This window comes from Metopolophium dirhodum, chromosome 7 (genome assembly GCF_019925205.1).
Source record: "Metopolophium dirhodum isolate CAU chromosome 7, ASM1992520v1, whole genome shotgun sequence".
Taxonomy (NCBI): Eukaryota; Metazoa; Arthropoda; class Insecta; order Hemiptera; family Aphididae; genus Metopolophium; species Metopolophium dirhodum.
The window spans coordinates 452,855-589,040 of record NC_083566.1 but is presented as its reverse complement, the minus strand read 5'-3'; the positions used below and the strand labels follow the sequence as shown (position 1 = coordinate 589,040).

At 29.9% G+C, this 136,186-nt stretch overlaps 7 protein-coding genes across 10 annotated transcripts; 5 read left to right on the top strand and 2 right to left on the bottom strand.

Annotated features, from left to right (window-relative positions):
- Positions 1–2,515: 2,515 nt before the first annotated feature.
- Positions 2,516–9,880, top strand: LOC132949060 (cathepsin B-like cysteine proteinase 5). Its single transcript, XM_061019819.1, has 6 exons — positions 2,516–2,753; positions 5,317–5,541; positions 7,353–7,553; positions 8,032–8,173; positions 8,370–8,486; positions 9,482–9,880. Exons 1-6 carry the CDS (start codon positions 2,622–2,624, stop codon positions 9,700–9,702), a joined length of 1,038 nt encoding a protein of 345 aa, XP_060875802.1. The 5' UTR covers positions 2,516–2,621; the 3' UTR covers positions 9,703–9,880.
- Positions 9,881–11,986: 2,106 nt separating this feature from the next.
- LOC132949059 (uncharacterized) lies at positions 11,987–13,706 on the bottom strand. Its single transcript, XM_061019818.1, has 2 exons — positions 13,587–13,706; positions 11,987–13,450 (listed from the first exon to the last, which is right to left on the bottom strand). Exons 1-2 carry the CDS (start codon positions 13,684–13,686, stop codon positions 12,120–12,122), a joined length of 1,431 nt encoding a protein of 476 aa, XP_060875801.1. The 5' UTR covers positions 13,687–13,706; the 3' UTR covers positions 11,987–12,119.
- A 25,944-nt stretch (positions 13,707–39,650) lies between these two features.
- LOC132949320 (GATA zinc finger domain-containing protein 14-like) lies at positions 39,651–43,639 on the top strand. Its single transcript, XM_061020145.1, has 4 exons — positions 39,651–39,683; positions 40,875–41,035; positions 41,751–42,538; positions 42,612–43,639. Exons 2-4 carry the CDS (start codon positions 40,942–40,944, stop codon positions 43,527–43,529), a joined length of 1,800 nt encoding a protein of 599 aa, XP_060876128.1. The 5' UTR covers positions 39,651–39,683; positions 40,875–40,941; the 3' UTR covers positions 43,530–43,639.
- A 1,446-nt stretch (positions 43,640–45,085) lies between these two features.
- On the bottom strand, positions 45,086–106,583 carry LOC132949702 (protein NDRG1). Of its 4 annotated transcripts, none has more exons than XR_009665124.1 (11): positions 106,110–106,582; positions 92,441–92,663; positions 88,298–88,342; positions 87,331–87,530; positions 86,549–86,669; positions 69,860–70,001; positions 69,575–69,721; positions 68,187–68,477; positions 57,596–57,680; positions 50,574–50,840; positions 45,086–46,087 (listed from the first exon to the last, which is right to left on the bottom strand). XR_009665124.1 is itself a non-coding variant. In XM_061020712.1 (11 exons), exons 2-11 carry the CDS (start codon positions 92,638–92,640, stop codon positions 45,993–45,995), a joined length of 1,374 nt encoding a protein of 457 aa, XP_060876695.1. In that variant the 5' UTR covers positions 92,641–92,663; positions 106,110–106,583; the 3' UTR covers positions 45,086–45,992. The 4 variants fall into 4 exon arrangements, 3 of the variants coding, with proteins under 3 accessions (XP_060876695.1, XP_060876696.1, XP_060876697.1); XM_061020712.1 differs by having other exon boundaries at positions 50,793–50,840; positions 106,110–106,583; XM_061020713.1 differs by lacking the exon at positions 50,574–50,840.
- On the top strand, positions 58,541–64,898 carry LOC132949701 (glucose dehydrogenase [FAD, quinone]-like). The gene is made up of 5 exons (XM_061020711.1): positions 58,541–58,803; positions 60,443–60,481; positions 60,571–60,780; positions 61,776–62,009; positions 63,166–64,898. The coding sequence occupies exons 1-5, from the start codon at positions 58,680–58,682 to the stop codon at positions 64,530–64,532; spliced, it is 1,974 nt and encodes a 657-aa protein (XP_060876694.1). The 5' UTR covers positions 58,541–58,679; the 3' UTR covers positions 64,533–64,898.
- LOC132948980 (uncharacterized) lies at positions 73,691–79,249 on the top strand. The gene is made up of 4 exons (XM_061019712.1): positions 73,691–73,963; positions 74,073–74,386; positions 75,143–75,393; positions 76,002–79,249. Exons 1-4 carry the CDS (start codon positions 73,903–73,905, stop codon positions 76,591–76,593), a joined length of 1,218 nt encoding a protein of 405 aa, XP_060875695.1. The 5' UTR covers positions 73,691–73,902; the 3' UTR covers positions 76,594–79,249.
- On the top strand, positions 83,270–85,439 carry LOC132949631 (uncharacterized). Its single transcript, XM_061020611.1, has 4 exons — positions 83,270–83,374; positions 83,641–83,924; positions 84,017–84,457; positions 84,906–85,439. Exons 1-4 carry the CDS (start codon positions 83,278–83,280, stop codon positions 85,353–85,355), a joined length of 1,272 nt encoding a protein of 423 aa, XP_060876594.1. The 5' UTR covers positions 83,270–83,277; the 3' UTR covers positions 85,356–85,439.
- Positions 106,584–136,186: the final 29,603 nt, after the last annotated feature.

Genomic DNA, 136,186 nt, shown 5'->3' with positions numbered 1-136,186 from the left:
ATTGTCAGCATAAAAAGTAATATGTAAGTTTCTTAACCGATTATAGGTATCCAATGAGAGTGAAATTGTAAATTTTAAAAATTGGCAATTCAAACTTAAAATATTTAATTAAAATTAAATTAACTTGACTATCGCTATAACAAAACTATAGAATAGATTAAGTTAAAAATAGTAATAATTTATCGGAAATTTATTGTTAAATGATATGTAGACAAATATTCAATATCATTACATATTTATTAAGTAATAATTGATAAGCTAAATGTATATACATTTTTCATAATTCGCACAAAATTATAATACACAGAGTTTTAAATTCTAAGGAGAGTGACGAATGAATTGATCATATATGATATATAGGTAAAATTATAGTTTTATGTTCTATTTCAACTTTAGGAGCAGTAATAAAATTTCAATTTTCTACGTTAAGGTTGGTTTCTAGTACCAAATTAGATTTAGTTAATACTTGGACCACTTTAAAAAGCCTCAGTATTTTTCGAAATTATGTAAACAGTTTTTGAAAAATAATTATTTTATATCATTTATAAATGTATAATTTAATATATTTTTAAACTGTTTAGTAAGGAAATAATATTAAATTCAATGAATAAATAAATTAAATCTTGAAGGTACCTATACCAACTAAATACCGCCTAAAATTTCGTTATGCAGACTATATTATGCACGGCACTTGATGTATATAATTTATTAATAATAATATATTCAGTATTTAATATAGGTACACTTTAAATAATATCTAATGCAGCAGTTTAAAATTAAAATTGTATTGTTGCATATATTATATTGTTCAAAATAGATAATTATGTAGAAATTCGAAAAACATTTAAACATGTACCCATGCCCAAACAAATATAATGTGTTATCAATTAATTTTATGGTGCCGCATGTTATTATATCAATGTGATCATCAAATAAAATATATTTTAAAACTAATTTACAATAATCACATTATTATACTCGTACTGTTATGATAATACAAAGTTCACGTCTTCAACACGCTTACAATGTCTAATGAAATATTGATACATCGATTATCAGTATATTATTAATATTATATATACAGGATGGTTTTTCCTAATCATACCACCGCCCTTTTACTATTTATTTTTTCATTATTTTAAATTTTAGTTTTTGGAATTTTTAAAAATAATTAAAGACCATTATTTCAAGTACTTAAATTTTAAATAAATGATATATTATTATAGATCGTTATTTTCAGTTACTTAGATATTTTATACCATTTAAAGAGTGTCCTGTGGTAGTTTAAACTTATTGTTTTAACTTGAGAACTACCTTTTTCTACTATAAGTGTATTGATATAATCGGATGATTTTTTTTTTAAATATTGTATATTGATGCATCTAAATCAAAATTTAAACAAGTACGTATAGTTTCTACTTTCTGAGTTATTGAGCTTGATTTAATAACGATATTCGTCCTTATTGATGGTTATACTAAAAATATAAAATAAATGTAATATAAATTATTATACTCTGACAATTTATACAAAATATAACATTTTAGTAAACTGATATTAATTAATATAATTTAAATTCATTATAGAATATAGGCCCATATATTCTAAGTCAATTATCAAGGATTAATTTATTATCCTTAGTTCGTAAAGATAATAAACTCAGAAAATACTCGTTAAAATGTCGACTTAAATGCATCAACATTTTAAAAAAACTATCTGCTTCTTAACGATTATTTACAGTAAAAAAGGTGGATCGTATTTGAAAAATAGAAGTTTGTACCACCAAAAGATACAATTCTTAAACGGTAAAACAATTTTAAGTATTTTAAAATATGGTATTTTCGTAATTTTGTAGGTATACTTAAAAATTCCAAAAATAAGAATTTTAATATTATATTCATTATTGGAGGAAATACGTTACCCTAACAACCACAAATTTAATTTTGAATTTTTCGTTATTCTTAAGACATTCTCGAAAAATTGTGATAATAGATATTAGGTATATAACATTATAGCCATATAGGTTCTATATTATACTATTATTTAAGTGAATTTTCTTAATAATTTACAATCTATGTACACGAACTGTATCATATTTTTTACCAGCCTTTCAAAATAGTTTGAAAGAATTAGTTTAAGAATTTGTAGGACATCAATTTAATTTAAAATATGTGATCCACTTATAAATACGCAGCTTATAAGTTATAACTAATTTCATGCACATGCACGTGTCTAACATTTTCCAACTATCCTTTTTCGTAATTTCAATTTAATATCTTCTGACGAGTATCATCGTTCTGCTTCGGTTATCGTTAATAAAATTTGAATCTTAAGGACTAACTTATGTTTTGCTCTTGCTGTGTGACGAATAATATGGTGTTAAACGTGCAAAATATAGTCGTTTGGGTACCGGCTCTTATCGTCTCCTCAGCGACGGCTCTGACGAGTGTCCACGATAACGATTGATAGTGTAATATCATTCGATTGAATGAGGCAATTGAAATGTAAAAAAATAAAAACTTCGAATACCGTTCACCGTCGATACTCGAGTAGACGCTTTCAAATACGGTCTGCAGTCGTAGGACCACGTACAGAGACGTACCTCAAGTCAAATTCGGAGAAAATGTCAGCAAGTATTTTTACCGTCCTAGCCGCGGCAGTGGTGGCAGTCGCCGTCCGCGAATCTTCGGCGGTGACGAACGAAGCGACGTTTATCATCGACTCAGTGAACGCGGACCCAGGCAACACGTGGAGGGTAAGTATTTGTGAAATACCTCCACCTCCACAGCTGAGTTCCATAAATTCCATCACAATGCTAGTTCTAGTGTAATGATATCATACACAGAATATGTTATATATTATTAGCATGTGTGTGAACTGCACATTACGCATGAAATCGCAACTATTGCCTATATATTATGATGTGACATATTTCATTCAGGTATAATACCTGAGAATGATGTAAGAATAAGACGTGTTAAATGTGTTTTTTTTTTTAAATATTTACCTTATGAATCCAAGGAAATTTACAAAATGACAAGTCGATATTGGGAAATGTATAAAACAATATTATATCTAGGTGTTTTTATATTGTTATAGTAAGTTATAGGTAATATATTTGTATTAATTTAGTTATTTTTTACAACGATACATTTGAGTTTGTGTGACGTTTAGAAAATAAAAACAGGTTGGCTTTAATTTTTCCACCAATAACAATTACTATACACCAAAGTTGTAAAATACTTGAGTACTTTCAGTAAATTTATTCAAATACGTAGTTTGAATAATTTTGGTAAAAGTACTTCAACAAAGTATTTTAAATACTTTCTCAAAGTAGGTATTTGTATTTAAAATCTAATACTAATTATTTTCAAATACTTTAAAATAATTTTTAGTCAATGTAAAATTAACATGGAAATTGAGAATCTATACCTACAATAATATAATTTTTTATAGTGAACTATTCTCAACCAAAAATCAAATTCTTCGACAAAGAAAACGGTTGAGTATTTTAAATTTTCACCATATGATACCGTGTAAAATATATGATATTATAAAATAAACGTAAAACATGAAAATCGGTTCAGTTGATTTATTATGTAATAAAAAAATATTTTACGTGAAGTTTGCATCCTAAATTTGTTCGATCGGTGTCATTATTTTTCAACGAATTCGCAACCACGAGAATTTTTTCTGCAGTTTAAAAGATGTGTTGTATTTTTAATTTTTTTTATCGACGTTGCAAATTATTGTAAATCGATTGTAAAAAAAAATTATACCTTTTTGAAACCCATCGAACGAAGTCTTCAACTTGTTCGACGTATATATTACCTATGTAAACTTCTCAACAATGTAGTGATACGGAGATTACACACTTTAAAAGGATTTTATTTTATGAAAAAAAACTAAGAAATTATATATTTCGGCTATTGGTCAAGTTTTATACTTGGCCGCGGCTCACAGTTATTAATTTATTAAAACTCATAAGTTGTATCTGTGCGATGTATAACAATCGATAACTATGCTATTTGATCTCATTATTTTATATAATATACCTATAGTAGGTATCAAGGCTTGGCAAGTTAATGATTTTTTTTTAACTCAGTAAAGTTAAGTTAATATGCACCAATAACAAAAAATAGAAGTTAAAAGTTAATTTAACTATAGGTTAACTCGGTTAAATTAAAAGTTAAGACACACTTTTTGTTAATTTTTTATTAAGTTAAAAAAAAAGTTAATTTTTTTATACAACACTAGCGTACTTAATTTTTTTCCAACCCAAAACTAAATTATAGGATATAGTGTTAATACTTCATACAGTATTTTCATATGAGTTAGATTCGAATGCTACATATTTTTTGACATGAAAACAAAATAAACTGAAATAGTGAAATATTATAAAATTAAAAACAAAATAAATGAACTTAACTAATTAACTTCTTAAAATTAAAAATTAACTCGTTAATTTATTTCACATTAATTAAGAAAGAAATGTAGTAAGTTAACAGTTAAGTTAATGAAAAGCCAAAAGTAACTAGTTAATGCCCAGCCTTGGTAGGTATTATACTTATAATTAATTACGATATTATGTTACCCTTATTATTGCCACTAACACGTATATACTATTACAATGTATAAATTCCGAGAAAAGTAAAATCACGTTTTTTTTACAATATCTTATAGATTATTTCTTTGTACAATCTTTGAATGATCTCTGTTGTACCAACGCGGCTAAGTCATAATAAATATTGTTCACATAATATAACGCATTCTACTTGCTTACGGTAGTTGCGATGCTCAGAGTGGGTAGGTAATATTATAAAAATATAACAATAAATATTAAATTTGCAGCTATACGATAATAATTCCGATTTCAAGTGTCCATAATTTACATTCCCACCAAAATTATAAATTTTTGTGTAAAAAATTATTAAAATAATAAACTATCTAAATTTGACTAGATTTGTCTAGCCTAAATTGGTCATTCACAAAAAAATACAAAATGTTTTGAATATTAAATTTAAAGTTATTTAAAATATAGATATTTTTGAATCAGATGATATAATATAATATACTTGTATTATGTTATATCACAGTACTAAAACTAATACTCAATACTGTGTTAAACTGTTAAAACGACCACGCAATTTGTTCAGGTGGAGGATTTATGACGTACAAACGTCAAACTCTGAATATTTTAAAATTTTAATATCGTATGGACATAGGTAGAAATATTTTGTGCAGAAAAAGTGTGAGAAAAAGTTTAAAAATAATGATTTTTACTCTCGTTTGAACCGATTTATCCCGTCGTGTTTCAGGCCAGCGACACCAACGTCATCCCAGGAGACGGAAAAAACTTCAATCAGTTGATGGGTGTATTGCCCAGGAACTTCAACTCGCTTAGGTTCGCCCCGATAAAGAAAAGCGTCGAGGATGAATCCAACGAAGCTCTCCCCGAGAATTTTGACGCCAGAGAACGATGGCCTGAGTGCTCGTCCTTGTTGGGTTCGATCAAGGACCAGTCTAACTGTGGATCGTGTTGGGCGAGTATACAATATTATAATATATAACACTAGGTGTACACCTAAGGCCATAATCCATATTTTCCCGTCCGTTTTATCTACCTTTTGATTTTACCAAGTTATATTATTTGTATGGGTACCTACTTTTTTGGATACTATTTGTCTATGTATCTAATATATAATAATATACTCGTAGTATTTTAGAAATTCTAAAAATATATCAAATACCTTATTGGGATTTTAACAGTGATTAAACCATAAGCCCAGCATTTTAGTTGTTGATTTCTTCAATCAGTGAAAAAAAAAATAATATTAAATTTACAAACAAAATAAGATTTATATCTATTAACAATTAACATTTTTTTTAATAAGATATCAATAATTAGTTGGTAAAATAGTTAATTCTACTTTATATACTATAGTAATTACTAGTATACTTAAATATACAAGTTATAAACTGCAAGAAAATAAGCATAATTTGAGTAATAGCATTTTTTTCCATTAAATCTAGAATCTGCGCTGGCAACTGGTAGGTACCTACCTACATACATATTTTAACTGACATTTTATCACTTTACTATTATCATTTATCACGAAACAATTAAAACACGTATATTGGATGACGTATACTAATTGATTAATATTTTTAATACAATATATTATATCATACACATTATATTTTATATGATTCACGGCCACTATAACTTATTGTATATTAATCATTCATATTTCCTATGGCTCAATATAGTCGTTGTTTAAAACGGTTCGGTATTTAAAATAAAATATGTATTATAGTAATACGGTCCCCTCCCTGAAATCAAAAACATAAAAAAATAGTGGGAGTTGAATTTTTTTCTCGAACAGAAATTTGGTTTTATAAATATAAGTATTTCAAACTTAAAATTATAAACAAATAATGATTTTTTTCAAAAACTCAAAAAAAGCTTACGATTAAAAAAAGTCTTTTTATATTGTATCATGTTATATAGTATTTTTAAATACCTGATATAAATTTACTGTTGAGTTTGGCCACATGTAGTGGTATCTAATTTATACTACTACTATGGAAAATAGATAAGACTATAACTCTTCTATCTTATATAGTATTAGAAGTTGAGTGCGTACATAATATTATAATATCGACTCGAGTACTCTTATTTGCAAGCCATTTAATCACTAACCTCGAATCCCATACTTCGAATCATAATTTTAACGATACGATTAGTTATTATTTGAATTGTTTCAAGTGCTATAATTATAGCACCTACATGATGGACTGTGAAATAAATTAAAATTTTTAAACATGTGAGTTATAATAGTTGTTACCTATTATGAATAATCTAGACACTCTCATTTTAGATTCTAAACATTTTAGATATTTTGTTTTAATTTAAAAATATTATTCGAGAGTACTTATTTTAAAGTATATTATTATATTTTATACTCACAATGACATTTTCAAATGCAGTGTTTTCAGCAAAAAATAATTCATCCTACTGTATTACTACTTTAAAGTAAAATAAATTTCTTTACTCATCAGATATACTTAGTAATATAGACTGGAAGACGCCTTCGCTCAGAACAATTTTTCTTATAAAATGATTTTATATCATTGAATTCAAATTTAACACATCCAGCGACACTCACTCAAATATTTTGATGCTTATCTATGCTTATGTCCAACCAAAACGTTCAAGATAAACAATGTGAATTTAAACCTAAGAAGGTTGCCTTTTGAGTTTTGAATAGCAAAACACTGAAAACAAAACGGTTTTATTGATCTATAAAATAAATATTCTTATTAATCGTTCGAAATAATATAATATTTTCAGGCCGTGTCTGCGGCTTCCGTGTTCAGCGACCGCCTGTGCATAGCCACCGGTGGAGCGGTGGCCAAAAACCTGTCTGCCGAACAGTTGAATACTTGTTGCTATCGATGCGGTAACGGATGCGACGGAGGGTCGCCAGAGTCAGCGTGGTATTTTTTCATGAGGCACGGTATCGTCACAGGTGGAGATTACGGATCCGAAGACGTGAGACGATAAATAGTTATAATAAAACGTACACACACAGTGCTTGAATGAGGGACCACGGGGGATGAAGTCCCTCGTCTTTTTAAAAAAATATTTCAACCTACCCTAGTAATCTTCTACACTTAAATACCAATCAAAAGAACGTATTTTTGAATATTCGGGTGCGCAGATTATATTTTTTTTATACTTTTGCATCTCCTTCTAATTTTTTTCCAATTCAAGCACTGTAACACATAGGTACATTGGTATTTTATGGCATAGGCGTTAGGTGTAGATCAATGGGGAGGATCATGTGATACCTCAGGTATAACCAACCCTCCCCGCTATCCGTGTGATTACTAAATGAAATCATCATTGATAATTAATTTCAAGTAATCACCATATTGATTGCAATCGATTAACAAATACTTTCCATTTGTTATAATCTAACGCCGGTGCGAAATGTAACATTACCTACCTATTGTTTTTTCGTGCGAAGGGTTGTCAACCGTACAGCATTTATCCATGTGGTAAAGGAAGGAACACTTGCATAGACAATGAACCCGACACGCCAGATTGTTCGATAAAAACTTGCACCAACTCGAAATACCCGAAAAACTACAGAGCTGATTTGCATTATGGTAGGTACTGCAGTTTATTAGATGTACATTGCAATATTTATAACATTGGAGGTGTCGTCAGACCTGACATGAATAATTGTCCATATCAATTATAATATAGTCCATTGACTGTATTTTACATTATTACATTATTGTTATAAAGAAAAAATCTTACATAGTGGTTGTATATTAATTGATTTATAAAACGCGTTTTTAGTTGATACCGTATACTCGCTGTCGAGATCCGAAGAAGATATCATGAAAGATTTATACAAAAACGGTCCAGTCCAAGCGGCTTTTTATGTGTACACAGATTTCATGTACTACAAAAGTGGTAAGTTTTCAATTCTCATAAGTCAAATCCTCACGACTCGTAATACTCTGAATTTCACCGTGTATACGACAGTTAATTCGAGCGTAATAATAATAATAATATAATATACTCAATACACTACAAAATCGATGTATTGTCATAGAATCGTAATCTTTATATATTTTCATTTAAAACTATAAAGGTATATTTTATAGTGTTGACCGTCGATTATTAACTAATATATTTTCTTTGTTGTACATTGATATTTTTTTTGGGAAGGATACAGATATTTTATTTTTCTAACCAATTTTTCTAACTAGTTTTGGAAAATAGACGTTTTCGTTGCCATGGTAATTTATTAAAAAAAACAATTGTTACCTATACATATACACGTATAGGTATTATAGTACATTATTATATTAAATATTATATTATATTTAATTGATTGTAAATGGCCTAATATTGTTATTATTAAACAAATACTTAACTACAAAATCGAGCTAACCACATATAAAGTACAAACAAAATTATATATCACACGAAGATTGTAAAATAAAAAAATATTTTGGTTTCTGGTTAACCAGAATGTTTTATTCGGGTTTTGATTGATTCGGGTGTTTTGAAAATACAATCATTCGGGTTATAATATGGGTTTCGGATGTTTGATTTTTGAAGGGTTTTTAAGTATGTTACGGGTTCTGGTTAATTCGGATGCAAGGCCCTGCGGATACACGAATAAATAAATTAATATTGCAGATCGCTTAAACTTAAAATGCCAGTAATTATTTAATTAAATGTCTAGGCAGCGTTGCCTATCCGAATTAGACAATTCCAATATTATGATTTGTGATAACTTAAGAAATAACTGATTGCCCAAATTAACGGTACCTATATCGTAACGGTACCTATATCGTATGCTTGTATGTATAATAATACTTTTTCATTACAACACTGCAATTATATAAGTTTTGCTTTGGTTCATGTGTCTTGTTTGGTTTTTTTTCTGTATATCAAAGGAGTGTACAGTTACACCAGAGGTCAAATAGAAGGCGGTCACGCGATCAAGATCTTGGGCTGGGGCGTTGACGACGGTACCAAGTATTGGTTGTGCGCCAATTCGTGGAGCCGATCATGGGGCGAGAACGGACTGTTCAGAATACTTAGGGGCAACAACGAGTGCCACATCGAGGACCGCGTGGTAGCCGGAATGCCTCATGTGCCGAAAAATATTAATTAACAGATAAAATACACGTACAATTTATTATAATTGTCACTATATATTGTAACAAAAATAATATATTATAATAATATGTAGACGCGACAGAGTTAGCCTTTTCTATATTGACCTCGGTCGTCCAATTATATATTTTGTATTTACAATATTATTATTCACATAAATATTTATTTTATATTCATACTGATTTAATTTTTTTTAATCGTCTGCGTATTCAAATAATATGCGATACCGAATAAAATATATTATATTATTTGATGGTCCTAAACTATGGTCCATGTAATATATTATTATATAGACACAAATGTATATTTTCCGTTTATCCTAGTATATTCCAGGTACGAGAATATGGTATAGTACTATACATACTCCAGCTAAATCAGAGATCATAAATTAGGCGATAGCGATTAGCGGCCCTTGGACGATCATAAATATCTACCCCGCAGACAAGGCATTTATTTCTTAAATTATAATTTTTGATGTGGTTGAAGAGACTTGCATTAGTTTCATTGATTTTTGGATTTTTGGATAAACTATAGGTACAATAAGTACATTCAATTTTTATGGGTCCCGAAATCTTCCTGAAGTCCTAAAGTAGACCTCCAAAAATATAAATTGGTGATCCCTGTCATATATAGTATCTATAATACTATAGTACGCATAAAATAATTTATTACGATTATAGAAATTAATAATTATATTATTATTATGTATTATAAGCTATTAATTATATAATTCATATCATGCATTTTTGAACGATTAAATACAGTCTTGACACCAACAGTTCGGAGCCAGGAAAATGTAGGTTTTTAGTTTGTGCCCCGATTTCAGTTATTACAGCCATGATTTTTATTAATATATAATATATTATAATGTATTTATTTGTGCACACACTTTCAGGCAGAATCTTATTTACTAATTAATAAGTTTATAGTTAATATTATTTATTGACATATCATCACTTGTATGATTTTGTAAAAAAAACAACAGTGCATTTTCAACTGAAGCAAACCGGAAACGTTGGATGAATCGATTATAATAGATTTTAATTTTAAATGACTTGTATGAAAATGCACAGTAAATTTTTTCGACTAATTAACACCAATTTCGCACACATATTATTTGGGATCCCGGCCGGATCGTAAGAGTATTATAATAGAAGCCACGGATAACAGCAATTATATATTAAAGGCACTGTACATGCTAAGACTTATGAAATCAAAAAATACTTGACCGTTATTGACGATTCAACGAAGGTTTAGACAATAGATTGAACCAGTTATTTTAGTTATTATAACAATACAGCATTTATGATTAAAATTTAAACCAAAACTACCTGTTCGTTTATTTCGATTTTTTAATTGGTTCGCGTGAAAAAAAAAGTTACATATTACTAACTGTCGCAGATTAGGATTGTTCATCTCGGTTTCATTAATTATCTCTAGACAACACCATGTAATACGACAGCTATAGACTATTGCTAAGTAGTATCGTACAGCTAGCAATATAATATAAAATCAGTGGCGGTGAAACGGTGTGATGAGGGGGATAGACAACCGATAACCAAAAATTATATTTTTGACAGTCAAATAGTACATGTTAAAAAACCAGCAATGCCCCCCCCCCTGACAAAGTCATTTGACCGCCACTGTATAAAATACTGCACATATATAGGTACTGTGCTTATAAATATATACTTTGAGATGTATTATATTAATTATTGCTTTATGAATTAGGTATAATATTGTTTAATATAATAAGTTATTGTAAATTATTATTATTGTTAGTTAATAATTACACAGATTTTTTTAAGTATAAAAATTATGCTATAAAGTATAAGTTTGATTTTCTATTTTAGCCACTAAAATGTTACTATGTCCATATTCCTTCCTACGATATGTATAGCTTAAATTATAATATTATAGAGCTATAGTATACTGCCTATATGTATAGCTGAATAATCCGTTTACAACAATAGGTAATAATATTATGTGTATATTGTGTATGAACAATATTGACAATATTGAGCAATCAAATAAATGCAACAAATGTATTTAAAACAAACTATAATATAGTTGCATCATATCATTTCGTCAAAATGGTATGTTATTTTTGTACCTGATTATATAATAATATGTTCCCAGTTCTCAGTGTCCACTAAGATCGACAAAATATTTCGAATTGAAATAGCCGTATTTACCGATTGAACATAAAATTAATATTTATGTAATTGTTAAAATATATAGGTACACACAAATAAGTTCCTGTATTAAATATTAAATTTATTTTGTATGCAATCAAATTATAAAACTATTGTAAAATTAAAAACTAAAGAAAATAATATGTTAAAAGTTTATACTATTGCTTATTTTATATAATATATTTAAAAAACACTAATGTTTAAAAATAAATGAGTTGATTTAGTATTGGCGACTAGAGTTGATTAATTCTTGCACCAAAGAATCTTGAAGGTAAGATCCCAAAGAATGTTCCATGAAACGTTGGAGGTCGTTTTCGAAGTAGGGCACAAGGTCGGACTTGACGTTCTTCAAGTTGTAATGGAGACCTCGTACTTCTACGTTGGTGTAAGCCTTGCCGTACAACTGTTGTTGTTGATCGCGGCCGGACTTGTCGATGAAAACTTTGACGATGATATCATCGATAGTGAATTGTATTGGATCTGTGGTCGTCCTCATATTAGCCGACACGATGTTCAGAGGTGATGTCCATCCCATGTTTTTGATGGCGAAGTCATAACGCATTCTGTAGGAGTCTTGTGATTTCCGTTGGAAACTCACAGAGTTCAATAAATGTTCGGTGGCATGTACCAGTACTTCTGAGTTCATGAAACCGATGTTAGCCATCTCCATGGTGACTTGGTCCTCCTGCCATCTTAAGTCGAAAAGCTTGTTGGTGTTCTTTCTAGCAGTGTTCATTTGGGAAACGATTGGTTTACGGATTTCGTTTTTAATCTGGACGAGTGCACCTTTGTTGGCGGACTTCATCACTTCGTTGGACACGGTGTTGGCCAACACACCCAAATATTTTTGTTCCATAGCCGGGGTGAACACTTGCGTTTCGGAACCGTCGTGGGTGATTACGTTGACGTCGGCGTTTTGGAATTTGGCCGCCTTGATCACGGCGTGTTTGTTGTCATGGAATCCAGTCGACAAGTTGCTGAGCACGTTATTCAAGATGACTGTGTAGTGACCTGAATGAGCGTGGGGGATGTTGGACTTGAACGATCCGACGGTTTTGATCTCGTTGAACTGGTACTGGGCGAACATGGTGTCCCTTTCTGGGTTCAGGTACATGTATTCCAAGTCACCATTTTCAAGGTTCTTCATGGTCGAGTTCGTGAACGACACGAAATTGTGTTTTGCGAATTTGACGGAGTTAGAGTTGACGGGGAGAGCTGCATTCAAGGAATCGGCGGTTTCGGCGATATTGTAGTCGACGGCGATTTTCTGAATGGCGGCGATTTTCTCGACCATAATCTTGGCGAGTCCTTCAGGATAACTGGCGGCATTTAATTGGTGTTGGCTTTTGCGTTGCTGTTGTAGACCTAACTCTTGGCTGGAACCGAAGTAGGTATCGTCGTTTTGGTTGACCTGACGGTCAGCAAACATAGATTCGGAGCCATGGTTGCTTCGGACGTTGTTGAACTTGTTGTTGTTTTGATATTCGTTTAAGTTCGACTCAACAGACTCATCAGTGGAGTCCCCTTGTTGCAAACGGGTCCACTGGTTGTCTACAAAAAACGATTGTATAATATTAAATCATAGTAATTCGATTTCGAATCTGTGTGTGGACTGTGTGTATTTACTTAAAGTATTTGGAGAATAATATTCAAAAAACGTGTATAAATATAGGTAGTAGGTACTTACTGTTTTCACGCTGGTTTTGGTTGTCGTTGACGTTGCGGGCGGCGACTTCGAGGGCCACGCCGACTAAAAGAACGGATGCGATAATCAAAGCAGACTTCATGTTTGATGATGACTCTGATGATGGACTGACACAACTGGTACCTAATTGATATGACCGGCTGGTATTTATATGCCGCGGTCGTTCGAATATTAGACATCGTAATTTGGGGTAGTGGAAAACCAGACGATTATTATTGTTGCTATTGTTATTATTATTATTATAGTCTCGCACATTTGTTACGAGTTAACAACCTAAATAATATTGCAACTGGCAGCAATCAGATGTATAGTTGATTTTCAGTTTTTTTTAACCTATTTGATTACGTGAGCAATTATTAATGGTCATTTTTACATTTCGGATTAAATATTAAATTGATACATCATGTATTTTAAATAATAATTTACAAGAACAATAATTAAAGTTTTTATGAATTTAGATATATCTGTGTTTGCAAATGAATATTATGTATATATTTTAGTAAAATTTTTATAAATAATTTGTATACGTATAATAATAACTGATAAGTACTAATTTTACAAAATATACATTTTATTATACAATTGAAAGTGCTTGAAATCATTAAAAAAAAACCAATATTGCATAATATCAAAATCACAATTACAAATAGTACTATTGTATATTGTACTAAAAAAGTTCATAGTTTCCCGTATTAAAATTTAAAGATTAAATATTTTATAGCAATAATTGGATTTTATAATATACTTTTTTATTAAGACCTTACTAAATTATACAAAGCAAATTGGTCTAATCTAGAAGATATGATAAAATATAGCCATTATAATTTAGAATAAATGTTTATTATAATAATTGGATAGATGTATTTTCAATTTTTACTTGTATAAAACAGCTATTACTATATTTTATTTACGTTTTGTCGTATTGGCAATATTATAATATTACGAGAATCTATTTTGTACCTTAAACAATAACATGTAAACGTGTATGAATTTGAGTTATTTATAGACATTTGAAATTTGAAATTTGAATTTTTTTAGTTTTTTATTCTATTTATGCTAATAGTATTTTATTAAAAATTTATGAAAATTTACTAAAAAGTTCTTCATAAATTTATATAATAAAAAAATATTAAAAATACATACGAATGGTTTTTTTTTTTAAGGCATTTTATGTTAAAAATGTTTATGAAATTCATCATAATCCCGACTATTTGCTAATTATTTTGCAGTCAGATATTCATAAATGTATTTCTTGTATATCTAAGATATGAAATTTTAATACAAAGTTCCTCATAAGTAGTTATAATAGTAGTTGAGAAATAATAAAGATCCATACGCACGAATTTTGTTTATAAGTGCTAAAAATTAAAATGTTGACAAAATGTATTAAATTTAAAATTTACAAATTACTTAGTAGTTAATAAATAAAAACTCATACAATTTTAAGCTTGTATAGCTAAAGAATGAAAATTTAAAACAAGGACTCTCATAAATAGTTCATACTATTATCAAAAAAACCAAAAAAAAACACAGTTATCTTTTACAGACATTATAAGTTTAAATTTGGACGAAATTACATATTAAAACCATGAATAACGATTTTAGTTATTTTGTTGTAGCTTAAAAATATTATTCGTGGGTACCTATATTAAACTCTTAGAGTATATTATTATATTTTATATACACAATGACATTTTCAAAGGTAATTTTTTGGTAAAAATGAATTTAACTTACTGTTGTACTAATGCCTAATAGTAAAACAAATTACTTTTTTGTTACGCATGCACCGAAAGTTGAGTTTTTGATGACGGTTGAATCGTTGGAAAGCGTCCTTTTTCTGTCCAGCGGGCGATAAAGTGGAAATCCCCAAAAGTGGTGGGCGTGCATGCACAACCAGACATTGAAATCTTTACCACGGTCCTTACAAAATATAAACTTCTGGTTACATCTTATATTCATGTTATAACCTCCTTGCATGACACGTAAACATTTTTCTTTCATTGAATAATCTGGTCGTTGCATAGATCCCTGCATAGTGCATTTACCTTTGCCGTGATCAATAGTGATTACAATTGAATAGTAATTACACATTTTTGTATTCTTATTTTATTTTAATAAAATAATTATTATTTATTATTTATATTGAAATCTATTCCACGGTTCTTACAAAACACAAACTTTTGGCTACATCTTATATTCATATTATAACCATTTCTTTTTCGTAGAATAGTTTGGTTGTTGCATAGATCCCTGCATTACCTTTGCCGTGATGGATGAATGCAGAGGCGTGACAAAAAATAGTATGTGTGGCTCGTGCGGGAAGGAAATTTTAATCTTGGCCGAAATACGGCCCACGTCGCCCGAGACTGAAATAGCTCACTTCCCGCCCGTGTGCCACAAGGGGGGGGGGGGGGTATTTACTTTTTTTTTAAGTAGCTATAGCGCGTTTAATTTGGTTAATTTAAAAAAATCGTAATACGTATTACGTATTACGTATTACTGTATACAGTTCGGAACCATGGATTGGCTGATTCAACCAATTAATTAAATTAACAGTTCTACCCCACGCTAAAATTGTTAGTAATTTGCGAATAATTAATAGTTTGGTGCCCGACATTCAAAATTTGAAGAATGAATAGTAGGCGTAGGTACCATACTTTCCATAAATATTGAAAAACACATTATTATATGTAGAATCAATGGAAGTAGATCTCTAGAAAACGTTTAATACATATTATTGACTTCTTCTCAACTGTTAAAAACACTAAAAACGATACGAGTTATTAAAAATAAAATTTTTTTAAAAACCAATCGATTGATCAAAAGTCTTAAACGATCTAAACTTGTCTCCTCTTTTGAAATATATCTCCCAGTTTATTTTTATTGCACGTCTACGGCATGCAAATAAAATAATGAACAGTACACAGTGTCCGTTTACTAAACCTTACCCTTATAGACAAGGTGATGTATCTAAACATTATCCACCTTAAATATAATATATTATAATGTTAACATTATTCAGCTAATTTACACATTAGCTGATGTGCTTAGAAAAAAAAAATATTTTTTTGTATTTTACATAAACTAGGCATATAGTGGCTTAGCCAAAAATCTCCCTAGGTGAGGGGACCAATAAATAAATACCATATATGATATATGTATACTATATAAATAACTTGGGGGGTGACCGGATCTTCGATCACCCTTAATATGTCACTGGCACGATGGGTGTAACGATTTATCAATATTTATCAATTAATCTTCTCCTTTAAAAAAATCAAAAACTGTGGTCTATGTTACACATAGGTACATGCATCATTAATATTGTATTATGTTTTTAAATTTGAACTAATGATTTTACGCAAATTTAATAAATATACTTAGGCATGTACTTATATAATATTTTTTATTAAAATAAAAGAACATTAAATATACCTAATTGTTTTTAAACAACATTATATCATGTAAGTTAAGTTTAGTTTTAACTTGTATTAAGACGACGCTACCCATAGTATATTAGTATATTATTTTTGTTCACTAGATTCAATGGCGTGATGATGTTAGTTAATAGATTTTATACTATAGTATTAGAGTGAATTGTACTATCAAACTTTTAGATAAGAGCATTATCTAAGCGTCGGTTTTCATTCGATATTTTAATTTTCAAGGGAGGTATGAGCATTTTAAATATGTGATATTTCACATACTAATCAATCTTGCTTGAAGATTAAAATACCGAAAATCGCCGAAGTTTAATTACAGATAAAGTTCTTAACATACAATTTGATATTGTAGGTCAATTCACTCTAATATAAAAACTTACAGCATACTAATGAAACTAGTGAATGAAAATTGTCATTACGTGTCATACGTGTGTAAGACGGAGACAAACAGTGCATGGGTAGCGTCGTCTTAACACAAAGTTCTAAAGTTGGTCCACCCACCTTACTCAAAACAGTCCAAAATGGTATCAAAAGTTTAGATTTTTATCAAATAGAATTTTTTATTCAATTTAAATTGTTTGTCAATTATGGATTTTTTATTGACTGTTTCTTTAGCTCGTATCTTATCTTTGGTGGACTAGCAAATTCTGGGGATGGACCCACATGTACTAGCAAATTAAGACGAGACTTGATACCATTTTGGACTGTTTTGAGTTAGGTGGCTGGACCAACTTTAGAACTTTGAAAGCTCGAATCCGAGCTTTGGTGGACTAGCAAATTCCGGGGATGGACTCACAAGTACTAGCAAATTAAGACGAGACTTTTGATACTATTTTGGATTGTTTTGAGTAAGGTGGGTGGGCTACCTGAAGTTGGCCCACCCTTGAATAGGGGTGGAATGAATGACTAGCAAGTTCCGCGGGAATGGGCTCGTGTTTTAAATGGATTGTGTGAAGTCGGCGGGCCAACTTCATGGACGTGATAATAGTGCCTAATATATTATATTATAATTTATAATATTGAATATTGAACACAGAATTTGACTAAAGCTATTTTGTGTATTGACTAACAAGATTACCTATATTTAATATTTTATGAGCAAAAGCACTATAATAACCGTCTGTTAAATTACATTAGTATGGTTTTCGAACACAAAATGTAAAAATGTATATTATACTATAATATTAAATTAAATGTCTATAAGTATACATACACTACAATTATTTAGATAAATTAATATAGAAAACTGAAGTTGTCATTTAGATGAGTCGCAACGCTGAAAATCATACCATAGGGGTATCATTTAGGTACTTAAAAAAAGTCATTACATAGATTATTATTAAATTATTCATGTAAAAGTTGTTTATTAGATTATTATTATTAATCGTTGTTTTATCAAGTGTGTACTTCACTCGCTCAGCCCTAAATAATGTACAAATTACTCGGGTATTTTGCGAAATAAACGTTTTAAAAATAATATTTTTACTTTATCCAATATAGGTTAGTAGTGTTCACCTTACCCGGGTAATGTGTACATTATCGATCTTTTGTACTTCACCCGTACCAGATAGGTACACTTAAAAAAATGCGCTACATAAGACTTAAGTCATAAATACATATTATATATTACTTTACATAAAGCCTAAATTCACTCTAAACCCTAAAAAAGTCAAATGCAATGGTTTATAAAATTTCTTATAACACAATACACGCAACTACTAGAAAAAATATTTAATATACGTTTCAGTATTGTATCGGATGTCTTGGTATACAATACTATACGTCATAATATACATAATTTACGAAAATATTTTAATTATAATTATTAATTTATGGTTATATAATATATATACGATCATTATTACCTTGCATCATTATAATTTATGCTTATATATTTTATTTATTTTTTAGATAATTTTCTTTTCTTTAGTTTACTATTCACTTTACAGTTTAAACTGTCATGTAATAGGGAATTTATACTATTTCTTTTTGTACTCGTACCTATATTTGAAAATATTTCATATTAAGATGTACCAATTCGCTTTTAATATTAAACATATTTCATTTTTAATTTTGGAATTTTCGTTTAATATCATTATAATAATTTAATTTATGTGACACATAAATCATAAAATATTCCATACTATATTAGTAAATTATATATAGGTATTTACTTTTATCGAAAGTCGCATGTAAACTGTCTGTGAATTTCTAACACTCTATCGCGTTTAAATTATCCACGGAATCGATTAAGCATAGTGCCTATATTATAACTTATAACAAAATATAAATGTTTTCATGTAGATATTATATTTTAGTCATATACAATTCAATGCATAAAATCAACGAGCTTTAAATCCGTTTAGGATGCACAATTATATACCTACAATTTTTAAGGCGCAAAAAAGACCGATCTATCATTATTGTTATTTATTTTTCGTGTTATTTGTTCTTCTATTCAGTCTTGTAAGCCGGATATTATCACTGTCGAAAAAAAAAATGTCGCAAACAAATAAAAAGTTACCGACGCATTAAAAACTCTGTAAACATTTTTTTTCTCGCAGAGAAATCATTAAACGTGTGTAATCGTTTGGCTATTACAAAAACACACGACTAATTTTGACGAACCATTATTATATGAATGTAATGCAGTTTTTAATATTACAATATTTTTCACCAATTGAATATTATTATTATTATTTACTCTAATCGCCTACTTGATTAAGATATAATAATTTTCGACAAAAATACATTAGTTCAAGATCAGTAATATTTTTGAGTAATTTTATGTTAGTATGTAGTATTATACTAGTATTATAGTTAATAATTGTACTTTTAAAACGATACAGAGGTCAAAGACTGTTGAAATATACAATTAATATTAGTATTCAAACCATGTAAACACACGTGCGTGTACAATGTCGTTTTCTAATAGATACTTATGCAGCTACGATATAGCTGTGTAACACCTTTACTATCGCTTTCTATATTATATACGGATACGGGATGGCCTCGATTGTTCATATAAATAGGGCCTTTGATGTATGTAATAATCACTTGTGCAGACGCCGTCATACCGAGTGTACGCGGTGTGTGCGTATAGTCACAGTTTAATTGTCCAGTTGTACGTTATTATATATTATACTTATACATAATCATATTGTCGTGTTATTACTTATTATATTAATGCTAACATCATTAGTCCGTCAAGCTCCACTTTCAACAGGTTATGGGCCCAGAACAATAGCCCAGGACAATAGCCCAGGACAATAGCCCAGGACAATAGCCCAGGACAATAGCCCAGGACATTAGCCCAGTCAATAACCAAGACATACAGTCTAGTGGATTCGTGATCGAAGTATTTTTATATCTGTATTAACGCAGAAAACTACAACCAGTCGGAGATATCCTGGATTTCGGAAAACGGCGGAACAGTGTACATAGGTAAAGTTTTGTTATAAATTGTTATACAGGAAAGTATACGGGAAATCATCGGTCATGGAAGACACGGTGAAGATAACAAAATTATGTGCGGAAAACTGGTCGTTATGGAAGTTCCAGATGAAGGTCATTTTAAATGCCTTGGAAGTAGGTGAGATAGTTTCAGGTGAATGGACGAAACCAAGTCTACCTATAAAGAAGTCGGCAGGAGAAACCGACGAGGATGCCAACGCACGTTGGCAAAGGCAGACAAACGCTTGGCAAAAAGCGGACGGTAAATGTCAGAAAATAATAGTTACCTCAGTGGACGATGGTCCATTACAATATTTGATTAACTGTGAGACTGCATTGGAAATGTGGGAGAAACTGCTGAGTATTTACGAGCAGAAGTCTGAGGCAAGTATACATTTGCTTCAACAACAATTTTTCAGTTATTCAAAGGAGTCAACAGATGACTTGTCGACGCATATTTCTAAATTGGTCAATTTAGGAAGGAAACTGAGAGTAGCGGGTGAACCAGTTACGGATAACATGGTTATGACAAAAATACTAATGACATTACCAAAAGAATATAATCATTTTTACAGTGCTTGGGATTCAGTCCCAACGGGAAGTAAAAATATAAATAATTTAACTAGTCGATTGTTGATTGAAGAATCACGGGTTATCCAGATCAAAGGTGAAGTTGGTGAACAAGAGAAATCGAGTGCATTTCCAGCCAAATTTCAAAACAGATCCGATGGAAAAAACGGCAGTTATGGTAAAGGTAAAAAGCAATTTACTAATAAAAGTAATGTTAAATGTTATTACTGTGGTAAAATTGGTCATTATAAAAGAAACTGTAAGAATTTTCTAAGTAGTATGAAAGGTGGGAAAACCGGTACTACAGGTACAAATTTAAATGCATTTGTAAGCGAGTCAAGGATAAATGAAACTACAACAGATACGTGGGTTTTAGACTCAGGCGCGTCGGATCATATGAGCGCGAACCTAGAATGGTTTACAAGTTATGAACCATTGAAATATACACAACAGGTAACAATAGGTGACGGAACAAATCTGTACGCAACAGGAAAAGGTAATATTAATATATTATCATACGTGAACGGTAATTGGAATAAAAATTACTTGGCAAATGTATTGCACGTGCCGGGATTAAAATTTAATTTATTCTCGTGCGGGTCAGCGTTGGACAAAGGTTTAGAACTAACGTCAGACAATAAAACGTGTGTGTTCAAAAGAAATGGGATTCCTGTATGCATAGGCACAAGATGCGGTAGGTTGTTTGAATTACAGATCAAAGTCGAAACACCGTCGAAAGCTGAATGTTATGCGAACATTGCAGTAGAAAGACGATTAGAAGTATGGCATAAGCGTTTAGCTCACCAGAATATTCAATACGTGAGGAATTGTTTAGCAAAACATAATATTGATTATTCAACCAAGGACGATCAATTTGTATGCAGCGACTGCATAATCGGGAAACAACACCGTCAATCGTTCAGTAAAAGTGAGACCGAATATTTTAACGTCGGCGATTTAATACATGCAGATTTATGTGGACCGATGCAGAGGGACTCTATCGGTATGTCAAAATATTTTTTATTATTTAGAGATGACTACTCACGTTACAGAACGGTATATTTTATTAAAAATAAATATGAAGTAAAAAATATTATGGAAACATTTATAAAAAGTGTTAAAACAGAAACAGGATCTAAGGTCAAAATATTAAGGACTGATAATGGGTTAGAATTTGTAAACAAGGATATTACAGGTATTCTACAGAAATATGGCATACGACACCAAACTACGGTAGCATATACGCCGGAACAGAACGGGAAAGTCGAGCGTGATAACAGAACAATCGTAGAAGCTGCCAGGACAATGATATGTGCGAAAAATCTTGACGTATCATTATGGGCAGAAGCTGTGAACACAGCCGTTTATACACTTAATCTAACCGGGACGAGTTCACAGAATGGTAAGCCACCTTACGAGTTATATTATAAAGTCGTGCCAGATATTAAACATTTACGAGTTTTTGGTACTGCGGTATATACACACATACCAAAGCAAAAACGTCAGAAATGGGATCCAAAAAGTGAAAAAGGAATATTTGTTGGCTATTCGAACAGCACGAAAGGTTATCGTGTATGGTATTCGAAAACAAATAAAATATCCGTGTGCAGAGACATTATATTCGAAGACGAATGTAATAATTATGAAAATGTAATTGCTGACACAATAGAGTTAACAGACACTCAAATTAATTCAACGGGCGTGCGTGAAAAGGACGAAAACATAGTCGATGATAGAAATGTTATGGTTCTACGTGACAGGAATACACTTAAGAAGCCGGACAGGTATAATGTTCAGACTTTTATTGCTAACTGTGTCAGTCCATTGAATTATGATGAGGCAATTACTGGGTCAAACAAAAATGAATGGAATAATGCTATGAACGACGAAATTAATTCATTACACGAAAATCAGACTTGGACTCTAGTCGATTTGCCACAGGATAAAGTTGCATTACGAAATGCATGGGTGTTCAAAACAAAATATAAAACTGACGGTAGTATAGATAAATTTAAGGCCAGATTGGTCATTAAGGGTTGTTCACAGAAATATGGTATAGATTACCATGAAACATTTTCGCCAGTGGTCAGATACGAATCAATTAGGGCGATATTCGCAGTAGCAGCTGTGGAAAAATTAATACTACGACAATTCGACATCAAGACAGCATTTCTGTACGGAGAACTACAGGAAGAAATATACATGGTACAACCACCAGGATACGAAGATGGATCGAATAAAGTATGTAAGCTTCAGCGTAGTTTATATGGCTTAAAACAAAGTCCAAGATGTTGGAATATACGTTTTAAGAATTTTTTGAATGCATTTGGTTTACAATGTACCGAAGCGGATGCATGTGTATTCAAAGCTGATAACAGCCAAATTATTCTTGCAATATTTGTTGACGATGGTTTAATCGCGGCAGATAATGAAGATATTATAGAGAAACTTTTAACAAACTTGGAGAAAGAGTTTGAGGTTAAAAAGGGAAACTTAGAATATTTTCTAGGTATGCAGGTAAACTTAATGAAAAATGGTTCATTATTTGTGCATCAGACAAATTATGCATGTAGCATAATTAATAAATTTAATATGCTGGACGCCAAAGAACTTTCAATTCCGATAGACAAATCACATACTATTGAACAAAAGGAAGGATCGGAGATATTAAGTGAAGAAATACCTTATAGGCAGGCAGTAGGTAGCTTACTGTTTTTATCACAGGTAACGAGACCAGATATAGCATATGCAGTAAACTTTGCTAGTCGTTACTTAGCAAAACCAACTAAAGCTCATTGGAACTTGGTAAAACGGATTATACGATATGTCAAACGAACATTTAATTATGGCTTGTATTTTAATCATAATACACAACTGTCATTAGAAATATTTAGCGATGCAGATTACGCAGGTGACGTTCAGACACGACGTTCAACGTCAGGATTTCTATTCAGATACGGGTCAAGCATAATTTCATGGACATCGCAGAGACAACATTGTGTGTCATTGTCATCGACAGAGGCTGAATATATTTCGGCCAGTGAAGCTGTAAAAGGGATCATGTGGATTACGCGGTTGATAATAAGCTTATCAAAAACAGGTGATAAACAACCGACATTATTCATTGATAATCAGAGTGCTATTCGTTTAGTTAAAAATCCGGAGTTTCATAAGAGGACAAAACACATAGACGTACGATATCATTTCATACGGGAGAAATACGAAGAAGGACAATTTCAACTACAGTACATTGGAACAGAGGACCAGATTGCGGACATTCTAACCAAGCCTTTGGTTAAGGAACGATTCGAGAAGTTGCGGTCAGCTGTAGGAGTGACTACAATTAATGAAATTATTAATTGAGGGAGGGTGTTGAAATATACAATTAATATTAGTATTCAAACCATGTAAACACACGTGCGTGTACAATGTCGTTTTCTAATAGATACTTATGCAGCTACGATATAGCTGTGTAACACCTTTACTATCGCTTTCTATATTATATACGGATACGGGATGGCCTCGATTGTTCATATAAATAGGGCCTTTGATGTATGTAATAATCACTTGTGCAGACGCCGTCATACCGAGTGTACGCGGTGTGTGCGTATAGTCACAGTTTAATTGTCCAGTTGTACGTTATTATATATTATACTTATACATAATCATATTGTCGTGTTATTACTTATTATATTAATGCTAACATCATTAGTCCGTCAAGCTCCACTTTCAACAAAGACAATACTTTTTGACCACTCATCCCGATTCAATCACCTGCAATGATCGATAGGTACAATTAATTATAATTTCAAATCATAAGTCGTTGCATTCTGAGAAAGACCATACCATAGTTCGAGTGTTTAACAATAGCCAATATACCTGGTAATTTTTTAAAACTGCATAATATTATAATATATATAACTAGAAAACAAATTTGATTAAAGATTTTTAAAGTTAATGCATAAAATGAATTAAAAGAATATCATTGTAATAGTTTTAAAAAAATATCACTGTTAGTGCAAAAAATTCTCTGACGTTCAAAACTCATTAAAACTAACTGTCCCCCAGGGTGATTTTTTAAGCATGCTCACCCAATTTGTATGCTTAAACTATATATATAAATTCAAATTCTGATTTTTACAGTACACTTGAAGACCATATTTTCGAATGCTTGAGATTTTTTGTACCACTTAAGGATGTTCCTGTAATACAATACAAACTTGAGCATATTTAAAATCTATCCTGTATAACATTTTATACTATAAACTATAAAGTATAGAATTATTAAATTCTTGCGATGTGATTGGAATTAAATACGAAAAATTGTTAATCAAAATGCAAGTTTTCAGATTTCCAAAAAATAAAAGCCACAAAAATGTAATTCTTTCAAGGGTATAAAATTGTATTATAGTAAAATATGTGAAAAAAATCGAAACACAAATCTACAAAACATTCTAAGCAACACGCATGGGTAATATAAAAATATATTGTAAACGTAATCCTGTAAGCTTGAGTTATAACGGAAAACAGAAAAAATTTTGTTTTGAATGTGTTTTTTTTATGTATAATATTAAAGGTATAATAATATTCATTTTGTAGATTTTGAATTTTTTTTTTTTTTACATATTTCATGGATTTGCATAATGTTCTCCATTGCAATCTGCTGGGAATGCCAAAAAGTGCCGCCAAATGTAGTACGTCATACGTATCCTATTTCCAATCGATAGACCACGGGTTACATGAAACTTTTACAGCATTTTTTCTACAGGCACGGGTATAACAAATGATAATAAACAAACACACATCATTTTAAAACTATAGTAATAATATAGCTTTTTCATCCAGTTCGGAGTTTAAAACCAAGTGCACGAATCAAATTACAACAGGAGTTTAAAATTTTATTTATTCGTTTCAAATAATATTGGTACAAAAATCAATTTTATTTATATTATTATTATTTCCAATCACCGGTAGGTAATATAGAATATAGATGTGCAAAATTGTTATAGCTACAACGCCGTTCAATTAATTTAATAAGTAGCATTTAATATATTGTAATCATTTCAATTTGAGAGAAATTATTTAAATTTCATTAAATTCAAAGGATTTTAGTTTTGATTTTGTTATTGTTAGATTGTTCGTATATTATACCGGGTCTTTACCAGAGTTAGTGTATTTTTTCATTTTTGAAAAAATAACTGTTTTTGTTTCAATAAAACAAATTGTTTGAGTTTTAAACGGTAGTTATTTAAAATAACTTAATTTTAATTTAATATGCAATTTACCTATATGTCAATATACCGTGTACTAGTATATTATTATTTATTACTTATTTTAAATCTTAAAAGTATTTGAAATGTATTTTAAATATTTTCTGAATGGATGTTTTATGTGGTCATTATATTATGTATATATTAACTACAGAGTAAAGACATTTTAAATTTAGTGATTTCTTCAATAAAATTTTTAAAAAAATTATAACGAAGGATGGTAGTAGATATAATTATTTTACTTGAACTTTTTTTCTGAAGGATATCAATTATTATTTATTGTTAATAATAAACCAAAAACAACCACAATATTCACTTGGATTCTACACCGTTTTAAACATAATATGTTTTATTCGTTTTAAACAATGACTCAAGTTGTTTAGAACATTGTGTTTTAAACATAAGAACCCTAGTCCTTACACAGTAAAATAGTAAACAATAACAAAACTAAACAAAAACTCAGCTTTACCGTCACAGAAAGGTAATAGGTATCTAAACTGTTTTTAGAAACACAAACACTGTTTTGCTTAAATTTTGATATCTCTTTGTAAACACGGTTTTAGGTATGGACAATTTAGTTACTACCATCGCTCTTTTCCGTGATGCGTTTAATTCCACTATTCTATAATAAATTGATCATGGATTTTAATATTTCATATAATATAATAATAACATATAATATATTATATTTTATTTACAGTGTCCGATGACATAATATTTTGACTGAAGAATATATATGTATTTACCAGTCTTGGATAGTATTCCAAATACAGTATTCGGAATACTTTTAAAATACTTTTTCCAAAAGTATTCTGAATAACTGTTTAGAATATTTTTTAAAATTTTATTCCTATAAAAAAAATACTTATTATTTAAAATAATAACTGTTTTCGTTTTTTTGGACATTTTTATAATATTATACACGTTATAAAATTTTAAATCTAGGATCAACAATTTAAATTATATTATAGTATTTTACTCTAGGGCTATGATGTGCAAGATTTATATTGTATATTATGAATTATAACACTTAAACATTAGTTAAAATTAAATTATAATATTTATTACAAATTATTAATTCTTTTTTTAATTGCCCATAAGTATTCCAACTGTTTCTTTTATAGTGCATTTATTCGACTTCTTATTTTTGATATTTATATTTTTTCTAGAGATTATTTTCAGTTTTTTAGATTTGTTACAGTTTATACCATTTAAAGCGTGCCCTTTAGTGTTACTAATATATTTTATTATAATGAAAACTATAGTTACTCTTTTGATTGAAAAATTGACACATAATTTTTTTTTTCTTTTTAATGTTGATGCATCTAAATAGAAATTCTAAGTAGCTTTTGAGTTGCTAAATGATACATTATAATATTATGTTCTAAAAATGATAATCATCATTTATAATTTTATAATATAATATAACAAATAGATATAATATTTAGTGCAGTATTCATTATACTCGAATATTTTATGTAATATGTTAATATATTAATATTTATTGCAGTATTAAAATTATCATTAATTTTTTACCATCATATTTGTTGTTTGCATAATTTTACAAAATCCAAAAACCAGAGGTTAAAAAAATACATGATCAAAGAATATAGGGGTTGAGTATGCCCGGTGAATCATCCTGTAGAAAGCATAGAATAAAATCAGAACAGATAATGATGCAACTCCATATTATGAATCCCATAGTTAATTTAATCTAGACAATAGTTAATCCATATATTTTACCGTCCCGGCTATAATTAGACTCTAACCGTGAAATGATACTACATTAAAAACATATAATAATATAATATATAATGCGGCAAGGTCAAATTGTATTTTATCTCTCGATTTTCTTGCCTTCTATGTAGTTTAAGCAGTATTATATTTTAAGCATCAGTAACTGAACATGGTAGATTAAAATATTATAACATTAAACCTAAGACAGGTACGCTTTTGAATTTTCTCAGAAAACATTCTGTGTGCGCAATGTACGTTTTTTATTTTTAGTAAATTAAGGTAACTTGAAATATTATAATATACAATAAATAATATTACAATATTAAAGCTTAAAAATGTTGATCAAGTTTTTTACCTAAACCTACCTATTTCTATGCACGTGTAAATCTTACCGAAAACCGTACGATTTAACCAACATTTTAGGAATATTGCAAAAAATATTTGATTCTCGTCATCATAATATTTTACATTTGCTCATTAAGTTAAATATTCCATAAACAGACAAATATCTTTTAAGTAAAATAATAACATGTTTACAACAAAAACAATTCTGGTAACTTCGGCGCAATAACTTTTTGATTTGTAAGTACATTTTCTGGACATGACAATAATCAATCACTCAGACGTCATTACACCAACATGCTGTTGTCATTATGTTTATGCAGAACATTGGATCTCCAGAATATTATTATAGTTTTTTATATTATACGTTAATTCCACACAATCCAAAAGCCATTAAAATGAATGTCTTTATATTATACGCAATTTTCTGCTAATTGGTATACTATATTTAAATTTTACGGTTGTTGCAGGGTTGTCACGTCGATGGTTACAGGATACGTCGTGCATGTAAATAATAATTAAATCAATTGAATTTAATTGATTGAAAACAATGCACTTGAGGACATTATGAAAAAATTTATAACTCGAATGTCTATGTAATGAGTACCTAGTTGGTAATACCATAGGTAGTAATATATTATGAAATGCGTCGAAGGTAAAAAATGGTTGATCCCCAGTAAAAGTAATAAATAATAATATTCTGTTTTATATAAATTATATACCTATTGTAATAATTATAATTTTTTTTTTTTTTTATTTGGGTTAAGGCTTCGACTACTTAGGTCATTAGCCTGTGGTACTGTAGGGGGGGGGAGAGGTACTGTGGATTTGTTTACTCGTGATTTGTTTTGGCAGAATTTTTAATTTGGGCACCCGTAGTGCCATGCCCGGGTGGGGGATGGCGGCACTTGTTCTCCGGACACCGTGACTTGCTCGAAGAAAAATGCCACCCAAGACCAAGGTATCGAACTCAGGTCGGCCATTCCGTCCCCCAATTATATTTATATGACGTAATAGGTATAATACTGTATTATTCTTTACTAGCAAGAATGCAAAATTATACATTTTTAAAACTGTTTGTAAAATTGTAACGTTTTGTTCGTTTAAAAGGACGCGATACAATAAATTATGTATTTGAATTTTTTTTTTTTGGTATTCTATGAAAATGTTTAAAATTATTTTTAAAAAAAAACGTTGCCTTGGTATTTAAATAGAGAAATAAATATTATCAATAAAATAAAAAAAGTAAAAAAGTATAATATGACACATAAAATATATTGTACTAGGTATATATATTTTATTTTATCCTGTATACAGAATTTCCACCGGGAGGAATGCTTTGATTTCAACACATAGTACCCTATCTTTTATCAAATTGGATCAAGATGGTAGTTTAAAAAGGAAATTTTTCGATTTTCTCAATAGTTATTTAATGCCACGAGAAAAACTACCGACAAATCAAGAAAAATCGCTAAAAATGGGATTTTAGTTTTGAACGCTTTGTTTATAGTAATGAACTAATGAACATAAAATTATAATATTATAATATTAATTCAACTTACAGGCAATAACAAATAATAACAATATAAAAAATCCAGACTGACAAACCGTCTTCGCTCAGAATCGTTTTTCTTATACAATGATATTATATCATTGAATTCAAGTTTAATACAATCCATTATACATTGACCCACTTGTAACCTACTGTACAGCATAGCGACATCCACTTACCCGATTTTTATATTATAAATTTGAATAGTCCACTAGTATATTATTTTTTTATTTATTTTAAGTGTCTAATTTGTGTAAAGTGTTGATTATATTATTAATTATATCTACCTACTATTATTGTTTTCTATTATTATTTATTTTGAATTATATTTTAATTCATATTATGAATTATAACGTTGATTAAAATACTGTTCAGTATAATACCATAACAGTATTATGTGTATAGTTTATTGTTTTTTTTTTTAAATATAAAATTATCCACGTATAATATCCAGATATAGAAATATTTATTAGGTAGACTTGCTACGGACAGTTTTAGTATAATTTAATAAGTTATATGTATTGGTAGAAACAGTGGCGAATAATGACACCCCCCCCCCCCCCCCCCCCTTGGACTGTTTTATGTTATTTTTTATTATAATATTGGGCTAAAAAAAGGTAATTTATTTTTTAAAAAATTCCCTCCCCCCATCGGGTGACTTATGGATCTGCTACTGGGTATATATTGGTTTAGAACAATTTTGGGAAGGAGATTAATTGAAACTTTTTATTTAAAACTTTTATTTCTCCCATTTCAAGGTGCTAAGAATCCTTAATTTATATGGAAACCCAAGGCTGGTACTGCGGAGGGGGTGTCCACTTTCCAGTGATCCTTACTCTTCTGCCCCACCACACAAAATTATTTAAAAATTATTAAAAAAACCACACGATTGAACGTAAAAAATATGTATGAGTAATATTTTAATATTTTTTTGTACTCAATATTATGAAAATTATAATTAGATAAATTAATAATTTAGATTCGGAATACTTTTTAAAGTATTGTCTCCATGTGTAGGATATTAAACAATGAACATGCAGTAGAAATTCAAATCAAGTGTTATTTTCACTGAGATACAACCATCTTTACGATCAAAACCACGGAAAAATTGTTCAAAATTGCTTTAAAGGCAGCCAACGATACAGAGTTTAACTTAACTCCTGTAGTGTCAGAAATATTGTTTCAGCTAAAAATAGAACTCTTACAAACTATATATCCCGAAAAATGGTACAAATCATAATATACTTTTAAAGCTTAATTTATGGAATAACTAATTAGTATAGCAATACAAAAAAACAACATCATATTATGATGCAATAAAATTATTAAAATTATATTAATATTTTGTGTATTCATAATATATTAAATACAGATGACACGGTATTTGTCCTAGGCATCAGTATATAGACTCCTAATCGACACCTAAGCAAAAAACAATGACTTCGCACCAAGAAAAAAAATATGCTTATAAACTAATAACGTGTATTTCATCCGATCGATTAAAAAAAAAAGATGACATTATAATTTCATTAGCTGCGTATAATAGTTTAATGAACTCGATTTAAAAATATGTTTATATTTAATCTATTATGTATAAGTATATTTATAATACCTATATGTACATATAGTACCTATACTATACCTACGTAGAATATTAAAACTGAAAAACAACGACTTGAAATCGTAATTTTTGATGAATATGCAGATTATATTGTTCAATTGACGTTTAATGTCAGCTGTGGTAAAAGATATAAACGTCACATATAGAATAATATATGTAAATTATATCCACTACATTTTATAAACAACGACTAAAGGTCATTTCATAAACTTTATGTTTAAGCAACCCATTAATATTTCATGTTTTCTGTCGAGGGCTGAAACGTAAATATACGTTTAGAGGTAGAGACATTAAAAAAATAATTTATTTCAATAAAAACATACAATATTTGCTTAATTCAAGGACTATTTTTTTTTTTTTATAAGCCCACATTCTCCTTAAAATCTTTTCATAATATCATGTTATTGATTTAATATTTTTACTTTATAAATTACTGCGTGTTTTTCATAGCAGCTCGCCAATACAAAAATATAAAATTTCACCTACTATTAGTATTCATGGATTCGAGTCTTCTAACATTAATTAAGATTGTACAATGTACATTGACCACTGTGCAAAAATGGCGAAAACGTTAATAATAAGTAATTATTAATAGCTAACTTATTACACGTGCCAAACATATAATAATATATAATGCAATTTATATAACAATATCCGTATCAACCATTTTATAGTAAATATAAATTATTTATATTATACAGGATGTTTCACCAAGCATGCGCATTCATAATTTTCCTTTTAATAATGATTTTTTCCAAATTCTGATAATTGTAATTTGTTATAGATAGACTTCAGGAGTCTTAGACTTTAGGCTAACTTTAGACGAAGTCATAGATTTCGGGTCTTCGGAAGTGTCCTGTAGCTATACCGACTTTTTTCAGATACGAATCAGGAAATTCTTCTTTGTAAATTATTAACTTGATGTTTTTTTTGTAATGTTGATGTATCTAAATCAAAATTCAAACAATTAGTTATTTATTCTGAGTTATTAAATTGTATTTAATGTGGATGATATTCCTTAACAATGGGTTTACAGAAATATAAAATTTTAGTTAATTTAGTATTTATTATACTCAGATAGTTTTTACAAATTATAAAATGTTAATAAATCCACCAAAGCTCCATATCTTCTAAGCCTTTTATCATAGATCCGCTATTCTTAGTAAACAAAGTTAAATGACTCGAAAACTAGGAACTCGTTTGAACTTCAATTTAGATACGTCAACATTTTCAAAAAAAATCATCTGTTTAACAAGTTATGGAAAAAATACATTATATTTGCAAATGTTTCAAAATAATATTGTCCTAATATATGAACTTAAAAAAGTTAAAAATTAGAGTATGAATAAATAATGTATTAATGAAAACAATGGGTGTGAGCATATACTTGATGAATGACTCTATATAATGTATTATTACACCTACCATAAGTAGGAATAGGATTTCGATGCACTTTGCATTCATACTTTTTGTATAAGTCCAAAGATATACGATTCTCGTTTTAAACCTAAATTTTATGTAATTTTTTAATCAGAATAAGAATTTTTAATTTTGTATTTTTTTGAAAATTTTCAATTTTAAGGTCATTTTTAATTTCTAAAAGCATTTTAAGATTTTTATGAAATTTAAGTATTTAACTCTAAAATAAAGATTTTTAAATATTTTAGTTTAAGATTTTTGTTTAAAAAGCAACTTTGTAACGTACTAACAAGGATTTTACCTAATCGACATTTTTAATGGAACGGATAATTGTGACGTGAAAATCGAGATTAAGAGTAGCGATGGAAAATTAATTGAGAATAGTTATTTTATTCGGATTAAAAGTCAATGTACAAAATTAGAATTTGTGCAGTCCTGCAAAACTTTTTAGTAGCTTTAATCATAAATATATTTTGGTTTTAAGCTTGTTAAAAAAAAGAAATTAAGTACATTTTATAGATGCATTATTTTAAACTTTAGGGCATAAAAACATTTTTTAACATTGTTGGGTTTTTTTTCATTAAATTCCCAGCTCTAACCATAAGGCATACTACATTCATTAAATTTGTAACTTGTACGTTTTCGACAGCTACATTACTGCAAGGTTATCTAATACCTATATAATCTTATATTCGTATTATGTTATATTATAATTATAAACATCATAAAATATTGTCAAAGGTAGGTATGTAGTGAAATATTGTTAACAAAAAAAGTATTAAGGTGAACTTTTAATTTTTTAGCGATGTTCTTTTAAGATTTACGATGAAAATATACTTGGTTTAAGTTATTTATAATATACAATATAATTATATGACATACCATTTTAATATAAAGCAAGATACTCATGAGTCATAACTTATAACACATTCGTAATAATAATACATCTTAATACATTTTTTAAATATTTTATTTAGGTATCGTTTATTTCTTTGAAATTCAAAGCAAAAGCCATATTTAAGTTAAGATATCTTATACATTAAATATAAGAATAATTAAATTTAAATGAAAAATATTATCTATAGATATTATCATATTATAGATATATAATTAATTAGTAGATAATACAATTCACAAAGATTGAAAGATGGCCAGTCCAAACGGTTACACATCATAGTCTTAACTAGGTATAATAATAAAGCTTATAAATATGACCAAAACTACGTTTTGATGAATAATATTAATTTCTTTACAGACGATAGATAAAACGTCGAACAGTGTAAGTACGGGTGATTTTTAGTTCTGTGGTTTAATTCAATCGTTTCCCAACTACTATTAAAATAATAAATTGTAGTCCATAGCCCGCCAGCCCGGACCTTTAGGTCAGTAGGACAGACTAAGCAGTGTCTGTTGTAGACATAGGTTTTGACAAATCAGCGGCTTGAGCGATGATAAAAAAAATCAACGACTTGGCACAAAAAAAAAATGTGTATAAAACAACATAATATAGTTTATAAGTCTGGCAAAAAAAAATACGAAATTATTATTTCATTAGTTATATTACCTAAGTTTAATGTGAACTCGATTTCAAAATATATTTAGGTCCTTGGATACTCTTAGTACCTACTTACAGTGGTATTGTCTTAACTCTTAATTATAAATTATAATGTAATATGCAACTACATTTGATAAACCATATTATTATTATACATTAGCAGTTTGAGATGGAAATTATATGTTTATAGGATAGAGTGTAGTAAAAATGTTTTTGGGAGACATTTCTTTTTGTTTTGTGACAAACGTTTAATACATAATATATATATTGATTCAATAAAAATGACAAATTTGAGATAGGGTTAATTTGTTTAGAACAATTTAAAAAGGAAATTAATCCTTAAAATGTTTTTCTCTTTCGGCGTTTGATGTATGATTTCGTATAGTGGACAACACAAAATAGGAAACTGTAGTTTTCTGTTTATCACAGTATCAGCCAATGAATGAATATCGTACTGTTGAATGATTTAATCATTGATCACACGTGCTGCTGCAATTGACCTTTTGCCGCACAACAAATGCATAATAATCTACATATTTAAATTGAGCGTATTATAAATTATGTATAAATAAGAATATAAAGCGATTTGAATGAAAATCGAAAAAACGAGTATTTATTAATTATTAAATAACATTACTCGTTTAAAGGATAATATATACTATTTATACCCTCGTAGTCTCTTTATACTATAATATTATGGTCACAATAATATCATCCAAAGAATAATACAACTGAAATGATTATTTTACTCAACTAAGATTTATAAAATATACGTTTTTAATAGAGCCAAGTATGACTATTTCAAATGTGTTAGACCGTGGCCCGTGAGTATAGCAACATATCAACCGTGTCACTCGGGTCGTCCTAGTCAATCGTGTTCGTGGTTTGTCCTAATGATTTACAAATTTAGATGACATTATAATGAATTTTTAATTGATCGAAAAACTTATACGTTATTATATTGATTTTATTATAATGAATTATTTAATATATACATTTAATAACTTATAAAATGGATTTAGGTCAAAGTTCTCTACCGCTATATTATAGGTACATTAAAATAAAATGATAAACTTGTTTCATCGTGTCCGTCCTCTTACCAACCCATTCACTAATTAAATTATTATTGTAATCCTCTACGAACCTTCTGAATCCTGATAGCTGTCTAAATCATACAACTTACATGACTTATATATTTTATAAACTATACATTAATTTTATTAATAATTTATGAAAATTAATAATTCAACATTTGAAATATAAAGATAACAAATATTTTATTTTTTTATTATTCATGTTTGTAGATAGGTAAACCAAAAGAAGTTTAAAATGTATTAATATAAATGCGGCTATTTACCTTTAATTTTTTAGTACCTATAACAATAAATAAGAATTTAAAAATATTTATTGAAACGACTGAATTAGGACGAGCATAAACAAATAGTGATAAACTAACTCGGCACCATAATATAGGTTAGGTTTTAAGACTTTTAACTTAAGCAATTTGTATTCATTTTTATAATTTAAGGAACCTTTAATACAATACGAATTGAAAAATAACAATACAATTAATAATAATCGCTTAGTGTCAATCCAGATAATCACATTGATAAATAAAATAATACAATTAGTATTTATTATAATATAATCAAAAACAGTATAATGACCCAACAGTGCAGGTGACACTGAATTTAGCCTTAGAAAAGTAAAATAAGTTTTACCAAAACTTTATATAACATATATAATAATATAGGTTTGATACCTTTATTAGGCTAACTTAACCTAATCTACAAATAGCAATAACTATATAATTTAGTTCACATTATATAGGTTATAAAAACAAGAAGTTGTTTAGGTTATAACTTCACCATATTTTAATCGATTGGTTATGTTTAATAACATATTTACAATTATTAATATTGGAATTGGAACTTTATAATATATTAAAACCTACTTGTGAATAATATTGGTTTGATTTTAACGTTTGATATATGGATATCGAAATTATTGTTTTTATACCTAAACTTATAATTAATTTAAATTAATTTGTAAAATACATGCCATTTTTGTAGAATAATATACAATTAAATTATATACAACACTGATTGTCACCAATAATATTTTTTTTTTAATTGATAATTTATCATTGCTAATAATATGTAAAGCGCATAATACATATTTTATACAGTACGATTCACCAAGTACGTTCACCCCTTTTTTCTTCAACAATATTTTAGTTCTTAAAAAAAAAATTACAATTTGTAAAAATGGTCCAAGTATAATAATTAATACTAAATCCAACATGACATGTATTGGATATTTTTGTAAAACCATTTTAAATTATAAATAATTTAATAACTGAGAAACAACGCGTTCAAGTTTTGAATAAGTTACATCAAAATTGAAAAATTAAATTATCCACTAAATTACAGTCAAAAATAAAAAAAAGGTGTTTTTATTTAAAAAACAGAAGTTTACTTGGCCACTGAACACTCTTTGAGGCTTAAGTACTACAAACATCTCAAACATTTGAAAACACGGTTTTAAGTATATTTAAAAATTTTAAAAATTAAAATTTGAATAAATTCGTTATTAAAGGGAAAATGGGGGAGCGCAATGAGCATTTTTGATGAACCACACTATATAATGCGTTAAAAAAACCTTAATGCCACAATAATGCAATCTATTTTTTTTTTAGTTTGATGATTTTAATTTTGACTATACCTATAAAAATTACACTATATTATTCATACCATTGTAAATTGTTTATACAACAGTATCGCGGTTGGTCGAGACTATATTTTGTAAACAGTTTAACATTATGGTTTACGTTTACAGTTTTAACTGACTCATGAAATTTAAATGAATATTAGAGGACTAGGTACTTTGCCATTTACATGACATTTAAATAATATTTAAAATGACTAGTATAGGTCGTACTTCACTATACAGATACTATAGAAACATAATATTAACAGGTAATATTTATAATATTGTCAGATTTGTATTTATACACCGTTAGTCCGTTATAATACGTTATTTAAACATAATTAAAATCAGGCTGAATAGTAGAAACTATAGGTAGTGAGTACACAATAACGGTACTGAATAACTCGGCTTATACAATATATTATATACTCTCCTACTGACCTTACCATAAAAAACATTCGACATTGGGATAAAATATGCAAGTCAAAATATCTGATATGGATAAATATCCAGGGTATTTAAACAAACAGATGGTACTAAAAAAAAAAAAAATTGATAATAGCCTGTTTAAATAGTGAATATTAATAACTATTACATTATTTATTTTTAAGTCACATTAACAAAACATTTAATTTGTAAATGATTTGCAAGTGCCAATTATCATAATAAATTATAATAAATGCTAAACCAGATGAGTCTGTTTTTTTTTTCAAAACTTAAAATACAATTAACTAATTAATTCAAATGACGTAAAAACAGTTAAAATTATGTAAATAAAATATTTTTCAATAACGTTAATAGTTTTTGAAATATGGTCATTGTTCTTCGATAAAAGAATAAACTGTTTAAGTAAATACAAATATGATGCCTAAAATGTTTCATAAAATAATATTTACATAAAATAATTAAGAATGCAAGAAAAACTTGAAATTCTTTATTTGGGTGGCAAAAAGATTTAATAGTAATTTAATAGTAAATTATATTATACGTTGGGTTATTTCTTTTAGTGCTTATAATTTTTTTTAACACATTATCCCTGAAAAAAATTTGTTTATATGTTAATGTTTAGTATAGTTTTAGATTCTGAGCGTATATATTACAATGATGCGTGTGTTTTTTTAAAACATTTCATAACTACACAAAAAAAATATTCATTCTTTATAGAAACATTTGTTCTAATGCTTAAATAGTTGGCTCCACAGATCTTTTAGGCAGGTGGTTAATTTTCTGGTCGGATTTATATAACATTTAAATTCCTCCAATACTTTTTTTTTTACATGCAAAATTAGTGGTAAATCAATCGTATCGGTAGACTTTACATTCACAAAAGGTATAATATATGGAATTTACAAACATCTAAATGCATAGGTAGGTGCATCTTGTTTATCTTCGATTTTTCCCGAACGTGGTACGTGTTACACTTATGAAATATTCAAAATAATAAAACTTACTTATCTCTGCATGTTAAATTGTACAACTTTTATTATTATTATAGTGTGGACATTTAAATTAAAATGAATAGTTCAATTTTATTGTTTTAATATCGGCAATGTTTATAAAAATAAACAAAAGCATTTATAAAAAGGATATCGAGTTTAGGAAAACCCAAAAGTAATTTAATTAATTATAATTCATATAATTAATTATCAATGAAATTAACCTATGAAAAAAAGTAATTGATGAGGATAAAATATACGTTGATACACTCTGTCCACATTTGGGGTCGGACTTTAATTAAATATTATCATACACGTAATTTGTAAGTAATTAATAATTATAATATTCTATAAATTGGAACTATTATTATTAATGTGTTAAAATAATGATTTATTAGCGATGAACAATTTGTCTGGCTATCTAAATAAGTATACGCTCATATTCGTTCGGTATTGATAAACTTTTATTATTATTACTAACATTATTATAATTACCTTACGCTGTATACTCTGGTTAAATTATAATATTAAACATATTAAGATGAGTAAAATTGTTTTTGAGTTTTATACTGTCATTAAACAAAACTAATGACTTATGGCTATCAAATGTTAAATTTTTATATTTTATTTTTATCTTCAATAGAAGTGTTTCGATAGAGCAATTCCTAAATATGTAAATAAATATTTAGAACGATCAATTACACAGATATTTCACGGTCAAGGATGATTAAATTTAGATTGATATACATATATCGAATGTTTAACGAACAACATTTAAACAGATTTTAAATATCTAAATAACTATAATTATATACATTTAATTATAAATAATATTGTATGCTTAATGCTCATGCATAAATTCAAACCATAATATTATTATTATTTAATTTGGGTTTGTAAATTGTATGTTATTTAGGTATAATAAATTAAAAAGTAATACAGCTATCGATAATTTCTAGTACAGTTTCTAAGGTAAGCGATAAATGTATATTGATTTTATAATAATATATGTTTTTTATGTGTTTAAGTGTGTGTGAGTGTGTGTGTACAGTTTACACGTCTTAAAGTGGAAAAATGATTCCACCTTCAGCTACGAGGATGGTTTCAATATAAAAATAATAAATGGAATTTTAAAGTGTGAACATAACCATTTTATCATCAACCAGTTTTTGTTATTTGATTATAATTAAAAAAAAATATTTATCGAAATAATATGAAACATTCCACTATAATAGGCTACAGCTATAAATGATCATTTTCTATACTCAATGCAATTTTTAGATTATTTTGACAAATTTTTAGTAATTTAGAAGTATTTTAAATTATCAAATTTTTAGGCTCAGTCAAAAAGCTTGAAAATTGAATACAGTATTATACAACATATGTATCGTGTTTATGTTGTTTTTATAGCAATATAAAAATATAAAAATATATTAGCTCAATTTTTTAAAAATATTTGTTTGAATTATAAATTTTGTCAAAACATGAACATTAATTGCTTATTATTTTATTGTTATAACTGTACCTTCATTTTGATACCTGAAGTTTGAAAATTTAATAGTTACAAGGTTTATGATATGTAGTTCTTATTGAAACTCAAAAATATAAAAAATATAAAAATTACTATTTTGTTTATTTTTATAGACATTTTAAGTCTAAATTCAACGAAATTTGATATTTATAGACGGTCTGTCTCCACTCAGAAACGATTTTTTAAGCAATGATATATCATTGTATTACAATTTAACACACCCATTACAATGACCCACTTGACGGTACCCACTTGCCCAACTTTGTTATATAATTAAAAGTAGTATTCAGTATTAAAGTATATTCGCTTAATATTCTATGATGAGGACTATGTCTTATATTTCTCAAAACTTGGATACAGTCTATTTTGTGTTAATAATTTAAGTATCACGTAAAACTTACAACACCGTTACACTCATGCATAAAATTAATATTATATCTAAACCTATTTATTTTTTTTTTCATTTAAAAGTGCCAATCAGCTAAAGCGTAGATGGGAATAAATATAATGGTTATTTTGTGAACTGTGCATTTTTTTTCCCTAGATAACAATATGCATATTTTTATAAACATCTACCTAAAATTCTATGAATGCAAATACTATTGAACACTTATCAACACATTTTTTTAAAGGTAGGTTTTTTTAGTAGGTATATAACGGGGCTGCACTATTCAAAGATTATCATTCAACAGTTGTTTGATGCAAATTGAACAGCTACCAAACAATTATTTTACCATGAAACTGTTCGCCGTTGTCGTGATTGGATTTGTAGCCCTAGCTGGCTCACAAGCCCGTAAGTATTAGCATAGTTTAAATCAATTTATTTAATTTGTTAATTTTTATAAAAGTTGACTTGATATTAGTAATTATTTTAAAACTTAATTCATTGTTTTATAATATAATATTTTTCAAAATCTTGTATAGCTATAATAGCGAGTTATGACATATAAACCAACAATTAACTTATTAAATTCATCTAAGTAAACTTATTCTTTAAATTTATAGTTAGCCAATAGAGAGTTTAAAATAAAAGCATGTATATTATAATAAAAAAGTTGTTATTATTGTACATTAGTGTTCTGGTTAATGACAACGACAATAAGAAATTTCTAGAATTACATTTAATTTCCTTTTATGTATCGTCAATAGGCATTTTATTATATTTATTATTAAATTCATTATTAATAAACATAACTTGGATTGTACTGCAAATAGCTTGTTATTTGTTAAGTTAATATCAATGAAAATTAATTTAAAATTTAAGTTAATAAAAAATTGAATTAAAAGTCAAAATTAACTTAGATTAAGCTTCTTAACTCGTTTATACTCAACACTGAATTATTTTTATCAGTGTAAAAGTTTACATTATTGTTTATTCTTTGTAACCTGTGTTCAATGTGCATAACTATTTTTTCATATAAAACAATTTTAAGAGATTAAAATATTCATGACCCTATAGATTTGCACAAACATATTTTTATAAATTGTATCTTTTTGTTCGGTTCTAGATTCTACTCATCATCATCATGATACACAAACTGAAGTTGGACAAAATACTCAAGAATATACAAATGATCGTTACGACCAGTACAATAGCAACAATGGTGCAAATCAATACCAACAACGCAACGAAGAATTGGACCAACAGCGCAACAACAACCAAGAAAGCTCTAACGAGAGGTTATTGAACAATCAAAACCAACAACACAACATGAACCAGGAAAACTCTAATGAGAGGTTTTTGAACAATCAAAACCAACAAAACAACAAAGACTTGAATGAGTTCAGCGAGTCTAACTGGAATATCCAAACTCCTAGCCGTTTGATGAAGAACAGTCAAAACCAAGCAATTAAAACCAACAACCACGAGGTATTCCAAAGCGAGAACCAGTGGAGTAAATCACAAACTTCCAGAAACTTCAACCAACAAAGCCAAGAGGAAGTTAACCAACAAACGTTCAGCAACAAAAACCGTGCAAGTCAAAACTATGGATCTTCAGACTCTTCCGAATCAAACTCCCAAGAAGATTATGTCAAGGACCACCATAATAATGATTTGTCCAACGAAATTGGACTTCAGGTTGCACAGAAAATGGTTAGATTCTTTACCATCATGGATAAATATACTGCAAGTAACGGAACCATCCAAACCAACCAAGCTCACGAATCATTCGCCTTAAGACAACACGCTATGCCAATGGATCATCAACAGTACCTTAATATCAACGAGAGCAATGTATACGGTCTCAACCACGGTGTCATCAAGTCCATGTATTTAAACACAGAGAGGAATTGCGTAAGTATAAACTAGTTTTTGAATTGTATTTTAACTATATCAATAGGTAATAATATTTTATACATTTGGTTAGGTCGATTTGGAATACTTCTTTCAAAGTTTGTGGGTGAAGGCTAAATTCAACGCCAACGAAGGACTTAAAAAATCTTTCAATTTAAATATGTTCAACACCGACATGAACGTGTCTACCGAATTAGAAAACCCCAACCGCAACTACGCCCATTCCCGCAATGGAAATGCCCAACTTGTGTTCAAAAACATCGAAGACTCTTCTGATAACCAATTGATCAAGGAAATAATTGAAAACAATTACGTTAAACTATTAAACTCAGAAATTGAAAGTGAAATGATCCGCAACTCTTACAACGGTTTGGTCGGATGTTTAAGATCTGAACTCCAATCTACCATTGAAACGCCATTTAACAAAAAACTCAATTTAGACATCGTAAACAAGAAAACTCAACTCTCCGTCTCTTTTGTAAGATCCCACTCATGGAACGACGATCAATCCAGCTATCAATTCAAAAAACAGAAGACAGTCCAGTACGTCGCTTTCCGTCAAAACCAATCTGGAAACGGTTACAAATTGAAAGTCAAGGTTTTGTTGGCTAAACAGCCCACTTGGGAATCCGATATTGTTGCCCAAAAATTAAACCAAAAGATCAACATAAATAACGTAAAATTCACTGCTCAAAACATTGTTGCTAGTGCCGTCATGAAACGCGTACCACTGGATAACGGTGCTTACAAATTCAACGTCGAGGAAGCCAACATTAAATTGGAAGGTCTCAGATACGATATTGGAAAATTCGATCTACCAAAAAACACTAACGAAAAATTAGCAAGGGAGATTGGACAAAATCTACAGAAAATCATGGAGAACGGCATGAGCGCTGCTCTGCGACAACAGTTGTACCAACAACAACAAATCTGCAAACAACGCCCAATGGACTGCAACAGTTGCAGCCGAAACCAATTCAACCAACAATAAACAGCGAAATTGATTAATCATAGTTTATAAAATAATATATGATTTCACATGTCGTCTATAAATAAAAAATAGCAATAGAAAATATTATATACTAATTATAATAAAATGTAGAAACCTTCTTCTGTTTTAAAACAATATTGTTTCATTTTTTAATCTAAATATTTGTTTTTACTTCAAATTTTATTATAAACGTGTTTTATGAAATTAATTAGATATCATATTTTATATGTGATAAACCTCGTCAGGCTTTAAACATGCATGAACTTTACTGTGATAAACTTAATAATTGGTAAAATATATATGGCATATATTAGGCTTATGTGTTCATAGCCCACAGATCTCATTCATTTATTTTAATATTTTCTGTATTCTTTAGGTAGGTACTGTAGTAAAAATATACAATGATCGAAAATAGTGATAAAAAGTACTTAATAGGTAATCGCCTAATAAAAATGTTCTATTTATTAAATAAAAAAATATATAGATATTTAATAGAAGGTACTAAGGTAGTTATGATAAAACCATATAAGTATAATAATATGCATGTTATTTTGTTGTATGGTATAAAAATAAAACAATCAAAAACTTTAAATGTACCTAAATGTCCTAAACACATACGAGATGATTTTTAAACATAACGACTAGGTAGGTATATTATATTTTCCTAATTCATCTTTTACGATTTGGTCAAAATTAAATTTTTAATATTTGAACTTAACACTACATTTCTATACAAAAATAAATCGTTTTTGTTTTTTGTTCATTAGGCTGTTTTTAGATTTTTTTTATAGTTGGCTAAATTATGTAATATCTTCTAAGTATTTGATATTTAAAAAAATGTAAAAAGACAGGAAATCCCATCTTAAAAAAAATCCAATTATTTTATAAAAATGGCGAATATAAGTACCTATATAAATTCTTCAAACAGTTCAAACAATATAGTCTTATTTTTTAAAAAATAAATACTAAATACTTTTACTAATTTGTTTTAAATAAATTGTTTTTACACTTACCTTAAGCGCGTAAACACATTGGTGCTGTATCTATAAATATTATATTATATTTCGTTTATAATAATTTTTTTGTTGGCCACGTTTATATTTTGTCCAAATCATTGATTTATCGTTTCAATGTTTTCGTTTTTGTAATTTTCAAAACCTTATTTTCACTTTTGACCTCATTAAAGTTTCTTACTTTTTGACTGCATTTTTATCACATTTTAATGATTGTAATTTATGTATTTAGGTATTTCTATAACAATACCTGCTGCTGTCAATATCTACTACCTACGTGTTCTGCCGCGTAACATTTTAAAGTTCAAGAGTAGGTACTATGCAATATCGTTTGAACGACACATATTAAATTATTAATATAATACATACAGTAATATTTCTACTTTACAGCACATATCATTATGTTATAGTATAGGTATGAGGTACTTCGATAGTAATAATAATAATAATATATACACGTTACATAGGTACATGTGGATGAACCGCGGTACATACGCCAACGCTTGATTTCAGGTATAAATAAGTAATAACGAACAAACAGCGGGCGTATAATCAATGTAAATAATTATTTAAAGACATATGCAACAATTAAAATTACAAATATGTATAGTTATAAATTTCATTGTTATATTGTTACTTATCACAATCCATCTTTATATCATACAGAACGGTATATAAAATCCGCGATGTGTACAATATATCTGATTAAATAACAGCAACACTTAACAAACTATTATTAACATCAATAATCAACAACGTAAAATATAAATAAAAAAAAAACAATAAAAAAGCGCAGGTGTTTGTGCAGTCTATTAAACTAACTCGTTAATCTCGTCATTTTTTTTTCTTATTATTCATTAACGATTATTATTATAATAATATATTAATTTAATTTAATTTTTAGGCGTACCTAAACATAACAATATGTACGGAGTTTTTTTCTCCGTTTAGCAAAAACTACATCTGAAGCTTTTTTTGATGATATGAGTCTCAATATCCCTAACGTCATTACATATATAACTGTTTATTATTATAATATTATATTTAGGTATACACTATATACATATATTATATATATAGATATAAAATCGTCTAAAAAAACAAACTAGCCTGACCATTTATATTATATAATATTATACCTATTATAAACTATACAATAATACTATTATGTATTTGTCCTTTTTCGACTATATAGGTACTAAACGGTTAAACGGTTCTGGTTTATTTTTGACATTTTTTTTTTTCAAAGGCTCACTTGCGATGCTCGCCCACGTCGCGAAACCAGACGAGTGCACATTTTATGTCATTTTATGTATATATAATACATATATATATGCGTATACCTATAATATTATTATTGTAGAACTGTTGCTATAGCACCAACCTTCCGCCTCGCCGCCAAACGACCTGCGCACTCTAATGACATAATCGCCTTACACGTATCATGTCATCATGCCGTCAGCGGGTTTTCGGTGATTCTGAAAGGCCACGGCGAGCTGCGAACGCTGTCTTTGGACGTGGACTGTCTTATGGATTTCGATATCACTGCAAAAAAATGCCACGGCCGTCATTATAGACTACGCGCGATCGGTCGGTTGGTCGGTCGTCGGCGGGTTGGCCAGGTCTCGCGGGCCCGACCACCCCGCCGATGAGATAATATTATAACGATAGCGCAACGACGAAACTAAAACCATAATATTTAAAAAAAAAAAAATACATTTTATGAAATTTACGCCAGCTGCAAACGCTGACGATGACGACAACGCATATTATAATATAATTTATAACAAATTGAAATTATTCGTCGTATACGATAGTAATAATAAAATAATAATCTATTATTGTTTTTTTTAATATAAAATGTTATTATTTGATGCATGCGGTTATATTATAATAATACATAATTGTATCGACGCGCAATATTATTGTCGGTGGCGTATATTTACGCGGGTGGTCGATCATATATCGTCCCGCCCCAATCGAGTGTACAGTATACATGGCGATTATTTTCGCAACTCGTCGTCGTGTTTCATATAACATAAGACTCAGAGCAGTCTGTATAGTAATCTGGACTAATACGCCTCGTGACCACCCTCTCACTCCCGTTCCGAAACCCTATATATACGCCACTGACACATTATAGGTACGTATTATACAGATACGTTGACACAAAAACTACGTGTTCGAATGGAAGAAAAATAGACTTGTGACATAAATCTATTCGACCAGCATGCACAACATAACAAAATAATATAACGAAATAATAATAATAGTATGTCTACATAAACTAATTAAATTAAAATTATACTAAAGCACACTTCTACTAGGTACCTTTTATGATAAAAATGTTATTCAATGAACACCTTGGGGTGGGCAAAGGCCAATAAAGGGTGTGTTGTACTTCCTATATAGTCGGTTTAGTATAATAGTCCATAATTTTTTTTATCGCTCGAAATTATCTGACATTCAATTTGATCATTTTCATTTTATTTGGGATCGCCAAAATTGTATAATTCCTAAGTAATTTTAGAAGTGTTTTTTTTTTTACAATAAAATATATTCAATTTAAAAATTCCAAATAAATTATATTGTTTTTAGTAAGTGAATAATTTTAAAAAATATGTGTTTTTGAAGACCTAGGTATAAATTTTATTTCAACAAGCTTTATTAAACAAATACAATTAATTAAAATTTTTATTTCAATATTTATAGTACAAATTATATTCTAAGTATATACAATAGCTGACTTTGGTAAATAATGAATCATCTACATACATATTTTATATTATAAATCTAATTGTAGTACTGCTATATTGCTATAATAGATACAAAAAATGAGTATGTACAGTGTACACTATGATATTATTATATTATTATATACACATAATTAAATTAAGAAAACTTTTAATATATTTTAAATTGTAAAAATATTTATCTTCTAAAAGTTACTATATATCATTATATTTAATAAAAAATACTGAAACTAAAGAAAAAGTTTAAAGTTCAACTTTCAACATTTAAATAAAAAATATACTCTCTACCTATGTCCCATAATATACCTGTATATAATATACTAATATACATAAAAAAATATAAGCATATTTCATCAAACATTATCCATGCAAAATTCATACCTAAACTATTATGATAAATAGTTATTAACCGGGATGCAAATTTACCGTAAGTAATTAATTTTTTTGTATACAATTTACCCATGGTTTCGTAGTATATGCTTGAATAAATTTGTTTTCGTTAATTTTGAAATATCTTCGGAAAATTTTTAATCGAATTCATTGTTTATTACAAACTCGTATCATTTTAGGTGAACCTATACGGCTATACTGAATGTTTTGTCGGGATCATTATTTCTTATCCAAATTACCATTAACACCTAAGTTTATAATAACATTCTATAAATGTCTTAAATACAATTGACTTTTTACAACAATATTTTATAGCTAAATAGCTTATATTATATTTATGAGTATAATAAAATTAATAAAACAATGTGAATGTATAAAATGTGTTTCACTAATTATTATTTGTTTAAAAATCGGTTCAAAGTAAAAGAAACATTTATTTGATTGGTATATAGGTATAATTAATTGCTAGATTAATATGTTTGGAATATAACAAGTCACTATTAATAAATTAAGCCAAGATATTCAAGCAATATTTTTAAAATTTAATTTTTGTATGTGTAATATACATTATATGCACTAACGTTCAATGGATAGTTTAATAATTGGAATGAAGTCCACTCAATTATATAACAATATTATGTTCTCAATTGAAGACAACAAATTGTATATTTATGAATTGTTAAATTCGTTTAACGGTAGCCTAACGATGATAATATTAATATAATTATTTTAATACGATTATTATAACTTGTGTTGTTAGTTTCAGAGTACTATACCTGATAGATAATTTATTAATAATAATATGACGCGATTATCGGTGCATATTGTAATCAAGGAAGTTTCCATCAAGCAATTTACGGCAAAATAAATTACTGTGATAGTATATATTATAATATACCTAATAACTAATAAATGCATAGATATTTTTAAAACACATAGTTAGTTTAAACTAAAAATATGTTTAATATTATATCAAAGTATTTATCAAATATATATTGGTATCTACGATTACAAATAATGCCGAATTTCAAAAAAATTATAATAAATAATTGCAATACAAAATTACACGATTAGAATATATGTATAATAATATAATATATATTAATATGTAGGTAGAGATTTTTTTTCATATATTATAATTTATAACAAAACATACAGTTATTATATTTCAATGAATTTATTTGTTTTTAAAATTATTTTAGAACATCTTATTTAAAACTAAAAAAACAATAGACGCGTATTTATGTTTCGGTTTTGGCGTGTTTTATATTATAAATTTAATTTTAGATGTAATTTCAGTCTTAAAATGATCAAATATTAAATAGATCCAATTAGTAAACGTCTGAACGTCTTTAGCCATTTACCAACTAAGGCTAGTACCTAGTACCTGCCTAACTACCTAATATCGTTATAGTTTGCGGAACAGACTTAAATGAAATCATCATATTGCTATATTGGACGATTATAAATTATAATATTATACCAATTTGATTGTAGAGACCGTGCTATTTTTATACGATTAAAATAGTTAATTTCAGTTTTGATTACTCAGGTGTGTGAATGATTTCGGAATCCATGCAAATGATAACTTTAAACATATTCTATAACAGCACTTGAAGAGAAATTTTTTTAAATAGATAAACCCTATATATAACATACAAGTTTTTGCAATTTGATTTACATTGGTTATCATAAATATTGTTAGTCATTGAGGCACTGCATAGGGGCTAAATGATAGTGAATTTTGAGCAATCGACACAAACAAATCCCCATGATAATAAAAAAAAAAATTTTTATATTAACGGCTTACACCACCCCCCCCCCCCCTAAAAATCCTTGTTTATTTAGTTACGTCAAAGTCTGAACAAATTATTTAAAATTATTGATGGTTTTAAACTTGTACACGCATACATAAATTAAATATACATAAGCGCATGTGGTGATATTTTATACTTATAAAAGTAATAGGATTAGTTATATAATAACGTGTGTTCGAAAACAAACAGCGTTGCATTTATATAGGCGTGTGAATAGAATAGAATATGGGTAAGGCTGAACGTTAAAATTAACTTTTAATTTTTCCAATAATAATTTCGTGATAATACCTAGGTATAAGTTAATTTGGAATAAAAAAATAAAAAAATATTTTGGTCGAGTAACTTTTTAATATCTGTTATTATAGAGGAAACTTTTTTTTTAAATCGACAGTATCGGTTAAAAGTCTATATTTTTATAATTTATTTTTCATCGTTTCAATATTGTATTTGAACTTCGCCAAACAAAAAATATCAATATTACATTTAGTTCTATAAAATCATTATATTATATCACAAAATATATCGAATATAGAATACAAAAGTTATATACTCAAAAGTTTACTTGCAAGTTTGCAACAATGACCATAAGAAATTAAGACATTTAAACACATGTAAATAATAGACATAATATAATTATAAATATAACTATAATTTTTATTTGAAATGCAAAACAATAATTATGTCACTTCTGAATAAAGAACTTAAACACGTCGAAAAAAATCATCCATCTCATCATAAACTCATTAACGCCCAGCCTCATAATTATAATATTCTGATACACGTTTTGAAAAAGTGAGAAAGTAAGTGAATTTTAAAGATAGAAAGAGAGTGAGTAAGACATAGAGAGAGAGAGAGAGAGAGAGAGAGAGAGAGAGACAAAGAGGGATAGATAGAGAGAGAGAGACATAAAAAGACAGCGAGAGAGTACATATTATTATATATATTATTATAAGATAGTATTTAAGGCGAAGATTATAAGCAAGACATCATTATAAAATATAATATAACAATATTATGGAAACGTTGAAAAACCGTTTTCTTCCGACAAGCATTTTATATTATGACACTTACGTGTTACAAATTTCGTTTTTCGAAGCTGATATACTTTTAGTCGATCAATTTGCCCGGTAGGTAGGAGGGTGTATTCGGTTTGTGTGTGTGTGTGTGCGCGTGTGTGTGTGTGTGTGTGAGAGAGAGTGTAACGTGTGTGTGAAAGTGTAACGTGTGTGTGTGCGTGCGCTAACTATTCGTGCATCCGTGCGCTAAATGCATTAGCTAGTACATTTTTACCTTCAGCCGATCTGGATACGGTCAACGGTGGCCGGCCGAGTCTCACAGCTGTGGCGACCATCCGTTGACGCCACCACCCACCGCACACAACATGTACGGGACAAAAAAAAAAAAAAAAACATGAAAATAAATATGTATACATTACGTAGATACAGACAGTGGCGCCGAACTCATATTATATAGGCCTTAAAGTTGCGGTGGGTGGGTGGGTGGTTGGTGGAATAAAAATTTCAGATTTCGCTTCACAAAACATTTCCGAGTTTGGCGCCACTGCGTAGGTACAGTTAATTTTTCTATATTATATAATATAATATGCATATTAATATAATAAACTATATTATATACTCTACACACTGAAATATATAAATATTATATTATACACACACACGGAGATTATTTTTATGGCCGACACTGCATTATGCATATAATATTGATCACTTCGAAAAGTGTTGAATTTTTTGACATTTTCTTTTGGTAAATATAGAATGCGTATATGCGGTTCGAACGTCTCATATATGTATTATGACCCCTCGAGCGTGTCGGCGAAACCACTGGAGTCGAGTCAAATATACATATTACATATTTAATAAGGTAGTATATATAATATGAATATTATATTTTATGAATTATATGTAGTGTATACTCGAAATACATTTTAAATTTCATAATTTCGTGGATAAAAATGTTCTTGAAATATGATGTGGAAGTAACATCAGAAAATTTAAAATTGTACTAATTTTTTTTTTGTTACCTCACATAAGAGTTTGTGATTTTGCATTTTAGAAAATTATTCTGCTTCAAATTATGAAATAAAAAATATAGGTAATCGTTTAAAAATAAAATTCTATATTGTCGCTGAGGTTCCACCAACAAACACGAGGGTTGAAATAATAAGGGCTGAATATTATGAAGCACCATTATGTAAATATTAGTATTAATATCATGTCCAATTGTTATAATGTATATAAGTCTGTTGTCAATAAACTAGAGCACAAAAACATAGATAATAGACATAATATTTAATAACATTTGCATAAAAAAAAAAAAAATATTGAAAACAGCATTATTAATATAATAGGTATTATAATAATATAATCGTGCAATAAATGATGACTGACTGTACAAGTCACACACACAACACGTATATCGTACAACAACAGTTCAATATTAATATTAGACGTACATTTTTAATTAATAGTAATAACAATCTTCCAGCCATAGGACACGTGTGCGTTGGTTTATTGCGTATTCGGCAGGTATAGGTATAGGTTATATCATTATAAGGTAGCCGTCGTTTAACTGTGGTATAGAAAACGTGGTTTCGCGGTCACGATTATATATTATACATCTCGACACAACATTATAGTATAATATTATTATATCGTGTAAATGTGACATCGCACGCGCGTGTGTGTATTAAATTATTTATAATTTATTATAATATTATAATATAATAACACAATATTATTACAATCGCAACCATCCGATATTTTCGCACCAAAAAAGGCTAATTTTTTTGTTTCGTTTTAGGTACCATTACGACGACAATCTAATATGATTATATTATTATAATACGTTTAAACGATTTTTCTTGTTCGCGTGCGCGTAAAACTAATAGGCGGGTTGGTAGATAACATAATATGTGGTATAGTGTGTATAATAAATTATAATACAATACGAGCATTATAATATACACGTGTCGTGTATTTGTATATAATATATCCATATATTATGTATAGGTACCTATACCACGGGAAAATTGCATCGTAAAATACGTGCAAAACGCAAGGCTGGGAAAGTTAATGTTTTTTTAACTCAGTTAAGTTAATATGCACCAATAACAAAAAAGTTAAAAGTTAAAAGTTAATTTTACAATTACAAAAACAACAACTTAGTTAAATTAAAAGTTAATACACACTTTTTGTTAACTTTTTATTGAGTTAAAAAAAAGTTAATTGTTTATACAACGCTGACGTACTTAATTTTTTTCGGACCCAAAACTAAATTATAGATTATAGTGTTTATACTTCATACAGTATTTCCATATAAGTTAGATTCGAATGATATCACAGTAAATATTTTTTGATATGAAAACGAAGTAGACTAAAATAGTGAAATATAATAAAATTAAAAACAAAATAAATTAACTTAACTTACTTCTTAAAATGAAAAATTAATTCGTTAATTTAACGTTAATTAAAAAAGAAATTTAGTAAGTTAACAGTCAAGTTAATGAAAGCCAAAAGTAACTAGTTAAGTTAAAAAGTTAAAATTTAATTAACTTTTTATTTTTTAACTCGTTAGTACTCGGCCTTGGCAAAACGTAGGTATATAGGCACGTTTGACACGATTGACGTCGACCGGCTGCAACAGCAAACTAAATAAATTGATATTTACTATATTATATTACTAGGGCTTGGAAGTTGATACATTTTGCATTTTTTCGTGTTTATTACTTTGTAAGTCATTTTTCGACATTTTTAGTCATTTTTACTGATTTCACACCAGTTCACTAGTTATCGTTTTTTGTCGACCATTATGCCGATAACTTATAAATTGGAAATTACCACGGACTAAGATTAGTACCTATCCGATTTTATCTCGCCGATTACATTCGTCGTTGTCTTGTTGTAATGAATATTATTATACATACATGATACATTTTATTTTTTTTTCTTAATATTCCATAAGTGTCTGATTTTATCTCACCGATTACAGTCGTCGCGTCGCTTTCGTGTTATGGTGAATAATATTGTACTTAAATTGTATTATTTTTTCGTCATATTTTGAGTAATTTGTAAGCTTTAATAAATGTATATAGAATGTTATAGTAAGATAGAGTAAAATGTTTTTAAAAATGTATTTTTATTAATTTAAAACAAATATTTGTAATTTTTTTAGGTCATTTTTTAAGGATATTTTTAGGTCATGTTTTAATGTTTTTAAGGTCATCAACTTCCAAGCCCTATATATTATTTTAGTATACACACATAATTATTACACAGCCAACTATACTTTAGACCTGCACGGGACGGACAGCATTTTAGGTACGATCCAACACAAAATGCAACCTCATGGGCCACGAACGGGTGAAAAGGTCGAGTTGTTATCGCCGCTGTCGATCATTGAAATTAAAAACACGAAACGACGTTAAAAAACCGCATTTCAAATTATACCAACCCACACGTGTATAGTTCTGAAGAAATTACCTACATACTATTATGGTTATCTATCAATAAAATAATAAATTATTAGTGCAAGCAGTTATTGAACTATTGATTTCTGTGAAAAAAAAATACGCGTTTCTACGTCCGCCCAGATCAGAAAATATAATATAAAATATTACAATATTATAACATATTGACGTGGTGTATTTTTCCGAGAATATAAATTATTATAAAATATTACCTATGTCGGAGGTATTGCGTTTAATTGCGATAGTTTTAAAAACTGATATAATACATTTTTTGCCGTTTAATGGAAACGCGTAATATTATGCGATTGTAAATTCGCGTCTTAATTAATTAGGACGAACGCGTTCAGTCGGTTGTTCTCTATATCAGTGCCTATTTGTCTTACACGATATTAATTTTGTCGAGTTAAATATCAGAAAAGAGTGTGTGTACAATCGGAGTCGTGACGAGCTTTCGCATGACGCACATTATAATAATATGACGCATAGGTACCTATATAACCTATATTCCTACTTAATATTATATAATATTTTGTGTAGACTAAAATATACAAAAATTGTAAAATAAAGAACAGAATAGTACGAAATTCAACATAAAATGGTATTCATACTCTAAACCTCGTACACACAAATTTCTAAATGCAACACGTAATCCGCCTCCAACGGATAACATTCTAAAATTAGCCATTCGCGTTGGCAGCTGATCAATTATCTATTGATGCTAATTATACAAAGAAAATATTATGATACAAAACAAAAAATAAAATAACGAAAAACATCAAAAAGCTTTATCTATACAAGTAAAAATTGCACAAAAAAAATTTAATTTTGGGTTGTAGAAATAGATACTATAATTTTTTCTCCGGACGGGTCAGTGGCACACAAATCGACTATGTATCAATACAGTAACGATTAACAATCTCCACTTGCTCTTGGTTCTGTTCTATCGTAATAATATTATAAAGATGATTCATGTTATTAGACCATCGATAAAAATGTATTAATAAAATAAAAATGTAATAAGACTCTTTTTATACATTACATATAAACAGGTAAAATATCAAAATACACAATTCGGACGCATTTCACGAGAGTCAAAAAAAATTCTAAAATGTACAACAATGGTTTGAATTTGATCTTTGTTATTTTTGATTTATAATGACATTATATAAATGCTTAAGCTAAACAAATAAATAATCATATTTTCTCGGGTCTTGACACGTTTCAAGTGGATATTTGTTGTCTATTCATCTTAGATAATATTATGTTACAAATTTAAACAAGCGTTTAGTTTGACTATAGTCTGAGAGCTGTGGTATATCTTCCATCTTCTGGTTTTAAACAAAATCCAGTTATTTAATTGTGTCGATATCATCTAATAATTTGTATACAATCACATAAACCGACACCGATCAATGCAATACAACAACACATCGTATTTTGATATCGTTCACTTTAGTTGTAGTTGTACCTACACGTCTTATATTATGTCAAAATCATAACATTTGAATAGTTATTATAATAAAAAACGTACGTTATATATAACCGTCTTATATGGAGGAAGTTACGTGTATTACGGTCAATACGCACCAGTCGCACAACAATATATCAACACAATAAAGTTATATAATTTCACTGTATTTCGATTTATTCACTTAATGTACATTTATATGTATTATTTTTTATTTTTTAAAAATATCATTACTTAATCTTCTGTATACATATATAAAATATGTGATTGAACCATATTTATATATTATAATGTCCACTGTTTTATTACAATTTAAAATACAATATTATAATATTGTGAATCTATCCCTTATTTAATACCAAGATGCATATAGTATTATAGCTTTTGACTTTTGATGATAACAAAGATTCAAATTTATCTTTACGTACATACATTATAAATAGTTTTTGCGTGACACCTTGTCAGATAAGAGAGGGAATAATTATTTTTAATTTGTTTGTAATAAAATCGTTCGTAAAATAATATTTTTAAAACACAAAAACAAACATACAATGTAGCATATTCGTCAAATAGATATTTCTATATAATATTATAACATACATGATAATAATATATATATAATAACTAATAAATAAACAAAATGAAATGCGTGAAATACTGTGTAGCCTGCAATGATCACTACTTGGGTATAATATTGTGTATAATTTATAATGAACATTATACGCCATACATAATATTAGTACCTGAACAGTATATATTATTATAAAGGTGACAAATCACGAGCGATTCAGGTCAAATAGGATTTCTAATAGAATTGTTTAGTAACGTTGAGTGCACACCGTATCTAATTTAGTGTGATACTGCACCCGCGGCGTAAATAAATTGTACCTACGTACTACGATAACGACTAAATTTATTTTTCACATCATTATATAATAGCATACACGTTTTCAAACAATTTTGCCGATCGTCTGAAATAATATTTTGTACGTTTATACGATTGTTGCGATTGATAACTCCGCCGAATCACTCGTAACGTTATTGCATTTATACACAGTATAGGTATATTATTATATTAAATAACAATATAGTGCACAAAAATTATTAAACGCAACAAATATAAAAATATTATATTATTAATACAATAAATTATACGTGTCGTAAATGTTTGCAATGTACCAATATAATGTTATGACTTATGATAATATTGTGTTAATATCATGACGTGACAACGGTATAATTATTCATATTATACGTCGTTCTATGAACATATAATATAATATACACAGCGGCGTACACGCGGGATGACTTATCTCAATATATATATATAGCGGATTTATAATTTGAATTTGGTTTTTCGTCATAATATACGGAATGCATAACGTGTTTTGTAATGACGGTCGTTCGTTCGTCGAATTTGGTCGTTCGATCAAAAAAATTCAAATCGCGAGTACGCCGCTGTTTTGCGGACCACACCACAGCAAATAGGTGCAAATAGGTGTCTCGTCACTGTATATACTGTATATTGTAAATTGTATATTTCTGTTGTGATTCGCATCGCACACGAACGAATGAAACGTTTTACTCGACGACCTATATTTGATATTATTAAATTGTGTATATAGTAGAACGGAAACATAAAAAACGCACAGTGTACAAAAACAAGAAAATAATCTAACAAGATTTTTATTAATTTCAATACAAATCCGCGAACGCACTAACTTTTTCGTTTGTTGACAAAATTGAATGAGGGGGAGCCCAAAAAAAAAACTTATATACGCCTATAGAGACACCATTAATAAATTGCCATCATGTATATATATATTATATGTATATATATATTGTTAATGTATGTATTAATAGTGAAAAAAAAAAACAAAAAAAAAAAAAAACAATAACGACACATTGTGACTAAATAATGATTAATACGTACAAATGTGTGAATTTAATATTATATGACTACAAATTTGTTATATGGGTAGTTCTCCGATGATGTTATGATTATACGTAGGTGTATTGTTTTTGTTATTATTAATTGAAAAATTTTTTTTTTGTGTTTTTCCGTATAAACGTCGAAGCATTAGACAAAAAGGAAAACTTCCGCTTATTTTACTGTGCACGAAGACTGGTTTGGCTTACCGTAACCGAGTCCTTGCAAGAAAAGCCGCAGCGCTTCACACATTTTTTGTGGTACCTCTTCCAGCACCATGCTACAGTCGGATACCTATATGAGAAAAAAAACAACGATGACATCAATATAATATTAAAATACTAAAATTGTAGCAATAAGTAAGACCAGCGGTATGATAATATAGTCATCGTTTCGAGACGTCTATATATAGCGATCACACTTTGGAAATACGAAATAAAATTTCAAAACGGTCGCAGGTCTTTGAATATAGACGCCTCGTACTTTTTAATAAAATCGTGGGACTTCAGACGAATACGGTTTTTGAAGTATATCGTATTATTATAGCTAAACGTCGTAGATCTCTAATTTCGATATTTAATAACGGCCGTAGCCCATTTAGCCACCGTTTTACAAAAAAGTAAATTCCCAAACGGCACCAGTTTTTTACAACACAAATTCCTTCCCACTTCATAAAGACTTTGTATTGTCTTAAAAGAGGCTTGATAACAAAATTGTTGGTGTTTTTTTAAATTTTAAATAATATGTAAATTTTAAAAATGATATAAAAATCGTATAATTGATATTGTAAATGTGTTAGTGTTTTTTTTTCGTTTAATTTTAGCGTTAAAAATATAAAAATCATACTTAGGTAAATTTGGTTGAAATGTTTTTTGGCAGGAGCCGTTTGGGAATAAGTTAACTGCAGTGAATGGGAGTCATTTGGGATGCGCTGTTAATGACGATAGGCCACAAAATAATTATCCGTAGTTATATGCGGTATATGCGGTATATGCGGTATATGCGGTATATGCAACGATTGCGCTGGCCCGCACGCGTTATTTTATTCGATCATATCCGAAATTAAACAGTAAAAAATGTCATTAGTCGTAGATATTGCACGTATTAGAGATTGGACATTTACGCTGTAAGAACGCCTAAATTACACGTCACACATACAATTATATGTTTCAAACGAGAATGTTTTTGTCGCTTTTGTTTTACTATGAAGTATTAATTCTACATGTTTTTGTGTCAGTTCAACCATAATCATATACCTAGGTTAGTATCTTTTTTCTATTAATTCATTATTATATGATTTCTATCAAATTTAACTATACATTTTTTACCTTTTTAAACATGCATGTGATGTTTTACTTTCAAATGTTTGCGCAAGTTTTAAACGTACTAGTTACTTCAAAGCTCATAAAAAATAAAGGTAAATACATTTGAATTTCATAATTTATTGTCTTAATCATTACAACACTCTGTACAGTCCGAGACGTAAAAAATGTAATCTTATAAATATATTAATAGGTAATAGGTATATAGTATATATCATTATAGTTATATATCATATAGTTTTCTAGACTTGCATGTATGACTATAAATAATAATATTAATATAATAGTTTCATTACAGAATCTGATTCAGTGTATACAGTTATCTTAATCCTCTAAACAACTATAAGAGTTTTAAGTGTGTTCAAATTTGTCTTTGTACACATACCTACCATATATATATTATTATGTATTTATTTGTTAATATAACGAAGCGCTACAGATAATATTACATTTCAATCAACAATTAACACCATCCCAATAACCATAGCTGGATTTTTAACTTGAATATTATTTAAGATACATTTTTGTCGATGTACTAATACAGGTTTCATAGTAGGTATATACAAACAGATAAAAAAGTAGATTATTATACAGTCACGAGACTTTTTTTGGGGGACGGTCGTTGTGTGATAAGGCCGAGCGACTACCTTGACTCAATAACCGTGTATTAAGAATATTTATTTATATCAATGTGTTTGTTCGACCACTATTGTAAGCATATTTAATTGATGTACTTATCTGATTCGATCCATTCAAAAGTCAATCCATTAGCTTGAGGATTATGTAGTTTATAGTTTCATATGCTTTTAGGTACTGTTCGAGTGCCCACAATTATGTTTGAACTATGGAAGTATAATATTCAATCGTTTAAGTAGTAAAGTGTAACAACAACGTACATTAAAACTGCGAATTTTTGATTTTGATATAATATTGTAATATAGTTACTTATTATAAACTAATCAAAATTAGTTTAAAACCATGTAACATCGTTGTAATCGTTTTGGTATAAAAAAAACCAACCGTTTCAATAACAATACGTCAATACTTAACTACGTAGTCGTTACATGTAAATTATGTAATATAATGCGATTTTTCGGCGTTTTTATGTGTTACACGAATAGAATTAAATTGTAATAGAGCCGTCGAATTACTACCTCAGAAGCAGACGATAAACGTTGAGGCTATATAAGCATGTGCACCAGCCTTCCATTTGAACAAATATAAATACGTCGCGTAAAACAATTACACGATTTAGTTTATATTATTATAGTGGCCCTCAGTAAATTTTTATCTTTCCGATTTGCATGCACCCGACTTAGAATAATGGGTTCTCGGTGAAATTGTACACGACCACGTGTATCTGGAATCCATTCTCTATGCGTATTAACATACGTTTCGTCACACCTCTGTGATTTTGTGATTCCTTAAAAGCGGCTAATGGCGATTAATCGTCGAAAATGGCAGATATAATGTTCAACTCTTCGCGTATGCGGGTGTTAAGAAGTCTTAATCGTTTTTAAACTCTCGGTCAGCGCACGACTCCTTCTATTATACGTCGTATACTGTATTTTTCACTAGGTGCACGCCGGCTTTACGTCAGTACAGCCACATGCATTTTGTCAAAACGCTATTCCAAATCAGTATCAATATTTGTTTTTTTACACTACATAATATTTGATCGTAAAAATTTAAAAATTATGAAAGTGTTATTTTATTTCCATGTGTTGTGTCAAGCGGTAAACGTGTTGACGTCCACGAGTCCGAACAATAAAGGTAACCACTGTGTTATTATGTATATTGCTGTTTACAATGTTCACAGAAATGCATTTTGATCGTACTTATTATATTATAATAATCATCAGGAAATTGCGTACAAAACGCCGAACACGTAGAAACGTCATTCTTCAAGGAATTATGTAAATCAAATCCCGATTTGGAAGAGTTTATGATAGCCGCCGACATTTTGATAAGGTCCGATTGTGCTTTGATCGATTCGTGTAGAAGAGTGGTCGAGCAACCTCACGATGATGTCGACGAAGTAGACTTCATAGTGGTTGGCGGTGGAGTCGCCGGTAAGTAGATCGATTAAAAAAGTTCAGTATACAAGTAAATATTTAAATATGAATGTGATATTTTTTAAGCGAAACAATAGCAGCTGTATTTTAGTAAATACCCCCACAATCTGTTTCGTTTTTTAATTCATAGTTTCTTTTGACCAAACTGTTGTTATATTATTTCATGACAATAAACATTTAATCCTTTTCTTTTATTCATTAAGACTTAAAACAGTAAAATCTACTTAGGATTTTCAAATCACAATTTAAAGTTTTAATTTTTAATTCTCATTGAGATATTGTTTTTAAACATTTTGTCATTTTTTAAGTAATGAATCTGACTTCTGATGTATAATTAAATATAATTATAATAGCTGGAGGAATTGAGAAGGGTAAATGTTTTATACATTTTAAGACAATCCTTCTGATCCTATCTAAACTTTAAATTATAATACAATTATTATATCATAAGTATCTGCTGTATTAGGTTAATGTACTTAAATATGTTGAGTAAAATACTATCTTTGGTAATTTAATATTAATGTTAAAGGTCACCATTTTAAAATGTATACAGTTTTAATAAATAAATAAAGGACACAGTACGAATAGAATAATAAATTATGAAAAACCCAGAATAGCACGTTTGTTAAAATAAAAACCAATTTTATGACCAAGCCTGAAAAACTCCTTTGGGTGTAAACGCATTACTTACTTATGACATTATTAGCTTTGCACGTCCCAAGTTATTAGCATATTATTTACAAGTAAAATATTTACCGGAGACTTTCATTTTCTTCGATAAATTTGTGTGGAATGTGGTTTAAGAGAATACCCCATTAGAACTTTCACTTTACTATACACTATGTTAACTCCAAATGATTCAGAATAATAATGGTTTTAAGTTTTAACTCTATTATATGTTCGATTATATGTTTATATGGGTCACTGCTGAAAAAACTTGAAAAATAACCACAAGCCCGCACTATGACGCATAATTTATTATAAATTTTCAGGTCCCGTTGTGGCTGGTAGACTGTCGGAAAACCCCAACTGGACGGTGACCCTTTTCGAATCCGGTCCAGAGCAACCGGCGGCCATCGACATACCCGCTTTGCTGAGTTCGGCAATCGCCACGAAGTACGATTGGCAGTATATTACGACGCCGCAAAAACACGCTTGTTTGGCATACGGGGGAGTGTGCGGTTGGCCCCGAGGAAGATTGTTGGGAGGAACAGCTTCACTGTCGGGTAAATATACTTCAAATTCCACGATGACGGTGTCCGTATGATCATTTGAAAAAGAAAATTTAGCCAAGAGTTGAGTGTCAGAGTGTGTGATCTACGCATTAGTAATGGCTGGCTAATGTACAATGTTGACGTACATGATTAAACGAACTACAATTATGGATGAGTATGATGTCGGTAATTTAGTAGAAGTTTCCAAAAAAAGTTATCACATTTTAATATAATTATACACACATACCATAATATACAGTAGTGTATTCCATTCTATTGGATATGTTTTCAAAAGTAGAAACTGTTTGACCAACGATTTGTGTTGAAATTTTACATGTTTAGGTTAATTATTCTTATTATAATATTACGTTTCTAAAATTTGACATCACTATAATACTCACAATCATCGGTGACTTGCAGTTTAAATGTGCAACATAATAATAATATAGTCAACATATTTTCGATAAATATTATAAATTCAAACAAACTGTCTCGTGTTCGTGTGAGTAATGTGTATACTTGTACCTAAGTAAGCATTTCGAATTGTGTTCAAATGTTTGATCGCTAAACGACGAAGAATATAATAAATTATTTTAATAACTATTGAATATTTATACTTAATGTAAATCGTAGTTTCTTTTTTCTATTACGACGGCACTGCTTAAATACATAATATTATATTAGAGTTTCTGCTATCGACAAATGACCCGAGTGCAACAAAAATATATCTCCAATTGATACAGTTTTTCAGGAGGCACTTGAAAATGCTTTAAAAATTAACAAAAAATATATTTATATGTAACTTCAATTTGTATAAGTATACAATAATATTGTTAAAATTAAATTTGTATGATCTCAAAATCAAAATAATAATACTTGGCGTTGTTTTGTACTAAAATAAAAACTAGACACCTCCATTTACAACATGATATAAATGGAGATGTCTGGTCGTTGCAACAAACGACTTAGTTTTTTTACTTAATAATGTGCAATGAAAAACTAATGTTTACCAAAATATAGAGATTTTATGTTGTTGCTCTCAGGTCTTCAATTGCAGGCGGGGTAAGTCGAAATCAAAAAGTATAGGACACGCTAATTTTAACAGAAAACTTGTAAAAACAAATCACCAAATACCGATCTAATCGTATAACATTCAACCCTGTTTAAGGTTCGATGTACTCGAGAGGGCACCGAGACGTTTACGACGGGTGGTTGAAGGACGGTAACGTCGGGTGGGGATACGACGACGTGTTGCCGTTTTTCAAAATGTCTGAGAACAACAGGGACTACAACACGGAAATCCACGGGACTCGAGGGCCGATTCCCGTGCAAAAGCCCACGGAAATTTTACCGATAGCTCGAACGTTGATGGAGGCTGCCCGGGAATTGGGGTACTCGGAGATGGACATGAGCGAACCGGACGCGATGGGTTTCTCGATCGCGCAGCTCATGATCAACAGTGCAAAGGTCCGGGTGACGACACCCACGGCGTATCTACGGCCACACCTGCGGAACCGTGGACACCTGCGCGTCAAGATCAACCACCACGTGACCCGGCTGCTGGTGGCCGCGGACCGGCGGTCGGTGCACGGCGTCGAGTACGTGGACAGCGCGAACCGTACCAAGCGGCTGATGGCCAGGAAGGAGGTGATCCTGTGCGCGGGCGTTATCGGGTCTGCGCACTTACTCATGCTGTCCGGCATCGGGCCGGCAGAGGATCTGCGGCCACTGGGCGTGCCGGTGGTGCAGGACTTGCGGGTGGGCCACAATCTGCAGCACCACGTTGCTAGCAGGCTGGGCTTTCAGCTGAACGTGACGCACGACCGGATGCTGACGTACGAGGCGATCGGCCAGTACATGAAGCAGAGGTCCGGTCCGCTGTCCACGACCGGCGGCCTTCAGGTGTCCGCGTTCCTGCGGTCCGACAGGGCAGGGCCCACGGACCCGGCTGACGTGCAGTTGTTCTTCGACGGCTTCTCACCGAACTGCGCTTACGCCCAACCGGTGTACGGCGCGTGCAAGGTGACCTCGGACCTGGTGCGCATGAATGTGCGGCCGGTGAACGTGCGGCCACGGAGCCGGGGCACCATCCGGCTGGCTAGCGCCGACCCTTTCGTCCGGCCCCGGATCGATCCCAATTACTTGGCCACAGAGGAGGACGCCGACGTGCTGGTGTGGGGCCTGCGGCTGGCCAACGACCTGGTGCACACCAAGGCCCTGCAGCAGCTGGGCGCCACTGTCGACCGGTCACCCGTCGACCACTGCAACAAGCACACGTTCGCCACCGACCCGTACTGGCGGTGCCTGGTCCGGTACCACACGCGCGGCGAGAACCACCATGCTGGCACGTGCAAGATGGGCCCGGCCTCCGATCCGACCGCCGTCGTCGACCCCGAGTTGCGTGTCCACCGCGTCCGTGGCTTGCGCGTGGCCGACGCGTCCGTGTTCCCGACACAGCCCAACTGCAACCCCATCGCACCCGTCGTCATGGTCGCCGAGAAGGCAGCGAAGTTCATCAAGAACACGTGGCGCTGACGCTAGACCGCCCCAAACACAACCGGCGTAGGTACCGGTACGATTCGTTGTGAAGTCGACGGTATCGCGGGGACGTCCGTACGACGATATTGGTATATATTGTAAATTTGTGCATCAAAATATAATTTCAATTCATTTTCCAATCTCTTGTATATCTACTGCAAAGGCTATTATTTACGTACCTATCGTTTAATTCAGTATTCCATTTTCGTTATATAAAATTATAATTATTTATTGATGTCAAATTATACATTATAATATTGCAACTATATAAAATATTGTATTATATCACTAAAAGTACCTACCTATACATGTTTCGCTTTCGTGCGAATTTAAATTGTTATTATTAAAAGAAAATAGTAAATACCCTTTGTAACCTTTGTATTATATTATGCAAGTTTATTACACTATTTAAAATAATATTTTACTTAATAATTATTATACTTTGGACGATAATTTTAATAGCACAGTTTTCATTATGCAAACCATCTCAGCGGTTTCTCGAATAATCATCGAAATATATTTTTCATAATAGTTGCTACTAACATATTTTGTAAACTTACGCTTAATATATATATATATATATAGTTATCATATATTGTTTACCTCATTCGATTCGTTGTACATAGAAACTTATAAAAATATATTTATACGTCATTCAATTCCACAGAGTTAATAGCTTTTATTTTTTGATCTGATGAATGCTCTGTGGACAACGGTGTCGGAATCAGAAAAAAATAACAATAAATAGTTTCAAGTTTTTTCGTAGCATGATAGTTTGCGCCTTATTTACTTCGCACAAATGACGAACCGCCACCATTTCAGTGCCCTAAATTACTATCGCAAACAACAACGCAGAGTTTATTTTAAGATCTTATTTCCATCTCAAACGAAATATTCCTGCAGCTATAACTGAGAAGGAAATTTGATAGTTTAAAGTATGGTTGTAATGCCAAAGGGAGGAAACACGAAATTCTCGTTACTTTAAGAACTCGAGTTACAACACCGATATACCAGCATGCGCGCCTATGATTTATTTATTTCCGATGGCGATTGAACAACGGCAAAACAAAAACGGTAGGTCGTACCTATCCCGAGCGGAAAATACCAAAATAGGAAGGTGTGGATTTCATATTGATATGGGTGTTACGTGAGTATTATTGGACGACGAACGTATTATTTTGATAAATAATATACGGCCTTGAATGGGTATCATATAATAACCACCGACATCTAGTCGATCTCGAGTTTAGAGATCGCGTAATGAACAAGTCATCTGCTATATTGTGCTATAAACGAGGATTTACTTTTTTCCTGAGAATAAAATATTATTGTATCGTTTTAAACTATAGCTGAGGATGTCAATTGTCAATTATTGTCGTCAACGGTAATATTTGTTTTGTGTTCGATATTATATACAACTAAACTGATCACATAAGAAAAATATACTGTGACACAATAATACTATTATTATTAGAAAATGTACTTGATAAAAATAAATTTAAGCGAAATTCTTATACTATACAAACACAGTAATATTAGATTCTCAAGTGCATCTCAAAACGTACTTTATTGAATGTACCGAATTACAAACAAATATTACCTAGATATAGATAACTTAATTTGTTTTTTCTTGTTTGAGATTTTAGTTGTTAGAAACTTAGAACCTTTGATATATTGTGTGACTCAGTTAATTTATCATTTACCTATTGTTTTTTTTTATCATTTATGATTTTTCAAATAATTCCTTATTGTTGCCCGTCCCGTTTAAAAACATTTTAACAGTCAAATTATACTAAATTACACATTAGAACACCAGTTTTAGATCAATTTTTTTAATTAGGCTTATTAAAGTGAATTAAAAATATAGGTATTACGTATAATGAATAACTTCAAAAACACCGAAAGTAGAGGTGCCTATACAAAAATATTTGAACTAAATCGATAACTATTGATATCCAGATGCACACAATGTCTAATAATAACATTGTACATAATATAACACAGTATATTAATTTAGAAAGTTTGTAACCATAGTTCATGATGTAGAGCAAATGTTTAAATACGATTTTATTAATGCAATATAATTTGAATAATTGCATCTATTTTACTTCAATTTAATTTTTTTCTTAAAAGGGTTAGTGACTTTTCAATTAATTACAACAATATAATATGGAATTATAAAATAAATATTAAAAAGTACCATGCCATCGTATCAAAACTATATCAGCAAATTCTCTTACATTAACTCAACTTCATAAAATAAAATGCATGTACCATTGCGTGGTTTTATTAAGATTAATGTGGAATTAACAATGTGAATTCAATAAAAAGAAAAAAATGAACACTGTTTTTTTTTTTAGGACGACCTATTTTCTTTAATATGTATAATAATATTTCAAGTACGTACAATACGCCGTTTCATTTTAAAGGATATTGATTTGGTGAACTTTATGAAAATATTTTCATTATTTTAAGAGCGTCTAAGGTGATGTAAGTAGGACTAGTTCCCAAAGTCCGTGTCTGTGTCAGGCCAGCGGTCTGGTTCTTATTTTAACATAATTTGTAACACGGCACACTGTATAGGCAATATAAGTACATTGCTGCGACATTGCTGTATTTTTCGACAGCATAGAGTACGCTCAATAACAGTTCGTACCCATAAAAAGTACAGACGGTATGATATTACAAATAATATAGATTGGGTGTTCAACTTAGGGTCAGGCTTTCAACTCGCTTCGCTCCTACCTTAGTCCTATATACATAATTTAACATCGTATGTGAGTGTTTCAACGCTTATAAAGCTATTTTCAGCGTCAACTTTGACAATTTTTACCAATACACTAAGATGGCCGACGTATAGGTACTTTGTATTAGCTTTTTAAAATCAAACTTACATGATAAAAAAATAACTTTTAATGAAGATTTTCATCGAAATTCGATTATTGTACACGTTATTATTATAACTCTTTTCGGTTTTCTGTAACGGATGGAAAATTCCAAAAAAATGTCTCTGTAACCTAACCTATTAGGCTTTATATTTCAAATGTCCAATATTCGTGTATAGATAAACGAGCGAAACGATACATTTCAAGTATACGACTTATGTACCAGAAAACGGTAGCGCGCATGAATCTAATAACGAAATACCGATTTTGCGAAACTCGCAACGATACCAACGTTATGATCGTTGACGACGATTTCGTTAACGGACAACCGATCGTACCAACGTAACCGTTTATCGTTTGAATCAGTGGTTCTCAAACTGTGGTACGCATCTTCTGGTGTTATGCAGAGAGCTATGAAATTGTGATGCAGAAAATTAATACATTTACATTTTTACTAATATTCGTAACAGATCCGAATTATATATATTTATATTTTGTGAAAATAATAAAATATACTGTTGATTGTAAATCATTAATTTTATAGATTATCATTGTTATAAATGTATTGATTATTTTCAATAGTACTAATTTTAGTCATTAATCATTAGTGGCACGCATAATGACTGATCCGTAATACACATCGTGGGTGATGCGTGGTAAAAAAAATATTTGAGAACCTCTGATTCAAAGGTATTATCATATTATATGTATATATAACCCGTGCCCTATCTATGTGACGGGAGAGGGGGAGGGGAAGGGTGCTCACCTTCATCCACGACGACTTGGTCGGATCCAGTCTCGAGTTGAGCGTCACCGTGTCCTCCTGGTGCGGCGACAGAGCTCCGCACACGTTGATGATTGGCATCTGCAACGTGGTGGCCATGCTGAGCCTGCGGCCGGCTGGGCATGACTCGGACGTGGGCGTACTCCTGCTGATGCCCAGGTCTGTCCGTCTCACGTACGAGTCGATGAATGCGGCCAGGTTGCCCGGGTGGACGCTGTGCTCGAAGTACTCTCGGTACACTCTGGCCAGATCGTGGTTCCTCTCCTCGGTTCCCTATGAAAATGGACGAGCAAAAATAAAATATTGTATATGAATATAAATACAAAATAAATATATCATGTAACAGACAACATAACTGAAACTTGCATTCGTCGATATTTGTTATATCCTACCATTATTAATAATAATATACACATTAAAATTTATTTTTTTTAAATTAATCATAACAAAAGTTATTACATAGTAAGCTGAATTTGTCAGTTCTTTCTGTAAGTTTGCACCTATACGGCTATACCTACATGGTGTTTAATAATATAATGGTAACACCGAACGTCGTGTATACCTATTGTTCATGTTTTATATTATTTTATGACAAAAAAAGTTTAGCGCGTCGTATAATACAACTAAGACGGTCGATACGATTATATGCTGTTGGATACTGCAGTGACTAATTATTCGAACCCTAATACTTAAGCAAATTATGTGGTATCGACTAGCAGAAAATGTTTTTTAGAATGTCTGACATTTAAAATATTATATTATTCGCAGCTATAATGTATTCTTGATTGCATCTTTTTGCGGATCAACGTCCCATATATTGTGCACTATACATTATATTATAATGATACTTTATAATGTATTTCCATACAACATAGTACCTGTATGATATTACGACAAAACAAAATTTAATGATTTAAATCTAGAAATTAGGAGTTAACAAACAAATATCTTTTGGAAAGGTTTGGAGTCGTGCCAATAAGTATAATATTAATCGACATTTTTGAAATCACTATATGCGCATATTTATATAATTTTGATATTATTAGAAACTTTGCAGTAATTCGCTGCAGTGGTGTCGATTGGTGCGAGAGAGAGAGACAAAGGATTGTACATTTGTGCGTGTATTGTGTCGGATCCGAGCTTGTCCACGCCCTACGCAATAATATATAAAATACGATTATTAATGAGACGCGTTGGCTCGTCGACAACTGTTGTATATGGCTGCAGCAGTGGTTTAAGATTCGTATAAATGGTGGTACACATATATTTGTTATAAGCCACGATTACAAACAAATTATAAGAGAAATAAGACCCAAACCGATAAATCCGAAGCTGTAACTACAATAGGGCACTCGCATTACTCTACTAACTTTTCCAAAATGATGCCACATCAAATAGTCCATCACCCCTTGTGTCATGCCTTTGGATTTCAAGTATCTGCTGTTCAATTTTTGATAACCGTACTCGATCCAACCGGCCGGCGTTGACACCACGTTGATCAGACACAGCGCTTCGACCTGCAATACGTGACCAATAAAATGTTTGATAAAATGAGCACCATTTGAGACAATATACACATTAATGCATTATCGTAATTATATGATATGATAATATATAACATATCAAAATGGCGACAGCGCCGAGGTATATATTACCTTTGTTGGTTGTCTGTAAGCGAACCGTGCCAAAATGTTCCCACCAGCTCCCACTCCAAGTCCGACGATCGATTGCAAACCAAAATATCTTAAAACGTGATCTAACTGGTTCGCTAACTCGTCTGTACTAGGAAAAACGTAACTGCAAAAAATTAAAAAGAACTATCAAATAATTTCTGCGCCAACTTAAGATGTACATTTTTTACTAATTGTTTATTAATTTTCTATACGAGTTAATAGTTTAATACCTAGTTAAAAACAAATTATTTAATAATTTTGTTAACAATTAAAATAAAATAATTTATACCGAATAAAATATTGTTTATATGTTTATAAATTATATACTCAACTCAACTTGCAAGAGAAAATGAGATTATAATAATTATTCAATACAGGAATGTTTAAAACTAACGATAGACATACTTACGTGATAAACATACAAATATAACGTGGAACATTTATTTTTCTGAAATTTAAATCGAATGCTATAATTTTTAAGATCAATTTATTTTTTGCATTTCCATTGCATGCTTTTCTATTATTTTTCTTTATCATAGTTTTAGCATCGACAATTTAAGTGTCAATATAAGTGTTAATACCTACGTATTTTGTTATATTTGACACGAATTCTACACAATCATTTTGTTATTGTATCGGGTAGAACATTTACAATCATACATCAAAATAGTGTAACTATAAAAAATACGATGAATATAGTTTTATTAGACATTGTAATGTGTGAAAAAAACATTAATGATGTCTGATTGAGTATTATTGTTACTTGAATTTACAATATAGTGTTAAACGTTCGAGTTATAAAATCGAACGGTATAAACGTATTTTAAATTGGAGAATTAATCATTAGATATATTTAAGTAGATAACCTATAACCTCCTATACAGGCTACAACCTGCAGTTATTAATTTACTATGTGTATCGTTTAAAAACTACTAAAGGTTGAAATGTCTGATAATAATAATATATTGGTATATAAACTAATTATAAACTCATAAAATAAATAATAGTAATAAATTAGTCAATTAACCATTAATATTAGAAAACAATTTGTTTTCATACAACATATAGCACGTTGAATAATAATTTTATAAAATAAATTAATCATTAGCAAATGGATACTCGGATTCCCTGGTGGATGAAAAAAATTAATTAATATTAAATTAATAATTATGCAAAAACGAATCGTTTCGTGGTTATATTATTATAATATAAAACAATGGATTATTTCATAAAAGCATTGACATCAGTGGTGTAGTGGGGCGTATACGCGGGTATACGGCGTATACGACGTAACGACTTCTCCAGTTTTTGGTTGATGCGTAAACTTATAACATAATTTGTGATACACAGGTATACGGCCCATACGGGTATACTATATAGCTAAAGTCTATAATCTATAATATAAATAGTATTACCAATAATACCAAACATATTTCCTTGTTATCACGTTCATTTTGGAACGGTTATTATTTTTACATTAAACACATCTATTTTTAACTTCATTGCATATAGATCTAAATTTATTATATACATATATATATATATTATATAATACATCTAAAATTATAAGATTATCGATAACGATCGTCGACGCCGAGATGCACGATCACATGCATTACTGAAAATAATGTTGACAGTAAAATATATTATTTCGTGTACACTGTGTCACACAATTACATAAATATAACAATTGATCTACAAAAATTGATGTTTTAATTTATTTTTAATTACTCAAAGTTGTGATACCTAATTTATATCCTAACTGAGTATACTTTTCAGACTATAAATATTAATAAATATTTAGGTTTTTTAACTTAAAAAGAAGTGGTGAGAGGGGGTTAAGAAATTAACATAGGTAATCATAAAAAATTTAAATGTACAATAATATAATTATATTTTAGGAGTATGATTGTAAACTATAGAGGCTCAATTGTGGTAAGGTAGTGATAAAGTGTATGTGATTATAAATATAAAACTAATAATAACGTAGTATATATGGGGGGCAAAGCCCCCCCACGTTTACTTATAAAGCACATTAAAGCGTATACTCAGTAAAAAAATTACGACTACATCACTGATTGACATTATGTAAAAAAAAAGAAAAAGGGTGGGTAAGTGGATGTCGCTTTGCTGTACAGTAGGTTATAAGTAGGTCGCTGTAATGGATGGTGTTAAATTTGAATTCAGTGATATGATATCATTGTATAAGAAAAACGATTCTGAGCGAAAACGCTCAGTCAGCCTATGATATTACCAAGTATATTTTATGATATTATATTATTTTTGTGAATAAAGTAATTTATATATAACCTATTTACGTAGAACCTTGTTTTAAATTTTCAATCCTTAGCAACAAAAGTTGAAGATTTTATAAATTTTTAACTACAAAATAATTATTAAATTTTAAATTTGATACATTTTGTCAAAATTTGAACTTTAAATGCTTATAATTAAAAACTGTGACTAAGGATTCTTAATTTTTTTCATCTGCCTTTGAAACAATAACCTGGGAGCCTTCTATTAAATTTTCAAGCTTTTTTACGCAACAAATAAAATGTTATTGATATTTATAGGAAAAATAACAAAAAAAATTGAAAACTGACAATGTCCATAAACAGCTTGAAAAAAGTCAAAATATTTTTAAAATTTTATGGTGTATAGCAAATGAAAATATAAACATTCAGTACAATTTTCGTGTATCTACAGTTATTCGTTTTTGAAAAACAATAAAATAGCAAAACCGCTACATGAAAAATCGAGTAAATATCCAATATTGTGAAAAATATGAACTTCAAACGCTCGTAAAAATTTAATTTGACTTTCTTATAGACATTTTTTTTTTTGATTAAGGTAGATAATCTTATCAGAAACCTTGTATTACATTTTAAAATCTTAGATTTAAAAAGAAAAATTTTTATGAATTTCTAACTGAAAATAATTTGCAAATTTTCGTGATTTTTACGTATTTTGTCAAGATTTAAAATTAAAATATTTATAAAAAAAAATTGTGACTACGGATTTTTAATATTTTTCAAATGTCATTGTAACAATATATTAAAAGCCTTGTATTAATTTTTCAAGATTTTTTATCCAACAAATAACATTTTATTGACATTCATAGAAAAAAAAACTAAAAAAATTGGAAAATGAAAATGTCCGTAAACAATTCAAAACAAATCAAAATATTTTGAAAATTGTGTATGGAAAATGTTAATATAAACAACCAGTAAAAATTTCATGTATCTACGGGGTAATTTGTTTTAGAGTTATGCCAAAAACCAAAATCGTTTTGCGTAAAAATGTCTAGGTTTCCTTAGTTTTTATTTTGTTTTCGCTGTGCTTTTGAAAATTATTGGGAATTTTTGGAAATTTTAAATTTTGATCTCCTGAATGCACCAACTACATTCACATTCCCACTGAACAAGATACTGTTGAAGAAAATCGAATCAGTTTTACAGCCCGAAACGGTGATGACAGACACAAAAATAAAAAATAAAAAAACACACATCATTGTAAGATCAATACATTTATCGCTCCGCTCAAAATTTATTTTGGATATAGTCTGAACTCTGAAGTCCAACATTTTTAAATCTAATTTATAGTTCAATTGAAATTGAATAAAATAATAACTATAAGAATTCTGTGAAATAAAACATTACATTTTTTGGTTGTTATCTAAAAATCTTATTTGGAATCAACATCATGTCAGCATTTAATTAATATTTTTAACGCTCACGTTATACGCATCTATAATATCCCATCACGATCTATACCACGAATAATATATATTTAAACTTGTATACTAAAGCCTTGCAAATCTATTTACTATATATTAATAATATAATTTATAATAATTATGAAAAAAAAAATGTGCATGATTGTGTAAAATTAATTTACATGTCCGGCATTTAATCTATAGTGCTCGTCGGACAAGATTAGTAACTTAAGCGATAAAAAAATTGATATATAAAAGACGGTGTTGGAGTGGAAATCAACATTACAGTTGTTCGCACAATAGTGAGAAAATGAAGTTTGTGATCGTTTTAACCGCTGTTCTGGCTTTGGCCACAGCCGCCATACTGCCGTGTACGTACATCACCATTATTATTTTTATTATTGTTGTTGTTGTTTTAGTTAATATTTCTTTATTGTATTCATTTTTTTTTCTAACAATAAACATTACATATTTTTTCAGCTCAAAAATTGGACAGCCAAAACGAATTGTTCGAATCGAATGAAAACAACAATAACAACAACCACAACAACGAATACACCCAAGAAAGGGAAGAACGCGATTCCATCGCAAACTCCTTCGACGCCATTGTGAACGTCATAAGACAATACAAAAATGACGTGGCCAAACCTGATAACTCTAGATTAAATGAAATGTCCATCCCAGACACCGTAAACATCGGTTACAACGCCGACACGGTCTTGACCGACGTCCAAGTCAAGGGATTGAACAATTTGAAAAGCCAAAACATCACCATGAAGTGGGGAACAGATCTGGTAAGCGTTTATAACAAGAATAATATTATGTACATTATTATACCTACTCAATTTATTGATTGCAGTGTCAATTGATATTATTTTACTGGTAAAAAATAGTTTTTTTACACCTCAGGTCCACAAACCACGGCAATTTAACAAAAATAACTTTAAATCTATTTATCTGTCATACTAATTTATAAAGTCAAATTTGATGTTTTTGAAAAATTAAATATTATTTAATAATAACATTTTATTTCGGTATTGAGTAGTACCTAACTATTAACGTTTATTATAAATAATAAACTAATAACTTATATTTTTCAAAAAATCTAATATATTATGATAGGATATTTTTAAATTGACATTTCTTGGTTTCGTATTCAAAAGCCTAATAGAAAAAATAGTAGAATTTTAAAAATGTTGATGCATAGATAAATATTGAATATTAAATAGTATTTAAATACTTATTTTGACTTTGGTATGAAAAATGATATAGTTGTTCGTTAGTATCTAAAATAAATTTAAGCAAACTATTACAATAAAAAAAATTCCAAAATATATAATATTTAAATAACTTAGACTTAGAAAAATAGTGTATCGAGTTAAAATTTTATATATGAATGCAAGGGCAGTATATATGGGCTGACTTTAATATTAACTATCTAACGACATGCTTTTAAACATCAATCGGTTAACAAATTGAGTCGAGCTCCGTAATTTGCCCGTGTTAATTCTACGGGGAAATCATATTATTTGGTAATTTCGTTTTCACAGATCCAAGTCATCAACAACTGGGAAGAACTCGCGGTTAACGGAGTGTTCCATCACACAAACACCGTAGCCAGACATAGTGGAATATTCCATTTAGACATTATCGAACCTAAGTACAAGGGTGAAACTATGCTCACAAAGAACTCGAACGTCTACCCGTTGATGTCGACCGTCGGTTCCGTCAAGTTCGAAAAGTTCATCGCCAACCACACCACGTTGCCGGAAGTGTTCCAAAACGATAAACCTCAATTTGAGTGAGTGGTCAAAATAAATTGCAATTCACTGAGATATAGGCGAATTTTAGAGGGGAAGACTTCATTTTTTTAAATATAAATTTACATTAAAATAGGGATCGATTTGCATGCCAAGAACCCCCTTTCAAATCAATGTTTTGAATATCATGCAATAAACAATAGGAAATATATCAAACATATTATAAAAAGTCACTAACATCCAACCTAATACTTAATACCAAAAATCAAAAATGTGTTTACATTTATGATTTGAATTGAATAGGTAGGAAGTGTCTTTAATAAAATTGAATGTAATTTAATTTACGAGATGAGACGGGTGAGCACAAAGAATACAGCTATTTTGTCAAAAATAAAATATTATCTAAAATCTATATTCTATTTCTATATAATATTGTCCAATATTATAATACTTAATTATAATTCGTACCATCATGCTATAAAATAATAAAAATACAAATCAAAAGTAAAAATGTGAAATTTGTTGAGGGGAATAAACACCCATGAGGCACGATCTCCGGGCCTATGCTTGCATATAGTGCTATAATATTGACTGTTAACAGTCGAAAGAAAGTTTTAAACCTAATTAATTTCTATTTTTTTCCGTTTAGTTACTTTGTCAAACACACCATACCCCAATACATAGCCACCGCTAAGGTCAACGACATGTACAACGACGTCGCTCTGGAAATCAGACGGGCCGTCAAGCCTTACATGATGTACAGGAGCAACAAAATCGCAAGCGAAACCGCGTTACCGATCGCCGGTAATCTGGCCGACGGCTTCCGTTTCGAATTGAAAAACATCGATTTCGACAACTCCAAGAACAACTTGGCCAAGATTGCGTTCGTGCAGGTGATCAAGACAAACGAGAGCTGCGTCGCCAAACTCGAACTCCGCCTATTGGGTATGGTCGGAGGATTCGACATCGTCGTGACGTCACCCAATGGCCAGAGTGACAACCGTAGGGCCACGTACACGACCGAAGCCGTCAAGGTGGTTTCCAACTTGGACTTTGTCGAGAACAGTGTCCGAACCGCAGTCCACGTCACAGAACCTCAGATCCAGTTCACGTCGACCGGCTCCGATTCCTCTGTCAACTGGTCCGACGTCCAGAAACAGTTAGTCCCCCATTTCGACGCGTACTTGACGCTCACCCTCGAGAATGCCATCAACCGTAACGTTCAACAGTCCATGATGTAATCAGTTACGAACGGGCCGATAACGAGTCAACTTATACATTTTATGCAATAGAAAATAAACCAACAACATTTCATAACTGTTAATGTGTTAAAAATAAAAATGTATATTGTAATACGATAATAAAACAATGTTTTCCATTCATATATTATTATTATTATTATTATTATCATGAAACCAGACGAGTCTAAATCGTACATTATTATGAACAGAGTTACGTTCGTTTGAATGACACAGCTGGTAAAAAATTTTTGCCTACGACGGAGTCAAAATAAATAAACTAAAAGTTCAGTATTAGTTATTTTTAAAATGTAATTTTAAACATTAAATAAAAGGTGGACAAGTGGATGTTGCTCTGCTGTATGGTAGGTTACAAGTGGGTCACAGTATAATGGATGGTATTAAATTTGAATTCAATGATATAGGTAATATATTATCATATTAATAACATTTTATTGATATTTATAGAAAAAAAACTAAAAAAATGTCCGATAACAGCTATTTAAAACAAATAAAAATGTTATCAAGTATAAGAATTGATAAAATAAATCATACATATGATATAAATCTTAATTGTCTACGGTTATTCGTTTTGGAATTACAACAAAATAAGAAAGTCGCTACATGAGAAATCGAGTGAATATCCAGTGTTGTAACAATTTGAACTTCAAACGCTCATAAAAATTTAATTTGACTTTCTAATAGACATTTTTTTTTTTTTTTTTGATATATCTATAACTTCTGATAAGGAATCTTGTATTACATTTTAAAATCTTAGATTTAAAAAGAAAAATATTTAGGATTTCTAACTCAAAATAATATTTTAATTTTCATGATTTTTACGCAAATTTTTATTATTGCGTATAGAAAATGCTAGTATAAACAACCACTGAAAATTTCATGTATTTTAACGATCATTTGTTTTAGATTTACATCAAAAACCGATTTCGTGTAAAAATTCCCGGTTTTCCTTAATTTTTTTTTTACTGAGCTTAAGCTCGACAATAATGGCTATTAGCTGTTTTTTTTTATTTGATTTAAGGAGGAGGAACGGTTAGAACGGTTGGTTGAAACACGTTTGTATGTGTGGCCAGTATTTGTAGTTAAAAATCCCGTTTGGTCACCCATCCAAGAGCTAGCAACAACGGCTGATACGTACACTCAAAGCATTTTGAGTGTACGGACCGCGCCACACCAATAGCCACCTAAATAAATTGTATGCTCTAAAAACGTATACCTATATTGTGTAATGTAAAATGTTATATTAAAATACATTCAAATTTTTTAGTCAAAAAAGAGTGTAATTTTTATTTAAAAATGTGTATACATTGACTATATTAATCTTAAATCGAATCTATGAATAAAATAAAATCACGATCCAAGTCCTTAGAAATTATTAATACCAACAATTTATCAGATTACTCAAATATCCGAGTTATAGGTGTATGAGATTTAAACGGTAACTACTGCACAATTTTATTGAAGAGTAACTCGAGAAGGAGTGAATAGGGAGTAGGGACACAGCGGAGAGAATTTTGACATTATTTCGCTCACCTCAGCAAACGACCTTCAGTAAATACTCTTGTATTGTTTCTATGATCGAAAAATCAATGATAAATCGTGATAGTATAATATTATACAATATTGTGAAAGACGATTTAAAGCAATACTTGGTTTCGTGAAAACCGTCGTTTTTTCGTTAGACACCTATATAGTTTGTTTAAACTTTGCCACTTTTCTCAGTTTGAACGATTAAAAAAAAATAACTCTTTGTGTTCAATTTCGATTCAAAGGCCACATAAACAATAATTTTACTAGCAAAAAAAAAAAATCTACTTTTATTATTATTATTGTAAAACCAAAAAGCTGCAAGAGTCTAAAATATAATTTATTAAATCTTGAACGATAAATTAATTTATGTTATGATTTGTGCTTAAATAAGTATATTTATTTAAAGTTCACATTCTTAAATAACAAATTATTGTTGAATTTTAGTTATATTTCGTAAAGGTAAAATTGATTGCGTTTAATAATTATTATTGTTGCCAACCAACCGTTTCAACCCAACCAACCGTGACCCCTACATAGCTAATGGCTCTAGACCAATAAAAAAAAAATTATTATTATTATTATTATCATACTTATATTATTATATTATTTTCGTACTACATATTTTGACTAATACAGATTGAAGCCCATTTTATTTTTACATTTTCACGCAACAATATTCGAATCCGAAATGTTAGTTTCATACTTCCATACATCATCGAAAGCTACTTTTTTTTTATTGCTGTTTGATGCTTTAAATCGTTAACAAAAGACTCATTGTGATGGACTGAAGTGGATGCGTTGACTACGTGCCTCGCTCCCTTTTTTTTCCCCCGTTAAAATAGATTGATATATTGTGATATATTTCAACGGCTTACACATAGCTTGCAGTTTTATCTACAAAAATGTCATTGTTTCCCCACTCTTATTTTTTCCTCGTATATAATGCTACATGGAGAATTGTATTAACTATTTAATCGAAAAAAAAAAACATTAATCGTATACATTCCACGAATTATTTTTAACAACGAGTGTTAAGTTAAAAAGCTATTCACTATGCGTAGATACTATTTATTACGATGCAATACTCAGATATACGTACCTAACGGTGATCGTTAAATCGTAGTACTATTGAAACTTTATATTTTAGAATTAATAAATTAATACTATAAATGATGATTAATTAGAAAACAAAATTTAAAACTCCTTTACAGTTGATTCAGGTCACTAATCGAATTTCTCAAATGTTGTAGAGATTACCACTGATATTATAATACAAGGTGTTATCATCATTGTCCTAGCACGAAAATAAATTAACCAAATAGTATATAATAAAAGAAAAATTTCGAATTATTCTCCACATAATATTATATAGTAAACACTAGAAGGTAGAGGTTGGATAAATTTTCACATGTCAGATGTAAAGTTAAAATGGTTTTTCGATTTCTTTGATAAAGCCTGATGTACATTTTATCATAACGTTTAAAATTGATACTTTTAAAATAAATTGAATCTATATTATTTAATATTTTTCAGTTGCATGCCAAAAATAATAAAATACGTTAAAAAGGATATACGGGGCATTTTTTGAATGAAAATTAATTTAAATTAACACGGCATGTCACGCATAGTGCTATAAGTACCTAATTGTTTATTAATTTTAAGGTCAGCAAAATGTATTATTTATTATTTAAACCAACACGCGTCAGTACATTTAATTTTAAAACTTATTTATGAAATAGTAAACATATTTACCATACAACAATTATTAATTAACTACTCAATAATATTGGTACAATGATATATATTTTAAATGTTTTGTAATTTAAAATAAAAGCAATTAAATATAGATATAAAAACTCTTGTACCATGTCAGTTCTCATATTGTAACGATATAACATTTTATAAAAGTTAAGATTACACATTAGCTATCCTAAGTGTGTACTAAATAAGTTAAATAACAAAGTATTGATCAAAGTTAATTATTTTCTTAAAATTAATTTGAAAAATAAGTTAGTTCAATATTTCGACGAGTGATGAGGAACATAACTTTATTTTAATATGATCCTTCAAAATATACAATTCTTAAAGCGTGTACACAAATCACAATTAAAATTAATGATGAAATTTATTCCATGTTGTTAATTGCATTGATTAATTCCCTAACCACCCTCACTTGTACTCTGATCATATTTTAAGTCGGAAAATATAATACATATTGTATGGTGCATTATATATTATATTTTGTATATAAACTAGTTTGTATTAATTAAAAAACCAATTCAGTAAAAACTAATGTAAGGAAAACACCCTAAAAAGAAATGCTAATAGCTACTCACAAAGGAACAATTATTGTTCCACAATAAACCATAAAAGTATAAAACAAATACGTTTATTTTTGTATTAAATTTGGTTGAATTGCGTTAATTTCATCTTGTAATTTATTTTAAGACTATAATATATATATAATATGTGTATATTGTATTTTATACATTGTTATTTATATTAAAGGCTAATGTGTTACTTAAAAAGTAAATATAGGGTGCGCCAATACGAATTGTATCGGTTTCCTGTTTAATGCTATACAACTAGAATAAACGGTTAATTGAGCTGTATAACTTATCATTTATTTTTGTTACTAATTACTAATTTTGAATCATAGAATAAATAAATGGTAGTCAAGAAAATAAATCAACTGGAAATCGATTTAAAATCAATTTAAAGTTTTAAAAAAAATGTATTTAATACCGGTTTATTCGGAGAGGAAATTGTCTGATAATATAATAATATTATAAAATATTTCTTTTACAATAAATCTTATCCTTGTAATTTTATAAATAAACATAATATTTGAAAAATCGTATTTATAACTACCATATTAAATCGTTTAAATATATTTATTCGTTTTTTATAAGTTGGTTGTTTTGTAAAGTTTATTTTTCATCGGTTAATAATATTTCATTTTATTCCGATAATGAATACGTTTCAAGTTTAAAGTCAATTAAAATTTATCTAGAAAATCTAGAAAATTCTACAATTATAATACCTACGTATTTCGTATCTAAGTTCCTATATAATTACCTACACCGGCACGTGTTTTACATAAAAAAATATATGTTCAAAATAAGTTACAACTTTGACCTAATGGCTTCTATTAATAATATACCACACGGGCGTGTGGTATTTAATGATTAATATGTTTATATCGATGCAAAATAATTTCGTTTATTGTTAATGATACGTATATTCAATATTATTATATTTTATTTTCATTATAACAAATGCAACTATTATAATACAGGGTGTAACAGATAGATCTGACTTTTGGAATAACTTTTGTTCTAATCAATATTTAAGTTTTTTTTTTATATATAATTTATAGTCACTTGTATATTATCTACACATAATATATTATACAAAAAATTATTTTTATTTTTTAACACTGAAAATAAAAAGTTTAAAATTTGATTTCAATTTTTTTGGATATATTCAAAATAGCCAATTTGTGAATCTGATTATAAGAACAATTTTGATAGTAAAACATTTATCTAGGTCAAGTAGTTTATTTTTTTGATTTTTTTAAAATATCAATATTTTTTGATTAAATGAATTTGAAACGTAAAAACTTTTTTCCAAATATTTTTTTCGGGAATTTGCTAACTTGAGTATATTTCTTAAATTATTTACTAATCATATAACTTAAACAATTTTCGTCATATACGTAGCGTCATTTTTTTTTTCGTCATTGTATACTTTCGTTAGGAATTGTCATATACCTAATACCTACTTACAAGTAAATTATACAAGTGTACGGTATAGGTTAAAAATCAACAAACGAGAATAATAAAATTGTAATTAGATGATACAAAAATAAACCTATAATAATTACAATAGTTAATATATAAAACCGTCAAAGTTTAGTGGTTAGTTTTTATTGAAAAGCGTAAATACATTATATAGATGTAATTACACACATTGAAGGAGTAATTATTACTATATAAGTACATTAAAAGAGTAATATCCTAATTGAGATTACTACATCATTAACATTTAGCAGTGTATGGAACGTTAAAGCAATGAGCTACATTAAGATGTAATAGGAAAAATTCGTACGACTATAAAAATTACAGAAACAATTAAATTATATATTACATTTATTTATTAATTTATTTTTTTATTCTGAAATGTTACTGCATGACAAAAATGTCATAACATTTAATGTGAATGCTTCATACTGGTAATTCATAATTGATAAAAGGTTGTATTAAGTTAAAATTATTGTTATAGATACCTATTTTATGCGACAAATCGTACAATGTATGCAATTAATAAAGTATATTTAAATTTAAATTGTAATTTTAAAAATTAATGCAAATTTTAATTTTACTTTTTATTACAATTTTAAAGTGACAGCTAAAACCTGTCGATTGAGGATTGTATCTAATTGATATTTTAAAGAAATGTATTATGAAATGTTCTAATTTCTGTCCCTAATCTTAAATAATCCAAGCTAAGGACAAATTGTGAAAAATCGTTACGTTTACGACATCCCCGTTTTTATAACGAAATTGGTTTTTGTTATTCGTAAAATACTTATTGTAAGCTTGAACTTGTCATAGATTATTAGATTATTTTTCGAACGTTTCATAATTTTCAAACTAATTATGTACATTCTAAATTTTTCAATTCAATGTGGGTACCCCTCAGCTGCTTTATTGATTAAAATTATAAATCTGTATAATCTATACGATATACCATTTCAAGTTATTTTTACATATTATTGTCAGTTCTAGTGAATTAAATCAGCACTATTATATTCTTATACAATATACAAGGATAATCTATAATGAGGTGCAATCGAAAACTTATCTTATGTTTTTTTCTGAAATGCTCTTTTGTGATTATAATATACGTTTGTATTAATTAAAACTTACGAAAAGTAGTGATTAAGAGTAAGTTGTATGTATTTCGTGGTGTAAACAATGTTTAAAGGTCATAAAATACACAATTTCTATATCGATGCATACATCGACAAAAATCCAATACCGCTCCAAATCACTTAATCGACATTTTAAAATACGGTTAAATACGTCGGGATGGAGACTTCACAGGCAGTTCAGTGGTGATTCCGGCAGCAACATGAAGTTCTTTGGTTCCGTGTTCGTGTTCGCTGTTTCAGTAGCAGCAATCAACGCTATTTGCTTGCACTGCCGTAACCAGACTGGCAATTACCAAGGTATTTTATACAGTTTTATTAAACTTTTATAATCAACTAAACGAATACGTTATTTATCGGTTTTAGTTTTAAATTTAAATATACTTTTGACATTAGAAATTAATTTGAAAACAAAACTGTATAACATTGTTTTCTGATTCCGTTTTATTTAAGAAAATCATATACTATTATTATACAATATACTTTTTATGCTATTATTTTCTAAATGCAATATCGTATGCAGCCTACTCTTAATTATACGGTTTCGTAACATGTTTAATTTACAGAAATCAAATACGAAGGTCTAAAAACTTTGGAAGATTCTCATCAAAACGTCGAGTTGTCCAAGGATGTTGGCCAACAAATTAGAATTATTCTGAAAGCGAGTCAAAAGTATCAATTATACGTCGAACAAGCCAAAAGCAACCTCAAATTCTCAGACCCGATGAGCTTGATCGATGCTACTGAGTTCTTGAACAACGGCGAAATCGAATACAGAAACGCCAAAATTCAAGGTTTGGGAAAAGCAATTTTGAATGAAGTCAACGTGGAGAAGATGGGCGAGAACATGGTAAAATATATAAATTACTTAAATATATATATTAACAGAATATGTACATATTAGTAAAGAGTTGGCTAAACAATGTGATGTGTATTTTATAGATTTTGGTCACCGCTGTCTTGAAGCAAGCCGATATCGTCGGAGATTACAACGCTGCCAGTTCTAAAAAGACCGAGTCCGGACAGTTCAACATCACCCTGAGAGATATCATATTCAAAACGAAGTTCCTTCTGAACGAATTCATGGAAACTCGGCCAGAAATCGACTCCAAGTCGTTGATGTTCGGTCACCACGAGTCAACATTCACCAACATGGAAGTGTTAAACGAGTTGAGCGGAAACACCCAATTCAAAAAGCCGTATGTCTACTACTACAACTATCTCAACAAGGTGATCAAAGGCCGTCTCGCCGAAGAAATGGCTGTCAGTTTCGCACCCCTAATTGCAATGCGTCTCGCACAAGAGCTGAAACCGACTGTCTTGTTCCCGACCAAATCCATGGCTGTCCCAAAAACCAACGCTTACATTGCTCCCGGAATACAAGTAAGATGACACTAATCACTAATATATAAGAGTAATGAATAAAACATATCCATAATTGACACTAACTGCAGCAGATTAGTGTTTAAAAAAATTGCAACTCGTTGGCAGATTTTGTGATTCTACACATTCAAAAATTAATTTGCTCATAACAGCCATTGTACGTAATTTATATCAAAATAATTATTAAAGTCTATAAAATATTATTACTTGAAATATTATCATATATCTTGCACTTTATTTTAAAATGATATTTTTTATTTAAGAATCTAATAATTTTACAGAACATAATATGAGAGTAGGTACTACTACACATTTAACACTCGAGGCTCCTGGGTCCTTATTGCCACCACCCCTACCATTTGCACTTCAGTTCCCTTGCACTCCTTTTGTTCATTATAAGTAATAATCGCTATCTCTGGAGGAAAATCTAATAATATAATCGTTACAGGCCAAGATTTACAACACCATGTTTAACGACTTGAGCGGATCTAACAAAGTCCAAAAGATGGTCAACTACACCGTCAACAATGATCAAACTGAAATGCTCTTCTGCTTCACATCGTTCGACCTGAGAGGCAACAACGAATGGGCTTTGGTATACAACACCGGAAACGTGTACAATGGCAAAGCTTCGTTCGCCATAGAAAACATGCAAACCATGATCGTAGTCACCAAACCTAACGGACTAGGAGAGGTTACGAAGAAGTTCTCAAAGACCACCGTCAATGGGCTCACAGTGTTGTTGAATAACGATAACAACTGCGAAACTATCAGGGATTTGGCTCATCAGCGAATTCCGAAAGTCTTGGAAAACAGCTTGCAGACATTCATCGACGAGCAGACCGAGATGGTATTGAACAACCAATTCGCCCTTATTGGTTTGAAATATAAAAACTGACTTAAGGTTATCTTAAATTCATAATAATATATTATATTGTAATGCACAAAACATTAATTAATGAGAATCGAACAATAAAAATCAAACTTTAAAAATACAACAAAATTTAAACTATTTTTAAATAATATATTATGTGTGTACCTACCTACCTACAATATAATTTGGTCAAAATGTGCTTTAAAGCGTATTATTACGTTATATTAAGTACAGCATTTGTTATGATATATATTTACATTAATTTTAAACTATTTAATTTTGAATAGATGATAATAATAATAAGTCGTAATAGCAGTACTTATTTCCCATAAAATGACCATATGATTTGTTAATTAATAATAGATTTCACAACATATAGATTATAAATGTACTCGAATGATTTAAAAATCATATAAAAGGCACATATACATTCGAAGAGTGATTAAACCACTCGAATATTTAAATATTAATGGTATTAATAATATATACCATTGGCGTTCGGTACTCATCCACAAAGCAAACAAGATTTAACCCACCAAAGTTAGATTGAGTGGGAGCGAGGAGGGCATTTTTAATTAATATTAAATCTAAATGAATATAATTTAATTTTCATTATGTTATTAAAAGCAATTTGCGTTATTCGTCGTCGGTTAATATTTTCTAGTGAATACTATTAAATATATTCTATAACGTTTAAAATTATTACGTACAATTCCATTTTACAGATTATTTTAAACGTACATTATGTAGATGACGTAAAAAAAAATCAATTAAATATAATTAAACTTAACTAAATATAATGATATGAAATAATTTCAATAGCCATAAAAACATTCACCTGCATATTAATAATTTGTTGTAAAAATTAAAAATCCTACTCGTTAAATTAATTTATTATTAAACCGTATAATAAACATTTTCTTACGTTAGCCCATTACCATCGTATACGCCCTTAAGGGTTGATCACTATAGGTTGTGTACTGAAACGGCACCATATTACTACAGCCAAAGCACATATTACATTATATGAGTATAATATTAATATACTATTATATCGCGACATGCCTATTATGGTAACTATTATCGTATAATTAATGTGTTTTATTGTTGTTCAGAAATAAAAAAACATGTCAAATATTGCATTTCAAACTCGTAAGAACCTCCTCATATCCATTCTCGCATGCATTTTATAACATTTTGTCTGCTATATAACTTACTCGTCCGATAACGGTGCTGCTCCTTCTTCTTGTCCGGGTGCGTTCACGTGGTATACGCAGAAATTTGACATGAGGGTGCGCATTTCACTGTAATTGAAGAATGTCTGAAAGCTTGTGACGTCTGCAAAACGATTAGGCGTTAGAAAACGTCCAAACGACAAAATTGGTACTTTACAGTTAGAAAAATTAAGCATGATGTCAAAATTAACCCTTCCCCTGTCTTCCCCTGTCCTTCCCTGTCCTTCCCTCCATCTGCTAAACGACGATAAAAAGCTTTTGCTCATCGGACGAAAAACATAACGTCACAAGTCATAACTTATAACCACGACAATATGTGAGGAGGTGGTTTCGAATTTCGTTGTACGGCGGCTACAGGCGAGGGCGTAATATTATTAGTAGCAGGCAATAGAATTTCAGTGACAATATAAAAGTTTTTGATGGATAAAATAAAAATGAAGGCTGTGTTACTTTTCAAAGACTTGACAAAACTACACATAATTGTATGCATTTAAAAGGTATGTATTATAACTACCTACTAGATATTATTATTATGTTATTTTCTATAAAGTATAAAGTCAATACCTATAGTTACTATATTACACGTATAGATGATTGAAATCGTATAAATTTCTGTTGATTATAAATTTGCATATCAGAAACAATACTAAAATGAAAAGTTTTTTGTTTTCAACATGTCAGGGAATCAAAAAAAAACCACCAACATAATTATTAGGCAATACCTAACCGAAAAATGTCTGACTCAAAACCCCTGGCTCACTTACAGTTCAGTCCTAAGTCATGGTAAGTGAGTATGGGTGGCCTGGACCGATCGCCCTGCACGGCCACGCACACCGGCCCGTTGTCGGTGTCCACGTACACCTCTTCCACACCGGTGTTGCCCCTGGTAAACGTCCGGACGGCAGGTAACGACGGACGGACGCCGGTAAGTTCCACTTCCTCCAAAGTCTCCGACCGCATGCCACTACATCGCGCACAGAAAACACACAATGATTATAATGTGATAATATGTTTTAATATATGCAGTATAGCATAGGTAGATTTCAAAGTTACACCCGATTCATAAAACGGTAAACTATTTTAAAAATTGTTTAATTTTTTATTTGTTCTCATAATTTTTATCCATAGATAATAGATATATTATATATATAGTTAATAATGATATATAATATTATATCAATTTAAAAAAAAGTAAACTGTAACGGTAAATTTGTAGAAAATAGGTACATGATATTATAAAAATTATGGTAGGTAACAAAAATTATATGATATAAAAAAGGTGTAATTATAAGTTTATAATATATTATTCGTTACTATCGCAGGATCGCCCAAAGTGTACACGAACTGTTCAAGGTTCACCTGCTCGTGAGTCATGAAATAGGAAAAAAAATTGTCCATTTTGTGAACTGTGTAATTTCATCAACGGGATGTAACATGTTATATTCAATGCAGCCGCAGTGGCGCCGAGTTTGGGCCAAGTGGGCGTACGAGTGACCTCTATGAGTTGTTATGGACACGGTACGCACACGATATGCGTTAAAACGGTGTTAACATGCTGATTCCGTGTTAATTATAAATGTTATTATTTTGGTTATAGGAGGATCTAACCTTCGAACAGATATTATCAATCGAAAGGCCCGAACTCGGTAATCGGCGTCACCAAGGGACATATCAAAAGACGACCATGAATTACAGTTAAGTATATATAAAAATAAATCGAACAACACTCACCTGAGCAGCGACGCTTCTTCGGATATGGCAGATGTGGGCATTTTTCTGTAAAACGAAAACCATAAGAAACGTAAAATACACATTCATTAACATACAATGAATTATTATATTATTATATGATGTACTCCGCACTGTCGTGACAAATATATTATTTTATGTCATGAGTGTGTGTTTGTGTGCCTATGTCATTTAAGGCTATAGCTCATATTTTGTAAATTATTATATAAACATGTATAAACTTGGAATCTGTCATTAAGAGGATAATTAAGGGACCTCGCTACTGCCGTCAATTTTAGCTCAAAAGACCTTAAGTTTTGGCAAAATTTAAGTTAGCTTACTTTGTCCGATTTTGATTCTGAAAAATATTTTAACTCGTCAGAAAATCGTATACCGTACGTAACACTTTGTAAAAATAAAATCTTATGGTATAGTTCACTACAGTGGTGGTCAAACGGAGGAAAGGGATGATGAGGGGGATGATCTTTTTTTCAATATTTAATGATGACCATAATTTATATTTTATTAAATTATATTTTATTTACAACTAACACATAGATCCCGGATGACTAATACGAGATTAGATATTGCCTAAATGTTGCCCCTTAAATAATAGCATTAGGAAGGCCCCTTAAGGGGATCGGTGGTGAACAGTTACTAAGGAGTTTGAAATAGGCAATTTTCAAATTGCATGCATGTGGGTCTTGTAAATGTGTGCGTAGTAACTGACCATTAGTGTGTGTGACTGTATGTAAAAGAAATATCGGAGCACTCCCGCACGCGCTTGTAAAAGTCACCGCCTTGGCGTTGTGCGCATGAACGGTAAACAATTTATGCTCATTTGTAAGTAGGTATTTTTTGTCGAAATATTCAAACTAAATATATAGTTGTGGGGGGCTGAAATTGGTAAAAGTGGACTGACCGATCTCCAGTAAACATAATAACGAATTCATATCAGTCTTAAAAAGTATTGACGCATTACTAGGTCAGTCAATATGATGGGCAAAATATTGGTATGTTTTGGATAAAAAAACTTCTCTGAAACCTTAGAAAAATCAATAAATATATTATTAAGGGACCTCACTACCACGTCTTTTTTTTGTCAAAAACTACTGTTTCTAATTCCAACGATACGTGTAGACAATTATCACGATTTTAATTCTGAAAATATATTCAGATTGTCCGTAATATATACAAGGAAACGATCGAGCCACAGTTTTAATTTTTGTAATTTAAATTGAATAAAAATTGTGAAAAATTAAAAAAAAATCAGAATTTCCAACTTAAATATTTAATTAACTAAATGCAATATTAAAAATATGCTTTGATCGATCCCTCGTACATGCTGTAGAAAAAAAGAATATTTTGTCAGAATACAAATCGAGGTAATCGTTGCGACGTATTGTTGGAATTAGAATCGTATGTTTGTGTGAAAAATAAACATTTTTTCATGATCACAATATAACTTACTGAAAATGTACGTGCGAGTGCCCTCCGTACCGCTACAATTGACCCGCATGGACATCACACACACTAATAATCATTTACGACTAACACATAGATCTCGGGTGGCGACGACGATATTAAAAATTGCCTAATGATTCTACTTAAATCAATACCATAGCGAGGCCCCTTAAATAGTTATAAAATAGCTGGCGAAACATTTATATTTGATAAAGATATCAATTTATTACAATATTGTATAGTATCTTGTACCTATCTAATTGTTTAATATAAATGATAAAATTTAGCACAAGATAAATAAATAGAATACCCCTCCCTCACCAATAATAGGATTTCGAATACGCCACGAGTATGCGGTAGTATCGGGAACATTATACATATAATATTTATCATACAAATTAAATGTTTAACTTATTTTCCGCTATATATTTTTTTTTTAAAAACGTTGTGTATAGAACTATAGAAGGTATACAAAGTTGTTAGGGTAGTTTTTTCGTTTCTTCATCGCCCTTTCCGCTAGTTACAGTCGATCAAGTCGATTATCCATCATAATATACTATATTTTATAATAATCGCAATGTATACCTTTATAATAGCATGTGTATAGAGCCTTAGTGTTTTCCAGTTGTTTGTACGTACTGTTGACACTGGCAACGAGAAATCAAGGTAGCTGTTCCTGTTTTTATGTCGGTACAATGGTGGGGTGATACGAGTTAATATAAGGTTATCTTAGCATTTTCCATACAGTCCCCGAGAATGATCACATGGTAGAGAATCCGCAATTATCACTGCGCTAACCGGAAATCATTCTCTAAGTTTGTTCGGAATCGGAAATAACTGAATACGATGGCCACATCTCGATAATAAAATATTTTATGATGTATATATAGATTTAAGTACTCAAATGCGATATAAAGTGTATGCGTGTCAGTATATCATGGTTATAGTAACATAATATTATATATTACGCATACATCATGTATTTGATGTATACTTCATACAATTAGGACGGTGGTTTTTAATTGATCGTACTCACCCTCTATTTATACTAAAATTATGAACCTATTCAAGTCTTGGTTTTGAAATTCTTTAGTATGTTTGGGTTAGTTTCAGTGTAAGCATATTCAAGTAATTCTATTTTTACGTAGTTAAAGACATTTATCCTGTGACGATAACAATATTCAATGATCAGTAATATTTAATTGAGTTCTTATTTCCAAATTCTGTTTTATCGATTCAACCATAATATAATACACCGAGTGACACAATTAACGTAAGACACTCATTATTTATATTGAATAAAAAAAATTGATAATCTTAGTGTTCGTTACTAACATCTTGTTCTATAACCACAGAAATTAATTTTATCGATATTATATAATATTATATGAATATAAAAAAAATATGTCGATGATTTTATCACGTAGTTCAATAATTTGAACAACATATATATAATCAAAGATATTAAACTTGAGTGCATATTTTATAGCTTCTATAATTATAGTTTTGAAAATCGGGATTTGATCTGACCTACAAAATGTTCTCTTCTTTTAAATAAAAAAACTTAACGAAACTATTCTACAGGGCGTGAGAGTTTTTCACGTAAGACATGACTTTGTATTAAAAAATGCACTGACTCCGACGCTCTTAAAACAAAAAGTACAGTATTTTAAATAAAACACAATATTCACTTGGATTCTACGCTGTTTTAAACAATTAACAAAGCGTTTGAATTTTATACCGTTTCAAATAAAATGTTTAAGCCACTGTGTTTTAAACATAACAACCCTTGAATACAGTCATATAATATTATGCTTCGTAAACTTATATAATATAGCAGTTAAAATGTAAACAGAAAGATCAATATTATTGAAAAAATACAGTGCCCCTCCCCTGGATTATGGACGCCCTTGAACGAGTGTCTTACGTTAAATGGATCATCCCGTATACAAATTAGGATAGTCCTAAAATGCCGTAAAACCACTAGGTATTTAAAAACACATAGGTATTATATAGTATGCGTGTCGCATATACCTCCTTATATATGATATGAGCATAATATTCGAATAAACACAATAATAATATATTATGTTATTCGAAGCATACCTAAAAATGTGGGGAGAAAAAAATCAATAAAAAGTGTCAGTGCTGTATATAGTGCGTATAATAAATGGGTAACGGTGTATGTTATATACGGGGTTAAAGATTAAACATATATAACATATAGCTACATATTATAGATACTGTGATGCAATAGCGCCCATTAGGGGGTGCAAGGAGGTGATATGTCTGCACCCCCTAGACAAATGTGAAATGATTGTAATTTTTTTTTTGATTGTAAATAATAAACTATTTTTACTGATGATATACATGACATATTAGTTATTACATATTATAGGTGAATCAACACATCGTTTTTATCTATGTTGTGTATTTATTTTCTGTTATTTGATCAAATCAATTTGGTTGGTTCTCAGTTATTATTTACATGATATCGTCACCCACCCCCCCCCCCCCCCCCCATAGGTTCTGACAAGGAGGCGCCCTTGCAGCTGTGGTGTAGTATTCTCTTCGACCTCGGCGCTTGCACACGATGATGATGATAATAATATAGAGCCACATACATAGGACGTGTACCCATATCATACGCATATGTTTATATACGCGGCGCGTGTAATATACCTGAGCGGCGTGTTGATGTTTCCGGTGCCGATTACGGGCACGCCGGACATAAGCGGCTCGGACAGCCTGCGCCGGGGGCTGGAGCTTAGCGTGCCGAAAGCCTTTTTAAAAACCGTACCGACCGAGTTCTTCCGCTCCGGCTGCAGGTCGTCCGTGGTCGCTTTGTACACGCGGTCGGCGGCCAGCGAGCGGTAGGACATGTTGCGGCATGCGGGGCCAAAAGCTGCAAACAAAATGTATGTACGTGCGAGTACGTGCAAAAGCCGTCAACGTATAATAATAATAATAATAATAATAATATGTAAAATATCAAATATGTAATAATAATAACACAATAACAATGGTATAATAATAATAATAATAATAATAATAATACGATGATGATGATAATAAAAATAATGCATCGCCTGTATAGGTATACATAATATTATATACACTCTGCATAATATATTATATAGTATTGTAATTTGTATGGGTATGTGTATAGTACATATTATAGGGTGTAACAAATATAACTGACTTTTGGAATAACTTTTATTCTAATCAATATTTAAATTTTTTTTTTATATATCATTTATAGGCACTTGCGCCACTAGCACACGCGTAATAAAAAAAAATTATTTTTATTTTTTAATACTGATAATAAAAAAATTTAAATTTGATTTAAATTTTTTTGAATAAATTCAAAATAGCCATTTTGTGAATCTGATTATAAGAACGATTTGGATGGTAAAAATATTTATCTAAGTCAAGTAGTTTATTTTTTAGAATTTTTTTAAATATCAATAGTTTTTGATCAAATTAATTTGAAACAACAAAACTTTTTTCAAAATATTTTTTTCGGGAATTTGCTGACATGAGTATATTTCTTAAATTATTTACTAATCATATAATTTTAACAATTTTTGCCATATACCTTTAAGTAGCGTCATTTTTTTTTCAGTTCTTTCTTTTACACCATGTATATATATATTATAAAAAGAAGATGTTTATTGTTTAGTATTATAGATATTAGCTGTATTATAGATTATATTATATTGTTAGAGTAAAAATCAGACGCGATTGACGAAATAATTGAGGTCTTGTCGATTTTGTGGGTTTTACACTTTTTTAAGCGATGACTTTTTGGTTTTACATTCTGTAAAAAATCCAAATATTTGACCGATATTGTTTATATCAATTAATTTGACAACTATTATACTAATCAACATACTACTAATATATACACATTTCGAGTTAATCTGGAATAGCGAGAAGAACGGAGTCTGTCAATTATTATAAAACAGCGAGTTATCAGGTTATCAGGGTTATCTACATGGGCAAAAGACTAAAATCCAAAAATTATATTTTTGTAAAAAAATGTGGTTTGTATAAGTTCTTCGAATGACGTGGATTTTTTTCGAAACGCAAGTTTGTACCAGTTGGTTGGAGTTACGAAAAATCATATCATAAATATTATATTTATGTATACCTATATTATATTTATATAATTATATACATACATATTAAATACAAAATATATTAATGCAGCGGTATGATAATATATTAATATACTTTAGTGATGAAAAAAAATCGTGAAAAAACCATGACGTGTACAATACGGTGTAAAACAATAATAATAATGTGTACGGCACGCTAAGTACCTATTTATTACTAATATGGACGCGTTAACCGCCGGAGGGATATAATAAAAATAATAATAATAATAATGTCACGTGCTATCCGGAACATCACACGCGGACGGGTGGCAGCGTCGCACACGATATAATATAATGCTCTATGCTGATTATATTATATTTTAATCCTATTAATGACATATTAAGTTTTTTGTATTATTTACACGGTGAAGACCCTGCGCACATACATATAGCGTCAAATTGAGTTTATTATTTTTAACTCCGTACACGACTCGAGCTGCATTTTTTGCGCGTGTGTGCATTTATCCGATAAATCGTACGCGCTTCGACGAGACATGACAATGACGTTCTAACACCAATAAATACAATATATATACTACTACTGTAGTTGTACACGACGACGGCGCAACAACGATGAGTGACGACTGACGACGACGATAATAATAATAATAACATCTCTGTACTCGTTTGTATACGTCACACAGGACGGTAGGTATAAACCGGATATGACGAATCTAATATATTATTATTATATATAATAAGTATGCGCACGTTTATCGGAGGGCACGTGTGTAGTCGTAGTCGGCCGGAGCGCGACACGGGACGGGACCGGAAACGCTTCCGTTCCACACCCACACTGCACGATAATGCGTAATAGTGTACGCGTATTTTTCCAGAGACGAGTAAATTCTGGGGGGGGTGGGGGGGGGTGGCGTTGATCACCGCGAGACGACGACAGTTTCGTGATTACGGTATAAATAATGTCGTATTATCACGATATCACGCATATAATAATATCACGTAGTTTATAACGTTTACGGTTCGTGAATTTTTTTTTCGACATTCCGTTTATCTTTGACAATTTTTATGCACACGTCGTGACACTTGCACTTATTATTATTGCGCAACCCTTTTTTCCTACCATAAAACCTATTTTTATCATGTTGATTATTTTTTGTGAGTATTTTATATATTTTTTTGAAATTATCCATATACTTCAAACCGTTTGACACGGCGCGCTGAAACAGAATATTTTTCTAAAATTATATTTTTGCACATCATTTGTAATTATATTATGTATAATAAAAGATTTATATTATTTATAATAATACGATTTAGATCAAAATAGAACTGTTCACTGTTGAGCAGAGGTCACAGATTTTTGCTAACAACTTATTGGCTAAATTAGTAAGATTCAAAATAACAAACGCAACTCCATTTTTGAAAAATAATATTCTGCTTCTCAGTTTGAAATCATTAATCAATAATAATGTGATTTTCTCCGTTTCAAATGCGAAAACATTTATATTTTTCTTGCAAAAATGTAACCTTATGATAAGGCTAAGCTTGGGTAAATATTAAAAAAATGTTGAAATAATGTGTTAGAGCACTATATTTCGACAAAGAAGACCATCATAATGTCACATATTTTGGACTTCGAAAATATTGCACTTGTAAATATTATTATCGAAATAACTCGAACCGACGATAGCTATATATATTATATATTTAATAATAACGATTATAAACACTCGATCGTTATATACACAGTTCGGACTTCGACGATGAAGTGTCATTCATAACGCGTCCTGCAGTTTGAAATGATGTGATTATATAATCCAAAATCCCCCGATGAAAACCCTACGACCGAGAAATCCGTCCAATATATGTTTTTAAACCCTCCTCACATCGTAGTACATGACGTATAATAATATTATCTGCAGCACAGCCCGGCTCCGTTAGTTAATATTATATAATGTGTGTTATTATAATAATCGTATTTATATTGTTTCGTCACGATAGTGAGCACGTCATTATATTCGCATATTATTTAGTATTATGATAACGTACAGTGCCATTTAGAATATACAGCGATATACTGGTCGACTCATTTGAGGTTTTCATATGCACGGTAGTTGGGAATAATAATAAAAATAAAGAAAACACCATAGATAATAAAGATATGGATAGGCCACGGCTATGTTAAATATATTTGAGGCTCCTTTATCCATAGCCGTGATTGATAGTCGATACTCGATATAGCCTATATCATATAGGTATACTTTATTTGGCCTCAATTCTTCCCCTTGAAGACCGCTGATAAGACCATTATGTCCTATCCATATCTTTATCATCTATGGAAAACACCGAAATAAATTGGCGTTCTATTATTCAAGCATGGACAAATTTCCAACGGTAGAGTTAAAACAGGTATAAATAAATACTTTAAAAACCCAAGTTGGGCCGGAAAAAAGTTAGTCACTCAGTCAAGGACGCACGTCCCGTCAAACACGTAAAAATAAAAAATTCACAAAGAGTACCATTATATATATAATATAAACATTTGTTTGAATTATCTATATATAATATGAAAGTCACATAAACATCGACATTCTATATTATGTAAAAACGTAAAAAAATTTGGGTTAATCATATAAATAAATATTTTTTTTTTATTAATTCGTATGTAATGTTATTATGTTTGTTATTGTACACCATTATATTACGGTCATAACAACCTTAAAATATATATTTACTGTATCGTGTGTTTACTTGGAAAATATCCAATTGTTTTTTTGTTTTTCACACGCATATCGTTCGAAATGTTTTACTTGACTCCTTTCTACATCAATAATTGCTCCCAGTTTTAGAGAATTGTTATCAACAACAAACTTCATTTGAACGAAACCTTTAAAGTTAAAATGTAAAACACGCATAGTAATCATTTGTTTAATTATATGCATCGATTAACAATATTGGACATTTTTGTAATTGTTTTTCCGTATACGAATAATTATTGTATGAACGAGATTAGTTTCTAATTAATTTATCGAATTTTCGAATAGCTGTCGTATGACAAACATTACTATACGCGTGAATAAATATTTGGCAAAATATCATATTACAATGGACGATGTGTTTACGTTTGCAGTATATTCAATTACTCCAAAAAAGTCCCTAAAAATAAATATTTAGATTACTATAGTTTGGAGTGTGTAATGTACAGTAGAATGGTGTTTTCGCAAACAACAATAATATATCTATGGATAAAAACCGGATAAAAATTAAAAATTAAAAAAAGTTTGATAAAATTACACTTAATAATATCTAAAGATTTAATTTATATTGTAAACTAAATTACCAACTAAATTTTTTAAATAATATATTTTTTACTGTGAAGAATTAATAGTTATGACTTATAAATTATAATATTATATTATAGTAACTATTTAAAATGTATTGTATGGAGTTAATAGTATAAATTAATACATTATATTATATTATATAGGTCCAGTACATTATTTCTTTTCAATTCTTATATAAATATATCCAACAACAAACGATAAATTGTATACAATACTATAATACTATTATACAATTCACAACGGTTGGAACTTCTATGTCTCGAATTTAAATACAAAAAGTTGACTATTTGTATCAAATAAATAATTATTTAAGGTTTTAATTTTTTTCAAACAATTTTTCTGTGAATCGTTACGTTTATACAAGTTTAAACTCCCACCCCCACCATATCATTACACAATAGTTTCAACTAGTCCAATTTTCTGATCAGAAGTCCAACGAGAAATTAAGTTTGATTTAATAACTTTTGTTTGTAGGTAAACAATAAACATAATCGATGTCTGATATACATAGAGATACATACGATCAAAATATATTTAAATATTTAATCAATATAAAAAAGGTTTATTCAAAATATGGTTTTATATTTTATAATGTTGTCATTTGACAATACTACACTATAGGTATATCAGTTAAATCAAATTGTATAATGACATAAAATATTCAATAGTTGTTCTCTGATATTTAAACAAAGACACGACCACTATATGTACGCATGCAGGACCATCAACATATATATGCAGCGGGTTTTATACCCTGTAATTAATTTTGTTTTGTTACAGAAATTCAACAGCATATAGTCATATACACTGTCATGTAATAATTTGATAACAAACCTAAACACAAATTGCATGTGTCGTTAAACGGAACAAGCCTATTGTCGGTGAATGTTTATTCAAAATTGGCACATTTATAAACAACCCTCCCGTTTACAGAAATAACCGCGTGATTATATTATATTTTAATATCATAAGACATACTCTTTCTAAGCCTAAACTGTGTCAAACGAGATGCAATACGGTGCTAGTGAAAAACTCAATACTATTTACCATTATACCCTTATGGCCTAATACACAAAATATACTGAATTGTCGAAACATACATTTTAAAAACAAATTTAGCCATGCGAAATACGAAAACTGTCAATTCTAATCCACTGCAGCCTAATTGACAAAATTTCATTACGATTTACCGTCTACACGTTCGATGCTTTGTTTAGCTTTGTCCTATATCTGTAGTGATATTATAATATATTTACGAAAAAAAACCGACAATCACACGTCAAAACGGAAAACCAAAAACGTCGATTATTATTTCCAGCCAGCGCCGAAAACACTCAGCGATGATAATGGATTCACGGAAGTCATTGAAATTTCCATTAGCGCGGGTTTTAAAGCCAGGTGACTCAAAAAAACACCCTCCTGCCCGTATAACACTCCGAAATTATATATTTATATTATAATAATATGACGATATACTTAACGCGACAAGAATAATATAATATTATGGCCTACGATGCGTCGTTGTGTGTGTGTTTGTGTACCTATACGCGCAGACCATAATCGATTATTGCATGTACCTACCTATGTAGGTAGCTATAATATTATATAATAACATAATATATATTTCATTATTACGAATGAGGGTAAATGAGAACATGGCCTTGCCTCCATCGATCCTCACACGTCGCTTATAATTTTCCTGTTTATAATATTATTATTATTAATGAGGTTTCCGTCAAAATATTTGTAGTGACTGCGCCGTCATATTATGTCCTACATAATAGATTTTTTTTTATACGTTCCATCATTATCGTTATCATAGCCCGTAAAACTTTATTCGATAATATCCCCAAAACACTATACAAAGGTACGCTGTACCATGTCGAGTTTACTGCAGTGTACATTTATAGACTCAAAACATTTATTTTACTAAACGATTTCTCAAACCTTTTATTACACAGTATTACGAGGACGCCACAAAAGCATATGTTACAAAAGTACAAAATAGCAAATGTTCGTTCAAAATAAATAATTTAACACTGTTGCTTTTAAAATTAGAGTGAATTACTTAAGGGGCCTCACTACCACGTATTATTTTTTTGTCAAAAACTACTGTTTCGAATTCCAACGATACGTGTAGACAATTATCACGATTTTCATTCTGAAAATATTCAAATTGTCCGTAATATATACAAGGAAACGATCGAGCCACATTTTTAATTTTTGTAATTTAAATTGAATAAAAATTGTGAAATATTAAAAAAAAATCAGAATTCCCAACTTAAATATTTAATTAACTAAAACTAAATGCAATATTAAAAATGTGCCTCGATCGATCCCCCTCGTACATGTAGAAAAAAAAAATTTTTTGTCAGAATGCAAATCGAGGTAATCGTTGTGACATATTGTTGGAATTAGAATCGTATGTTTGAGAGAAAAATAAACATTTTTTCATGATCACAATATAACTTACTGAAATGTGCGTGCGAGAGCCCTCCGTACCGCTACAATTGACCCGCATGAACACCATAAACACTAATAATCATTTACGACAAACACATAGATCTCGGGTGGCGACGACGAGATTATAAATTGCCTAATGATTCTCCTTAAATCAATGCCATAGCGAGGCCCCTTAAGAGACGTCGCACCCACATGTAGTTAGGTTAGGTTAGGTTAAATTTTCGTTCGCTTGTTTCAATAGGGTGCTGTCATTTTTGACTTTAGAGTGAATTGACCTATTATCAAACTTTTAGGTAACAACATTATCTGTGCCCTCTCGTTGATTTTGTACGATATTTTAGTTTTTAAGTGAGTTATTAGTATGTAAAATATTAATGCTTGAAAATGCTCATAACTCACTTAAAAATTAAAATATCGTGAAAAATATTGTTATACCTACCTATAGTTTGATAATAGGTCAATTCACTCTAAAATCAAAAATGACGGCACCCTATCGAAACTAGCGAACGAAAATTTGCTATGTCGTACGTGTGTAAGACGGGTATAACACATGCGGGTGCAACGTCCTCTTAACCAATAATTTTAAAATTTACAAACATTTTATGGTTTAAATGATTTGGAATTAAAATACCTATTAATTAAATCCTCCTAATCGCCCTAAGGCCCTGTAATCAATTCACTCTAGTTTAAAAATAACATAGTATAATATTATAATATAATTTCATAGTAATAAATGGATAAATAAAAATATACACCTATGGTTATTTACTGTGAACGTAAAATTGTCCGTATAAAATATGTAAAGACGAAAACAACGTACAATAATAATATTATGCGGGTGTGGCGTCCTCTACGCGGATGTACAAAATCCTAAATCGACCAATAACAAGCTACGTATAACAACAGATTAATAGCATGCAGTAGGTATAATAATATAATAGTACATCCATGTATAACATAATATATAGGTATTAATACATAAAACGACGTATACTATAATAATATAATATTATGTTATATCATTATTATCGTGTGTGTAGATATAATATGACGATCGATACAAATTTCGACCGTTGTTCTAAATGCCCGGACGAGGTGTTTATAATCGACTTGATGGGTTTTAGAAACATTCAGTGGCGTAAGTTCGCTGTACGTATTATTATTATTATACGGAAACCACGTTGTACTCGAGTCAACGTCAACAGCTGAGCGTATTAACTTTAATTAGCTATTATTAGATTAGTTGTAAACGTCATATATTTGTAAATATTATATACCCCCTGCTACACATAATATCGTAATATATCATTCGAGTAAGTTCATAACGAATACACCGTATAGGTAAATATGAATAGGTTACACAAACGATAGAATTGAAGATTTTTTTCAGAATATTATTATAATATAGTCGTATTGGCCGCCTAGTAGTTTCACTGTTTCAATTAAAGGCGAGTACGTGATACTATAATATTAAGTCTATATTATAGACAGAATGTCGAATAGTCGGATATTACTATATCGTATACATGGATGAACTATTAGTTGAACGTTTGTGTGTATTGTGAAATTGAAATTTAATTAGAAATTACAGAAAAACAAACTTTTAGGTCAAACGATTTACAAAACACTATTGTTTCTATTAAGTAGAAGAAATTAAAAATCTTCAAACAAATTATTTATTTTGCGTGGAAAATATTTGAATGAAGTTGAGAACGACAGTGATATTAGTGTAATATAACACTATTATGGATAGTTGTGTGTGAACACCGTCAAAACTATGTGCAAAACTGTAAAAATCATATTATATTATATGTGTGTTGTCCATATGCAGGAAAAAAAAACATAATATTATGTTTAGTAAACTTTGTTATACTCGGTTTTCGGTCAAAATTGTATTAAAACGGACATAATAACGACCGATTTAATATGAATAACATCACGATGACACGTAATAATAAGTAAAAACAACACGTGCAAATTTCAGAGTATGTTATATTGCTATAATAGTAAATTTAATAATAATAATATTATTCGTGTAATATATTTTATTAATTAAATTATACAACCTACGTCGAAACCGTGAAATCCTTTAATCGTATGAAAATAAATAAATAGCGTCAACGTTTTATACTATATTATAATATATATTATACTCGTTCTTTTCATCGGCCCGTCCGTTATTATTATCATTATTATTGTTTCACGCACACATACTACGCGTAATAAAGAGACTGCAATTTGTGAAATCTAAAAAAAAGCAATAATACCGTACGGAAGGAATGAAAACCACAACAATATATCATAGTATATCTATATATGTATAAAATTAATACACTTCTCGTTATACCTATAGGTATATACCTACAATATAACTTACGAGTTCACCTTATATATACATATTATACAAGGTGTAACAGAAAGAACTGACCAGAAAAAAAAAATTTATGCTACTTAAACGTATGACAAAAATTGATAAAATTATATGATTAGTAAATAGTTTAAAAAATATACCCATGTGTTACCAAATTTAAAAAAATAATATTTTTTAAAAGTTATTGCGTTCCAAATTAATTTAATCAAAAAAATATTGATATTTAAAAAAATTCTAAAAAATAAACTACTTGACTCCGATAAATGATTTTACCGTCCAAATCGTTCTTATAGTCAGATTCACAAATCGGCTATTTTGAATTTATTCAAAAAAATTCAAATCAAATTTAAAATTGTTTATCTTTAGTATTAAAAAATAAAAATAATTAATTTTTATTACACGTGTAGCGCAAGTGGGTAAAAATTATATTATATAAACAAAAAAATTTAAAGATATTGATTAGAACAAAAATTATTCCAAAAGCCAGTTCTTTCTGTTACACCCTGTATATGCAGCTACTATACGGTGAAATACCAGACAGAACTACTGCAGCAGTATGTTCAATATATAATATATATATATATATTATATATATAATATCGATTTTTATAGATACGAGAGTAGTGTGTGTGTGTGTCTGTGTGTAATTTGTAAACTGTATAAATGTTTAAATTTGCTAACGTAACCTATATATATGTATACATGACAAACATTCAAAGTGCGCTAATCCCCAGATTTAGTGTGGAAAATAATGAAAATAAAAATACAGCGCCGGGTATCGATTTGCAGAATATAGAAACGGGCGTTTTATCAATATAATCGAATCGTATATATATTATATGCGAAACGACGTATCGTCAATCGTTCGTCGCCGATTATTGTTTGACCTTCGAAGTTTATCCTCCACGGTTCGATGTTAAAAGTTTACACTGCTGCATGGCACATATTATACATAGGTATATAATATATATACATAAACATAACATATATGTATAATATATATATATATATATATACATATTATATATATACATACAATATACTCAATCCAAACCCCCGCCGCCGCCGTTCGGTTGTTTACGGGCGACGACGTATAGGTTACACTAACTACCGCAAAGCTTTGGGTCGTAAAAAAAAAAATTAATAGTTTTTCAAATTTTGCGGTGGCCGATTAGGGTGACAAGACTCGAAATATTTCTCGATCAATCTGCACGGCGTATATACAATTATTGAATTTCCAAAATGCTTTAATCCCACGGCGGATCGTTTATAATTGAGACACTATATAATACTCTACGTCTCTACAGCATTTATGGTGAACTCGAAAGGTGGGAAAAATGGTCGACGAGTCGATTCGGTCGCGTGCATGGGAATTATTACTATTATTATTATAATTAAAGTTTATGTTCTATATATAGAAAGGGTACATTATACCGTACATTATGTATGGGGTACATGCGCTTTCTATCGACCCATAGGAGAAAAAAATGAACAACATGCTACTTATATTTGTATGTATCTATATTTACAATACATAGGTATCGGACAACGTACAACCTAACCTATATAACCTTACCACGACCTACCCGACTGGCGGCTGATATAATATATCTATCGGGTGGATTTGTCGGTCACACAAAATTTAGCCGATGCCGGATAGACAACACTATATATTCAGTGGCGTAGATATGATTTCTAAAAAGGGGGCTGATCGAAAAAAGAAAACGACATATAGCTAAATGGGAGGGGAAAATTAGAAAATCCCCCACCCTCTCAAAACTTTTTACTAAGGTAATAAAAAGCCAATGGGGGGGGGGGGGGATCTGACCACACGTCGCCCCATGTCTACGCCACTGACTATATTGTTATATATATATATAGATATGGTACCCGAGACATATTTACTATAGAGTATATACGAACAAGGGATGATTAATATATTATCGTAATAATATAAATATTTTGTATTATTTCGTGTTGATCCCGCATCGGACTGCGGGGCGAGCGTGGTGGAGAGCTCGCGTGTAACAATTTCACCCTTCGGTTATTCGTCGCGACAATCGTCTGAAAATAACGACGTGTCGTATAATTATTATTATTATTTATTACTGTCGACTTTTAAGAAAACATGCGGTGCACGCTGTATGTGTACACACACATACATATTTTGAATATTGCGCCCGCATCGAGGGGGTGTGCTCTAGTAAAGATATGTCAATTTACATAGGTATTCGACGCGCTGACGATTCGTGTACATACGAAATGTCTACAAGGATTTTGTTTTCTCTCTCTCTCTCTGTACTTCGGGGGGGGGGGGGGGGGGGGGGCTATATAGGTATACTCGAGGACCCGCGGGGTGAACGAAAACACGCAGCGGTACAAAAAGTAATATTAAACAGAGTCACGTAAACACGCAAGCGCGTTCGCTCACTTGCGTGTGCGTGTGTGTGTGTGTGAACATACTGAATGTCGCGTAAATACGTGAGGAATAGACGGAATTTGTGCTACCGGCCAGCAAGGGTGTAAAACGATACAAATATATTATAATATCGTAGCGATACTGCCCCCGGTTGCACCTGGCGGTAATATTATGACGTTGACCACGGTGGCTCGGCCGCCGGTTCTCCGCTGCTGCTGCAGGTGCACCTTAACAACGCACGTATTAGCCATACCAGCAGACGGGTTACCGTTGGACGACAACCGAAACGAAACTCGTAAAATAATATCGCTAAACGGGTAATAATACAACGAGTAGGTGTACCCACATCGTATATATAAGAAAAACAAACACAATATGCTGCGACGGCGTAAATACTACGTATAAGGTGCATGCCACTACACAAAGGACTTAAGGACCTAAGGAACATAAGACAACTGAATAGTAACAATAATAATAATAGGAGTACGCATAAATAATAATAATAAACGCGTGTTGGTAGGTAAAATTGTATAAAATTATGGATGTACATATAGTCTCTATTGCTGTGGTCAACTACTATAATAATATATAATATAATGATATGCGTTTAATAAACACACGATTACATCAATATAACAACGCAATGTCCATGCAAAACATAATATATTATTACCTCTAAGTCTACGTGTAACGATGTATAATAATATTATATGTATATTGTATACGCCGGGAATAAAATAATAATTTTACGACGTACATGACATTATAATAATATAGGAAACGCGTTATGGATACTGAAATAATATATCGTAATAATATATTATATCGATCAAGTAACGAATCGAGTAAGTATCGTATACTTAACGAAAATCAGTCGTCGTCGTGGACGTGCGGTAAAGGTACACGACGACGATCGATGAATATCGTATGATATTATAATATTCATCACCCCCTCCACCACCTCCCCCTGCAAAGATCGTTCTAGACGCGATATATCATCATCGTCGTCGTCCTCGTCCTCCTCGTCGTCATGTCCTCGCGCCACACACACTGTCATTACTGCACGCAACGAGACCACCACGCGTGGGAGGTTTAAAATATTATTATGTTTATTAACGTTCGCCGTGTGGATGGTCCGCTCGTTCGGTGCCCAAATGGCCCGACACAAAAGTTGACCGGAACATAATATTATCATAATAATACGTAATAACACGGTAAACAGGCGGCGTACCGACTTGGGGATCGCGCGAAAATGAAATCATGTGGCGGCGATACTACCGGTTTCGTCGTCAATGATCCGTCAGCCGAGGACGTATCTACTACATCAATCCCTCCGAAAATGTCGCAAGACCTCCGACGCGGCGATTGCCGGCAGGGGCTAACTGTATAGTGTATAATATTATTATCGTCGTCGCGCTCGCCCCCTTAAGTTCGACCAGAGTTCCCGCGCACCACCCAAATCCCTCGCGAGAGCCGGCTCGCGTTATCGCGAAAACGATAAAGAGGCGCCTACAGCATCAGCATCAGCGGCAGCGGTGCAGCAGCGATTTCGACGCAAAACGATAATACTAAAATACCTAATAATATAATATTGCATGTTCTAACATGACCGGAGACATCAACTACGGCTTACCTGTGTGGTTTTTACTATATCGGTTTTATTATTAAATTATTATCGTTGTTGTTGTTGATGTTGTTTTTTTTTTTTCAAAAAACCACAGACCGGTGTATAATATTTGAAAGACAGACGGCCGTTGCTCGAGTACGAGAGTGTGCGTGCGCGACTATGGGCGAGATACGTGGAAAAAAAATGTAAAAAAATTTGTAAAAAAAAATCAGGAAAAAGCGCGATCGAATTCAGACGACGGCGGTGACGGCGAACGAGATCGGACGCATCGCGCGCGTCGAACACGAATAGAACAAAGTGTGTCTGTCGGTCGGTCGGTCGTTATCACACACAGCGCGCACGCATACACAGTATACACACACTAACACTCAAGCGAACAAGCGGGCGCGCGCGCAAACGATTTTACTACCGGCACGCAAGCGGGGCAAGACGACGACGGATACGGAGCGCTGGAAACGATTTACACCGCGCGCGCATAAACAGACGACCAACTAAGCGAGCGGGTGTGCGGGGGCGCGTGCGCGCAACACGCACACACTGTATACTCAGCGGCGGCGGCAGTCTGTATAAATAACGTAAAAATAAGGAGAAAAAAAAAAGGACCAAACCAGAAAACTGTTCGTTTTCGTGAGCCGTGTGCGCGTGCGCGCATGACCGTGTGTGCGTCTGCGTTTGTGTGTGTGCGTCTGCGTTCGTGTGTTGTGCATGTAAGTGTGTTTATTTTTGTTGGGTCAGGCCGTCGCATCGATCCAACAGCTGCTGGAATAAGGCCCGACCGGGCGCGAACGAATTTCGTCGATAGGGGGCTGGCCGCTGACGGCGGCGGCGGCGGCCGCGGATGAGTCTGCGGCCGCGACGACATCTAGGCACCGAGCGCGGAGGTTTGCGCGGTACGAACGGCGGCACGCCCAAAGATGTCACTAGCGGTTTCGCGATGGAGCTACAGTGCGAACCGACGATAATAATAATTTAATATTAATTTATCAGCGCATTATATTATATTGTCATTACGCATTGTAATATAAGCCAATATTGCATACTTTCTAATTTCTAGTTACTTCATAGTACCTTTACTTGTCTGTGTTATCGATACGGGACTACAGATAACTGTGAAGGGTCCAGTGGCGCAACTAGAGTTCAAATATTGGGGTGCTACAATATTATGAATTGCTCACATAGTTGTGGGGGCTCTGCCCCCCACACCCCCCAATAATCCATATTTAGATTATACTATAATTCACAATTTGTTGTTACACAACAATTATTGTTAATTATGCATATATTTGTCCACTCAAAAATTCAAAAATATTATACAAAAAAATTTAAATATCTTAAAAAAATTACAAAATATATTAGGTATGTTAATAAAAAATACAATTTAAATTTTCAGTATACTTCTGCTTATAAATGTGTACGTACAAACTATTGTTTAATTAAACTTATTAACAGTTAATAGGATATGGGAAATGTAATATATTGGAACGAGGGGGTATACCAATATGAACTATGAAGTTACAAAATGTGATTTTATATTTTCAAATTAGAAATTTCTGCGATTGTCACGTAGCATAGATTCATATTTCTAGACAGGCAGCACATTCGCCTTGCCTCGTCGATGATCAGATAACGATTTTAAACCATAATTCTGAAAATGCCTTATACTCGTATGTTCTCATATTTTTAAACGGCTCAATGACACTTACAATAATAATTTCGGTCTTCCCGAATGTAGCCGTTTTGGATTGTAATTTGTAGTACTGTACTGTGTATGTCTCCTAACAAATCTCTTAAAACAATTACTAAAATTATAAATTTACATTTTGTAGTTTAAGATTATAATACAATAATAATATATATCTAATCAAAATGCAAGATAAGAAAAACAAATTCTTAAAAATAAAATTACATTATTAAAAGTTAAAACTATAGCTATTTGAAATTACAACAACATGAAACACGAGGGTGCTTAAAGTTATGTTGCGCTCCCGTAATTGCGCCACTGAAAGGGACGACGGGGTAAAAAACGACACATTATGTACCACCCCACGTCTTTGCTTCTTACTCGGTGGTTGACTTCATTGTATCATAACTCATTGGTGATAACCTGATGACTAATAATTATCGAGTTATAACTAAATAGGCTGTAGGAAAATATGTATTAAGTATAAAGCCTGTCTGGCTGTCTACACTGGTAAATTACAATTACATCTCCTACCTTTTTGACAACTAAACGTATGATCATTTTTGTTACTTACACGGCACTGTTTTTTATTGTGATAAATTATCATAATATTATGATATACCACAGAAGAAAAAGATAATGGTTACATTTGTGGATGGTAAAATCATTATGAAATACGAATGATATAATATAAAATACAATCAGAACAAAATATCTTATTATAAAAAAAACCATAATATTATTATTTCTGATTTAGAACACTGCGTGGTTATAATATATTTTCTATTAGCCATACACAATATGATTTTATTCCCTAATGTAGACGATTTACGTCTATTCTGGTTAGCCGACAAAATAAATATGGTGTCAATACTCAATAGTGTCTTGACAATTAATATTTTACTCAATCGAACTCCTTATCCATGAGATGTGTATCGTATATATTATGAATTATGATATTGAGGATATTATCCAACTGATAATTGATATAAATTACCAATGTATATTTTGTTTTTGTTTTTAAACATTGCGAAAAATGTAACTAATTACATTTTATAATACCTTTCACATGCGAATGGGAAAACGTGAAACTTCTGGACGGTCGATATGGTATAAACTAGTTAGAGGTTTTGAATGCTATATAACATATTAAAGTTTGATTAAATCGTATTTGAATAATACATTTGTTTAAATGACTTAGGAATTGGAAAATAGTGTTCGTCGTTATAAAGTTGCAGCCGCACGGCACACGCATGGAGTACTTTATTATTGTTTATTAAATACATTTTCAAATTAACATTCAGATCTTGGTTTCTGCATATTAATAATCTGATTTAGTATATTAATTGAGATATGTAATAACTACAAGTGTAGATTATATAATATTATAAGTCTATGCTACTCGCTAGATGTATTTATCGTATGTGATCAACTAAACATCAGTAAATAATTAGACCACAATTATATCAATAATAAACATTTTTTTTTCTATATAATTATGAACAACACATGAAGAATTTTTTTTATTTAATGAAAGAAAAGCGGGGAAGTAAGTGTCGCTTTGCTGTACAGTAGGTACAAGATCACAGTAATATGGGTGGTGTTTAAATTGAATTCAATATGATATAAAATCATTGTATAAGACAAGGTTAATTTTTTATTTCCAAAAAAATTGCATTTGGAAATGTCATTGTTTGTATAAATTACAAAACGTTAAAACATAGTAATATACCTACTCTAAAAGTTGCATATACCAACAAATAATATTTTTAAACTACAATAAAATTAAAAAATGTATTACTAATTTCGTCCAATTTAAACTTAAAATATCTGTAAAAAAACAACTATGTTTATATATTTTTTTGATTATTTGGTCACAGTATGAACTATATATAAGAATTGTTATTTTACATTTTTAATCCTTAGCTATAAAAATGAAAAAGGTTTTAAAATGTTTTAACTACAAAATAATTTGAACATTTTCGGTATTTTGATAAATGTTGTCAAAGTTGAAAATTATAACTTTAAATAACTAAAAAAAAAACCATACCAATCTTTAATATTTCTCAAGTGCTATTATAACTACTTATGAGGAACCTTGTATAGTTGTATTAAATTTTCAAGCATATTGACACAACGAATACAAAAATAAAATATTTTAAATTTTAAATGTCTATAAATAACTAAAAACAAGTCGAAATATTTTGAAAATGTTATCATGTAAAGAAAACGATGAAGTAAACATTTGATCAAAATGTCAAGTACCTACTGTTGTTAATTTTTCAATAACGAAAAAATAGGAAAATTGTTGTATTAGAATTTGTTAATTTGAATATACAATGTCTAGCTTCAAATGCTCGTAAAAAATTAATTTGAGTTAACTGAAAACTATATTCTATATCTTAATTATATTTGAATCGAATGTTCTGATGTTATTTTTTTTTTTATAAAATGTAAAAATTTAGCGTGCGATATTTATAGAAGTTATATCAATAAATATTGAATAAAACATTTAATTATGACGAAATATTTATTTTTCTATCCCGAACAGTAAAACACATATCCGCTATGACAATCGACATACTCAGTGCAAGCTTTCGAAGAATATTATTGAATTTCTCCTTTTTCGACCCCCGCGTTAAAGTACCACAGTTGGATATTTTTTTGAGGGACTCATTAATTCATTAATAATTAATTTACAAAATTATGGTAACACGGCGTCTTGGATAGGCTATTTAGCTACATCACGTCACTATAATAATAGTTCATCATCGTTACCCAAATACCCGATACACAACTAATCTATATGATATTAGTATATTACTCGTAATAATGACCTCAATAGCAATTTTATTTTTAACTTCTTCTAATTCAGAATACTAACGGAATTATGCAAATCGCTTTGCAACAACTCAAATGTACAATTCGTTCAAAAATGTTTATTAATTTGTATTTTGTATTGAATATTGGTACCTATTGCTATATTTACCAAAAACAAACAATTTACTAATATGTAGGTAAAAACCTATCAATTCTATTTCATATAAGGATTATAAAAAGTATCTAATGTTTTTTAATATTACCTAGGTAAGTACATAATTGTGTTATTGCGTTGCAAACAAAAGTGGTACAGAATTGTAAATGTTTATAAATCTCTAAGTATTATTTCATTTTTATTTTTCTAAATATTTGTCAGCGTTTTTCATGATGAACCACTTACAAGTCCTTATTTAGTCCTATCAAATAATGTCTTTCAATAAAATAGGTATAGATTATGTCAGCTATCACGTCATACTACAATTATTATTGTAGGCTTGAATTTATCTCAACCATGCTCATCGTGTGATTAAATTATTGAATAATTGTTTTAAGAAATTAAATATTTGATAAAAAATGGTAATATATAGATAGTAAGATCTAGAGACCTAATTTTTGTCATAAAAACGAATATTGCATTTGTCCGATACTAGGTATTCATATTTAAATTGTATTTTTAATCTTTAGGTTAGGTTAATAATTTTATATTATGTGCATTCAAATGTGCACCGATAGATAGTATTATATACATGACAATTATTTACATATGAACGCTAGGAATTTACACAATATTTGAAAAAAAATTATAATTTCAACAATACAAAGAAGTGTTATTTATTTTGTTCACTTGCTATTTCGAACAGCAATTATCATTAAGTTTACGTCTTATATATATTCATATTTATTATGCATTTACAACCACTCAATGTCTTTAAGGTTTTAATTCAAAGACATTTAATTCATTTCCATTCTCAAGTTTTATTATGCAATACCTATTTCTGTGAGATTTTATTGGATGTCGCTCTAAAAAGTAAGAACACCAATAGGTTTAATAAGTCTATTGTGTACAATATGAGCTATGCAGTTTACAGTCATTTAAAACTAATATCTTTTTAACTTATCGTTTGTTTGAAATGGTTCTTTTTTATTTTGTTAGATAAACAGCACTTAAGATTTTAAAATTAATAACAAACAAACTTCATTATTATCAACGACGTATTAGACGTTTCTGTAACAATAATTGGAACTATGAAAATCTAATAACACTAAAGTATTTTTAGTAAAATGAAAGACCCGTGAATAAAAACCAAATATAACAAATATAAACCGTGTTAGAAAGTTTACAATATAGATTAACTCTACGGCGAGTTTAACACCAAAATAGTACTATATTATACTATAGTCGTACCTATATGATAATGTATTGCCATAAGCTCATAAAAAACTACGAGTGGTGAAATATTATTTACTCTAAAATAATTAAAACAAGATATTAAATTATTTTATTTTTTAAATATTATTCGATTATTTCGATTTATAATAATTTAAGACACCTGATAATATATTTCCTTGGAAACATCAACATAAACAAAATTATTTTGTTTCAAACAAGCCAGACAGATTTTACATCATTATAGCAGTTTATACTACTGTTCTGAGCTAGCTACGCAGCATAATATTATTGTGTTTTTAGCTACAAGAAGGTAATATTATAGATAACATAAATCTGTTTAATATGACGTATCACAGCGCAAGATTCGTTATACCCAAACCGGAAACGTGTGATTGGACTCTTAGTGTCGACGACAAGACGATAGCCGCAGCAGCGATGCACGCTGTCAAGTCCAGCTGTTGCGATGAAGCTTGTATCTTCGTGTCAGATCTGTATCCGTCACGGTGACCCCATCGTCGTTTGTGGGTCATCTGACGGCGATCCTGTGTGCCTTGTCCGGCGTCGATGACGACTAATCGACTGACGCTCGCATACTGGTCGCGAACGCAGACTTCGATTCGACGACGGCCCGCATACGGGTTGGTGGCTGTTGGACGACTGGCAGCGTGCCGCGAATGTCATGACAGGTGTCTACGAGATGTACCCGTTGGTCGGCGAAACGACTGTCCACGTCGGCGGCCGACCGACCGCGGTCGCGAAGTTTGTCTGTCTGCTGAACGAGTCGCTGTGCGACACGACGGACGGCCGACGACGTTGACAGCCGTCTCGCCGACCAACGGGTACACCTCGTAGCCACCTGTCACGACATTCGCGGCACGCTGCAAGTCGTCCAACAGCCGCCAACCTGTATGCGGGCCGTCATCGAATCGAAGTCGGCGTTCGCGACCAGTGTGCGAGCGTCAGTCGATTCGTCGTCATCGACGCCGGACAAGGCACACATGATCGCGGTCGACCGCCGACGGAACGAATCGGCATTGCGACTTTCGGCTCTGCCACGACATGGCCTTTTCAAGACCCGTTCGACGTCATGTTCGGCGTGTAGTCCCCCAGGATTATCACTGCACAGTTATCACGACCAAGAAATCTTAACCGATCGGCCGATCGTGGAACGCACTTCGCGGTCACTGCTGTCACTGGTCACTTAACCATCAACTCGGCGTGTGTCGGCTCCGAAGTAGACCCCAGGCCAGAGCCACTTTGGCATATATGGGGACGACGGCAACCGCGAAAAGTCGCCAAAACGTTGCTAACATTGTGTGTGACAACTGTCCACATCATTATTGACTATATTGTACTATTCTCTTGTTTATTTTTGTTAAAATTTGTAAAAAACTTTTCAATACAGTACCTATAATAATTGATTTTGTCGAATATCCAAACGTAGTATTTTTTTCATCGTGTTTTACCGTTACTCTGTACAACTGTGATAATATTATGCATGAATAAATACGGATAGTTACAAAAATTGCTTCTTTGAAATAAATTTAATGGGCATTTGTTATATGTGAAATATAATGTTCAGTGTTTTCACCGATAAAGTTGTGTAAGTTTTATATCATCCATCATCAATATAATATATATTATAAAATACCTCAAAAATCGTTTTAAATGCCCATTCGCGACGACTTGTTGTGTGCAGAGTGTTATTTTTTGAATGGAGATATCGACACAGTGTGTGGCCAAATATAGTAGAAATTGTTTATAATAAATTAATAACGTTCAAGGGACCAAGGAAAATAGGTCATAATAACCGATTGTCATAACTACCGATAACATTTTATATATAAAACTTAACTTACGTACTTATGCATTATTCGAGACTTTACTTTAAGGTCATAAAACCAGATACTACAACCGGTTTGATTATAAACGATTTCTACTGTAATACTAATAAGTTATTAGTAAACTAGGTAATGTTTGTTATTAGTAATAACAAATATTACCTAGTTTTATTACATTAATTATTAGTCAAGTAAAACAGTTTATTCAATAAAATGTCATTATATTATATCACTAATATATTACTAACATTATATTACTAACACATTGTAATAATTATGTTAATAAACTATTTAAGACACGGATCGTTAGTTTATAAGATTAAACAGAGTTTATTATCAAAAATTGTACTAAACATATTATTAACTGATAGCGGAAATCCTAGATTTAAAATTTCTATAGGTATATATGAAAAATCTCAAATAGAATCATTGCATATTGGCTATAACCATAGAACCTATATTGGCTATATTACACTATAATAATATTAGTCTGAAACAGATTGTAAATTACAACATTTTTACATTCCAATAGAATCTTGCCGGTAGGTAACATATGATTTTGTGATATACTTTAATTGAAAATGTATATAGAATATAAACACTAGAGCTTAAAAGCATACATTAATTCTTGTTTGTAAAAATCGCTATATATTAATTTATATGAGAAAATCAAAAATACCACTACAGTATTGTCAGTATGTCAGCTTTGGTCGTATAATAAACAGTAGTAGTAGGAAGTGAATCGATCGATTAACCGTCATGATGGGTGTATAAAATAGAAACCCTTTTTCCAAGTCAAATTATAATATAATTTATTATATAAAAATAGTGAAAAGTAAATGTTTCTTTCATTTTATCATGATGATAAATAATAAGACGGATACAATTTTATTTGTTTTACATTAAATATATTTTTGATTTAAAAAAATGTAAATATTAATTTACGGCTTATAAATAATTTTTAATGAGTATAACGAAGTTTCAATGCAGAAGAATTACTTAGTAGCGTTTTACTTCTATAGATGTTATAACTATAGAGATTTAAATTTGATGGCCATAAATATAATGGGTTGAATAATAAAATATCCACAAATCTGCGTACAAGATGAATTCATTTATATGAATTAACATCTTAATATTTGAGAATATAATGTATTATGTATAAACATATTCTCGCGATAAAAGTGTGTTTTATATATTTTGTTTTTAAAATATTTTAAACGCCACAAGTTCAAATTAAATTCCGAAATATGTGTTGAAATTTTAGATAGAACAGTTTTGGATTTATTTTAGTACTCAGTTTTAACCGATTTGTTAAAAAAAACGCAATATTTCTATTCGAACAAAATATGCAATTTAAAACGAATAAAAATGTTAATTAAAATATTTAATGAATAGTTATAACTAATAATATAAGTTATTCCTATAGGAATTTTGTTTATTATTTTGACACATAATTATAATAAATTAATTTAACAAAGTAATGAACCTTCAATATATATTTATGTATATTCGATAATCTGTGTGTTATTAATTAAAATTTAAAATAATATTATGTACCTAGTGTACGTAAACTCAAAAATATTCAGGGAAAACAAATTTAATATTAACTATAATAGTCAAAATACTCAACATTTGTAAGTATTTGCCGTTAAATGATTACTGCAGGAGATGGGATTTCGATGCACTTTGCATTGTTTTCCTAAGCTTACTGTGCGATGCTCGTCTTGTCACAAATTTGTTTTATGTATACTTTTGAATGAGAATAAGAAAGTTTATTTTGCATTTTTTGGGATTTTTTAGATTTTAGGTCATTTTTGACATTTTTAGGGCATTTTAGGGATTTTTAAGTCATTTTTGATGTTTTTGAATTTAAAATTAAAGATTATAGATTATAGATTTATAATATAAAATATTTATATGCTAACAATATATAAAAACCCAATTGACCTAATTTTGTTTTCTAAAATAAATTTGTAACGTAACTTAACATATATTAAGGCAAATTTTAGTACTTTGGCAACATCTATTATTCAATTAGAAACTTATGGATTATCTTTGATTGAATCCATTAACATTGTTAATAAAATTAAAGATGCCATTCAAAAAGCGCCAAATGAAATTGGAAAAATCGTTTATCGAAAGCTTACTACGGTTTTAAGTAAAAATGAAGGATTCAAAATTATTTCTAATATATCTGATATTTTAAACGGACAAGAAGGTACACAAAATGAATTTCCGGGTGATCTTACAGCGAGTGATCTGACGTACTTTAAATACTCACCTATAACTTCAGTAGATTTAGAAAGGAGGTTTTCTATCTACAAAAACTTATTGGCGGACAACAGGAGGGCATTTCTATTTGAAAACCTAAAGCACGCTCTCATGATTCAGTGTAACCATAAAGAATAATTTTTTATTTATTAAAATATGAGGACACGAAGTAAAATAAAACATTTATGTACAATGTACATATAATATAATTTTTTTTAAATTTTAAGCTATTTTAAATAAATTTTTTAGTTTTTTAAGTCATTTTTGCATTTTTTAAGGTCGTTTTTCGCGATTTTTAAGGACATTAAAATCCCAGCCCTAATGATAACATATATTTTTGTTACCTACCAACATTGTTTGCATTGATGCTTTTGAATTCCAAGTCAAACCAATACATATGACATCAACATAATATTATGACAGCTGCATAGAGTCAGGTATAATAGGTACAATAAATATACATATATTTACAGAATAATCTATCATGCATGTTCATGCATATCTTTTATCATTTAATAATGTATTTATTCGAATTATGATTTCTATATTTTTAAATAGTTAGAAATTGTATACCATTTAAAGAATGCCCTGTGACGTCATGATTATACAAACTTTTTTTAAATTATAGCTGCATCAATTATGATGCATCTAATCAAAATTCTAACAAGTATCTTAGTTATTACACTTTATGTACTATACAGTAACATTAAATATAAAATAGATGTATTATTACTAGTAATTTTTATACCTTACAAAATTATAAAATGCTAAAATATTATTCTTAATTACTGCAATTTTCAAATCATCCTATGGCCATATCATTAAATCTATTACATGGGACTAAGTATTATGCTTAGACGCTTAATACCTACATAGAGATTAATAATTCAAAAACTACTCTTTGGATTTCCGAATTTTTATTTGTATAATCTATAGTATTAAACTATAGATTAACTTCTGCTTGACAATTTACATAAAAAAAAACAGTCCTTATTTTTAAAAAAAAAACTCCTGTACACATATAAATATCGTTAAAAAGGCAAATATTATAAAAAATAATCTTTAAGTCGAAAATTCCAGGAATAATAATTTTAATATTATATTAATTATCAAACAAAAATAGGGTCAGCATGTCTGGTGATGTATATATATAATATGTATAAATGTATAGTTAAATATCATACATTCACAAGCATAGAAGGAGTCCATGGAGTTATTAATTCGATCCAATAAACAAACGCCGAATTGGCAACCGTTATTGGCATCATAATTTTGTACGACAAATATAGAAAATAAGCCGGTTAAACGAAAGTATCTATTATATTCTCTACATCCATATAGTGTATGATATTTACGTGTTCACCAGCGTAGTAGAAATATGATGACGTTTAAATAAATAAGTTATAAGTTATAATAAATACAGAATTATATTAAACCTAATTTCAATTTTAAATGATTTTAATGATTAAAAGAAAAAAAAAGAGACTTTAACTTAAACATACATTGTCTATTGAATCTTTTTTTAGCTCATAAAATATGCATTTTTTTATCTTTTCAAGTTTATTTTTGTTTATTATTCAAAATCTGTAAGATTTGTAAAATATTTAATACATGTGTTACATTGACGAGAATTTGTTTCCATTTTTTTTAATAAAAGGATTTTTGTATAGAATATAAATTTATAAAAATTAAACATCGACTTATTAAAATACTATTAGTTTTGCTTTTGCAGCCTATCAATTTTTTATTTATTTTACACCTGTAATAGAACCATTTTATTGTTTTTTATTTAGAAATCGTTCGTTACATAAAATACCAAGTACCTACCATTATTTTCGATTCCCAAATAAACTCTACCAAATTTACAGTAATGTGTTTAGTTATTTTTATTTTTTGTGTTTCTCTATTAGAAATATTAATTTTAAATATTTTATGTCATAAATGCTTGATGTTAATTTGAGTGAAATCTTAAATTGGCGCGCTTTCATGTTTTAAATTGTAAATCGTATTACGCTTGCCAATTCACTAGGTAGATGTCTATAAAAATGAAACAATGTCAAATGATAACGTAGAATTTAAATGTGGATATAATATGTGATTGAGTGTATCTATATATCACTGTATTTTTTTAAAATATAACTTGGTCTAGTTATCAAGAATTGGTAGTTTGTTCAATAAACTATTATGCTCGTTTTTTCTTTTCGCGTAATTTCCAATAATTGTTATAGGTAATTTAAAATCTTGTACCGACTATAACTAAATAAAATAACTTATTATTTTCTGACGTTTGTCTGGATAACCATTAACCAGTACCTAATATACACGTGGGTCGCATTTTTTATGTAAAACAACTCAACGTAAGTATTTAATTATAAACAGGGTGATTCACCGTACAATGCACCCACATGTTTTTCATTTCATTATGAATTTATTCAGATTCAGATATTTAAAAACTTTAAATATATTTTAAGGCCATATTTTCAAATTCTTGATATTTTTTGTTCTACTTAAGGATATTCTTGTAGTGTTAAAAAATTCTGTTTTCAAATGAGAACCTCCCCCTTTTATACTCTAAATTATTTAATGGATAATTGTTTTGACATTTTTTATGTCTACATTTTAATTGGTATTTTTTCAGTTATTTAAATGTTATTACTAAACTAGAATAATAGTCCTTAAAAATTGTTTTACAAAAATATAAAATAAATTTAATATTGGACTTAATGTATATTATAATTTATAGGTACCTAATTGGATCATTTACAAATTATAAGTATTTCTAGATTAATATTAATTAGTAATTACTCAAATGTTTAAGTCACCATACTATCATAGCTCCGATATCTTCCAAAGTTCCAAATCCATTATCATGGATCTATTGGTATCCATATTACCTACACAAAGTTAAAAGATTCAAAAACTACTCGTTCGAATTTCGATTTTGATACAACAATTTATTATAATATTGATAATAATATTATAACAAATGATAGTTTAAAGTATAAAAAAAATGGGCTCTCGTTTGAAAAACAGAAGTTTGTATTTCTACAGGGCACTCTAAGGAGTTACTACTTAAGAGTAATAAGTACAAGAAATCTCCAGAATTTGAAAACATGATCTTTAATAAATATTCCAAAAATTTGAATTTGATTAAATTCATTAATAAATGAAAAATGGGGGTGAGTGTGCTTGGCGAATCACCCACTCACCCTGTACACTAATATAGTATGCACCTACCTATAAATATTATATTTATAGCCAATTTACTATACATTTACTGAATTCAAACCGGAAATATGTCAACTAGTATTTCATCAATCAGTATTTTTAACAAATGTAACATACAGCATAATAGTAAAATAATATAACTTAATAACTCTTACCTACATCTAGTATAATTAATAATTATGCGTAATTAGCTGAAGTCTTATTATACTCAATGAACTATGTCTCAACGTATCTATCTATGTAAAAATATATGCTAAATAGTAGTTACACGATTTGTATTCAAGCGGTAACTATCTACACGAATATTTACCTAGATGTAATACGTCAATAATCTAATTCACATATTATGATTATTAATATACATCAAACAATGCAGTTATGTTATAATTATAATTAAAAATCTAATAGGTGCTATGTGTTTACCACGATATAAACTATACATGATATTAAATTTTGAATATCAGCTTTTTGAATACCTACCTAAAGTCATTGCAGTAGCGATGAAATGTTTGGTATTACTTTTTAATGAGCTCGTTACTAGATTTATAATTATATTGTACCTACCTATAATATTTAAATATTAATGAGAATAGATCATTAAATATTAATAACATTCAGTGCGTTCATATTATAGTATTATACACGTTTGTGCCGAGCATACTGTGATGATAATATTCTAAATCTATTTGATGTCATAAACATAAATAATAATTGGGTCAATAAATTATTCTATTTTCTAAATTTTAGAATTTATCATCGTATTTTTATTTCTTTTTTTTATGATATATAGGCACCTATAACAAAGCTAACAATCGTAAATTCAAATAATTTGTTAAAATATATAGACAGGACGTAGGTATGCATGGATCGTAACTGGTTAGTATCTTAAAAATTCATAAAAAAAAAACGTAAATAATTTATAATCCAACAAACCGTAATGGCACAATGTACAACAATTTTTTTACCGTCGTGTACTACAGGCTAGCCTTATGTTTTTACAGGTCAAGTGCATGTTTCATTTTTACGACAATACTTATTACGATATATTATACAACAAACAATGGAAGAAAGTATTATAGTATTATACATTTAAATGTACAAAGTAAAATGTACAAAGTAAAATGTACAGAACATACAAATAATTTTACCATAAAAATAATATATAATCCCGTACATTCCAGTGTGTACCGCCAGGTCTACATTATTAATTATTGTACCTACTGTGCATTACATGCATAACAGGTATATTTTCACTCGATAGAACCACATAATGATCAAATCAAAATGCTTTCGAATATTTTGTTTTATTCGTAGGTACACGCGACTTAAGTACGCTGTATGATCGTAAAAATAAACAATTTGTTTTATTATCAGAATTAAGTATTAATCACGCCATTGGGAGGAATGAAACACGGTTTAAAAATAGGTGGGTAGGCACCTACAACATTTTATATTAGAATATAGTTTAATTGAAATAGAAAGTGTACTTTACTACTTTGTACATGAAAATGATGACTGCCGTTGATATTAGTTTTTATAAACATTAAAACATAATATACGCGACGTGTTCATACTACAATATTTTTATATACAGAGTCAATCACAAAGCCTGCTCACCTCTTTTTTCAATAATTTCGTTATCAATAATATGATTTTTGGAATTTTTAAATTATTATTATTAAGTTTTTAATAGTTTTTGAATTTTTACTATGTTTATAATTCAAAGTTACAATGAAACTTCTATAAATAATAACATGGATATAATAGTTTATTTTTATAGTTTTAGTGATATAGTTTTATAGTTTTTGATATTATATTATAACCTAAATTCAGAAAAGCGCCGTCATTAAATAAAGTTTCTAAACACAATGTTTTTTTATACAGTACCTAATTCTTAAAAATTAAATAAAAAGCTTCTAGCAATATTTAAAAAATCAAAGGTATAGTTTATTCACTGTTTATTGTAATTTATTGTAATTTATAGATTTTCGTTCATCCTTGTGTCTCGAGAACGTAAAATTAATTGTCCGTAATATAAAAAAATATAGAAACGAAGTGTATATTTTAATAATAATATTAAAATATTGTGAAGAAAAATAATTGAATTTTTTTCTATTAGAAATATGAATTTATATTTTTGTTGTTCGAATGAATACATTTCTTTCAGCATTACGATTTACGCCTTACGGTATAAAACAATTTTCGCAATAAAAATATTATTATCCACTTGATCGTCGATCCATCTCAATAAGTTTATAAGTACCAGTCAAAATGTCTGCATATAATTAAATTTGATTAAAACAAAATATACCTACGTGTAAAGTGTACACGTGCGACGTGCCAATACGCTATTTGCAGAGAGGGTTGTGAATCCAACAACTCAGAGACAAGTTAAACCTTCGTTCTTTGATCAAACGAAGTAATTTTCAATCCACTTATTTATAGATGCCTCATCGTACAAAGCCATACTACCTACCATAACCACACTGCAGGCACTAAAAATAATATTATTTTTTTTTTTGTACTATTGAGTATTGACATACACTATCGCTGTAGTGATAGTATAGGTGGCGAATCGGTAAATGTCGGTCGTATATTGAATATCTTACATAACTATGCATAATATAGCTTTAGGATTTAGATTTGCATATTATTATATTTAAATTAAAGGCACTATACCTTTATCAAACGAAAAATAATTAGCTTTGAGCCCGCGGGTTCACAATATTACGTCTATGTCGTGTCCATAAGTTGAGCTCAGCTCAACTCTTTTAAATTTTTCGGTAGACCATGATTAGTGATACATTATTCCCACCCCATATTTTTTTTAAATGTATTTGAATATAAAATTATTATTTATTTTTGTCTAATACGTCTAATTTTGTTTAAAACTAAAAGATTTTCTAAATAAAATATAACTAATAATTGATAAGAGAAAAAATGGATAGATGTTCCGAAATTAGACTCAAGACAAAGTAAAAATGTACAAATTCAAATAAACTTTTGAAAATATTGAGGGGGAGAGCCGGTTTGATTTAAAAATAATGTTTGGTAGGAAATGGTCCGTTTATCATTATATTTAATACTGTAGGACATAGGTAGTCCCTACTAGGTACAGTAATGAATATTTAATCTTTATAAAATATGAAAAACTACTATATTATAATTGTTATTTACACAATGTTTTCAGAGTTCTGACAGAAATACATCGAATATCGATGTGTCCAATTTGAAAAGAACATCGTCGTATACGTGTAGTTTATATAGTTCGATACGAAATAATAAATATTACTATACTGTTTTATTATTGAACAAACTATATTGTGTAACACACACATATACGTGCTATGCTAATTAGTATGTAGTCTATGTTGTATGTATTACAATACCGTTATGCATTCCTCCGAGGAGATTCAATTTCAACTTCTTTGACAAAAACACATTACAATATAATATATTACCTATTATACATGTCAACCATTCGCGTCACTTACACATTACACATTTTCATAATTTTAACTAATGTAGAAAATACCATATGTATCAAATTTCCAATCTACAAAGTTGTTATACGAAACCTTTAGAGCTCTTGAATATACGCACTACCTTGAAATTGTATTTTTTTTTTTTAAAACACACACACACTATACACACACACACGTCATTTATAAACTGATATCCTTGCTACATGCCATCCGCGTCATTCAGAATCTAAAACTTTTTTTCGAATATTTGACAGTGAATAATGAAGCAAGCAATTTTAATAAAATGTTACCACAAAAATGTATGTGGTAATTAAAATTCTCCAAAAATGTAATGCACTAGATACAAAATATATACAATGTAGGTACATCGAAATTGTATCCAAATTTAAAAATCTACTGCATACATATTATGAAGATTAAAGTAAATTTTGTTTAAATCCAATACGATAAAATCAACTCAAAAATATTGCCTAGGAAGAATATGACTTAACGATTTCTTGGACCGGCTGGGAAGAACCGGGAGAGTAACGTTTTGGTAAATGTTTGTGTATGCCAAATACTATGGTAGTTTATGAATTAAAAATATTGTACCTTGAAAAAAATTATCTTTTTTTTAACAGAGATAAGTTCATTTTATTTTCGATCTTAACTTTAAACTTATTTAGTTAAATTTTATTTTTTGTTAACTTTTAACTTAACTGAAGGCAATTTAACTGAATTAACTTAACTTGCCGCAGTTAATTATTTTCATTAACTTGCCCACCTTTAGCAAAAAGCATAGGTAATTATTATTTTTTTAGTAAGCATATTGTTAACAAACCTATCTTCACTGAACTATTTTTGGTTATTTTTTATGTAAAAATTCTAAGGGAACTTTGTTTGTACGTTGTTATTACCATCTAGGCTTAAGTCACCGCGCAGTGGCGGTTATTGCGTTTGCATTACACGATCACATATTATATTTTGTTATTATCAATGAATTTAACTTTATTAAAATATTAAAAATTGAAATAAATATAAAAAAAATTGAAAACATGAATTTTTGTTTTAACAAACAATTTTACAGTTTTTCGTGTTGGTGAATAATCAACAGACCAAAAAAGGGATGATATGACACCCTCATCCCCACCACTCACAACAAACCTCTTGTATAATTTATAATTTTTTTTAAGTGACTCATAAAATATCTACGTTTTAATTTTAAACCTAAATAATTGTTCTCATAAGTCATTAATATTCCATTATCAGAACTGGAAATAATTAAAACTGTTGTACAAAGCATATTATCAATGATCTATGTAGTTAAAGATAAATCAAAACGTACAAATTTACATTACACACGAAATATTAATGTATTAATGAAAACTGCAAGTGTTTTATAAATTATAAATGTACTTATGCGAGTATTTAGGTCCACGTTAAATCTGCAAATATACGGTGTTTTGTCTCAATCGATGACTTTTTTTCCTACTTGATATTTTTAAAATACGCTTTGGGTAAACATATTCGTCAAAACGTGTTCGTTTCACAAACACAATTTTAAGGCCGAAGAAAAGCTTAATTCAAATGTTAAATACTGTTGTATACTGCATTATACTAAACAATTATTTCAAATGTTTTACAAACACTGAAGAGTTTACTGACAACGACTGTGTCGTGTACATCCTGTGTAACGAAAACTATACAGTAATGATAGCGGGATTATGGCACCAAAAAGAATTGCTCGAAGTTATATGTTTGTTATGTATATAAGTGTTACTGTGTAATATGAAACGTGTTTCAAAACAGTTAGGCATCATATTATATTATAAATATATAAATATTATACAATTAAACTGTTATAATAAGAAAAACGTATACACACGTATTATATCGTATATTATACTTCCGGTCCGAATAAAAATACGAACGTACACGATAATAATAGGTTGTGAAGAAACTAATAAAATACAGTGTAGTAGGTACGAGTCGAATCGTAGTATGACGTACACATTCAAATATTACACTCACAAGAAAGTTGTATTGACTTTCACTCGTTGTTCATAATAATTTTAAACCGTACAAATCGTAATCGATTTATAAATTAAAAGACATCTGCAGATTAATGGATCTGCGACGTATTACTTTATTGGATATATTATATGTATATATATATTATATTATATTATATTGCGAAGTTTGCCGTTAAATTTATATTTATTTTACTTATAACATATATAGACCTATACGTTCGCCCGTGAGGAGCGCATTTGAGAAAGTGCGATCCGTCCGACGTCGTGTACACATATAATAATAATATAATACTATTATTATAACGTTATTATTATTATTTTACCGAAATCATCAACATCACGACGGGAGTGGTCAAAATTTTCTAAACGAAAAAAAATTTCACCCGTTTCTTGGAAGACGCGCAATACACGTATATACGTCTACTCGGGTGCATAATATAATATAATATTATACTGTCATAATTATTTTTTCGTATACACCACGCGGTAGGCACGGTCTTAAACCGTTGGCCCGTTTAATCGTTATTAATTATTATTATTATTATTATTATTATAGGTTCATCGCGGCTCGCGGCTCACATGTCGCAATATGATGTACCTACGTAATATTATTCACACACTGCAGCAGCAGAAGCAGTCGTTTGATCAACGGAACGCGTGCATACATATTTTACACGTGTTGTATAGGTGCGTGCGTGTGTGTGCTGGGAAACGTGTCTTGTTCAATTTCTGAAAGACGAAAATCCAGATAAAAAAAAATAATAAAATGAAAAAACACGAACCCGGTCCGTCCCACCAAAGCTCGCTAAAAAATTCCCATCATACTCGTATTTCTTCCGTTAGCTGCTGCAGTTGCTGCGTATATAGTGTTTGCGCGCTCATTCGCAGGCTGCAGACACACACGCGCGCACATTCCTTTGGATTATACCGCAAAAAGCTCAGATGAATTTTGCATGATATATATATATATAATGTCCACCCGACTCCGACCCCCCAACCGCATAGGACCGACGCAGCAACGGCCGCGACCGGCATACGAAAACTCGATTTATTTATAATTTACGCGCCGGAGCTACTTTTTTTTTTCTCGCCCTCTCTCGCCCGTCTTTTAACGAGGTCATCACTTTTTGACCGCAATATACCTAACGCGTGCCTGTTGTGTACTCTGTGGCGGCCATACACCTGTGTATTATACCTGCCTATCTATATTATATATACTATGATATTATATGTATTGTATACGTGGTTTGTTTGTGTTTGAGCACGCGCGCGCGTGTGTGTGTTACAAATAATATTGGTATTTCGGATAAGGTTGGTGAAAAGGATGTAGTGATATGTAAGTATAAAACGTAAATTAGGGGACCCTTATTATTTGTTTTGTATACATTTTAGATTCTGAGCAGCAAAAATTAAACAAGAATTGTTATATTATATTGCAATGTTGTGTGAACATGAAACAAGAAACTGGCTGCAATGTTTAAATATTAATATGCTATAACAACAATTTCAATATTCAATATTAAGGGAGGTCTCTGGTAGACCATATTGAATATAATTTGTATTTTAAGGTGTCATTATTGTAAAAAATACACAAAACTTTTCAAAACAATCGGAAAAACAAAAAAAAAAATTCAGAAAAATTGGAATTCTCAACATTAGTTTTTGACAAAATTAATTTAGTTTTCTTGTTGAGTTTAAAAAATTAAGGTGATTTCTGGGTCACTGTAACGGATGTGTTAAATTTGAATTCAATGATATAATATCATTGCATACGAAAAATGATTCTATGAACAGACTGTCTGTCAGCCTATAATTAGCTACTGAGTATATTTTATGATATTATTGCTATTAAAGTAATTTATTTTACTATTATTTATTACTTATTAATGATACGGTAGCCAATAGATTTAATTATTTTTTTTCGAAAACTTTGAATCTAAAGATGTGATTGTTTGTTTAAGGTATAATAATAAATATTCAAAAATTTCAAGTAGGTACCCATGAAAAATATTTTTGAATTACATCCAAATTACTAAAATTGTTATTCTTCGTTTAAATATCTAATTATCATTTTTTTATAGTAATAAGTAATATTATCTTTTATATGAATATTTTTATATAATATTTAGGGGTATCAATAGTATGAAAAAATGCTATGAAAATTATTTTTTGTATTTCCAATAATATGGTTTATGCGGTTTTAGAGTAAAAACACCTATTATATTATCAATATTGCAGAAGAGAAGTTAATCTGTGCCTATTTAAAAGTTTATTTTTAATATCTTAATTACAAAATTCAATAATTCAAATTCAAAAAGTAAAATATTTCAAGTTTTAGAACTAAATATTGGACATTGAAAATAAAATATCGGAAATCAATTCATATAGGTACAAGCCTATACAAAAACTTATTCTCTTCAGTTTGTATAATATGTATGTTTATAATATTACTATGTCACTCAGTAGTCAGTAAGTTATATTATTGGAAATACGTAATAACATTTCAGAGTTTCTCTAAAATTCACATTTGAAATTAATGTGCTGCGTTATTGACATTTACATGCACATCATAAATAAATTATAAAATATTCTCAGAAATAGAGGTGGATAAACCGTCTCTATAAATAATAGTTTTAAATGATTTATCATTGAAATCAAATATTTAACATGATATCCATTATACAGTGAACTATATAATTTCAATGATGTCATGATGACCATCATTTATACTCAGGACCGGATTGGCCCGGAAAATTACCGAGTAAAACTCGGTGGGCCGTGACAATTTTGGGCTGTTCAAGTCAGGAGGGGCCGCGCTGACTGAAAATATGTTAAGAGTGAAAAGTTTAAGAAATGGAGACTATAAAATAAAAAAACTATGCACGGAATAAGAACGTACCCAAGGGCCGCCAGTTTGTAAGTGTGCTGGTAAAGTACGGAAGACTCAATGGGCTGAATTTGTCCAATATGGCCCTAGTCATACTCGAAACCTATACTATACACAGCCAGTAGCAAAACTAGAGCTAAAATTATGGGTGGTGGGGCTGTAGCCCCCACCGGATATTACATGAAAAGTAACCTGTGGGGGCGTTGCCCCGACACCCCCCATAAAAATCCACTTAAAAATATTTTAAAAAAACAAATATTTACTAATTATTTACTCGAGTTTCATTTTTCACAATACTAATATACTGTCTGTACATTATAATTCAGTTTCAGTGAATATACTGTAAAATTATGTATAATGATCGTACCTATGTACCGACATAAATCGTTTCCTTCAAAACAAATACTGCCTACAGGCATACGGCTAAAATTATATTTAGTATTAATACTATTTATCATATTTATCATGGGCGATATATGCTATAAATAATTATAAATTTAAAAAAAAAAAATTAGAACTACAGTTGAATTTTAAAAGGTTTATTAATTTTTTAGGAAACAATTGATGAATTATTTATTTTTGAGGGCTAAGCCCCTTACCCCCCACTTCTAGTAGCGCTGATATACACAGCATTACTGCAGAACGACTTTCCCAGTTATTTTTTTACTTTATATTGGTTAAAAAAATTTTTAATCATGAAGTTTACTATTACTTTTTACTTATATACCAACGTTACTTTTACTTTTACCGAAATTTTGCACATCAAATGAAAATGAAAATATGGAAAGTTTAGAACTCATTAATTTAGATCGTGGGCATTAAGACGCAGTGAAGTCGGGACTGTTATTTTAGTTTTGATAGCCAGTTTAAAAAAATCCAACTTAAGTTATGATTAGAATATGATTTCTTTTTAATATTCATTAGTCATTATACATATTATTATGTATTATACTGGAGAGTGCGCCGTCGCGTTTATAGATCTATGTATATTGTATACAATATAAATATATAATTTGATTAATTTTTAACCGTCCCAAGTAAGTTAAAATCGATCTATCGATCAATATCATAACATAATATTTAACATTATAATATAGACTTTGCTTAAAACCGAGGATTACCCGAACGCGCCGGCTCGTGATGGTGGGCAAAGGGAAGTAATAGGCACAGTACACAGAAATATAATAATATACAGTATGATTCTTTTAACGGTCTACAATAATAATTATTGCAAGAAATATTAATAGTGTTTTAATTAAAAGGATTAATGTGGCAATAAAGTGTAACCACGTGTTTTTATTAATAAGTAGGTATTCCGTTTTATATTATATAATGTGTGATCAAAAATTATTTTTGAAATTATACGGAACGTTTGCTGTTGAAAATATTCACCCTATGTATAATATTGTTTATTATATTATTTTGTATAATAATGTATACGTGCAGCATTACAATACTGCGGGACGCAAATCCTTAGCTGCCTGACGACATCACGGGCTTCGGCTGCTCGTCGTGTCTAATCCCACTTCGAGTTTCCCCAAGTAAATTTCTGTACACTGAGCCGCGTATTTGCAGTCGTACACAATACTAAATGTATACCTCGCAATATATATTATAGGACGAGACGGAACGCACGTCGTCGACTTTTTCCGCTATAATAATCAGCTAGAAAACTTTGGCGGGCACACATAATCGTCCATGTACAATGCATTATTATTATATCATAGATAAAATATACACAAACTTATTAAACGCAGTCTGCAGTGACAGTATTATAAAATATCATATCATTTACGTTTAATATCAAATATTATAGACTTAAAAGTATTATCCGTATATAAATATTTATTTATTTGGACGGAAAAGATGCCCATTAAAAATTAAATATGGATAGTATAAGATGATGGTCGGATGGTACTATAGGTCTATACTAATTATTACACACTTATTAAATAAGCAATACAAATAGGATGTAAATTAACATCAAATTGATTAAACTAATTACAATATAAATAAATACAAACTACAAGTACATTTAATCATGCAGGGCTCTAGGTTATTTCTTACATACTATTTTAATTAAACTATTGAAATATACACTAAACATATCAACAGTTGTACATGAAAATAAAACAATATGAAATATATTAACTAATTCCGTACCTCAATTTATAGGAGAATTTCGACCATAATAAAATTGGTAGACTAGAATGGTACATAAAAAGTATTTATTTGTCTAATACTACAATAAGGAACCAGAAAGGTTAAGCTTGAAAGTAATTCTGGATTTTAAACTTGTTCATTAAATAGTTTTAAAAATAAAACAAAGATCTGACCTTTTTCCTTCGTATCTCCGACGATGCTATACGTTTAAAATAAATAATAGAGTCTGGTAAGTCCTGTAAGGTTGACATTGAATGTCGCTGCAGTTAAGGGACAAAATTCTTAAAAAACGATTTTGTATCGATGTTATACTATTTAATATCATTACGGTTTTATTAGGTCCTTCTTATTTATTTTGGGTTTCTATATGTATACGAAATATTTCAAGTACAGCTTATTATAATGTTAATTACTGTTTGTGGGATGCCTCCCCATGTTGCTGCTGCATCTAAGTATCCAAGTATCCAAGTATCTAACTCATAGGACAGTGAATGAGTGAAATTAACGAAATCGTTTTTAAAAACACAGTGCGTTTAGTTTCATGAGTGAGTAATGACAGTGTTTCCATAATATACCTAAAATATTAATTGTTCTTTTTTTTTCATATATAAAAAATGTACAACGAAAGTATACTGTAAAAATGTTTCAAGACGAATATGATTGCATATCAGAAATTATATAATACAAAAAGATTCTTTTGCTGAACACATTACTGTACATATAGAGGAGGGGCATAGACGAATAAATATATCTAAAGTGCACAGATCCTTAATATAAAAATATAGGACAAATTTTGAAATCAAATTTCAGCATACCTATGTCCTCACTGTAAACATTTTGGGTAACTACCTAGTAACTGTGCTGTGATAGTTATATTAAATTTCTGAAATTCCCACTTTTTCTCGGGAGCTATAGTATATGTTTATCTTGTGCTTGTATTCAACACAGGGAGATAATCTGCCCCCAAACGACACCACTCTATGATTCATAAATAAACTATTTATCAAACATTTTTAACACAAATTTAACAAATATACCATGTAAAAACAATAAATAAAGATATATAACATTTGAGGCGTGTAGTTTAAAAATCAGCTATAACCAGTATTTAATTTTTCAAGAACAACAAAAAATAAAATAAAGTTAGGATTTTATAATAAATATGAAATAATATTATATAGCTTTGGAGTGTATAATAATTGTTATTTTCTGTGGTATATGTATACACATAGTGTACCTACACACTGTGTTTGAATATTTACTTTAAAAAATATTATTACAAGATTTATATAGATTTATCAATTTATGGTTTTGATACAGGTAGCTAGTTTTGTAGCTTATTTCGTCATATGGCTACTATTGAAGTCAACATTGTCTTGGTTTTTTTTTTAAACATAGATAGTTGGTTTTGAAATCGACAGTCATATAGGTTGTTTTACAATAAACATCGAAACATTTAGGTAATAAAAACAAAACATTAATTCGATGTTACACCTTGGACAATATTAAAGAGCTCTTTACGCTAGCGTAAATTATTATCAATAACTATTTACAGTGAAAAAGTGGAACTTAATAAAATGTAAGCACACCGTTTCATTTCTCTCTCTGACCCACGCAATATTAGCAAATTTACGTTTAGCAGAACCAACCCAGCATTGTTGATAAAAACTTAAGCTTGAATTCACCTATTATCAAACTTTAAGTTAAGATCTTACTATAACCTATGTTAGTACGTAGGATATTTTACGATATCTTAATTTTTATGCAATTTATAAGCATTTTTAAACGGTAATAATATTTACACGCGCATTATTATTTAGATAATAATTAGAATAAGTATCATTAAATATCCATCCTAGCGACACAGGTAATTTTTTAACTTATAGTTTGATAATAGGTGTATTGTTCACTCTAACACAAAAAGTAACAACCAAATAATAATAGGCTTGGTACTGTTGAACGTAAATTTGGTATGTTTCGCGTAGGTCAGAGAAAGACAACAAAATATAGTGCACTGACATCCTCTTATTTCTTAACGTTGTTTTAAAAAAACTATGGTTAAGTTAAAATGTTAAATATTACCAAAAGTTCTAGTTGTATTGTATGCCCATAAATTCCAAATGTTTAGAGTTTTCATAACAGTTATTTAGTAGGGCAATTTGAAAAAAAAATTATAAAAGATGTTATGAAAAATTGGTGACCGTAAAATTTGTTTGCCTATTTGCTCTATCCATAAGAATATTTACAGGACAATTAAACATTATTTAGAGCATTTTAGCTGTTTTGTTATTGTTACACAGGACACAGGAAACTTAGATAAAATAAAGGACGTCTGCTGAGCCTTCATAATATAACATTAAATATTTCTGAAACTTTCCAAAAACTTTCAACTTCCTAGTGAGTAGGGACTCATGATTAGTTTAATAGTTTAACGTATTTCAATTAAACTTTATTCATAAATATAAAATAATACATCATGAATAATTTCCCGATTTCTTTATTGCGGACATGCACTTTTATTATATTAAAAATATAATATGATCGTATAGCTTATAAATAATATAGTTATGCTGAAAATAGAAATAAATATTCAAACAGTTTTAGATTCTGAGTAGAGCAATGAATGTATCGAGTGTTGACTTCACAGTGTGGTTTATTTTGTGTATCTGCGTACACGATAAATAGTAGAAAATGCTTTGCATTGATTTTCAACTTTGTGGGTGGTTTCTTGTAGCAAATTTGACCTAGTCCGTACTTTTAAGAGGTTAAAATTAAAATTAAACGAAAAAATCGGGATGCATGTCTACCTACGCAAATACGCAATACAAGTTTTTGAGAAAATCTATTTTTTTTATTAAGTTTAACGGAAAAATTAATAATTATAACAAATGTCAGCCAATTTAAGAGACTTATTTCTAATAAAAAAATAATAAATAGTAGATATACATGAAATATAATTTATTTATTAATTATTTTGTAATTAAAAATGTTAAATTTTTTTTTTTTATATCAAAGATCTGATAATTTAATACATGTTTGATTTCCCATAATAATAAAAAAAAGTTTACCGGAAAGTCATTTTAATTTTTAATGAGCGTTTGAAGTTAACATTTTTATGACATTGGATATTCATGCATAAAATAATTATTTCAATTCAAACGATTTTCTGATTTTGTAGTAATTCAAAAACGAATAACGCAGTAGATATGCTTGATATTTTCACCAAATATTTCTAATAGCATTTTTTATAAATGGTATAATTTTCGAAATATGTTGACCATTTAAAATCTATTAATAGAAATTTGACATTTGATATTTTTGTTTTTTTTCCATTAGGTATTATTGATTAAAAAAATATTTTTTGATAAAAAATGTGAAATTTAATACAAAGTTAAAATAATCCTAGGCTGACTAATACATAAAATAGGTATACTTTGTAATATTGGCTAACGGGTTGACTCCACTCAAAATCGTTTGCTATATTATTGAATTCATATAAACTAATCCATTAAAATTATCCACTTGACACCTACTGTACATCAGAAAGGTACTCACTTGCCCATATTTTTTTTCTTTTAGACGCACCTAATATATAATGTAACATAGTTCTTATTAAATCTATACCATATAATATATCTGTTCATATTTCTATACTCTGGCATATATTTCTTATCATATCGTTATTCATAAGAATAATCATGAACATATTATTAATGTCTAATTAAATTCAATTTGACTGATTTCTCATCAACAAAATGCACACACGTATTAAATTTAAACCTAATTAAAACTACAATTTACGTCAACACATAATATATTAGCTATTATAATAAATTTAATAAATATTAAAAAATGACAATGTAATTAAATTCTATTGAACCTGAAACCGGTAAAATGTTTATAAAAACAATAAGTGTTCACTGTTTATGAATCATATTTAATCAGTTTTCAAAATTTGAAAACTAGTGGAATGAATAATTAAATTCTACGAATTCAGTTTAACAAAAAAAACTTTACGAGTTGAAAATCTGTCAATTTCATTACCTATTACCGCAGTATTAATCAATATTATAACTAAATTAAAACAACAGCTATACACCAAATTAATTTTAAAATATGTATGGTCTATTTTTATAATTGGCTAATAACTTTTTTTTTTTTTAATTGATCTTGAGCTCGGCAGCTGTGCCATTAGCTATTTTTAGTTTTTTACTGTAGGTTATTAAGTCGGTAGGGGAGGAACACGTGTGTGTTTTGTTTAGCGGAATTTTTGATTGGGCACCCGCAGGTATCTGCCATGCCCGGGTGGAGGATGGCGACACTTGTTCTCCGGACACCATGACTTGTCCGAAGAAAAATGCCGCCCATGGCCGAGGAATCGAACACGGGTCGACTGCGTCGCAGCCGACGCCTTAGTCGGCTCGGCCACTCCGTCCCCCTGGCTAATATCTATTGTATTCTATAATATGTAATTTCAAAAAAATTCAAATACTTCACGTGATGACATGACGTCAGATACTTTACTAAATCCTATTTATATTTATGTCATGATGTTAATCGTTTTTTGTATTCATGTTCACTCATCATCTTTCTCACTGGGCGTATTTATTTACTCAAACGTGAAAGTGATTTTTCAAGGAAAACAAGAAGTCTCATATTATAGTCACATTATTTAATTTCTCTGTCTCGTTTATATTAATATGTAAGATATAGGACGTATGACGCTAATCCGGCTATGTGCTATATGTGCAAAACGGTACATGGCAAGGGTATTATGATGTATAGTTTAAGTGTATACCGACAAAGGTTTTTAGATTCTCGTTAAGGCGACGGTATTTCTATGAGTAGTAACTTACTAACTACTAACATATTATACATTATACAGAGTTTACCCGTGCCCGCTATGATGCGAATACAATATTGGGGTCGCAATACCATTTTTTTTATTTACGATTGAAAACAAAATATAACAATAAACTATTTATTGAAGTTTCGTGTCAAATGTATAACTTCTAGGACTAAATTCACAATTTTCACTAATAACAGTATATGTTATCAAAAATTGAATATATATTTTTCATTATCTTTTGTGTACATTGTTTGCTTTTTACTGTTTGCAAGTGGACAGGTGGTTCTGCTTTCTAATCAACTTATGCATGTTAATATTATATCTTATCATTATAATATTATATAATTAAATAATAATTAACAATCGCAATCGAAGGAACAAGAAGAACAAAATATTTCAATTATAATAAATTCTCCGGATCGTGAAACATCTTTGATGACTTGATGTGATATTACTTTAGTGAATTGCTATAACGTTGTTATGGTATTATATAATATATAGTATAAAGTATTATAAATTATGATCAGATAATGGGATATTTTTTATGACTTATAAATAATTAATACTAACTCAAACGCAAGTAAATAATTGGAATATAATATATAATATTATACCGGTGTTAATATTAATTGTAATTTACGTAGGTTACTGTTCATAAGTGATAAAAAAAAAGTTATTATATTATTTGTCTAAAAAAAAATGCTTTTTCATTAATTTTATATCATTACGTGACTTGGAAAATTGTTCTTTATTAATTTTATACGATGACACACTGCACGAGCGTCTACATGTTTGTATTGATGCGCCGCCGTCCCATCCGAACTACAAACGGTGAAAAAGGAGAAAACATAATATAAAATAAATCCTGAGGCCTATAACAGCGTTAAACACATAAAACATTATTTTTTTATTTTATAGAAATACGATCGATTTATTTCTTGGTGTTAACTGGCTTGCGTAATCGGATACTTGTATCTGCACAAACGTCAACAAAATATAATATATATACATAATATTATTTAATATTCATTATTCTTTAATAATTATTGTCTTGTCAATATCAATACAACAATGCCGCCTGTACAGAGCATTGACGTAGGTACAATGGCCGCACAACAACACAAAAATAACTAAGTATGAAAAATCATACTTAAATAAATTCTAATGACGATAGCTGCCGCAGTATTCGGCGAGTTTAAAACCGAGTCTGGTGGGTGTCATCGAGCGAAGAAAACACCAACCTATAATATCCGTCCGACTCCAACGATATTATTAATTATTATTATTGTACAGTAAAGTTGTCAGTATGGGCGTCGTGCACTGAAACTCTTCGGCAGACCGATCCTCGTCTACCGTGTTTTGTTTATTTTTTGTTGTTGTCTAAGTCTAAACAATACGTACAATGCTAAGGAAAACCCGACTGGTGTGCGGGTGCTCCACAACCCAGTCGGCG

Excerpts from the sequence above, each read along its gene's own strand:
- LOC132949059 (XM_061019818.1), bottom strand. The coding sequence starts at position 13,686 with ATGAAGTCTGCTTTGATTATCGCATCCGTTCTTTTAGTCGGCGTGGCC. Across the intron at positions 13,451-13,586 it reads CCAAAACCAGCGTGAAAACA|ACAACCAGTGGACCCGTTTG; the intron begins GTAAGTACCTAC and ends CGTTTTTTGTAG.
- LOC132949702 (XM_061020712.1), bottom strand. The coding sequence starts at position 92,640 with ATGTCCTACCGCTCGCTGGCCGCCGACCGCGTGTACAAAGCGACCACG. Across the intron at positions 68,478-69,574 it reads TGTGGCATCATTTTGGAAAA|GGAACCGAGGAGAGGAACCA; the intron begins GTTAGTAGAGTA and ends CCATTTTCATAG. Across the intron at positions 50,841-57,595 it reads CTTGCAAGGACTCGGTTACG|CTGTGAGACTCGGCCGGCCA; the intron begins GTAAGCCAAACC and ends TGGTCGCCACAG.
- LOC132949060 (XM_061019819.1), top strand. The coding sequence starts at position 2,622 with ATGTCAGCAAGTATTTTTACCGTCCTAGCCGCGGCAGTGGTGGCAGTC. Across the intron at positions 2,754-5,316 it reads ACCCAGGCAACACGTGGAGG|GCCAGCGACACCAACGTCAT; the intron begins GTAAGTATTTGT and ends GTCGTGTTTCAG. Across the intron at positions 8,487-9,481 it reads TTTCATGTACTACAAAAGTG|GAGTGTACAGTTACACCAGA; the intron begins GTAAGTTTTCAA and ends TGTATATCAAAG.
- LOC132949320 (XM_061020145.1), top strand. The coding sequence starts at position 40,942 with ATGCAAATTGAACAGCTACCAAACAATTATTTTACCATGAAACTGTTC. Across the intron at positions 41,036-41,750 it reads CCTAGCTGGCTCACAAGCCC|ATTCTACTCATCATCATCAT; the intron begins GTAAGTATTAGC and ends GTTCGGTTCTAG. Across the intron at positions 42,539-42,611 it reads TAAACACAGAGAGGAATTGC|GTCGATTTGGAATACTTCTT; the intron begins GTAAGTATAAAC and ends ACATTTGGTTAG.
- LOC132948980 (XM_061019712.1), top strand. The coding sequence starts at position 73,903 with ATGAAGTTTGTGATCGTTTTAACCGCTGTTCTGGCTTTGGCCACAGCC. Across the intron at positions 73,964-74,072 it reads CACAGCCGCCATACTGCCGT|CTCAAAAATTGGACAGCCAA; the intron begins GTACGTACATCA and ends ATATTTTTTCAG. Across the intron at positions 75,394-76,001 it reads AACGATAAACCTCAATTTGA|TTACTTTGTCAAACACACCA; the intron begins GTGAGTGGTCAA and ends TTTTCCGTTTAG.
- LOC132949701 (XM_061020711.1), top strand. The coding sequence starts at position 58,680 with ATGATTTCTATCAAATTTAACTATACATTTTTTACCTTTTTAAACATG. Across the intron at positions 58,804-60,442 it reads AAAGCTCATAAAAAATAAAG|CGGTAAACGTGTTGACGTCC; the intron begins GTAAATACATTT and ends TGTTGTGTCAAG. Across the intron at positions 60,482-60,570 it reads CACGAGTCCGAACAATAAAG|GAAATTGCGTACAAAACGCC; the intron begins GTAACCACTGTG and ends AATAATCATCAG.
- LOC132949631 (XM_061020611.1), top strand. The coding sequence starts at position 83,278 with ATGAAGTTCTTTGGTTCCGTGTTCGTGTTCGCTGTTTCAGTAGCAGCA. Across the intron at positions 83,925-84,016 it reads AGAAGATGGGCGAGAACATG|ATTTTGGTCACCGCTGTCTT; the intron begins GTAAAATATATA and ends TGTATTTTATAG. Across the intron at positions 84,458-84,905 it reads ACATTGCTCCCGGAATACAA|GCCAAGATTTACAACACCAT; the intron begins GTAAGATGACAC and ends TAATCGTTACAG.